The 134462-nt window shown below is 43.0% G+C and overlaps 2 protein-coding genes across 13 annotated transcripts; one reads left to right on the plus strand and one right to left on the minus strand.

The window, feature by feature from the left end:
• On the plus strand, positions 872-22735 carry CELF3 (CUGBP Elav-like family member 3). Of its 10 annotated transcripts, XM_013997147.2 has the most exons (14): positions 872-971; positions 1744-1849; positions 3092-3174; positions 8281-8329; positions 8724-8852; positions 8986-9065; positions 10067-10210; positions 10365-10506; positions 10737-10886; positions 11306-11371; positions 11665-11799; positions 12013-12156; positions 13091-13228; positions 14788-15791. In XM_013997147.2, exons 4-13 carry the CDS (start codon positions 8281-8283, stop codon positions 13216-13218), a joined length of 1167 nt encoding a protein of 388 aa, XP_013852601.1. In that variant the 5' UTR covers positions 872-971; positions 1744-1849; positions 3092-3174; the 3' UTR covers positions 13219-13228; positions 14788-15791. The 10 variants fall into 10 exon arrangements, 8 of the variants coding, with proteins under 8 accessions (XP_013852601.1, XP_013852599.1, XP_003481499.1 ...); XM_003481451.4 differs by having other exon boundaries at positions 955-1849; positions 14788-15790; XM_013997143.2 differs by lacking the exon at positions 872-971 and having other exon boundaries at positions 978-1849; positions 11668-11799; positions 14788-22735.
• On the minus strand, positions 20952-108125 carry SNX27 (sorting nexin family member 27). Of its 3 annotated transcripts, XM_003125761.6 has the most exons (12): positions 107625-108125; positions 82337-82568; positions 64065-64257; positions 60848-60912; positions 58874-58978; positions 55563-55641; positions 53833-53996; positions 39595-39684; positions 26903-27052; positions 26181-26309; positions 25719-25778; positions 20952-24797 (listed from the first exon to the last, which is right to left on the minus strand). In XM_003125761.6, the coding sequence occupies exons 1-12, from the start codon at positions 107933-107935 to the stop codon at positions 24750-24752; spliced, it is 1626 nt and encodes a 541-aa protein (XP_003125809.1). In that variant the 5' UTR covers positions 107936-108125; the 3' UTR covers positions 20952-24749. The 3 variants fall into 3 exon arrangements, with proteins under 3 accessions (XP_003125809.1, XP_013852593.1, XP_020945514.1); XM_013997139.2 differs by lacking the exon at positions 26181-26309 and having other exon boundaries at positions 107625-108113; XM_021089855.1 differs by lacking the exon at positions 39595-39684 and having other exon boundaries at positions 20956-24797; positions 107625-107965.

Raw genomic sequence — 134462 nt, forward strand, 5'->3', positions numbered from 1 at the left:
AAAGGGGAGCTTGACAGCTGTGATTCTGCCCACTGAAGGAATCAGGAACCTACTCTTGTCAAGAGGTTTTCTGCATTGACTGTTTTATTGAAGAAATATTTGTTAAGCTCCTACTACGTGTGAACAAGACACTGCGCTAGACGCTATGAACAGTAAAATGAATTAAACCGCGGCGTCCTGGTCTTCAAGGAGCTTACAAGCGCGAGCTCCTGCTGTCACCACCGCTGCCTCCCTGCCCACGCACTTATACACACAAACCCCCCAGAGGATGAGAAGGAGGAGTCGGCAATTGCCAGCAAGATCGAGTTTTTCTTGGTTCCTTTTCTGGAAAACACAAGGATCTCTCTCTGCACTCAACTCACCCTGCTCGCTCTTCCACGCCCTCCTTTCCATCCTTCCCTTCGGGTTCTTTCTACCCTTTCCCCCAGGCTCTGCGACCTGCTTCCCTCCCCAGTACTCTCTTCTCACCCGCCCCCAACCTGCCCAGCTGTCTCTATGCCATCTTCTTTCCCTCGGTTTCTTTCCTTGGCTCCCCACTCTCAGTCTCCCCAGATACCGGTTCCCTTCTCTTCCTCCCCCCCGCTCCCCTCTCCTGGGTCTTCTCTTCCAGCACCGGGGACAGCTCCAGCCCCCGGAACAATGGACCCCACCTTAGGGCTCCTCTATAAATTCTCCATCTTAGTGCCTTGCCTCACTCGTGATTGGGGAGTAAGGTGGGGGAAGGGTTATTATCAACAGGACCAGCTGCTCTTCTGGGGGTGGGAAGGGAGTCGGGAAGGAAGGAGATAGGAGGAGGGCGTGGCTCTTGTCTGGATTGTGCGTCCCTCTCCAGGGTAGAGAATTTGTATTCCACCCCTGAGACTGACATCACTGATGTCAGGGGAAAGGAGGTGGGAGTGGGGAGGGGGGTGTGGAGGGGGGAGGTTTTTGTTGAGGAGAGCGCGGCCGGAGAGCAGAGCTCCGGGACCCAGGTGACCGGGAAAGCAGGCAGCCCCAGCGGCGGGAGCAGCCGGCAGCAGCCCAGGCCCGGGGACCGGGGTGGGGGTGGGAGGGGGGCTGAGGGGAGGACCTGAAGGGGGGCGGCAGGGCCAAAGGGACCCCCCCGGAGCTCTGCCGCCATCAGAGATCAAGCATCTGGCATCAGGGATCTTCGGACCCAGCAGAAGGATCAGCCACAGGGGAGGTGTCCTCCCGGGGAAGCCAGCGAGCGCTCCACCTGCCCCACATCAGGAGTGCCCTCCCCCACCCCCACCCCCACCCCCGACGCTGCTGACAAGCGTACCAGCACCCTAACCCCTCAGCCTCCATTCCCAGCGCCCTTCTCTGGCCCTTTCCTCCACCTCCAGCTCTTGTCTCAACCCCCAGTTCCCAGTGCCCCTGCTACCACCCTAACCCTCCAGGTCTTGGCCACACTGCTTCCCATCCTGGGATATTGGCCAGATCTCTGGGAGGGAGATCATTTGTTTGGGCTATGCCCCCTGGTGGCATGACAGTGTCTGCCTAGACCCCTGACCCTAGCCCTCAACTCCCAGGGCCTCCTTTGTGTGCAGCGCTGCCCTCTGTTCAGCACTGTGGTTGGGGGCCAAAGGGAAAGCCAGCCCCGGCTGGGCCCCAGCCCCGGCCACTTGCCTCCTTGCTGGGCAGCTCCCCCTGGCCTTCGGGCCTCTCCCTGCTCCCCTCGGCCCCTTCTCGTGGGCCGCCCCAATGAAGGAGCCGGATGCCATCAAGCTGTTTGTGGGGCAGATCCCGAGGCATCTGGAGGAAAAGGACCTGAAACCCATCTTCGAACAGTTTGGTCGGATCTTCGAGCTGACTGTCATCAAGGACAAGTACACCGGGCTGCACAAGGGTGAGGGGTCAGGCCAGGCTGGAGAGGCTTCGGGGAGTGGGCTGGGGGGCTGGGAGGCTGGGAGGAGGGGGCAAGCCAGGCTGGAGGGATGGAGGGGCTGGAAAAAATGGATCTGGTTGGGAAGGAAAAGAGTTGAGGGGCTGGGGAGTGTGGATGGAGGAGCTAGAGGAGAACTCAGCCAGGGTGACCAGGGCACTCCTGATGGAGGACTAAGGAGAGCCTCCTGGGGGGAAGAGTTAGTTGTCAAAGGGGCTGCAGAGATGTGGATCTCAGAGCTGAGGGGGATAATGTCGTGGATAAACTCAAGGAAGGATAGAGGAACAAGACAGCTGGTTTGAGAGATAAGGAGCTGGGCGGGTGTGTGTGTATATGAGCGTGTGTGCGTGTGCACACACACACACATACACACACAAGGTTGAGAGTCTTAGTAGCCTCAGATACTACTGGGATGGGGGTTGGGATGCAGAGTCAGGTGCTCAACCTGGAAAGAGTGGATGGACAGGGACTGGGCAGGGCAGCTTCAGGAGTAAAGAGAGGGACCTGGGAAACAGTGTGCGAAGGACAGAGATTGGTAAAGATCTGGGAAGTGTGGGGGACTGGAAAGTTAAGAGAGCTGGGGGGAAGAGAGGCTGAGCCTCTGGCCTAAGGGCTGTGGGGCTAGGCAGGGTCAGGCGGGTCAGGACTTGGAGAGCTCCAGGCACTGGGACCGTGCAGCCACCCCATCCACCAGCCCAGGGACCTCCTGCTACCCTCTCTTCCCTTTCCTTCTCTAGTCCACTCTCCACCCTCCACCTGCTTCCTCTGGAGTTGGGAAGGAGGAAATAGGGGACAGGGGATAGGAGAGGGGTGACGGTGACAAGATGGAGGAGGTGGAGGTGAAGAAGAAAGAGGAAAAGAGACCAGCTAAGGGAGAGAGGAAGCCACACTACACACACTCGTCTGAGATCACATGCCCCTCTCCTCCCCCCACACCACAGCCCTGGCTCCCGACAGCCCAAGCGCTCTCCCGCGTCCAGCACCCCGCCGCCGCCGTGCAAGCCTCCCAGCCTCTGGGTCTCTGCCCCATGCCCATCAGCCCAGAGACTCCCGAGGCAGAAGGTTTGCCCCCTCTCAGGCAGGCAGAAGGCAGCCAGAAGGGACATGCGCCCTAGTCCCCAGTCTCGTGGGAGGGGGAGGCCTTTTAGGGAGGGGAGACCGGGGACTCCCCCCGGACCTGGTCTCTCGGCCCCTGTCCCTCCTCAGGATGTGCCTTCCTGACATACTGTGCCCGCGATTCAGCCCTGAAGGCCCAGAGCGCCCTGCACGAACAGAAGACGCTTCCAGGGGTGAGTCCCAGCCGTAACAGGGCTAGGGGGCTGCGAAGGGCCTTAGAGGGGGCACCACTTTCCCAGGACACAGAGCATCCTTTCACCTCCTCTCAGCACCAAAAGCCCCTTCCTTCTTCTAACATCCCTCTTCCTCGCTGAAGATGCATGTGATGCTCCCCACTAAGAGAGAAGGAAAAGAGCGGTTAGCAGACTAAATGTAAACTTCGAGAAATGCAAGCAGAGGCCGCCCCTTCCCCACTTCCCAACCTGCCCCTGGGGCGACCCTTAGAGGGAGGACTTAGCTGGTTGGGAGAAGACTTTGTTCACCAAGTGTGGGCAGAAAGAGCAGGAGGCACGCAAGCGCTCTTTTGTGTTGGGGGGGGTAGGAAATCTGGCCGTGAGGTGGGGGAGGGGTGCCCGAAGCCTGAGATGGGGGGAGGGGGCCTGCTGGACTGGCACCTCTGTGCTGACTTCTGAGCTGGGACAGGCTCATGGCTCCCTGGAAAAGCCTCGGGACAGTGGCACAGGGCATCAGGGGACATCAGGGGGCATCAGGGCCTGGTGAGCCTGAGTTCACCATACGGAGGCGGGCAGGGGGCAGCAGGCAGGGGCAGGGACAGGGGCAGCCATCAGTGCGGAGATCCGCCAAGTGTGCCCAGGGAGGCAGGGGTGGCCTCTGTCGTGGCCTCCCTCCTGCAAGGTCAGAGCTCTTTGTCTTCTCATCCAGCCTTGCAGCTTGTTCCTGACCTGGGCTGGCAAGGGTAGGAATAAGGAATCTCAGACTGCCCCCACTTACATGTACTGGGGGGAAGGATGAGCCATTCCCTTTCAATAGCCATCTGCTTCTGCTGTGTCCCCTGGAAAGTACCTCCCGAGAGCGAACTCCATCCTTCCCTCCAGCCAACACGTGCTAAACACAGTCTGCGCGCTGGAGACACACCTGTCACCTCCTCACCTTCTTTCCCGAGTGGGAAATGGAGATGGAGCCTGATTCTCCAGCTCTTCCTGGGAGGAAAACAGACAAAATAGATGGGAAAGAGGGTAGGGAGATCAAGAAAAATTAGAACTGTTTCCACCGCTCCCAACTTCAAGCCCTCCATAGGTCTGTGACCCCCTCCCTGGGTCCCCACCCTGAGAACACTGGGAGAGCAGATCCACTGCCAGCTCCCTGCTTTCAAGGGCAAGGCAGCCCAGAACCACCATCGCCCACAGAGTTAAGGATCCGTGCATGTGTGAGCAGGCCTGGGATCCCAGGAGCACGTGTGTGTGTGTGTGTGTGTGTGTGTGCGCGCGCACGTGCGCGCGCATGCATCCCAGGAAGCCTGGTTCCCATTGCCTGACCTTGCAACTCCCTCTCCCTTTCTTCTGTGAAGGCCCCTCACAAATCAAGTTTTCATCTCCATTGCTGTTTTTTCTATTGCCTCTTATCTCTCAGAGCCCCTTAGGAAACCAGAGGGGTGGAGAAGGTAGAGAGCAGGGGGCCTGCAGTGGAGACGTGGGTGAGAGCTACCGCCCAGGTGGGCAGGAGCCCCAGGGCCCTCTGTGCCAGCTGGCGACTTCTGCCCTGACTCTGTCCCCCTCTGGCCACCTGTGTGGCTCAGGCAGGGCTCCTTCCTGGGTGTAGGAAGGCACTGCCTCCTCTTCCTGAGGAAATAAGCCCTAGGGTGGGAGGCAATCAAGAGGCTCACCCTGGTTGATAACTGTCTCCCCCACCCCAAGCTCCCAGGTGAGGCTGAGTCCCCCACTTTGGTCCTTGCCCCAGGAGACTGAATCCAGCAGCACCTGTCAGAGCCTTTGGTAGGAAATGAGGGATTTTTTTTTCTCCAAAGGGTGCCCCCATGCTGGGGGTTTCGGGGAGCAGACCAGGGCGGTAGATGCCCATCACCAAGCTGTGCCTGACCCTGTTTGCCCCCAGGTCTCTTCTCAGCCACCTGCCTTCCTGGCAGCATTGTTTCCCCTCAGATTGTCCTTGAGTGTGTGTTTGTGAGTGTGCATGTGTGTCCAGTGTGTCAGCTTTTGCACAATTGTGTTGGGACCTTCCTCCTCCTCTCTAATCTCTGTGCCCTCTGACTGCAGCTTCTTTCTTTACTGGAGGCGTTTAGCCCTCTCCTTTTTCCCCATCTTTGTCACCCTGGAATCTAGAAAGATGGGAGCTAAGCCCATCTCCTTCTCCCTCCCCTAAGTGTTCCTAAGGCAGGCTCTGTCACAGGGCCCTGGATTCTTCCTGAGAGTAGGGTGTGGCCTCCTGGAGGTGATGGTGTCAGGAACTCCCTCAGTCTGGCCTGCCCCTCCCCTCCACTTGGGCCAAAATCCCCCTCAGGGGCCATGGGTCCTGCCCATCAGCTTGCTGGGGTTTTTTTTCGCTTTTTTTTTTTAATTACTCAAATGAATTTATCACATCTGTAGTTGTATAATGAACCTAACAATCTGATTTCACAGGATTTCCATCCCACAGCCCAAGCACATCCCCCCACCCCCCAAACTGAGACCTGCCCCTCCCCCTCTACTTGGGCCAAAATCCCCTCAGGGGCCATGGGTCCTGCCTGTCAGCTTGCTGTTGGGCAGGTGAGTTCTGGCTCCAGGGAGAAGACCTATGCGGCCTGGGACACCAGGTACAAGTCTGGAGCCAGGAGTGGCTGGGCATGAGGCCTGTGCCCTCAGGAAAATTAGATTTTGTGGGCATGGGGAGCTCTTCTGGGAAGGAGGGTCTTTGCTGTTGGTGAGAGAGACTTATTAACAAGTGGCCAGGTTGGTGGGGGGTGTCTCAGAGACACCTGGTTGGAGTAGAAATAGCCCCTTCTTCTTTGGGAGGCCCTGGGGAGGGCTTATCACCTGGCAGGTGGTAGCTAGGGAAGCAAGGCCCGGGTTGCCAGGTAAACAGGGCCCAGCTGGACTCGGGGGAGGGGGCAGGTGTGCCGAGCTGAGCTAACAAAGGCTGAGCTTCCCACAGGAAGTGCCAGGCCAAGGAGAGGCTGGGAATGGGGCACTGGGGGCCGCGGAGGGAGCCGTCTGCTGTAGGGGTGTGGGCAGAGCCTCCGTCAACCTGGGCTGTGCTGTGGTCTGTGCACTTGTGTGTGTGTTTGTGCGAATCCATATCAGCTGTGGATATTTATTGATATGCTATTTTTGTGCCTGGGAGCCTCGCAGGGAGGGAGTGCCATCCTTTCTCTCTGGATCCCAGGTTCCCCATCCCCAACTAGAACAGCAAATCCCCAGGGGCCTGTGGGGAAGAGGTTAATGCCTAGCTTTAGAAGTCCCGGAAGCTGTGACTGCGGTTCTGATCCCACCTCTTCTGCAGTGGGGGTGGGGGGACTGGCTGCTGAGATGCCCAAGAGGCTTCCTGATGGCTTTGACCCGAGTACAGGAGAGGAGAGTGAAAGACCAAGCAAGAGCCCTGAGCATCGGCCCTTGCTACACAAACACACACCCCTGAGGAGATTGAATCTCTGATGGGATAATCCCAGATTGGTGGAGGATAAAGCTGGGGCAGATTGGCCAGAGGATTTGTGTGACTGTTACCCCCCCTCCCCTACCAGCTGCTCTCAGATCCAGGGACTTGGGGGGGAGGGGTGGACAGGGAGGGAGTATTGGTTGAGGTGGGGCCTAGATTCCGGCAGAGTCCAGCCAGACTATATGGCGTGATCTGACGCCTGGGAAGAGGGTGCAGGGTGAGCAGGGGCAGGAACAACTATTATTTCTGCTCTTCTCTGTGTTAAATGCTGACGCACAAGATCTCCAAGGCCGCCCCATCCAGCCCATTTTACAGATAAGGAAGCTGAGGCCTAGAGGAGAGAAATGACTTGTCCAAGGTCACCCAGCTCGTGAGTGACAGGGCCAGTCCTGGAAGTCCAGTGCCTTTCCTGAGGGTAACTTTAACCCCACCCTCAGAATGTAGATGAATGGCTTCTTCTGTTTACTTATTTTTGGTCACTAGAACTAGGTCTGCTCCACCATGACATGAGTGGGGTGACCAGGTGTGGCTCCAGGGGTCAAAGTCTTCAGTAGCAAAATATTTTCAGACATGAAATACTGAGTCCTTCCCCTCCCTCTCCAGTTCCTAAGATGCTGCCCACTGTGGTTAAGGAAATCAACCTGCAGGCTTCATTCCCAAGTCTTCTCACCAGACAGGAACAGGGAGAGGGAAACAGCATTTCCACCGGAGGCTGAACAAAGGGAGATGATGCAGGAGTAGGGGAGAGGGGAGAGCTCGGTAGGACTTCCGGGGTACAGGGTACCGGGAGAATGAGCACGGGACAACAATTCCTCCTTGAGAGCTGTCTCAGCCGTGATACATCAAGGATTTGATCTGGAAAAGGAAGGCAGGAGCCTGGACAGCACGGCCCCTCCCTCCAGAATCAGGAAGCTCTCCTGGGCCCCTCCCCCACCTCCCAGCCCCCACTAAATCCTCCACCCCCTGCATACCCTATTCCCACCCCCCTCCCCACTCCTTCTCCGGGTGTGTGGAGCAGCAGAAGTGATGACGTCACCACGGTCGCCAGGGCGACGGGGACGGATAAATCAGGCTGAGTGGGCGGTTGCCATGGCGCGCATTCTTCCGTTGCCACGGAGACTGGGCATCTGCTCCCTTTGTGCTGCCCGAGTGCCTTCCCCCGGGGTCAAGGGGTGCAGAGGGGGCAGAAAGAGAGGCAGACACACCTCCAGGGGTCAGAAGGAAGTCCGGGCATCTGTGGGGTCTCCCTCAGTCTAGAGTCCTCCTTGGGGCTGCTGGATGGGTGGCCTCTGTAGCTCCTACTTTGTAGAACTGAGGCAGCTCCTGCCGAATAGCCCTTGGGTTGGGGCCCATCTCAGACCTGGGCCCCTCTGGGCAGCCCCACTCTCTCCCTCAGGACAGCAGTACCTCCCCCAGGCCCAACCATCTGGGGCCCTACCTGAGCTTGTAGTCGTGTTCCACGTGCATCCTCCCCTACATCCTCTCCTTCCACTGCCTCTAATCCTCTGGGTCCTAATTCCAAACGAGACTAAGCCCCATCCCTTCCTTCCCACCAGCAGTTCAGAGGGCTGGGCCTGGGCTCACTCCCTGCAGCCTCTCCGGTCCGGCGTGGGGAGGGCTCTCGGGGTGTCCTGGGGAGGGTGCCAGCAGTTGCCTTCTCTTCTTCCCTTTAGATGAACAGGCCCATCCAGGTCAAGCCAGCCGACAGCGAGAGCCGTGGAGGTAGGTTCTGTCCCTTTGGCCACAGTCCTTCTTCTCAATCCCCAGGCCCAGGGTTTGGAGTAGCTGAGGGGCAGCTTTTCCTGAGGAAGGGAGTCTGAGAATTCTGGAGGGTTCCCAGTCAAGGTGGGCATAGGAGTCAGCGAGGCGAGAGGGGCTATGAGCTCACCCATTACAGAGATGGCAAAACTGAGGCCCAGAGTGGCGTGCAAGGCAGTCCTTCAGAACTGGCATGTGACCTCTGTGTAACTGTAGCCCATCCCCCACCGTCATATCCTAAGTGCCATGGGTCCCGGGGTGAGGGGGCTTCCAGGGAAGAGTTGAAGGTGAGGAGCAGGGCTGGAAAAGCAGCCAGGAGGCCCTGAACCTACCCTTCCTCCTGTGCCCTACCCCCCAGAAGACCGGAAGCTCTTTGTGGGGATGCTAGGGAAGCAGCAGACAGATGAAGACGTCCGGAAGATGTTCGAGCCTTTCGGGACCATAGACGAGTGCACTGTGCTCCGGGGCCCAGACGGCACCAGCAAAGGTAGCCACCCGTCTGCCACCCGCCCCCCCCCCCCAGGGCCTCCGCCTTCCTGCCCCTCCCACATTTTCCTCAGGCAGTGGGGGCCCTCCAGCATGGACACTCACCCTTTTCTTGTCCCTCTTAAATGCTCCAGGCTGCGCCTTCGTGAAGTTCCAGACCCATGCCGAGGCCCAGGCGGCCATCAACACCCTTCACAGCAGCCGGACCCTGCCGGTGAGCCCTGCTGCCTGGCCCTCGGGCCTCTTCCAGCCTCGCTGGGCCCACACCAGACCCTGGCTCAGAGGGGACAGTCCATTCCGGATAGGGCCTCTGAGTTTATTCCAAAAGAATTTTCTGGCAGGAGAATCAAACCTCTTAGGGACAAGCATCACCTTTCAAATAACTCCTCCCTGTTTCTTGTTCGCCACGCCTGTGCCTCATCTTCGGTCCACATGCCCTCACGCTCCTCTCCTGCCTCCTCCATCCCTCAGCCTCCTCCACCTCACACCTTTTCTCCCACGCTTCCCATACCCCGCCCCTGGCTGGACATCAGGACACGTGCTTAGAGGCCCCACGTGACCTCTGCACACTCATCCCACTGCCCCCGCACAGCAAACCTCTCAAACGGAACTGGCTGGCTCCCAAGGAGGTGAGCCTCTCATAACTCAGGTTCTCCAGCAGAGACTGGACAAAAGCACTTAGCAGGGTTTTGGGTGCTAGGATGCAGCTGCAGGTAGAGAGCTGCATTCCAGAGCATAGGGTTCTACAACTCTTGCAAAGGTTCCAGGCTGATTTTTCTAGGTGTGGGCTGCTATTCAGCTTCGAGGCTGCATCCCTTGAGCACACCATGAGGAGGGACATGGGGGTGGGGGTGGGGTGAGGGAGTAGCTACCGGGCAAGATGAGCTCAAAGGTTTGTTGCTGCTGATGCGCCCTGGGGATGATTTCCGGCTCAGAATCCTCCTGGAGAAGCCAGGAATGCCCTCTGCCTTCCGGTAGCTCTCTCCCCTTTTAAGCACATGCCCTCACATTCCTTGATGTTGTCTAGTCTCTCACACAGCCTGGTACAGGGGAGGGGTGGGACGAAAGTTTCCCCACTTGACATAAGAACAACAATGGCTGCCCTCCCAAAGAGGCCAAGCCATGCGAGATGGACTTGGGGCCAGGTCCTGAGGGCTCTGAGGAGGAGAGACCCCCAACTCCATCCCGCTGACCTCTTGCGGGGCTGGTGCCCAGGGTGCCTCATCCAGCCTGGTGGTGAAGTTTGCTGACACGGAGAAGGAGCGAGGTCTCCGCCGAATGCAGCAGGTGGCCACCCAGCTGGGCATGTTCAGCCCCATCGCCCTCCAGTTTGGAGCCTACAGCGCCTACACCCAGGCCGTGAGCACTGCCCCTTGGGGCCGGGCCTGGCCCACCCCTATCCTGGCCTCCTGTCCTGCCCCCACCCTCCCAATGCCAAGGTCCGGGGCTGGGAGGGGACCCAGGCCAGGGTGCAGGGGAGCTAGCCCCACTCTCTCTCCTCCCCTGTCCCCAGCTGATGCAGCAGCAGGCGGCCCTGGTAGCGGCTCACAGTGCCTACCTCAGCCCCATGGCCACCATGGCTGCCGTGCAGATGCAGCACATGGCCGCCATCAATGCCAATGGCCTCATCGCCACCCCCATCACCCCATCCTCAGGTACGGCCCAGGCTGGGCTGGGCAGGGTGTGAATGGGGCAGGTCAGAACCACGCCGTGGTGGGGATGGGGAGAGGGGCATATGGCTCAGGGTAGCCGTGGGGCCTGGGAGAGGTCAGGGGTCAGAGAGTAGCTGCCTCCTCCCCTCTGCCCTCAGACTTACTGACCGGTTTTCTGCTGACATTTGTGTGTCCACTTCTCTGCTCTGTCTCTGCCGATTTCTCCTCCCCAGGAACCAGCACCCCTCCTGCCATCGCTGCCACACCTGTCTCTGCGATCCCTGCTGCCCTGGGCGTCAACGGCTACAGCCCGGTGCCCACCCAGCCCACTGGGCAGCCTGCCCCTGATGCTCTGTATCCCAACGGGGTCCACCCCTACCCAGGTGGGGTTCTCTGCCTGCCCACCCCTCTCCCCAGCAACAATCCCAGCCACCACTCTCACTGCCTGCAGGTGTGACACACCTTCCTCTCCAGGCTTTGGGGTTACAAGGCACTTTCTCCTGCTATTAGCTTGGGTGGGGTGTTCCTTCCACGTCTCAGCCAGGGAAGCTGAGGTGTAGAGAGGCCAAGTGACTTGGCCAAGGTGTAGAGCGCTGCACAGCCAGTCACAGACTCAGGTCTTGCTAATGCCTGGCCCTCCCCTCTTCCCATGGCTCTGTGCCTTTCTGCTTTCTCATTTCACATCCCATGCTCTCCCACGAGGCTCTCCTCCCCACCTGCTGGGCCTCTGCTCCAAGAGCCACTGGTGGGGCTCCCAGCTGCGTGGCAGCCCCACTCTCACGGTCAGTGCTGCTCTCCCCAGCTCAGAGCCCCGCGGCCCCCGTGGACCCCCTGCAGCAGGCCTATGCGGGGATGCAGCACTACACAGGTGAGGAGCCCCGGCCCCGGTGGAAGGGTTGGCAAGAGGAAACGGGCCCAGAATTTGGGCCTGGGCTTCATGGTCCCCACCAACCACGACCGCGGACTCACTGACAGGCCATACCTGTGAGATGCGCCTTTATGGGTGGTGCACCACGGTCTGAGGCAGCTCCTCCTCTGGCACCTTAGGGCCCAGCCCTGTCCACTCCGTCGGCCTGGGCTAGGGGGAGGGACACTGGGTTGGCTGGAAGGGCTGGGGGCATCTCAGGAACCCCATCTGCGCTCTCTGTTCCCCCCCGCCAGCAGCCTACCCGGCAGCCTACAGCCTGGTGGCACCTGCGTTCCCACAGCCTCCTGCCCTGGTGGCCCAGCAGCCCCCACCTCCTCCTCAGCAGCAGCAGCAGCAGCAGCAACAGCAGCAGCAGCAGCAACGGGAAGGTGTGGCCTAGTCCCGGGGGAGAGTGTTCAGGGATGGGGTGCCCCTGCTGGGGGCTCCAAGGCCAGCTCTGTCTGGCCCCATATGTGGGGATGAGACTGGAGAGGGGTGGCTGGTGCCCTGGCCCACAGCTTGGGGGCTGCCTTCCCTGGTCCCTCGCGCCTTGTCTGTCTCCCAGACATGGAGCTCTTCCTTCCTTCTCTGCTGCCACCCAGGCCCTGACGGCTGCAACATCTTCATCTACCACCTGCCCCAGGAGTTCACTGACTCAGAGATCCTGCAGATGTTTGTCCCCTTTGGCCACGTCATCTCAGCCAAAGTCTTTGTTGATCGGGCCACCAATCAGAGCAAGTGTTTTGGTAAGAACAGGATGATCCAAAAGATAAAATATGGCCCAGGTGAGGACAAGGTCTGATACATTCGAAAGCACTTATGGTTGCAGTGGGCCCAATATTTGAAATCCAGATTGTGCAAAGGTCTGAAAGACCCATTTTTTTCTTTTACACTCCCAACACCCCACACTTGCCTCTGTCCAGGCCCATCTCTTCCTCCAGAAAACTATAGCTTCACCTTTTTCCTTAGGAACGGGTCAAATCCATGCTCTCTGAGGAAGTTGTTTTCAAAAGGAAGGCTTAGGGAGCAGGGTTTAGTTGCCTTCACTCTTTTTTTTTTTTTTTTTTGGTCTTTTGTCGTTTGTTGTTGTTGTTGCTATTTCTTGGGCTGCTCCCACGGCATATGGAGGTTCCCAGGCTAGGGGTTGAATCGGAGCTGTAGCCATCGGCCTACGCCAGAGCCACAGCAACGCGTGATCCGAGCTGCATCTGCAACCTACACCACAGCTCACGGCAACGCTGGATCGTTAACCCACTGAGCAAGGGCAGGGACCGAACCTGCAACCTCATGGTTCCTAGTCGGGTTCGTTAACCACTGCGCCATGACGGGAACTCCCTGCCTTCACTCTTTGAAAGGCTGCTTTGGGAAAGGCTTCAGAAGTCATTTAGGGTCTGGAGTGGAGCTTTCAAAGGACAGGTTCTGAGCTCTCCAGGCCAAGGAAGGGGTTGCCCCTCAAAGAATGTGGACAGGAGCGTCCTGGGGTGTGCAGGAGGCTAGACTGGACTCATTCACTCAACCTGTCAATGACTTACTGAACGCCTACTGTGTGCTGGGCAGTTTTCTGGGCATTTGGGAGACCTGGAGGAAGTAGGGGGGTGATGGGAAAGCAAAGAGCAGGCCTTGGTCTAAGCACAGAAGAGTGAGGAGGCCAGGGCAAGCTTTATGCCCCTCTTACCTCAGGCTTTGTGAGTTTCGACAATCCAGCCAGTGCCCAGGCTGCCATCCAGGCCATGAACGGTTTCCAGATTGGCATGAAGCGCCTCAAAGTCCAGCTAAAGCGACCCAAGGATGCCAACCGGCCCTACTGAGGGCCCCCAGGTGGGTCCTGCTCCCTTCCTGTGACCTCTCCAGCTCCCTCACACCACAGCCAGGGCCCTCACTTGGACTTCCCCCACCCCCTTCCCCACCTCCCTCAGGATACCCAGCCCTGACTCTGGGCGCTTGAAGCAGGGATCTGGAGCAGCTTTCTCAGCTGTTTCTCAGTCATCCATGTCTCTCCCTCTCACACACACGCACACACAGACACACACACACACACACTCACACACTGTGACCCCAGAGCCAAGTCTGTCTGTATCTGTGTCCACCCCCTAGAACTTCCCCGATATCTGTTCTCGTCTGTCCGGTCAGTGTCCATGTGTCTTGTGTCTCTCTCTTTCTGGTTTTCCTTTGGGTTGGAGTAGAATTAGGGGAGTAGGGTTTGGGGAAATAGGGGGCTGGTTTAGGGTAGTGGAGGGCCCTAGAACCACTGGCTCCTAGAATATCTGTCCTGAGAAGCGAGGACATCAGGCCCGGTGCCCTGGACCCCGGGTGATTTCCCCTGTGGGACAGTGGAGTCCGAGCATCAGGCCTCTGGGGAGCAGCTTTGGCTCAGGTGGAGGCAGCTGAAGGTGCTGGACTGCCTGTCAATCTCACTTATCAGGTCCCCTCCACTCCATCACCGGCCACCACCTCAACCTCATGGCCGCAGAGCTGTGAGCTTTGATTACTTTTGTGTTGTTTAATCTTCTTTGGACCAAACCCCTAAGAAAACACAACCCCAAAACAATACCCACATTTTCTGTTTTTCCCCCTTTCCCCCCAATCCTGGCTGCTTAACTCCCCCCACCCTGGGGGGCCCCCCAGCCCAGGGCCCGTGTCCATTGTCGGCCGAAGCCCCCATCCCCGGACCCCTGCTCCGGGCCCCTGTAAGTTGCATGGAACGAGCGTGTTGTCTTTGGAGCCGATTGTTTGTTATTTGGGGAGGGGGCCGCGGAGGGAAGCGCCCCCCAGCCCAGGGTCAGGGCCGGGGGCAGCTCGCGGGATGTGCTTGGTCAACAGTGGTTGGTGACTGTGGTCCGTGTTCTGTGCATTTCTCTCTTGCTTTCTTTGTTCCTTTCCAAAAAGGAATGAGAGCACCCCCCAGGGGCTAGGGGGTCTCACCCCTTGAGACTCCAGCCCCAAGCCCAGCCCTGGTTCCACCCTGGCCTGCTCTGCCGCCCTTTTGCGGATGCCCCCTTGCTCTTTTTCCAGGTGTCTGTTCCTACACTGCACCCCTCCTCCTTTCTCCGAGTCACCTCTGCCTGCCTGTTTGTTGTCTCATTTCTTTGCCTCTCCTCCTCCAGTCCGTCTCCTTATCTTCCAGTCTCTCTTTTTCTCACGGGGTGTTTGAATATTTCCTTCCTAATATCCTTTGGTTTCTTGTAATCACCAGCCCCTCCCTCCCTCGCCCTCCCTCCCTGCCCCTTGTCGAATGGCTGGGGGCCCAGATGGTTCAGTCTGGACCGAGGCCTTTGTGATGACCGCCTTCCTCAGCCACCTCTGCTCCCCCAGGGCCTGCGACCTGCATCGGGTACTGTGTTCCCCGCAGCTTCACCCACGTTTCCTTCCTTTCACAGGTCTGGAGACACCAGAGGAAGGGGCACCTCACCCCCTCTCCCCACGACTGGCCCCAGCCCTCTCTGCACATCTGCCCTGGGCCTTGACTGGGCTCTGGGGCAAACGCTGCTTCATGGCCCTTGGGGGCACAGGACACCGGCCTGCTGCCACCACCCCGTCTCCCCTGAAGGGCCTGTTTCCTCCCAGGTGCCCTTTTGGCCTTTGTGAGGGAGCAAGGAACAGGCTCGAAGGCTCCGGGGTACCTGCCCTCTGATGGGGCTCCTGTGCCGGGCCTTGTGCGCCCAGCTCTCGCACTTGCCTCCCCCACCAGTGGGCCTGTTCTACCTGTGCTGCCGGGAGGGCAGCAGGGGCCTCCCCCACGCGCCCCAGCTCCCCCAGCCCCAGCCTCTTCCCCTCACGAGGGGTTTCTCAGAAGCTGGTTCTCGCACCCCCTGCCACCCTCGGCTAGAGGTAGGATATCCCTGAACCCTGGGCTCCCAGCCCTAAAACTCACTGCCTCCCCGAGGGCCCCCTCTAAGGAGGGTGTGGGGCGCCCTGAGGGCTGCCTCTCTGCCAGTCAGCCACAGAGACCCTCCTCCTTTCACGAGGAAAAGACCTCCCCCAACCCCCTAAAAATGTTTACAGTCTCTGCTGGTCCCTCCATGTAAATACCACAACCACCCGTGCGTTACCCGGCCCGGCCCGGACGCTGCCATCTCTCTTTCTGGGAGTTTAGACAATGTTTCCCTTGGATTTTTTTCTCTCTTGATTTCTCCCTTTGCTTTGGGGGGTAACTGGGTATCTGGGAAGAGGGGTGTGGGGAGGGCTAAAGGGTTTATTACCTGATCATTTTCTTTAGAAAGAGGTTTTAGGGAGAAGAAATGGGGTGGGGGTGGGAGTGGTAAGGGGAGAGCGGGGAGTCAGTTTCAGACACTTCTCTATGCTTAACTTATTTATTTATTGCATTTTACTTTTAAAGAGTTGGTCTTTTCTGTCTAAATAAAGAAAAAAGTTTTAAAAGCACCACATAAGCGTCTTGGGAGGTGGAAGGTAGGGGACTGAGCGTATCAGGGAGGGGGAGGGTGGGGAGGGAGAGTGAGGTTGGGAGAGAAAACTCTTATCAGGAAGGCCCAGCCCTCGCCCCGGAGCATGTCTGGGGCTTGATCAAGCTTCAAGATCCTATCCTTCCACCCTTCTTTTGCACTTAATTCTGGAAAGCTCTGCAGAGCTGGGCACAGAGGGGAGAAAGCAGGTCGGCAGGCCTCTCCCACACTCAGCCCTGTCCCGCTGAAGGCTGAGGACATCTCACAGCCCAGACCCCAAATTCTCCCTTGTTCATGTGGGTGAGCTGTCCCAGCACCAGCCAGGGAGGGGGGCGGATACTGGGAGCTGACTGCACCACCACCATCTATGAAGCAATTGCTCTGTATGTGGCTCCCTTCTAGGCCTTTAATGTGCATTTCCTCGTTTAACCTCCCAACAACCCTGCAAAGCAGGACTTTTTTAGGGCCGCACCCATGGCATATGGAAGTTCCCAGGCTAGGGGTCGAATTGGAGCTGCAGCTGCTGGCCTACACCACAGCCACAGCGACGCCAGATCCAAGTTGTATCTTTGACACCCCCCCAGCTCTGTGCAATGCCGGATCCTTAACCAACACTGAGCGAGGCCAGGGATTGAACTGGTGTCCTCACAGATACTAGTTGGGTTCATTACTGCTGAGCCACGACAGGAACTCCAGGATATAATTTTACAGACAAGGAGACAAAGGCTTTGGAGGTAAGTTAACTTACCCAGTGTCGCAAAGTGACTAAGGGATGGCTGCAGGAACGGAACCCAGGCAGAAAAGCCCATGATGCTCTTGTCTTATAACTAGATCCAAGAAGCATCTAGCAGGCTGGAGTAGTGACCCCTATCAAGCAGAAGGCAGATGCATTAAGCCCTAAGATCCCTCCAGTTCCTAGATTCCTCTGTGAACTGCTTTCAGGCTGGGGTCAGGGGCTCACACAAGTATCCTCTTTGATTCACAGCCCATGGGGCACTGGCTTCTTGGCAGCCACCTGCTACTCCACCCTCTTTACATCCTGCTTATAAAGGACCTTCCAGCCCCAAACTGGCCTCAGGCCAAAGCTGTTCTGGGAGCTTAGAGAGATGAGTAAATCCCCACCTCCACCCCACACTTCTGCCTTCTCTTAAAACCGTCCCAAACTAGTAAGAGTTAAAAAGAGAAGTAACATGTGCAGCACTCTAGGGATGTACCTGTGGACATTGTTTCAGGAAGAAAGTCTCTTGGATAGGTTAAGAAATCAGGGATAGGACTTACTCAGAAGGAAGAGAATCCAGTCAGGATTCTGAGCCAAGTATGAAGGATCTGAAATCTCAATTAGAGATACAGGGGTGGGGGCGCGTACGCATGCTCAATCAGAGATGGGAAGAGGGAGGTGTGCATAAGGAGGAGGAGAATAGGAGTTGGTATTAACATAATGAATGTTCCCCTGAGCTGCTCACATTGGCTTTGCAACAGTTTCTGGGTTAGGACAGAAAGATGTAAGGTTTAAACCAAAGGGCAGCTCCTGGAGTGATTTACTGGCTGGTAGATTCTCCTGGGATTTGGGCCTTGGAGGACTAGGAAGCCTCCTCCTTCCTGGCATCTTTCCAGATCTCAGGAGGCCCCTCACACAAACCTTGAAGACTACATTTACTGCCTGTCACTGCTCCCTGCTGTCTCCCCTCCCTGCAAGGCTGCAGCCAGATTTTCTCCAGAGAAGCGGTGACTAAGTCAGGTTGCATGGTGGGGATGAGAAGACAGAGGCTTCTTTTGGAGAATCGAAACAACATCTGGACACGGAATCTCCAGGTACTCTGACAGCAAAACACAGGAGGCCATCTGAGACAGAAAAGAAACTTGTTTCTTGTATGAAGACAGATTTCTTGGGCACGACACCAGCTTCAATATCATCGAACGGGTATAAAGGAAGGGTAGTGCTGTTAGCTATCAAAGTTCACTAACATCTCTGAACAGAAGAGGCCTCAGTAATAAAAGGCAGAAGAAACAGGAAATGATGACAAATAGGATCACCCAACTTCAGACCAAACAAGATGAAACTCAGCACCAGTTTCCTCTAAAATAATTAAGTTACTGTTCAAATGTTAATGGCAGCATAAAGAGAAGAGAGAAGGAAAATAACTTCTCGAGGCAGAAAGTGGAGCTGACAGGTTAATAGCAGGGGCTGGGGAAAGCCTTCCAGTTTTAGAAAGAAAAACATTTAGGTCCTTCAATGCATTCCCATTCTGGGTCCGAATTTTCAGAGCTTTAAAATCTACGAATGTAATGCAAAGTGTGTCATTTCCTTAGATTTGACTTGCAGGGTTTCCTTTGCCTTTTAATTCTCCTGCTGAAATTTTAAAACCCTTCACTGCTTGTATTTGCGACTGATAGCCAAACCTCATTCTCTTCTCCAAATCTGAGAGCTTGGGCAGCCCTGAGTCAAGCTTCTGGCTCTTAAGATTCTCCTTCTCTGGCCCCTCTGTCAGTCTATGTCCCCAAGTTGACAGCTTCCCCTTACTCCCCATAAATGAGGTTGTGTTTTCTCATCTGCTTGATGAAAATAACTCCCAGCTGTGTGTTTCTAACCTATTGGCCCTCTGTCGGTCCTCCTCGCTAGTCAAGAGCACCACCATGTACCCACTTAGGCCAGGTCTCTGACCACACCCTTTCGGTCACGTCTAGCATCCAAGCTGCAAAGCCCTACTGGCTCTCTCTCTAAATGCATCTTTACTGCCATCAACACTGCCCAGGTCACCCTCGCCCACTGGAGGCCTGCAGTTCCCTCCTCACCTGTTTCTGAGTTCCCTCTCCTGCTCTCCTACGACCTGTTCTCCAGGGAAGCCACCTGCCTTCTACAAATTCATTCACAGATACTTACTCTGCCTTTTTCACTGTTGAATCCCCACCACCCTAATTGGTGCCTGGAACATTAGAAACTGCTCAGCAAATAATTAAGAACTAACTCCTGGACACCAATATGCAGGTTTCTCACACATGCCTAAATCATAATAGGTCCAGAGCTAAAATATTTTCTTCCCCAGAGTTTCAAGTCTTAAATATATCTATTTTATAATCACCTAGACATGAAACCTTGGGAGTCTTTTACATAAATTCAATGTTTAGTATTAAATCACAAATATTTTAACTCCACAATTTTTCTCACACCCATTTCCCCCATTTCAAGTTATCACTGCCCTAACATAATTTGAAATCATGCAGTTTCTTATCATGTCTAGTTCCTAATTGATTCCTCTGTATATATTCTGAAACATCGATGTTTCTAAACTGCAGCTGATGAGAAACAACAAAACTTTTTTTTTTTTTTAATGTAGAACACTTCACCTGGCATTTAAGGCTCTCCAAAGGCTGATCTTGTTTTATTCCTACATGCCTCTTAAGTCCTAATCAAATAGGACCATTTCTTGTTTATCTGGGCAAGTTTGATTCTCCACCCCGTATCTTTTTGCTCCCAAATAGTTATCTGGCATATAATGGCTTAATAAAACTTGCTGAATGCCTTTTTGTTGAAATCTTGCCCATTCCCAGTGGTTCACCTTAAACACCACTTTCTTATGTTAAGATTTCCTTAACAGCCTCCATGGAAAGATCTTTCCTCTTTTTCTGGTCTTTCTGGCACTTAACCCTTCCACTGCTGGGTATCATGTTCATTGCTCTGTGAGGCTAAAAGCTAGCAGAGACTTTTACTTTGTTTTTGTATCAATTTCAGTATCTATGCCCTGCACACAGAAGATATTCAATAAATGTTTGACTTTAACTTCTGTTAATTCTAACTCTGGAGTTTCACTTTCTACTTCTCTGGATTCTTTCCTTGTTAAAGAAAAAAATTTTTGGAGTTCCCCTTGTGGCAAAGTGGGTTAAGGACCTGGTGGTGGTGTCTCTGTAGTAGCTTGGTTCCCAGCTTCAGTTTGATCGCTGCCTGGCACAGTGGGTTAAGGATCTGGCATTGCCACAGTTGTGGCACAGGTTTCGGCTCTGGCCTGGGAACTTACACATGCCTTGAGTGCAGCCAAAAAAAAAAAAAAAAAGGAAAAAGAAAGAAACATTTCCCTCTATTAGCATAGTAATATTTACCAGATTCCAAATATTCAGTGCTGATGGCTGAGTGAGAGACCCAGAGCAACATCTCTTCCTGAACTGCCAAATAAAATGTCCAGCTACTCCTTGCTCTTATTCTCCAATCAAGGAGCAAAAGCACACAGAGATTATAAAAACAAAAACAGGAAGGTCTATAAAAATAATTTAAAATATCCAACCTAAAAGAAGTGCTGGGCTTTTCAGTGCAGATTCAGCCTCTGCACTGAGCAGAGTAGGTTTTCCTTTTTTTTTTTCCAGCTGTGCCTGTGGCATATGGAAGTTCCCAGGACAGAGACTGAATCCAAACTGCAGCTGCAACCTATGCCACAGCTGTGGCAATGCTAGATCTTTAACCCACTGCACCAGGCTGGGGGATTGAACTCACACTGCTGCAGAGACAATGCTGGATCCTTAACTCTCTGCACCACAGCTGGAACTCTCAGAGTAGATATTCTTAAGAGTACGCAGGCCATAGTATATGAGATTCCTCTGCAGAAGCAAAGAACATGCAAGACTACACTTATTCTCAGGAGTATGGGCAGAGGAAGGGCTATAACACCCAGAGTACATGGTATTGGGCTGCATTCATTAGAGGTAATATGTACCTTTCAGTTCAGATTCCAGAGAGAAGTTTCCTAAGTTATTCGAAAAATGAAAAGCCATATACACGTTGCTGGGGGTAAGGGAACAGTGCTAAGATCTGTCCCAAGGGCTCTGCCAGGCTCTATCTGCATAAGGCTGAGGTCCGAGAGAAGTCCTGTGAGTCTTAACATGGAGTTTGTGCGAGCTGGCATAACCAACCCTGAGAGCTCAGGGAGAAGAAGGGATTTTCAAAGGAGCCACTGGAAACAGAGCTCTGGGCCAGGGGGCCTCCTGGCTTCTCCTTTTCCCACCCCTCCCCATCTCCTGCCCTTTCTAGTTGCTCAAGAGAACTGGTGAGATGTTCCCGCCCATCTTCAGACTGAACATTCGAACTCCAATGTCCCTTCTTCACCTCTTCCCACACAACCCAAAGGATTTGTAGTCTAGGAAACCAAAGGATAGTTTCATCAATAAATCAATTTATTTAAAAGAATATGTTACAATTAATTACACTAAGTGACATTACCAAACAAGTTTAGAGTGGTTAGCTCTAGAACAAGGAATGAAAGAATCACTGTTAGCCATTGTGTGTCTGTGTATTTTCTCTTCACATTTCTTAAATCACAAATAAAAAATACAAGATACTGCAGTGAAAATACAATTAGAGTTTCTCTCAAATAAATTAAAAGTGTGCATGGCCTGGGGAAAACTGAAGCCCAGCTCACCAGCTTAAAAAGGGGGCATGATATAAAATTGGTGTCCAGGTTTAGCGGTTGGCTAAGTGCCTCCACCCCATATCACTCCCCTCTTGACTCTGTTCTTCCCCAGAGCCCTGAGCCTCTCCCACAGCCTCCATTACTGCTGAGCAGTGAGCTGACGCTGCCCGTCTCAGTGAGACCTGGGGGAAGAGGAAGGTCGGAGGAGGAATCGGAAGATGGGGAGCTTCTTTAGAAGCACACCCGCCGCCTCTGCTCTCTTGAGTATTCAGCCACATCACCCTCCCTCCAAAAGGAAGCTAACATGACACAGGGAACCTGGGAGGAACCTAGTGGTATGCTAGAGTCCAACACACCAAATGGTTTCTACTGCTAAATCAGTTTAGCCAGAGAACAGAGGAGAGAAGGGAGGGCACAGCTGTCCCTCTAGGTCTGGAGATTTCAGATCACCCAGGATGCAGTCCTCTTTAAGAAAACTGCTTTCCAGAGCCAGGCCCTAAGTTGGCAAATTTTGAAATGAGAGAGAGGCGTCACCTCCTATTAAGAGCCCTATACCACTGCTCCAAGCATTGGATTTGGAGCTACAAGAGGGGAGAACCCAAAGCTACTGGCCCGGGTAACTAAAGGATGAAACTAGATGGGCCAGGCATGGGGATGTTGAACATTTATCTAACTCCTCCCCGAGAGCTGTCCAGGCCTAGGAGCTGCCCTGAACACTCATCTGTACTGAGCTTAGGCCCAGAGCACAGGAGGGCAGAAAAAAAGAGAGTAGAATAAAAACAGGAAGAGCAGAAAACCCAAAGCATGGCCCAAGGAACCCTTCTGCAGGGATTAGTTTCTGAGGGCCTGCATTTTCTCCTGATCCATAAAAACTATGAGCTTTGATCAAAGAGGATAGAAACTCTTTGTTGGGGAAGGGAGAACAACAGGAGTTCAGGGACATCCTGCTGGCTCTGCTGGGGCGAAGCAGGGGGAAGGGAGAGCCTCTCCATCTCCTAGAGACAAACTGCAGAAGAAGACTGAGTAGAAACCTCCCTGGGCAGAACCCAGGACCGAGAAAGGTGGGAAGGATTCGAGAAAGGAAGTACAAAGCAAGAGGGAAAGGGTATCACACTAACATTGCTTCATGCAAAGAAGAGCTTGACCCTATGGCGCTCCACCACCACGGCGACCTCTGCCTCCATGGCAGGACACCTGCTGTGGGTGAGAGAGAAGGCAGCGCCCCTTCACGTGCCCCACCCATCCCCTTCAAGCTGTAGCCGGGGGCTTTGTGAGTTGTATAACCTGAAGCAGGGGCTGTTCCTAAACAGATTCTACTAAGAGGCTAACTACCTCTGGGGCCTTCCCCCAGTCTCCAAGCATCGAGTGAGTGCCAGGTCAGATGGGGAACGGAGCAGCGTCTATCCACACTAAGGGCCTCCCCGATGCCCTCATCTGGAGGTCAGCATTTGGGCTTTCCATGGACTCCCGGGTTTGTTCATTCCTCTCCCACTCTGAGGGATCAGGGGACAAACTGCTGCTATTTTTAACATTCGAACAAAGCCAGTGCCAAAGCCCTCTTCAGCATCTTGGAGGGGGCAATCAAATACCTTCTTTCCAGGGTCCTATGGCTCATTATTAAATTCATTTAAGCCAGATGATGTTAATTCTGTGCCAAAGCCTCCAAGTCAGGGATCACTCTCTGCAACTTTAAAATTCAGCTTTCTTACATCCTGTGCTCTGTGATTCCACCTGGCTTTGGAGAAGGGGAGGGAAGCTAGGATGTCCTATATGATCCCACACTCCCCAGGGGAAAGTGGCTGCCAGGATAACAGAGTGAGAAAGAAAAGTGGCCTGCAAAAACAAGTTACAAAAACCAGAAACTTCAAACCACCCCAACACTGCTCAGTGGAGTTGAATACAACCAACTACGGTTGTCTCCCAGTTAGACAAAGCAAAAATGCCATCCTACGGAGGTTTTTGTTTAGAAGGTAGAGACGGAAAAAAGAAAAGAAGGCTCAAAAATGTGTTTCAGGTGCATCCGAGCCAGACCTGGAACTCCCAATGCGCTATCTTTGGAGCCTGGGGGTTGAGAATGTTGCCCTACTCTAGGCAGCCCTGGCCCAGACCCTGGGATGTAGCATTTAGGTCTCAAAAAGTCTAACTGCAAGGTCAGACGAGGAGCTTTTTGAGGGACAAAAAGGTTTTCCTTCAGTCTCCTTTTAATTAAAAGTTAAGATCCAACCCAAATCAACCATACTCCTACTGCTCCTTCCTGAGTCCTGAGCTGGCTCAGATGGGCTATGGTTTGCTTGGCACAGACCATGGACCCAATCCAAGTTTCCCCAAGGCCTTGAGGATACTGTCAGATCCCTCTCCGACACAGCTGTTTAAGGAAGTCGAGGAGAATGCAATAGTTATGGGTGGTTACTGGTCAGGAATGGAGTGGGGAAAAGCTTACGCACATAGGGCCTTTCTGCCTCCCTTCCCCCGACCTAAATCCAATCTTTGTGCCTAAAGGTATCAGCTTTAACTCTGGTCCCGAGTACTGTCCCTGCTTTAGAAACAGCAGGGGAATGGGAAATCACAGTCACGAAGTACTTCAGGTTCCTGTGGCATCAACATCATCCTGAGGGCACCCCGCCCCACTTCATTCTAGGCCAACCGCAGGAAAGCATACAGGCGACCCTGGAGAAGCAGGAAGATGTATAATGTGGCTAAAAGCCATGAGTGGAAGAGAGAGATGAACCAGGAAAGTTGTCTTGGAATCAAGAGGCCACACCAAATCATTAGACTCTCCCTACAGATCTGCAGCCTTGCTGCCCTTGAGAAACACACCTTTCTCCTCCCCAGCAGCCTCTCGGAAGATAAAGAAACTATGCTCCTCAGACTCTATGGCAACCCATGATCCACAATCGTCACTCAATACAAAAAAGGGGGAGAAACCCAAGCAGGTTGTAAACTTTGAGTCCTTCATGAGGAGAGGTATTTTCCCTGTAAAGTTTTTTTTTTTTTCTTTTTAAAGTTTGTTTCAAAATAAAGAGAGCAAGAGAGAAGTCATGAATTCTAGTGAAAGGTGTGTAAAAACACAAGCTAAAAAAGGTACTGCCATCAATATGAAATTTAAAAAGAAATATATATATGTATATACGTGCAGCTAATTTGTGTATATATAATTTTTACATACATACATATATATGTCTGAACAGTGCAAATGGATGGAGTTCATAGTTCCAGTTTTAAAAATATAGTACAAGGAGAGTCTGTTGGTATGAGGCCCAGGTAAAAGGACAAAGATACCTTTGGCGAGTTGGTTGGGCTTATTTCTTTTCCTGTCTTAACTCAGTTGACTCCTGGTGCTGACCAATCTGCTGTTCTCTACCAGCTCAATTCCAGAGATAGGAAATTCAGAGGGATTATTAATAATATTTAGTTTAGGGCTTTTGAATATAATGACTTTTTTCCGTTTTCTCTTCCTTTGTGTTAATGGTTACTCTGTCTGACATGGGAGACGAAAGGGATAAGAGGATGAGGGTGAAAAGAAGGGAAGGGGGTAACGAAAGGCTAGGTGGCCACATCCCTCTGCTGTGACCTCGCCATCTGGAAAATGTTCTGAAAGGAAAAAAAGAAAAGAGTTACTACTGGGAAGCCTTAGGTGTCCACGTCTCCTGCCATCTAGAGACAAACCCTCACACATGTATGACTGGATGACTCGAACTGACTGGCCTCTTCCCCTGATATAACTTCCCATCGAGGTTCACAGCCTCTTAGAGCTGGAAGGAACCTAGGATGTTAATTATCTGGTTCAGCCTTCCCGTCTTATGATGAGAAAAGATGAGAAAACTGAGATCCAGAGAGGCTGATTTGCCCAAAATCAGAGAAAAAAAGATAGGAGAGAATCCAGATCTGTCTCCCAGAGCCCAGTGTACTTTCTACCATACCAAGAATATAATGTTTCATGTTTCTGACTTTACCTTCTAAACCTCAGAAACATTTTCTTTGAGGGTAGGTAGCAAATTATTCAGAATCTTCTAAATTCTGTTCTAGCACTGGCAGATACAGACAGCAGGAAAGCAGCAGCAAAAACCATCTCACACACACACATTCTTGGTTAGCCTAGACAGACTCTTTCATGATTCATCCAGTCAGAAAAGCTGAAACTAAAGCTGCCTTTTCTGGGTCAGGAACAACATGGAGCGTGATTTGCTAAAAAAAAAAAAAAAAAAGGCAGAGGAGTCATGAGACTCTCATGAGTCCATAAAGTCATGAGAGAAGAAATAGCTTGTAGCCAATGGCCACCCTCTCAACAAGAAGCACAGCTTTTCTGCACAGTCCATTCAGCGTCCAAGGCTAATAATAACCAATAACCTCTCTAGAAGAGTATCCTGGCTCATATGGGATAACCACTCTCTAACTAACATTCCTAGAAAGATGGAGATGAGGGCCCCAGGTATTTGACCATAGGACTATACATTTCAAACAGACAAAAATTTTAAAGATAAAAAAAATCAATTCAAGATTGTCTAGAATTACCTCTTTTCTCCACTTGAGCTCGCAGAACACCCTCTCGAAGCATTCATGCATGTAATTGAACTGAAAAAAAAAAAAAAAATAGAAGCAAAAAACAGAGCAACACTCACTGACTTCTCAAGGCCAGGCACCACAGAACCATGCTTTGAACTCCTGCCCAGAGTCACCTTCCAAACTTCCTTATCCTAGAGAAAAACCCTAACAAGCCCCATAAAAACCCAGGCCTGGCTCATCTGTTATTCTCTGGCTCCTTCTAGTGGTAATCGTGAGTCAAGTGGGATGTAAAACTGTAATCCTACTTAGGGCTAAAAGAAAGACAGAAAGAACTAGGGCTCTAGGATTCAAAGAGGTTCACGTCTTAAAACAACTGCTAGCCCTATAGCTCTCTCCATTATGCATTTAGCTTCGGGAGAACTTTAAGCCCAATCTACTTTCCCCAAGCATGCTTCCTCATCTACCACTCACATATGGTGTGAAGATTTTAACCCATCGAGGCTTCTTCTCTCCTCTTGCATATTCAAAACAGAAGGCCATTCCTTCTTCATCTGTATCCCATCGTTGCATCTCATCCCATTCAAATGCTATTACCTGATTCTAAACAACCAAGAACAAGGGTATACATTTTAGAATGCTGCAGTTCCTGTTGTGGCGCAGCAGAAACAAATCCGACTAGGAACCATGAGGTTTCGGGTTCGATCCCTGGCCTTGCTCAGTGGGTTAAGGACCCGGCGTTGCTGTGAGCTGTGGTGTAGGTCAAAGATGCAGTTCGGATCTGGCGTTGTGGTTGTGGTATAGGTTGGCAGCTATAGCTCTGGTTCAACCCCTAGCCTGGGAACCCCCATATGCTATGGGCGCGGCCCTAAAAAAACAAAAGAAAAAAAAATTTTTTTTTAGAATGCTGGGGAGCTTAGGTAAGATGGTTCTGAACCAGGCAGCAGAAAAGAAATGAGTGGAGATGTTTACATCATTTCAGGGAAAAGACCAACAAGGATAAAAGTCAGTGTAAGCAGCCAGTGAAGGTGAGGAGCAATGTGGACCCAGTGCCCATTTATCTAGCCCAGTTAAACACTTTTGATTTCATTTCCCCCCAGGTGGGATCTGAAACATAGCAAGTGAGTATCAAAGTATTCCCAGTGTGCTGGCCACAGCCACCTGACAGGCCAGCTATACACTAAATGAACTCTCACCTCCAGCTGTCCTTCTTCAGTGCAGGCATGCAGTTTAAAGTGCGTGATGCTGATGGCTGTGATAACATGCCCCTTCCTCCTGGAGTCACATGCACAGTGGGGGAAGATGATTTCATTGTAGCCCTCACAAGTCCTTAGCATATTGAGGTACTAGAAAAAAAAAGGAAAGGGAAACCGTTTTACTATGGAACTAAACCATCATCAAGAGCTGCTGAGATGGGCAGAAGAAAGATCCAAGAGAATCCTCTCCCTCAGCAACCTGAAGACCTTGCCTCTGGTCTCATATCCATCGCTAAGCTGGGACAAGACTCCTTAATGATCCTTTATCCTACTTCTAAATTCCACCTCCATACTTCCAACCATGCCCTCTTTTTCTGCTTAAAACATATAAACAAAGCCAGAAGAGACACTGCAACCAAGACTCCTAGGATGAGAGGGAACTCAAAATGCTATTTAGTTTAGACCTCGATGTTCATGTACCTAAGGGATGGGATCCAAATCTATCCTTCTAATAAAGGAAAGGATTAGAAGCTACAATTTCTAGGCCACTGATCCTTTCTCTATTACCAACTAGTCCCCATTCAGCCCTACGGTCCTCCGGGTCTCCAATATATGTCTCCTTAAAAAGCATATGGACCAAAATCAAGTGACATATATGACGCTCTCACAGCTACAAAGCTACAAGACTAATCCAGACAGTTCTCTCAACTATTGGCTCTAACTCAGCTTTGTCCCTTCTCCTCTATAGTTAAGGCTGACCTCACTATTTTGAGTTGAGGGGGGAGAGAATAGGAGAAGATGAGCAGGAAAGAGACTAGAAGAGAAATTGGGAAAAGATGATAATGAAAAAGGAAGATGCATGGACTGTGACCTGGTTTCCTCTCAGGGATTGCCTGGGAAACAAGCAAATATTCCTGTGCCCGTGTGACACCCCCATTTGCATGTCCTTCAGGAAGAACAGGGCACAGTGGTGATGCATGCAGAGAGTTATAGAGAGGGCAAAGGTGTAGCACTCAAGCTGATCTCATCTAGATGGGTATGAAGGTTAGAACACACTGGAGAGTTGCCTTCTCCCTCACCAAGAGAAAAGAAGTACAAGAATCACTAGCACAAAAAGGACCCTAGGCAACCTATGGCTCTGGTACCAAGAAATGGCACTTAAGACTGTTGCTACTGCCACCAGGACTGTCTGAGAAGCATCAAGGGCCCAGGAGGAAAAAAATCATACCACATGCTCCCCTCCCTATTTTATATTTATTTCTCTTAGGTAAAATGATAGCAACTGGAGTTCCCATTATGGCCCAGTGGGTTAAGGACCCAACATTGTCTCTATGAGTATGGGGGATGGATCCCTGGCCTTGCTCAGTGGGATAGGGATCCAACGTTGTTGCTGCTGCAGCACAAGTTGCAAATGCGGCTCAGATCTGGCGTTGCTATGGCTGTGGTGTGGGCCTGCAGCTGTAGCTCCAATTCTACTCCTAGCCCGAGAACTTCCATATGCTGCAGGTACAGGTGTAAAAAAAGAAAAGAAAAAGAAAAAAAACAACAAGGTGTTCCTATCCTGGTGCAGAGGAAATGAATCTGAGTAGGATCCATGAGGATAGGGGTTTGATCCCTGGCCTCACTCTGTGGGTTGGGGATCTGGCATTGCTGTGAGTTGTGGTGTAAGTCGCAGACATGGCTCGGACCCCGCATTGCTGTGGCTGTGGAGTAGGCTGGCAGCTGCAGCTCCAATTCGACCCCTAACCGGGGAACCGCCATATGCCATGGTGCAGCCCTAAAAAAAAAAAAAAAAAAGGAAAAAACAGGAGTTTCCATCATGGCACAGTAGAAACGAATCCAACTAGCAACCATGAGGGTGCAGGTTTGATCCCTGGCCTCGATCAGTGGGTTAAGGATCTGGCATTGCGGTGAGGTGTGGTGTAGGTCGCAGACCTGGCTCGGACCTGGCGTTGCTGTGGCTCTGGCGTAGGCTGGCAGCTACAGCTCCAATTCAACCCCTGGCCTAGGAACCTCCATATGCCACGGGTGCGGCCCTAAAAGGACAAAAATACAGGAAAAAAAAAAAAAAAAAGCAACTTTAAAGATGAAACCTTATAAAAGGGTGGCAAGAACACAGGGCTAGGGCCAATTCAGAAGTACCATGATACTTCATTTGCATCGGTTTCCTTCTCTCTGTCTCCCTCCTTCTATTACCCCATCCATCCCCCTTTATCATCATCCTTCCTGAATCAGTGATTAACATGGATACTGTTTAGCCCTCCTACTGGCACAACGAACAAAAATATGGTAAATATGACAGTGGATGATACAGCAGAGAACTCTTCTAGGGTTATAACAAGCAGCCAAGATTGGGACAGGAAACAACACAGAGGGCTGATCAAGAGCCTGGGCCCAGACTGCCCTGGGCTTGAATCCTGGCCCCATCACTTCCTAACTGTGTAACCTTGGGCAAGTGACTTGAACTCAAGCCAATTACTAAATCCCTTAGTTTCTTCTTCCATAAAAAGGGAAATAATAACACCTATACCATAGTTATTTGTGAGCTCTAAAAGTATCTAGTGCAGTACTTAGTACCTAATACATGTATTCAATACATAATAGCTTTAAAAAATAATTTTAAAGGTTCTATTAAGGTAAAGTGTCACTGGAGAAACTTATGGTTTTCAGAAATTCTCAGGTCAGGTTGGATTTCTCAGCTTTAAATGGGCAGTCTCTCTACTCCTGGATTTGCAGAAGTGTAGAGAAGAAATATTTAAAATTTCACATAGATCCAAAATCTCCAAAGGAAAATGAATTTTTGTTTTCAAACATATTTACACAAAGGTATAGCTATATATTTCAAACACAAAATTATCCTATTCTCCTTTCATGTTAATTTTTTTCTTTTTTTGCTTTTTAGTGCTGCATCTGCGGCATATGAAGTTCCCAGGCTAGGGGTCCAATCAGAGTCACAGCTGCCGGCCTACGCCACAGCCACAGCAACGCCAGATCCGAGCCACATCTTCAACCTACACCACAGCTCATGGCAACGCCAGATCCTTAACCCACTGAGCGAGGCCAGGGATTAAACCTGCGTTCTCATGGACACTAGTTGGGTTTGTTTCTGCTGTGCCACGAAGGGAATTCCCTCATATTAAATTTTGAGTAGTTAAATACATATCCTAAATTACCTTCCTGGATTTGCATACCACTTAGATGATGGCCCACATTAGGCAAGAGAAGAGAACAGGTATGGCACAGGACATTTTATAAAGTTCAATGTTTGGCAAGATAGGTAAATACTACAATATTACAGTTATCAAAGCAGAGAAAAAGTACTCAACAGAGCAGAACACTTTAGGTGAGGGGGTTGAGGTCCATTCTGGAGAACTTTCTGTTCTCCAAAACAACCTGCCAAGGGGCAAACCAGATTTAAAATTGAAATAAAGGCTTGAGAGGAACCTTCAGAGCCAACTCTCCCAAAGTCTAAGACTCACTAGGGTGCTTCTGCAAAAGTCTTTACAAGAAGCCTACCCCTAGAGATTCTGGCTTAGTAAATGTGAGCCGGGGTCCAAAAATCTGTATTTTAAGCAGTCTTCACAAGTGACTCCCAGGTAAATGAGGTGGGGACTAGACTTACATCATTAAAAATTATGTTGACACTGGAGTTCCCACTGTGGCTCAGCAGGTTAAGAACCCGACTAGTATCCATGGGGTTCCCGTCGTGGCGCAGCAGAAATTAATTCGACTAGGAATCGGGAGGTTTCAGGTTCGATCCCTGGCCTCGCTCAGTGGGTTAAGGATCCATTGTTGCCATGAGCTGTGGTTGTAGACTGCAGATGCGGCTCGGATCTGGCGTTGCTGTGGCTATGGTGTAGCCCAGTGGCTACAGCTCCCATTAGATCCCTAGCCTGGGAACCTCCATATGCCACAAGAGCGGCCCTAAAAAGACAAAAAAAAAACAAACAAGTTTTCTGTTCACTATGTTGTATCTGACCATCCAAATTTGAGATTCAACCTAACTTTGTAATTAAGTAGAAAACAAAAACATTTTGATCATCCTGGGTATTACGAACTATGGCAAAGGTATGAACTGTCTTCTTTGGAAAGCAAGGGAACTTACACAAAGCTTATTTATCCGTCAAGAACTTTGAAGTATTTTGTCAAGAGTCTACTTGATAAGCTAGCAATCTGAACATGTCCAATTCACAGAAAAGAATCTAAAAGTGAGAAGTTTGTGAACTGCTGATGGTCACACAGTGATTTGGCAACTAATCATAGTGATGTGGCCCAATCTTAGGCCTATCAACCATGCTAAGCTATAATACACAATGGTATCAAGACCTACAGGCTCAGAAGGGTCCATATGAAGTGGAAGTTTCAATGTACTAACAGTGATCATTGGCTAATACCTGAATAAAACCCAAACTGAGGGTGGAGGGGGAGGTATCTTTTTAAATCAGACTGCAGTATTATGGAGCTGGTACTCACTTGTATATTAGCACTAAGTTTTTAAGACAACAGAATTCCATAAATGTTTAAGCATATTTTATACTGAACTCAGATGAACCCATGTGGAAAAATCAACATACCAACTTCACTCAAGTTCTCAACTGTGTATTACAAGATACAACCTACACAACCCAAACCTATTTATTTCTCTAGCACTTTGCACTGCGCCTGGGCTAATGTGGTGCTCAACAAATATTTTTTGTTAAATGAATATATGGAAGAGAGTGTTTGGAATGCTATACATGCAAAGAAACATGTATTCCATATTCAGGAGCCCTTATGAGGTTACCTTAATTCTGCTGGCTTTGACAAAGGGAAAGGAACTTCTTCTGACAAAGGGAAGGAACTATTGCAGAGCCTGATAGCCCTTTTCACCAAAAAAGATGCAGATGTGTTGGTCAAAATCATTCATTAATACAGAAAAGATGATATCGTTATCTTAGAGAAGAGATGGGAAGTTGAGTTTTTTTAAATAATGATTTTTATTTTTTCCACTATAGCTGATTTACAGTGTTCTGTCAATTTTCTACCGTACAGCAAGATGACCCAGTTACACATACATGTATACATTCTTTTTTCTCAGGGAAGTTGAGTTTTAAAACTTTGTCTCCCACACAGCAAAATTCCCTTAACCAAAATTCTCCCAGGACTTAATTCAAAAGATTTTTGTGTGTTCTATTTCAACCTTTAGGTATATACAACATTGGTGGATGCTTCCCTTTTTGTCCTATGAGTGATAAAATAACTATCCCAACTAAATATAAGACTATGGGCTAATAAAAAGTTCAATGGCTAACTTGTTTCTTATGCATTCTTATTCCAATACAATTAATTTAGAAGGATCAACAGTCCCTCATAAAAACTGCACAGAAAGTACAAATGAAATTCAAGTGACCTATCACAACTATTACCAATGTGATTACTGCTTTGTATGAAATCATGAAAAACTGTAACTAGAAAATTTTCAACTATATGAATTTTCCAAGAAAGTTTTAAAGTGATATGAGTGGAAGTTTTTTTAAGTGTTTTTTCTGGAGTTCCCGTCATGGCTCAATGGTTAATGAACCCAACTAGCATCCATGAGGACGCAGGTTCAATTGCTGGCCTCGCTCAGTGGATTAAGGATCCAGTGTTGCTGTGAGCTGTGGTGTAGGTCGCAGACATGGCTCAGTTATGGCATTGCTGTGGCTGGGGTATAGGCCAGAAGCTACATCTCCAATTCGACCCTTAGCTTGGGAACCTTCATATGCCACAGAGTGGCCATAAAAAGACAAAAATAAGACAAATATTTAAAAAGTGTTTTTTCTTTTATTTTTGACAATTTTTGTCCCTCTTTTTATGGCAAATACAAACCCAAAACTAATTTTAAAATATTCAAGGATTATCGTAGGTAGCCCTATTCAACAGAAATCTGTGATGATGAAAATGTTTCATGTAGGGGCTGTCCAATACAGTAGCTATTAGCCGCATGTGCTATTCAACACTTGAAATGTGCTAGTCCATCTGAGGAATTGAATTTTAAATTTTATTTAAGTTAAATGAATTTAAAATTACATTTAAATAGCCACCTGAGGCTAGTAGCTATGGAATCAAAGAGCACAGCTCTAGGACATCATATTAACCAAAAGCACTACTGAGCATAAATATTTAAGCAACAGAAGAAATGGAAGCTATGAAAACAAATGATCTTGCAGTTGCTAAATCACAACTAAAATAATTTCTAATGTTAAACATCTAAATATTAATCATTTGTGTTTCTGCTGTGGGTCAAGGATCTGGTGTAGTCTCTGTGGTGGCAAGGGTTTGATCCCTGGCCTGGTGCAGTGGGTTAAAGATCCAATGTTGGGAGTTCCCATCGTGGCTCAGTGGAAACAAATCTGACTAGTATCCATGAGGATGTGGGTTTGATCCCTGGCCTCACTTAGTGCGTTAGGCATCCGGCGCTGCCATGAGGTGTGATATGGGTAGCAGATGAGGCTTGGATCCCACCTTGCTGTGGCTGTGGTAGGCTGGCAGCTGTAACTCTGATTCAATTCCTAGCCTGGAAACTTCCATATGCTGCGGGTATGGCCCTAAAAAAATTAAAAAACAGGAGTTCCTGTCGTGGCGCAGTGGTTAACGAATCAGACTAGGAACCATGAGGTTGTGGGTTCAATCCCTGGCCTTGCTCAGTGGGTTAAGGATCTGGCGTTGCTGTGAATTGTGGTGTAGGCTGCAGACGCAGCTCGGATCCCACATTGCTGTGGCTCTGGCGTAGGCTAGTGGCTACAGCTCCGATTCGACCCCTAGCCTGGGAACCTCCATATGCCGCGGGAGCGGCCCAAGAAATAGCAAAAAAGACAAAAAAAAAAAAAAAAATTAAAAAACAAAAACAAAAAACAGGAGTTCCCGTCGTGGCGCAGTGGTTAACGAATCCGACTAGGAACCATAAGGTTGCGGGTTCGGTCCCTGCCCTTGCTCAGTGGGTTAACGATCCGGCGTTGCCGTGAGCTGTGGTGTAGGCTGCAAACGCAGCTCGGATCCCGAGTTGCCGTGGCTCTGGCGTAGGCCGGTGGCTACAGCTCCGATTAGACCCCTAGCCTGGGAACCTCCATATGCTGCGGGAGCGGCCCAAAGAAATAACAAAAAGACAAAAAAAAAAAAAGAATATATATATATATATATATATATATATATATAAATTCTTACAAAATCTTACTTTTATCATATTAAATGTTTTGCACATCTCTTATTTTAGGACTTTTTTTAATCAAAAAAGAATATTGTTTGTAGAAAGAACTTACATCAATCCTTCTCAAACTCTTCCAAAAGACTGAGAACACTCCCAAACACATGCTAAGATGCCACCATCAGTTCAATACCAAAACCAAAGACACCACACAAAAAAGAAAATGAGTGGCCAATATCTTTGATGAATACAGGTGCAAAGATTCACAACAAAATATTAGCAAACCAAATCCATAAAAAAAGATCATACACCACAACTAAGTGGGATTCATCCCAAGTTCACAAGGATGGTTGTACATATCTAAATTAATCAATGGGATAAACACCATATCAACAAAAGACAAGACAAAAAAACCCACATGATCATCTTAATAGATGTAGAAAAAAGCATTTGATAAAATTGAACATTGATTCATGATAAAAATCCTTTCCAAAGTGTATACAGAGGGAACATATCTAAACATAATAAAATCTATTTATGACAAACTCACAGTCAATAGAATACTCAACAGTGAAAACCAAAAGCATTTCCCCTAAAATCTGGAAGACAGACACTGCTTGGATCCTACTGGCTATGGCATACTGACTAGTATCCTTGAGCATGCAGGTTCAATCCCTGGCCCTGCTCAGTGGATTAAGGATCTGGCGTTGCCATGAGCTGTGGTGTAGGCCGAAGACATGGCTTGGATCTGGTATTGCTGTGGCATAGGCCAGCAGCTACAGCTCTGATTTGACCCTTAGCCTGGGAACTTCCATATGCTCCATGTGCAGCCCCAAAAAGCAAAATAAACAATTTAATTAATTAATTAATTATAAAAATAAAAATACAATAACTCTTATAATTGTACTCCTCAAAATATAGTACTTAGGAACATGGAGTTCCCTTGTGGCTCAGCAGGTTAAGGATCCAGTGTTGTCACTGCTGTGGCTCTGGTTACAGCTGTGGTGTGGGTTCAATCCCTGGCCCATGAACTTCCACATGCCACTGGCACAGGCCAAAAAAACCCACTTAGGAATAAACTTTCAAGGAGGTGAAAAACATATGTTGAGATCTATAAAACATTAATAAAGGAAACTGAAGATGATTAAAAGAAATGGAAAAACATCCCATGCTCTTGGAATGGAAGACTTCATACTGTTAAAATAGCCATACTACCCAAAGCAATCCACAGATTTAATGTAATCCCTATCAAATTACCCAAAACATTTTTCATAGAACTAGAACAAATAATCCTAAAATTTACATGGAACCATAAAACATCCAGAATTGCCTCAGCAATCCTGAGGAAAAGGAACAAAGCAGAAGGCATAACCTTCCCAGACTTCAGACAATACTACAAGGCAACCATAATCAAAACAGTGTGGTATTGGCACAAAAACAGATATATGGATCAATGGAACAGAACAGAGAGCCAAGAAATACACATACACCAACGGTCAATTAGTCTTCAACAAAGGAGGTAAAAATAAACAATGGAAGAAAGATAACCCATTCAGCAAGTGGTGCTGGGAAAGGTGGACAGCTGTATGTAAGTCAATCAAGTAAAAACATTCCCTTACCCCCCACACTCAAAAATAAACTCAAAATGGCTGAAGACTTAAGTATAAGACATGACGCCATAAAACTAGAAGAGAACATAGGCAAATCATTCTCAGACATAAATCTCACTATGTTTTCCTAGGTCAGTCTCCCAAGGCAATAGAAATAAAAGCAAGAATAAATGAATGGGACCTAATCAAATTTATAAGCTTTTGAATAGCAAAGGAAACCACAAACAAAATGAACAGACAACCTACAGACTGGGAGAAAATATTTGTAAATTGCTACTGACAAGGGATTAATTTCCAAAACATACAAATAACTCATACAATTCAACAACAAAAAACCAAACAACCCAATCAAAAAGTGGGTAGAAGATCTAAATAGACATTTCTTCAAAGAAGACAGACAGATGGCCATTCGGCAAATGAAATGATGTTCAACATCACTAATTATTAGAGAAATGCCAATCAAAACTACAATAAAGTATCACCTCACACTACTCAGACGGCTGTTATTAAAAAGTCTACAAAGTACCCTGCATGGCTCAGTGGTTTAAAGACTCCGATTAGGAACCATGGGGTTGCGGGTTCGATCCCTGGCCTCGGTCAGTGGGTTAAGGATCCGGCGTTGCCGTGAGCTGTGGTGTAGGTCGCAGACGCAGCTCGGATCCCGAGTTGCTGTGGCTGTGGCGTCGGCCGGTGGCTACAGCTCCGATTCGACCCCTGTCCTGGGAACCTTCATATGCCGTGGGTTCGGCCCTAGAAAAAGACAAAAAGACCAAAAAAAAAAAAGGGGAGTTCCCGTCATGGCACAGTGGTTAACGAATCCGACTAGGAACCATGAGGTTGCGGGTTCGGTCCCTGCCCTTGCTCAGTGGGTTAAGGATCTGGCGTTGCTGTGAGCTGTGGTGTAGGTTGCAGACGCGGCTCAGATCCCGAGTTGCTGTGGCTCTGGCGTAGGCCAGTGGCTACAGCTCCGATTCGACTCCTAGCCTGGGAACCTCCATATGCCGCAGGAGCGGCCCAAAGAAATAGCAAAAAGACAAAAAAAAAAAAAAAAAAAAAAAAGTCTACAAATAAAAGTTCCCTTGTGGTGCAGCAGGTTAAAGATCTGGTATTGCTGCAACTGTGGTGCACAACACAATTCTATCCTGGGTTGGATTCCTGGCCAAGTAATACCTTTCACATGCTGTGGGTGTGGCCAAAAAAAAAAAAAAAAAAAAAAAGTCTACAAATAAGAAATGCTAAAGAGGCGTTCCCATTGTGACTCAGCAGATTAAGAACCCAGCATGGTATCCACGAGGATTTGGGTTTGATTCCTGGCCTCGCTCATTGGGTTAAAGACACAGAGTTGCTGCAAGCATAGGTCACAAGTGCAGCTTGGATCTGGTGTTGCTGTAGCTATGGCACAGACCTGCAGCTGCAGCTCTGATCTGACCCCTAGACTGGGAACTTCCATATGCCATAGGTGCAGCCATAAAAAGAAAGAAAAAAAAAAGAAATGCTGGAAAGGGTATGCAAAAAAGGGAACCCTCTTACACTGTTGGTCAGAATGTAAGTTCGTACAGCCACTATGGAAACCCTATACTTGGCCATTAAAAGAAATAATGGCTTTTGCAGCAACATGGATGGACCTAGAAACTATCATCCTAAATGAAGTCAGTCAGACAATGAGACACCAACATCAAATGCTATCACTTACATGTGGAATCTAAAAAAAAAAATGACACGATGAACTTCTTTGCAGAACAGATACTCACAGACCTTGAAAAACTTTGGGTTTTCAAATGAGACAGGTTGGGGGGTAGGGGGATGCACTGAGGGTTTGGGATGGAAATGCTAAAAATTTGGTTCTGATGATTATTGTTCACCTGTAAATGTAATAAAATTCATTAAGTAATTTAAAAAAAATTAAAAAAAAAAAAAAAAAGAGTTCCCGTCGTGGCTCAGTGGTTAATGAATTCAACTAGGAACCATGAGGTTGCAGGTTCGATCCCTGGCCTTGCTCTGTGGGTTGAAGATGTGGCGCTGCCATGAGCTGTGGTGTAGGTCGCAGACTGAGCTCGGATCTGGCATTGCTGTGGCTGTGGTGTAGGCCAGTGGCTACAGCTCCAGTTGGACCCCTAGCCTGGGAACCTCCATATGCCACGGGTGCGGCTCTAGAAAAGAAAGAAAAAAAAGAAACACTACAGAGCTTCTTTAAAAAACTAAAAACAGAGATGCCATATGATCTAGTAATCCCACCACTGGGCATATATCCAGACAAAACTATAATTCAAAAGGATACATGCCTCCTGTGTTCATTGCAGCGCTATTTATAACAGCCAAGACATAAAAACAACCTAGATGTCCATCGACAGATGAATGGAAAAAGATGTGGTATATACACATAATAGAATACTACTCAACCACAGAAAATGAAATGCCATTTGCACCAACAATGATACAACTAGAGATTATCATACTAAGTGAAGTTAGAAAGAGAAAGACAAATACCAGAAGATATCACTTATATGTAGAATCTAAAATATGGCACAAATGAACCTATCTATAAAACAGAAAGAGACTCACAGACACAGAGAACAGACTTGGATTGCCAAGGAGGAGAGGGAGTAGGGAGGGATGGAATTAGAGTTTGGGTTAGCAGATGTAAACTAAAATATACAAAATGGATAAACAAGGCCCTACTGTATAGCACAAGGAACTATTATATTCAATATCCTGTGATAAATCATAATGGAAAATAATATAAAAAAGAATACATATATATATAAATAAATGAATCACTCTACTGCACAGCAGAAATTAATACATCATAAATCAATTATACTTTTATTTTTATTTTTTGTCTTTTTTCTTTTTAGGGCTGCACCCACGGCATATGAAGGTTCCCAGGCTAGGGGTCTAATTGGAGCTGTAGCCACCCGCCTACGCCACAGCCACAGCAATGCCAGATCCGAGCTGAGTCTGCGACCTACACCACAGCTCATGGCAATGTCGGATCCTTAACCCACTGAGTGAGGCCAGGGATTGAACCCGTAACCTCATGGTTCCTAGTGGGATCCGTTTCCTCTGCGCCACAATGGGAACTCCTACTTTTACTTTTTTAAAAAATCAATAAAGGAAAAGATAAATAGCACAATATTAAAAAAAACGACCAAAATATGAACCAGAATTTCACCAATAAGGGAATTTCCAAATGGCTAATTAAACTGTGAAAATTCATTCAAATTTGTTAGAAATCAAAATGAAAATTAATATAAGTAAAATTTATTAAATTGGTAAGTAAGAAAAACAATTATAATCCCTGTGTTGGCCAATATACAAGATGACTCTTTCATATATATCTGATGAGAATAAGAAATTGGAATGGAATTTGGAAATATTATTCATGAGTCTTTAAAATGGTTTTTATTCAAGTAATTCGCTCTCAGATTAATACACTAAATATAACATCATGGATAAGGAGAAAATAGTATTATTTGGTTATTATTAATAATAAAGTTATATACCCATATATAATATAACACAATAGCTTGTGTGCTAAATGGACTTTACCTCCCTTTTTTTTTTGGCCACACCCACACACAATACGTGGCAGTTTCCAGGCCAGCAATCCAACCCATGCAGCAGTTGCAACCTGTGCCACAGCTGTGGAAACACCAAATCCTTAACCACTGCACCACAGGGGAACTTCCTAATTTTTTTTTTATTAAAGTGTAGTTGATTAAAATGGTTGTGCCAATTGCTGCCGTACAGCAATGTACTCAGTCTATACAGATATTCTTTTTTTATATTATTTTCCATCATGGTTCCCATCAATGGTTCAGTTAAGCCATTGAACAGGTTGCAGTATCTTTCAAAAATGACTAGAACAACAGAGTTAAGAAGGGGCATTTTATAAAGAGCTTATAGGAACATAAACCTACCATGACCATTTTCCTTTGTTCATACAACTTCTGTAATTGGTAGGACTTTTCCTCTGCTTTGATGTAACCTTTTTTCACATCATCAACAGCCTGTCACCAAAACAAAGGCAGGGAAGAAAGAAATGTAAAAATTATTATCAAGCACATACTTTTTTTTTTTTTGGCTCCTACAGCGTGTGAAAATTTCTGGGCCAGGGATTGAACCTGCACTGGGCCAGTGACCCAAGCCTCTGTAGTGACAACACTGGATCCTTAACCTGCTATACACCATGAAGGAATGCCTATCAACTGCATTCTTGATAAAAATAAGGAGACAAAGATTCATTTTCAGAATAACTCTTACCTATTTGGACCATTGCCATCACCAGTGAAATCTGCCACGTGGGTTATTTATTGGAATAAGTAGCATTTAAAGTGTCTGGTATGGAGTTCCTGTCGTGGCACAGTGGTTAACAAATCCGACTAGGAACCATGGGGTTGCGGGTTCGATCCCTGGCCTTGCTCAGTGGGTTAAGGATCCGGCGTTGCCATGACTTGTGGTGTAGGTTGCAGACGCGGCTCGGATATGGCGTTGCTGTGGCTGTGGCACAGGCCGGTGACCACAGCTCTGATTAGACCCCTAGCCTGGGAACCTCCATATGCCGTGGGAGTGGCCTTAGAAAGGCAAAAAGACCCAAAAAAAAAAAAAAAAAAAAAAAAGTGTCTGGTATGGAGTTCCTGTTGTGGCACAGAGGAAACGAATCCAACTAGGAACCATGAGGTTGCAGGTTTGATCCCTGGCCTCGCTCAGTGGGTTGAGGATCCGGCGTTGCCGTGAGCTGTGGTGTAGGTCACAGATGTGGCTCAGATCCCATGATACTGAGGCTCTGGCATAGGGTGGCAGCTGTAGCTCCGATTAGACCCCTAGCCTGGGAACCTCCATATGCCACAGGTATGGCCCTGAAAAAGACAAAAAAACATAAAAGTGTCTGGTATGTGCTCAAGGACTGTTCTAGGCACATCAGGGATCTGGTTTCTCCTGTTAAGAGTTTTAAATTCTGGTTAATTTATACAGATGAAACAACTAGAGAATACTGAAAGATAGTATTAATGATAAAGCAGCAAAAATGTCTGGTATAGATAGTAAGTGATACATGCAGCCAGAATGGGAGAGCTTATTGCCTATTATAGTTATGAGGGAAGTCTAGACTGAACCACAAAGAATAGATTGAACAGAAGAAACTATAAGCTGAAGTCAGAAAATAGGAATGGGTTTGAGCTTAAATACATTCAAAGACATGCCTGATTTGAATAAAGGGTACCTTTTAGGGGACAATGAAAAATAATTCTGGCTAGGTAGGTTAACAGAGTATGGAAGGACCCTGAAAAGCAGGCACAGAAATTTAGGAAGACAGCAGGAAGTTAAAATAAACAATTTTTAAAAAATGTTTAAGAAAAATTTATCTATATACGACTGCCAAATGATTTTTAAAGCTAAGGAGAGACTGAACTAAGGGAGATCAACAATGTTGTGGTACTTTAAGCATGAAGTGAAACAAGACCTTAAACTCGGGTGATAGCAAGTGGAAGAGAGGAAGTGATAAATCTAAGACCATGAATGGAAAAACTTTCAGCAAGGACTTGATTCAGGCAATATGCCCAGCTACCATATGTAAATTCTAAACTATTCCTAGTTCAGCTATGTGAAATACACATTCCCTTCCCAACTTTACTTCACCCTTTTTCCACCCCAAGAAAAACTTTAAAAAAATCTAATGGAAGGGAAAACTGACCTTGGGGGGGGGGGGGGAAGAAAGAAAAAAAGAAAAAAAAAAAGAACAAATAGAACCATCTGTTCAGGGCATTCAGGATCTAACCTAGTGAGTTACTGAGAACAACTCTAAGTAGGCACCTGGCAGAGGCCCACTTGAATCTTTATCAGAAAACTGCCTATTTCTTTAAGGTAGAAATCATTCCTAGTAATTTTTTTTTTTTTTTTTTTTGCTTTCTTTAAGGCTGTAAAGAATGGAATATAAGCATATGGAATGGAAGTTCTCAGCCTACATCACAGCCATAGCAATGTGGGATCCGAGACTCATCTGCAACCTACACCACAGCCCACTGCAACACCAGATCCTTAACCTACTGAGCGAGGCCAGGGATCGAACCCACATCCTCATGGATATTAGTTGGGCTCAGTACCACTGAGCCATAATGGGAACTCTCCCATAGTCTTTTAAAGGAAAATATTTGCATAGCAGAATGAATTCAGGATTGAAGTCAAGAGACCAGGCTCAGCTTCTAGCTCTGTCACCTACCAATATGCATTTGAGTCAGGTACTTACACCCTCTCAGTCTGTAAAACAGGAATAATACTCATCTTGTAGGTGGACAACAAAATGAGATAAAAGATATTAACAGTTTTGTAAAGTATATATACATATATATAAATAGTTATTATTACTATCCTTGATATTAGAATCATTTACCTGTTAAGTTCTTCTAAGAACCACACAAGGATATTAGTGTGCTGCTGAGGACTATCTAATGGAAAGATGATGCCAGCCTCTCCCCTAGCCACACATGCGAGGACTCAAGCAGAGAGGATTATATTCACAGAAGGGATGCTCAATAAGAACTGCTGCTAATGTCCTCAAGAACCTGAACACTGTTATTTATCACCAAAAGACTCAGCTGCTCCAGGCCAAATTTAAACCAGTTACTGAAAAGCTGGGAAAGAGGTAAAGAGGGATAAACTGGTTCATCTCTTCAGTTTCCCCAATACCTAGATCTGTGTTTGACTAGTAATAGCACTTGAACATTGATGAACATTTTTCCGGGACAGAGGGGGGTCAGAATGAACATCTACTCCAGCCACTCTAAGTGAACTATTTTCACGTGGGGGCAGTAAAAATGTTCTCTCCTCTCTCATTTCTAGTCAAGATTATACTGCTTGACTAGTTCTGAGTGGAAAACCATGCTAGATTCCTTTTCCCCTTAATTAAAAAAGTTTTAACATAAAAGATGTGCATAGCTTTTAAAAAACGTGTGTATTACTAAGAGGTGCCTAACAAGACTCCTGATCCCACAGCCTCATTCCACAGATACTTTTAAGCACTGTAAACAATTTTTTTGTGATATTCCTTTCATAATTCTAAATGTCATGCTTATGCTAATTGCTAACATAAATTTTAGACAATGTTGACTTGCTGTGTTAAAAATCATAAGTTTTAGCTTTCTTACAATACACTATATTCTCACTTCTTCCTCCAACATCTCAATAAAAATTAAATCCATATTTGGTACCGATGATTGTAATAATACATTATTGTAAGCATGTAACAACTAAATCATGTACTGTACTAGGGCTTCCTTTCTTGTGTATTTTTTTCCTCTGAAGTTAACTGTCTCATATCTATTTGTAACTTTCCACATGCCTCTCACTGATTCCTCCACAATAACCAAACATCAAACTCCTGTTGCTTCATTCAAGCATTCATTTTCTAAAAATTGTTGACCATTCTCATCTGCTATGTCTCCTCTCCTGTTCTCCTTGCAGGTTTTAAAACACCTCTTAAAATTCATTGCTATTATTTTAGCGAGCTTTCAGGAAGAAATAGTTTAAATATATGTTTTATCTGCCAGGTTTAGCCAGAAGTTAAATATACCTACTGTGGATTTTGACCTTATCAATTTTCTTTTTCTTTTTTTTTTTTTTTTGCTTTTTAGGGCCGCACTTGCAGCCAGGGGTTGAATTGAAGCTATGGCTGCTGGCCTACACCACAGCTCACGGCAACGACAGATCCTTAACCTACTGAGCGAGGCCAGGGATTGAACCTGTCCTCATGGATGCTACTCGGATTGGTTTCCACTGTACCACAATGGGAACTCCTGACCTTACCAATTTTTTAAGGAAAAGACTCATTACCATCATTACTATCTAGTATTTCACAAATTCTAAGATGCGTATTTTTTCACATTTTATTATTCCTAAAATCAGGATATACCTTTCAATTAATGATGTGTTTTTTAATTGGTAGCTTTTTTCTCTTAGCAGTACATAAAATAGTAGTGTATCTTACAACTGATCTCATTTCAGAATTGAGGAGATGCATGTGATATTCCCACCATCAAAATATGATACCAAAAAGTAACTAAAATTAATAAGTGAGGGGAAATTTTTAATATTATTTTCCAAAAGACAAACTTTTTACCTATTCAGTCAAAAAATCATTTGACCTATTGTATACTGCTGAATATGTAAAATGGTGCAGATGCTATGGAAAATGGTGTGGCAGTTTCTCAAAGAATTAAAAACAGAATTACCATATGATCCATCAGTCCCAACTTTGGGTATATTAAAAGCAGAATTTTGAAGAGATATTTACATAACCATGTTCATAACAGCATTATTCATAATAGCCAAGAGGTGGAAGCAACCCAAATGTCCATCCACAGATGAATAAACAAAATGTGATATATACATACAGTAGAATATCATTATTCAGCCTTAATATGGAAAGCAATTCTGTCATATGCTAAAACATGAATAAGCCTGAGGACATTATGCTAAATGAAATAAGCAAGTCGTGAAAGACCAAAAAAATACTATATGATTCTACTTACATGAGATATCTAAAGCAGTCAAATTCACAGAAAGTAGAATAATAGTTGCCAGAGGGGAGGCAGAAATGAGTTGTTTAATGGGTAGACAGTTTCAGGTTTTTTTTTTTTGGCCATGCCCCCTACATGCAGAAGTTCCCAGGCCAGGGACTGAACCCATGCCACAGCACTGACAACACTGGATCCTTAACCCTCTGTGCCATAAGAGAACTTCAAGTTTCAGTTTTGCAAGATGAAAAAGTTCTAAAGATCCATTGCACAACAATGTGAATATACTTAACACTATTGCAATGTACATTTAAAAATGGTTAAGAGGAGGAGCTCCCAGTGGCCTAGTGATTAAATTTCTGGTATTGTCACTGTTATAGCTTAGGTTGCTGTTATGCTACAGGTTCATTCCCTGGCCCAGGAATCTCCACAAGCCATGTGCATGGCCAAAAAAAAAAAAAAAAGTTGAGAGCCGAAAAAAAAGACTGATCAAATTATAAATTTTAAATATATACAGTTTATTATATGTCAATTATGTCTCAATAAGTGATTAAAAAATCATTTGAAGCAATAGGAGAATTCAGAAAAGCTGTTAGGTATGAGACACTGCTACAAAAATAACAGCTTTTCGGGGGTACCTGTTGTGGCCCAGTGGTAAGTAACATCCTTGACTAGTCCCTAAGGATGTGAGTTCAATCTCCGGCCTCACTCAGTGGGTTAAGCATCTGGCATTGCCGTGAGCTGTGGCATAGGTCACAGACATGGCTCGGATCTGGTGTTACTGTGGCTGTGGTGTAGGCCAGCGTCTACAGCTCCAATTCAACCCCTAGCCTGGGAACTTCCATATGCCACAGGTGAGGCCCTAAGAAAAAGACAAAAAACACCAAAAAACAAAAAAAAACTAGCTTTTCTTTCTATGTACCTAATATTTTTTTCTTTTGATCCAGTGACAAAAACCTGGATCAAAAGAAAAACCTGTTGAAGCACATGGAAATTCCATAAATATTTTACTTTTGCTTTACAGTTTTATAATTCAAAAAGTAATTTCAGGAGCTCCTGTTGTGGTGCGGTGGTTGACGAATCCAACCAGGGACCATGGCGTTGCCGGTGTGATCCCTGTCCTTGCTCAGTGGGTTGAGGATCTGGCGTTGCTGTGAGCTGTGGTGTAGGTTGCAGACGCGGCTTGGATCCTGCGTTGCTGTGGCTCTGGTGTAGGCTGGTGGCTACAGCTCCAATTGGACCCCTAGCCTGGGAACCTCCATGTGCCGTGGGGGCGGCACTAGAAAAGGCAAAAAGGCAAAAAGGCAAAAAAAAAAAAAAAAAAAAAGTAATTTCACATGCTCTGCTTTGTTTAGATTTTGATACTGATTTAAAAAAAGGCCAGGTACTACTACTACCCTTTAATAGATCATAAAACAGATCTCCATAAAGCTATACTAAGGATTTACCCAATGCAGAGCTTGGATTTCAGCCAGATAGTCTGATTTCTAGAAAACAATTTTTTCCCTCCAACAATTCAAAGAAAAAAATTCCCATTCATAATTGTGATAAAAATATAAAATACCTGGGAATTAAGAGGGCATATGTGAAAGTATAAAATGGCAAAACTTTACTTGAGGAAACAAAAGATGAGTTAAATAAAATGGAAACATTACTCATTTAATTGGGAATACTACATTTAATAAAAATGGTGATTCTTCATCAAATTGTAAATGTAATAAAAACCCCATTAGAATAGTAGTGGGATACTTTATGAAGTATCATGAAATGCGTTATTATTTTCCAAATAATTTTAAAACAAAATGCTTAATGGAAAGTGAAAAGTAAAGATAGTAAAAAGCAAAGACAGAAAGTAAAAAGCGTATGGGTCTGCTATAAATTCATTATTTATAGTCATAATAGCATAAACAATGAATATTAATCTAACAAATATTATAATCTGATTATAGTAAGAAGATGGGGAGATAAAAAGGTATGAGTATACAGTGGGTGTGTGGGAGGAAATGGAGCTAAGTTAATGTTTCATCTTCTATAGCTGGAAATTAAAAGGTACTGCTTGAATCTGAAATAGCAAGTAGGAGTAATATAACCAAGGTATAATAGAGATATGAAAACAAATATAAAAGATAAAAAGGATATCCCATGCTCTTGGATTGGTAGGATTCATAGTTAAAATGGCCATACTACCCAGAGCAATCCACAGATTTAATTTGGGTAATCCCTATCAAATTACCCAAAACATTTTTCATAGAACTAGAACAAATAATCCTAAAATTTATATGGAACCATAAAAGATCCAGGATTGCCTCATCAATCCTGAAGAAAAAAGAACAAAGCAGAAGGCATAAACTTCCCATATTTCAGACTAGTACAAAGCAACCATAATTAAAACAGCATGGTATTGGCACAAAAACAGACATATGGACCAATGAAACCAAAGAGAGAGCCAAGAAATAAACCCACACACCTATGGTCAATTAGTCTTCAACAAAGGAGGCAAAAACGTACAATGGAAGAAAGACAATCTCTTCAGCAAGTGGTGCTGGGAAACCTGGGCAGTTGCATGTAAATCAATGAAGTTAGAACACACCCTCTCACCATACACAGAAATAAACTCAAAATGGCTTAAAGACTCAAATATAAGACACCACACCTTAAAACTCCTAGAAGAGAACATAGGCAAATCATTCTCAGACATAAAGCTCACTATGTTTTCCTAGGTTACTCTCCCAAGCAACAGAAATAAAAGCAAAATATATAAACAAATGGGACCTAATCAAACTTACAAGCTTTTGAACAGAAAGGGAAACCACAAGCAAAAAGAAAATACAACCTATGGACTGGGTGAAAATATTTGCAAATAATGCTATTGACAAGGGATTAATTTCCAAAATATACAAACAGCTCATACAGCTCAATATAAAAAAAAAAATCTAATCAAAAAATGGGCAGAAGATCTAGACATTTCTCCAAAGGCATACAGATGGCCAACAGGAACATGAGAAGATGCTAAACATCACTAATTATTAAAGAAATGCAAATCAAAACTACAATGAGTTATCACCTCATATTGATCAGAATGTCTGTCATTAAAAAGTCGACAAATAATAAATGCTGGAGAGGGTTTGGAGAAAAAGAATCCTCCTACACCACTGGTGGGAACGTAAATTGGTACAGCCATTATGTAGAACACATGGAGGTTCCTTAAAAACTAAAAATAGAGTTTTCATGTGATCCTGCAATCCCACTCCAGGGCATACATCTGGACAAAATTAAAATTCGAAAATTTTTGAATTTTTCACAGCAGCAATAGTCAAATCACAGAAGCAACTTAAATATCCATCAATAGATGAATGGATAAAGATGTGATATATTTAGGGAGTTCCTATCGTGGCTCAGTGGAAACAAATCCAACTAGTATCCATGAGGATGTGGGTTCAATCCCTGGCCTTGCTCAGTGGGTTGGAGATCTGGTGTTGCCATGAGCTGTGGTGTAGGTTGCAGATGCGGCTCGGATCTGGCATTGCTGTGGCTGTAGCGTAGGCCAGCAGCTACAGCTCCAATTGAACCCCTAGCCTGGGAACTTCCATATGCCTTGAGGGCAGCCCTAAAAAAAAAAAAAGCAAAATAAATAAATAAATAAATACATAAGATGTGATATATTTATATAATAGAATATTACTCAGCCATAAAAAAGAATGAAATAATGCCATTTGCAGCAATATAAACGGACCAGAGATAATCACACTAAGTAAAGTAAATCAGACTATGCACAATTATGCTACTAAAATCAGAAATCATGAGAAGTAGAGGGTACAAATGCAGGACACTGGAGATGCACTTGCAATTAAGAGACCAACAACTTAAAACAATCTCATATATATATATATATATATATATATATATATATATATATAGACTCATATCAAAACTTCAGAGTAACTGCAAACCAAAAATCTACAATTGATACACCAACAAATAAGAAAAATCAACTAAAATACAACACTCTAGACAGTCACCAAACCACAAAAGAGAGAACAAGAGAAGACGGGAAGAAAAAAGAGCAACAAAAACAAATCCAAAACAATTAATAAAATGGCAATAAGAACATACATATCAATAATTACCTTAAATGTTAATGGACTAAACCCCCAACCAAAAGACACAGACTGGCTGAATGGATATAAAAACAAGACCCATATATATGCTGTCTTCAAGAGACCCACTTCACTTCCAGGGACTCATACAAATCGAAAGTGAGAGTATGGAAGAAAACATTTCATGCATACGGGAATCAAAAGAAAGCTGGAGTAGCAACCCTCATTATCAGACAAAACAGACTTTAAAATGGAGAATATTTTAAGAGACAAGGAAGGACACTCACTACATAATGATCAAAGGATCAATCCAAGAAGATGATATGACAATTTTAAATATCTACACACCCAACATAGGATCATCACAATATATAAGGCAACTGCTAACAACCTTAAAAGGACAAATTGACAATAACACAATAATAGTGGGGGACTTTAACACCCCACTTACAGCAATGGACAGATCATCCAGACAGAAAAGCAGTAAGGAAACACAGACCCTGAATGAAGCATTAGACCAGATGGATTTAATAGATATTTATAGGACATCCCATCCAAAAGCAACCGAATACACATTCTTCTCAAGTGCACACGGAACACTCTCTAAGACTGATCACATCCTGGGCTACAAATCCAACCTCAGTAACTTTAAGAAAATTGAAATCATATCAAGCATCTTTTCTGGCCACAATGCTATACAACTGGAAATCAACAAGAAAAAAACTGCAAAAAGCAGAAACACATGAAGACACAACAACATGCTACTAAACAACCAATGGATCACTGAAGAAATCAAAGAGGAAATTTAAAAATACCTAGAAGCAAATGACAACAAAGATATGACACTCCAAAACCTATGGGATGCTGCAAAAGCCATTCTAAGGGGAAAGTTTATAGCAATACAAGCCCACCTCAGGAAACAAGAAAAAGCTCAAAACAAGCTAACTTTACATCTAAAGCAGCTAGAGAGAGAACAGACAAAACCTAAAGTTAGTAGAAGGAAAGAAATCATAAAGATCAGAGCAGAAATCAATGAAATAGAAACGAAGAAAACCACAGAAAAGATCAATGAAACGAAAAGCTGGTTCTTTGAAAAGATCAACAAAATTGATAAACCCTTAGCCAGACTTATCAAGAAAAAGAGAGATGCCCCAAATCAATAAAATTAGAAATGAAAAAGGAGAAGTCACAACAGACATCACAGAAATACAAAGGATCATAAGAGACTACCATATGCAACTATACGTCAATAAAACAGAAAACCTAGAAGAAACGAACAAATTCTTTTTTTTTTTTTTTTGCCTTTTTTGCCATTTCTTGGGCCGCTCCCGGGGCATATGGAAGTTCCCAGGCTAGGGGTCTAATCGGAGCTGTAGCCACCGGCCTATGCCAGAGCCACAGCAACGCAGGATCCAAGCTGCGTCTGCAACCTACACCACAGCTCACAGCAATGCCAGATCCTTAACCCAATGAACAAGGCCAGGGATCGAACCTGCAACCTCATGGTTCCCAGTCGGATTCGTTAACCACTGAGCCACGATGGGAACTCCAGAAATGGACAAATTCTTAGAAAAGTACAATCTTCCAAGACTAAACCAAGATGAAATAAAAAAGATGAATGGACCCATCACAAGAACTGAAATCGAAACTGTGATGAAAAAACTTCCAACAAACAAAAGTCCAGGACCAGATGGCTTCACAGGCAAATTCTATCAAACATTTAGAGAAGAGCTAACACCTATCCTTCTGAAACTATTCCAAAAAATTGCAGAGGAAGGGATACTCCCAAACTCATTCTATGAGGCCACCATCACTCTGATACCAATACCAGACAAAGACACCACAAAAAAAGAAAACTATAGGCCTATTTCACTGATGAACATCGATGTAAAAATCCCCAACAAAATACCAACAAACCGCATGCAACAATACATTAAAAGGATTGTACAACATGATCAAGTGGCATTTATCCCAGGGATGCAAGGGTTCTTCAATATCTTCAAATCCATTAGTGTGATATACCACACTAACAAACTGAAGAATCAAAACCATATGATCCTCTCAATAGACGTGGAAAAAGCCTTTGACAAAATCCAACACCCATTTCTGATAAAAACCCTTCAGAAAGTGGGCATAATGGGAACCTACCTCAACATGATAAAGGCCATATATGACAAACCCACAGCGAACATCATTCTCAATGGTGAAAAGCTGAAAGAATTCCCACTGAGATCAGGAACAAGACAAGGATGGCCGCTCTCGCCACTACTCTTCAACATAGTTTTGGAATTCCTAGCCATGGCAATCAGAGAAGTAAAAGAAACAAAAGGAATCCAAATTGGAAAGGAAGAAGTAAAACAATCACTATTTGCAGATGACATGATACTATACCTAGAGAATCCTAAAGACTCTACCAGAAAACTGTTAGAGCTCATCAAATGAATTTGGCAAAGTCGCAGGATACAAAATTAATATACAAAAATCGACGGCATTTCTATACACTAACAATGAAAGAACAGAAAGAGAAATTATGGAAGCAATCCCATTTACCACTGCATCCAAAAGAATAAAATACTTAGGAGTAAACCTACCTAAAGAGACAAAAGACCTGTACTCTGAAAACTATAAGCCACTGATGAAAGAAATCAAAGAGGACACAAATAGATGGAAAGATATACAATGCTTGTGGATTGGAAGAGTTAATATTATCAAAATGACTATACTACCTCAGGCAATATACAGATTCAATGCAATCCCTATCAAATTTTTCACAGACCTTGAACAAAATATTTTAAAGTTTGTTTGGAAGCACAAAAGACCCAGAATAGCCAAAGATATACTGAAAAAGAAAAATGGAGCTAGAGGAATCAGGCTCCCTGGACTTCAGACTATACCACAAAGCAACAATCACCAAAACTGTATGGTACTGGCACAAAGACAGACATAGACATCAGTGGAACAGGACAGAAAGCCCAGAATTCAACTCACACATTTGCAGTCAACTCATCTATGAAAAAGGAGGCAAGAATATACAATGGAGAAAAGACAGCTTGTTCAATAAGTGGTGCTGGAAAAACTGGACAGTCACATGGAAAAGAATTAAATTAGAACACTCCCTAACACCATACACAAAAATAAACTCAAGATGGATTAAAGACCTAGATATAAGACCAGACACGAGAAAACTCTTAGAGGAAAACACAGGCCAAACACTCTCCAATATAAACGACAGCAACATCTCAGATCCACCTCTTACAGTAACGACAGTAAAAACAAACATAAACAAATGGGACTGAATTAAACTTAGAAGTTTCTGCACAGCAAAGGAAACCCTAAACAAAACACAAAGACAACCCACAGAATGGGAGAAAATCTTTGCAAATGAATCAACTGACAAGGGATTAATCTCCAGAATTTATAAACACCTCCTGTAGCTCCATACCAAAAAAACAAACAACCCCATCCAAAAATGGGCAGAAGAGCTAAACAGACAATTCTCTAAAGAAGACACACAGATGGCCAAAAAACACATGCAAAGATGTTCAACATCACTCATTATTAGAGAAATGCAAATCAAAACCACTATGAGGTACTGCCAGCATCCAAAAGTCTATAGACAATAAGTGCTGGAGAGAGTGTGGAGAAAAAGGAACCCTATTACACTGTTGGTGGGAATGTGAACTGGTGCAACCACTGTGGAAAACAGTATGGAGATGCCTCAGAAAACTAAAAAGAGAACTACCATTTGATCCAGCAATCCCACTCCTGGGCATCTATCCAGAGAAAACCATGACTTGAAAAGACACATGTACTCCAATGTTCACTGCAGCACTATTTGCAATAGTCAAGATATGGAAACAACCTTACGTGTCCATTGACAGAGGAGTGGATCAAGAAGATGTGGTACATATACACAATGGAATATTACTCAGCCACTAAAAGGAAAGAAATAACGGCAATTACAGCAACATGGATGGACCTAGAAATTATCACACTAAGTGAAGTCAGTCAGACAGTGAGACACCAACATCAAATGCTATCACTTACATATGGAATCTAAAAAATGAACTTTGAAGAACAGATACTGAATCACCGACTTTATAAAAAACTTATAGTTTCCAAGGAGACAGGTTGGGGGGGTGGGGGGATGCACTGAGGGTTTGGGATGGAAATGCCTTAAAATTTGTTTGTGATGATTGCTGTATACCTATAAAGGTAATAAAATTCATTAAGTAATACAAATAAATAAAATGGCAACAAAGGAATGAAATAATGCCATTTGTAGCAACATAAATGGACCCAGAGATAATCATACTAAGTAAATCAGACAAACATGATATCACTTATATGGAATCTAAAATATGATACAAATGAACTTAATGAAATGGAAACAGACTCACAAACTAAGTTTGGTAAACTTAAGGTTATCAAAGGGGAAAGTGGGGAGGGCTAAATTAGGAGTTTTGGATTAGCAGATACAAACTACTGTACATAAAATAGATAAATAAGGACCTATTTTACAGCACAGGGAACTATATTCAAGATCTCATGACAAAACATAATGGAAAAGATCATGAAAAAGATACCGAATCACTTTGCTGTACACCAGAAACTAACACAACACTGTAAGTTACCTATGTTTCAATAAAAAAAAAGTTTATTTATTTATTTATTTTGATTTTTTTTTTTTTTTTTTTTTTTTTGCCTTTTCCAGGGCCACTCCTGCAGCACATGGAGGCTAGGGGTCAAATCGGAGCTGTAGCCACCGGCCTACGCCAGAGCCACAGCAACACAAGATCCAAGCCGTGTCTGCAACCTACACCACAGCTCACAGCAACACCAGTTCCTTAACCCACTGAACAAGGCCAGGGATCGAACCTGCAACCTCATGGTTCCTAGTCAGATTCATTAACCACTGAGCCACGACGGGAACTCCAAAAATGTTTTTTTTTAAGAAATAAAACAGGAGCTCTTGCTGTGGCGCAGCAGGTTAATGATCCAGCTTGTCTCTGTGGAGGCAATGGTTCAATCCCCAGCCCTACACAGTGGGTTAAGGATCCATTGCAGGTGGGATTTGATCCCTGGCCTGGGAACCTCCATATGCTGTGGGTATAGCCAAAAGAGCAAAAAATACAATACAATACATTACAGTACACATAAAGCAAACAAAGAAACAAAGCTAAAAGAGGAGAAAGTAGTTGCCTTTGAGAAAAAAGTGGGAGTAACTAATATTTTTCAAAATAACCTGTGTAGAATGATTTGATGCTGTAAATTCCATTTATGTATAATTTTGAAGAAAAATTTTTGAAAAGTTACAGTCATAATGATCATTTGCTATTGTTTTAAAAAATAATAATAAGCACATTTTGAACCCTGATATCTTCACTTCTTAAACTTATCTTTTGTGAAATGAGACAGAATATTTTATAAATTTAACTAAGATCCAGGAGGCAAAACAGCTTATGCAGGATTCACATTGAATCGGCAAATTACCTAAATATACAAACAGAAAAAAGAAATCAGGCCTTTCTAGGGAGATCAATTCACCCACCTGATGAAAGAAGTAGGTAACAGCAAGATCATTGTCATTTAAGAGGATTTCTTCTTCTGTAGTAAAAAGCCACTTTCGAACAGTCAGGCAGGTGCCTGGCACAGCTGATGTGTAATTCTGGACGTAGAGTTTATGAGGAAATTCATTAGGTGCCAGCTTACGCACTGGAGAGAAGACAAAACAATAAAAGCTAGAGTGAAAAGCTATATAAGGCATTTCCCTAGTATGAATGTGTAAAGCAAATAAGAATGGCAGGTTATCATTAACCAGGATATCAGCTTAGACCCATCAAGGAGCTCTGTCTTGGGACCACAAAATAACCATTTGTCTAGCCATATCTATACCTTTTAACTGTGACTGGCCAGTTAAGCCTCAAGCTAACTGAAATCTATCATGTGAATGATATGCCCTTCACTTAATATGCCCACTCTGAAGAGAGCACCTACTCCCAAGTCAGTTAAAATATCTGCTCTATTATCTGGTAAGTTACAGCAATGTGCATCTTTAAAGCAAACCTTCCCTCTTACCCAGCTGTGGTACATTCAGTCTCTCATGTGTCAGTTCTCAATGGACAGCTTTTATTGTTAGAGTGGAAAGGCTCTCCCCATCCCCGCCACAAGCCTAAGACATTCACTGAAGTGAAGTGTCTTCAGGTAGCATTACTTATTCTTCCTAACAATGCTCAAGCAGGACAAAACACTACAACTTTTAATTTCTACATTGCTTTTCTTTAAAAAGGGTATTTTCTTCTCTTGAGGTTTTCTTGGCTTTATAATACTACAAAAGACAGATTTAATATTTCTCATTTTGTTAACTAAAGCTTAGAAAAGAAGGAGACGATGAGAATCCAAGCGTTCTGGTTCCTCAGCAATCCTTTGTAACATCTCAATCTCCCTAGTTAGACTGTAGGGAGTTGGGAAGATAAAGAACAAAAGGGAGATAGCTGTTTTAGGGGGAATCAAAGTTGTTCTACCTTGACTTGTGACAGCAAGGCAACTCAAATCCACCAAACTCTCTCCCTTTCCGAGATAAGCCAAGTCTGATTAATCAATATTATCTGTTGTTTCTGGACTTGGCCCTGTATGTATATGATGTGGAAAAGAACCATAAAGCCACAGGAAATCTATCATTTAAAGCAAGACTTCTGACTTCTCTCTTCTGTGGTCTAATTGCAACGATCCCTAGCTTTTATAAGATAACATAAAAGAACAACCTCTGTCACAATGCAATAAAACTTCCTAGTGAAAAAAAATCTGCTTACACAGAAACTTAAATACATGCACCAAAACAAAGGCTTTAAGTCAATGCATCTCTTTCTAACTCCTGAAAACAAAAAGATATTCTTAAAAATCTACAAAAAGCATAAAGTACACTAAAACAAGTTGTGGCTAAAAAGAAAACCCCATTTTTGAGACTGTTTCATTGGAATATATTGATTTTGCACCTCTGACTTAAAGGAATCTAATGAAAGTATCTCCTCCAGTGCTGGGTGCGAGTAACTGATAACTTACAAAAGAGGAAAAAAAGGAGTGATCGGATATCTAGACTTGGGTTTAATGGGCTTTGTTCTGTCTGCTTGTTAGAAACAGTCCTAATGAGTGAGACTGCCCCTTGTCTTCAAGCTCTTCTCTAGGCAAACAGTTTCAATCTGACAACTTCTGGGAGCTTGTCTCTTAGTATTAAAATAAAATATCCTCAAACAGAACTTAATATTAGTCACTGGCACTTACCAAAGGAATGATTGATCACTTCAAATAAGGCAAAGTAATTTACTGTCGTACTGTCCATGCCAACCTTTGCTGCAATAGCCTAAAGTGTAAACAGGGTAGATTAGTTCAGGGAACTAAATCAGCACTGTGGAAAAAAAAGAGACTGCATGAGGAGGGAGGAAAAGGGAGGGGTTTTGCCATGATGGGCTCATATAAACTAAATTTATGGTCCATAGCTATTCTTCTTTGTGGGTATGTATACATTCATGCATACATATGCATGAAATAAAGGGGAAAAATACCTGCATTTGATCTAAATAGCTATGATCTCTAAATATGAGTTCCTCCCCTCCAATTAAAGTTGATAATAGTCTCTCCTTAAATATTCAGCTCTCCTCTCTGAAATATGACTTTGTCTCATGAGAGACAAGCAGTGTGCTTGATAAAGGACAGGTTTTTGTTTTTGTTTGCTTTCTGGGGCCGCACTCCCGGAACATGGGGGTTCCCAGGCTAGGGGTCAAATTGGAGCTATAGCTGCTGGCCTACACCACAGCCACAGCAACATCAGATCCTAACCCACTAATCGAGGCCAGGGATCAAACCCGCAACCTCATAGTTCCTAGTCGGATTTGTTTCCACTGAGCTATGATGGAAACTCCTAGGACAGGTTTTAAGAAGAAAATGAATTTTTAAATATCCAGTCTCACACAATCAGTCTACACTTAATATAGGCTGTTAACATATAACATCTGTGTCTTTGGTGCTTGAGCTTAAAATACTGTTTATCACTTTTATGCATACTTTGCAAATTATTCTTATTTTTCATATGATCCATGTCCCAAGCTGAAGACTTACATTTCTTAAGAATAACCATAACCCGGAGCTCCCATTGTGGCTCAGTGGAAACCAATCTGACTAGCATCTGTGAAGATACAGGTTTGATCCCTGGCCTCTCTCAGTGGATTAAGGATCCAGCATTGCCCTGAGCTATGGTATAGGTCTCAGATGTGACTTGGATCCCATGTTGCTGTGGCTGTGATGTAGGCCAGCAGCTACAGCTCTGATTTGACCCCTAGCCTGGGAACCTCTGTATGCGTGGGTGTGGCCCTAAAACAAACAAACAAACAAACAAACAAAAAAGAATAACCATAATCCTTATCCATATGAAGAGAGCCAAATGTTGGGACAACAGAGGCACTATGAACAAGTATCAGTCCTTCTTTCTAGGAACTAAGGTCATAACATGACAAATAAAAAGAAATTGAGGCGTTCCCATTGTGGCTCAGTGGTAATGAACCTGACTAGTATCCATGAGAAGGGTGGTTCAATCCCTGGTCTTGCTCAGTGAGTTAAGGATCTGGCATTGCCATGAGCTATGGTGTAGGTCGAAGATGGGGTTCTGATCTGATGTTGCTGTGGCTGTGATGCAGGCTGGCAGCTGCAGCTCAAGTCGACCCCTAGCCTGGGGACCTCCATATGCCGTGGGAGCGGCCCTAAAAAGAAAAAAGAAAAAAAGAAAGAATCAAATATTTATGTCCCCTTTCCTACAAAATCTATTTCAGGATAACTAAGTAGGCTTAGTTGAAAAGGGAAAGTTCATTGTAGAGGAATTCTAGTTAATAAATGTGAAGAAATGAAAGAACTGAAAGATCAGAATTTTGCAACCCTTAATAAAATCACAGGTTAAAGCAATAATTATCAGTGATATACTCATTTGATAAAAGATCAGTGGAGGAGTTCTCTTGTAGCTCAACAGATTAAAGATACAGCACTGTCACTGCCATGGGTTTGATCCCTGGCCAGAGAATTTCCACATGCCACAAGTGCGGCCAAAAAAAAAGTCAATGGAGAACTTAATAGAGATATCAAGTTATTAACCGCCTAAACCTACTGATTTATTACTACAAGTGGATAAGATATTGTGTTCCTTCTTTTGAGAAGCAATATGAAGTACACAGTACCGATTATGAAGTATTCCCTTTTTTTTTTTTGCTTTTTAGGAACACACTCACGGCACATGGAGGTTCCCAGGCCAGGGGTTGAATCGGAGCTACAGGTGCTGGCCACAGCCACAGCAATGCAGGATCCAAGCCGTGTTTGTGACCTACATCACAGCTCCCGGCAACGCCAGATCCTTAACCCACTGAGCGAGGCCAGGGATTGAACCTACAACCTTGTGGTTACTAGCTGGATTTGTTTCCGCTGCACCACAAAGGGAACTCCTGTGAAGTATTCTTACCAAAAAAGCAGAACCTGAATCTAACCAAGCCTCTAGAGCTAAATTCCATTTATAGAAAAACATATTAAATGACACAAATAGACAAAAGAAACAAAGAGATAAATTCAGAATATGGGTCATTCCATGGGACACAGACCCGATTTTTGCAATAAAACAATAACATGGGGAAAAGTTGAGGAAGAAAAGGAAAGGGAGACTGCCCTATATTAAAACAAACATAAAAACTAAATGTGACTAAAGACCTGTTTAGATCCTGATTTTAACAAAACCAACTGCTAAAAATCATTTTTAGACAATTGGGAAAACCTGACTATGGATTTGTTATTAGTTAAAACCACGGAAATAGTTAATTTTTTAGGTTTGATAATGGCTTTGTGATTATGTAAGAATAAGATAGTTTTTAGAGATGTATACTGAAATATACATAGGTCCAATAACATGGAATTTGCTTTAAAATATTTAAATATAAGAAAAGGAAAAAAGAATATATATCACAAATGTAGCAAAATCTTAATGACTATTAATCAAGTGATGAGTGCATGAAGTTTCACTGTACTATTCTATTTTCATGTATGTAATCAGGTTTTTTCACAATTAAGAGGGGGTGCTAATCACAACCATTATAATCTGGGATATCTATTTTACCTTTCTTTTAAGGAGGACAAAGTACTTCCACATTAATAATAATATCAACAGTAGAAGCAAACATTTGGTAAATTTATTATGTGCCAGATACTCTAAGCACTTTATATGTGTTAATTAATTTAATCTATCTTTCTTAGTTTTAAACCATCTAAAGTCAAATCTATTTGTTCAAGTTTAATTTACCTGATATACGGAGTTCCCATCGTGGTGCAGCGGAAAAGAATCTGACCTGGAACCATGAGGTTGCAGGTACGATCCCTGGCCTCACTCAGTGGGTTAAGGATCAGGTGTTGCTGTGAGCTGTGGTGTAGGTCGAAGACACAGCTTGGATCCTGTGTTGCTGTGGCTGTGGTGTAGGCCAGCACCTGTAGCTCCAATTCAACCCCTACCTGGGACCCTCCATATGCCGTAGGTGTGGCCCTAAAGAGAAGAAAAAAAAAAAATTTACCTGATATACTTGATCTGTTGTACTGTTCTTTTTAACCCTGACTGTAACTGTTGTTCCATCTGGTAACGCTACTCTCAGCTCTACGTCGGACACACCATTGTAGTTCTGAGGAAAAAACAGAAATATGTTGAAGCCAACATGTTCAAAGTTCAAAACAGAAAACCTGGGAGTTCCCATCATGGCTCAGGGGTAACGAATCCAACTAGCATCCATGAGGATGTGGGTTCAATCCCTGGCCTTGCTCAGTGAGTTAAGAATCCAGCGTGTTGGAGTTCCCGTCCTGGCGCAGTGGTTAACGAATCTGACTAGGAACCATGAGGTTGCGGGTTCGGTCCCTGCCCTTGCTCAGTGGGTTAACGATCCGGCGTTGCTGTGGCTCTGGCGTAGGCCGGTGGCTACAGCTCCGATTCCAGCCCCTAGCCTGGGAACCTCCATATGCTGAGGGAGCAACCCAAGAAATAGCTAAAAAGACAAAAAAAAAAAAAAAAAAAAAGAATCCAGCGTGTCCCTGAGCTGTGTTGTTGGTGGCAGATGTGGCTCAGATCCTGAGTTGCTATGGCTGTGGTGTAAGCCGGAAGCTACATCTCCGATTCAATCCCTAGCCTAGGAACTTCCACATGCCATGAGTGAGGCCCTAAAAAAAACAAAACAACAACAACAACAAAAGAAACAAAGAAGAAAACTTGTATGAAGCAGTCCAGGTCAAAAACAGATGAGATTTTTCGCTTACTTTCAAACATTCAAAACTCACAAATAAGAAAAGAAAACCCAAAGCAGTAGTTTCAACAAATATTCTCTGGTTTTGAATGGTTAGGCATGCTAGATTGGCTCAAGTGGTATCTTAAGTTCCTTTCAGAAATAATCATGACACCTTTGAAAGGAAAAATTGATGAAGCTCAGGAATCTGAGTTACTCTGATGTCTTATTTTCTTCCTGCAAAGAATAAACAATTCTTATCCTCCTTAATTCAAAAGAATTCCTTTTCTCTTATTGTTTTTGATAATTAACACATTCCTCTAGCATATTTGTGACCTTGTAATTTTTACTACACAGAAATAACTATTTAGGAACAAGTCCATCTTCATTTACCACTTTTAAAAAATACTATTCATTGCCTAAAACCATTCTAAGCATTATTTTTTGACATCTCTGTAAGAAACTTATAATCTAACTGGGAAAATAAGACATATAAAGTAATTAGTGGATAACATATTCTTTAATACAGTAGCATTACATAGTCTTTCTTTTTAATTAATATTTATCAAGCACCTACAATATGCTTGACATTGTGGTAAGGCACTGCGAATATAAAGAGGATCAAAATGTAGCTCTTGTTCCTAAGATCTAACAGCATGGTGACCATAGTTTACTATGTATTTGGAATCTGCTCAGAGGGCAGATATTAAGCGGAGGCAATAAGGAAGGAAAGAAGTTAGGAGGGAAAAAGGGAAAGGAAAAAAGAGGGAAGGAGGAAGGAAACGATAACATGGTGATGGATATGTTAATTAACTTGATTATAGTGATAATTTCACAATGTATACAGATATCAAAGCATCAAATTGTACCCTTAAATATACATAATTTCTATTTGTCAATTATACCTCCATAAAGTTGAAAAAAAATGATTTAGGTCTTACCTACAGGTAGCTTACACTCTAGTAAACTAAAATTATAAAGTGATAATCTGATTATACACATAAAAAATTAGAGAATGAGAGAGCAACAAGGTGATAATTAGGTGGTACTGACTGCAGAAGTTCTTGGTGGGATGAAAAATCTGACTTGAGTATTAGGGAAGGCTTCAAAGAGAAGGTGGACCTAGCACTAGGTCTTGAAGGCTAAGCAGAACACATAAGAAAAGTTGAAAAAATAGTCATCTAGAGAATTTATGGCCATTCAGTATATAATCGATATCTTTATTTTCCCCCACAAGGAGCCAAGAGGTAACAGTCACTATAGAGGGTATTCACCTACCTCATCTGATTCTGATAGGAATTCCTGCATGATGTCACTCTCGCCAATGACTCGTATTGAGCACACTATAGAAAACAAAGAATCTGGCATGAGGCCCTAAAATCAAGAATATAAAGTTGGAGTTCCCTTTGTGGCTCAGCGGTTAACGAACCTGACTAGCATCCGTGAGGATGCAGGTGTGATCCCTAGCCTCGCTAAGTGGGTTAAGGATCCAGCGTTGCCGTGAGCTGTGGCGTAGGTCACAAACTTGGCTCAGATCCTGAATTTCTGTTGGCTGTGGCATAGGCCGGCAGCTGTAGCTCCAACTCAACTCATAGCCTGGGAACCTCCATATGCCACAAATGTGGCCTTAAAATAGCAAAAAAAAAAAAAAAAAAGAATATAAAGTCAAGGAAGCTCCCTTGTGGCGCGGCGGGTTAAGGATCTGGTGTTGCCACAGCTGTAGTGCAAGCTGCAACTGTGGCTCAGGTTCAGTCCCTGGCCTGGGAACTTCCACATGCCACGAGGATGGCAAAAAAAAAAAGAATACAAAGTCAAGAATATATCAAGGTTTAAGGGTAAATCATCAGTTGCAGGTAATGCTGAGGGAGAATGCCATCCCTGACATGACATTTTAAGGCACAACAAACATTTATATACACATGAACCAGAACAGAGGAATAACAGCGTGTACAAAGATGTAGCTTGCAAAAAATATTAAAGACAAAGGAAGTCATCCATAAAAGAAAAAGAAAAATTTAGTTTTTTTTTTTTTTTTTTGTCTTTTTGCTATTTCTTGGGCTGCTCCCGCAGCATATGGAGGTTCCCAGGCTAGGGGTCGAATCGGAGCCGCAGCCACCGGCCTACACCAGAGCCACAGCAACACTGGATCCGAGCCACGTCTGTGACCTACACCACAGCTCACGGCAACGCCGGATCGTTAACCCACTGAGCAAGGGCAGGGACCGAACCCGCAACCTCATGGTTCCTAGTCGGATTCGTTAAACCACTGCGCCACGACGGGAACTCCAGAAAAAGAAAAATTTAGTAAATCTAACTTCAACTTTGCATTTAAAGCCACTTTGGGGAAAAAAACAAGTAGTAATTTTGTTGTTGTTGTTGTTTTTAAGGTAAGAAGTAGATTTTTTGAGAGACAGACAAAGTGTGGGCTGGCTCAAAAGGCGAGAGAGCAACCCTGGAAGAGACACACTCCACAGACAGAGTGGGCCATTTCCAAGTGAGAGGGTGAGAGGCCCTGAAACAGGGGGTGGTGAATTTTTATGAGCTGGGCAATTTCACAGGCTAATGAGTGGGAGGATTATTCCAACTATTTCCAGGAAGGGGTGCTGGGTTTCCAGGAATTGGGCTACCGCCTACTTTTTGGCCTTTTATGGTGGGGCTCAGAACTCTCGTGGTGCCTGTGGGCATGTCCCTCAGCATGCTAATGTGTTGCTATAATGAAGCTCAAGGTCCAATGGAAGTCAAATTATCCACCAACTTGGACCTAGTGGGCTCCAACCGGTTTTTGTCATATCCTCCAGGGCTATATCATTCTTTTAAAGGTTGTGCCCTGCTCCCTTCCCTTCTGTTTCATCAGTAACCAAGTATTAAGCTGAGTACATCTTCTCATCTTCTCACTTCCTAACTTTAACTTCAAAACACCTACAACTAAAAAAAGAGAGCAGAAGAAGGAGGGAAAAGAAAACAGGCAGGCAGGTAGGTAATCACCTAAATCTAAGAGAGTTAATTTCCTGAGACTCTCATGAGGATAGTAAATTACACTGATGATTTTTCACTTTATTAAAAAAACTGTACCCTTCTTCATTTCCCAAGGGCTGTGTTTAAAGGCCAATCCATGTTGAAGAAAAGCTAAAAACAGATGAAGTTTCATAAGCTTTTATGGGGGAAATGTTTTTTCTTCAGGGATAAGGCTCTCTACCAAAGTTTTTAAAAAATTCAACTAGGTCAACTAGTTCTTCTACAAGGACAGGACACAGAATTATTAAATACCACATAAGACCATTATTCTGTTAAATCAGTATTTTAAAGAAAAAGCTACTCTACACCCAGCAAATTATATATAGCAAAGCAAGATCTCTTCTCTGAGCCAAAGACTGAATCATCTGACTCAGGAGATCTGTGTCATTTCTCCCCACCTTTCTAGATAAACAAATATTTCAGCATCCACATCCATAGACTCCTAATGTATTATCTGGAAGTCCTGAGATAACAAGTAAGTTTTAAAATTTCTACCAATAGGGAGTTCCCTTTGTGGCTCAGCGGTTAAAGAACCTGACTAGGATCCATGAGGATGCGGGTTCGATCCCTGGCCTTGTTATCCGGTGTTGCCATGAGCTGTGGTGTAGGTTGCAGACAAGGCTTAGATTTTGCGTTGCTGTGGCTGTGGTGTAGGCCAGCGGCTGTAATTCTGACTCGACCCCCAGTCTGGGAACCTTCATATGCTGTGGGTGCGGCCCTAAAAACCAAATAAATAAATAAAATAAAATTTCTACAGATAACCTGCTTAGAACAAAGGGACTTAAGATTACCTGAAACTCAGCAAACCTATCCATGGACACATGTAAGAGGAATAAGGAATTTTCAATTGGGATATGCCCATGAACCAAAAACCATTTTAATAAAAATGTCTCAAATACTACCCACCTAGTTCACAAATCAGTTAAAAGCATGTTGATGAATCTGTATCTGTTTGTCCTATAAATAAAGGTCCTTAATGAATAAAAAAAATGCATTTTTTTCATTGTCAATTTTTCAGTGAATCAATAAAACAGGGTATTAACATTTCAATCTTGGCTTCAAAACTCAGCTCATGGGAATTCTTGTCGCGGCACAGCAGAAACGAATCTGATTAGGGACCATAAGGTTGCGGGTTCAATCCGTGGCCTCGCTCAGTGGGTTAGGGATCCGGCGTTGTGGTGAGCTGTGGTGTAGGTTGCAGACATGGCTCGGATCTGGCATTGCTGTGGCTGTGGTGTAGGCCGGCAGCTAAAGCTCCAATTTAGACCCCTAGCCTGGGAACTTCCATATGCTGCAGGTGTGGCCCTGAAAAGACAAAAAGACAAAAACAAAAACAAAATTCACATCATTCAAGCCCTATAGTCAGAAACTTGACTTTTCACTATTGAGTTCCACGAAACTTAGCTATGCAGTTTAAGAGCTGCAATATGTACCTCGACCCTATGTTTACTCAAGACAGCAGTTTAATAGGCTGACTTACCTTTTTCTAAATATTCTTCCAACCCTCGACGTCGGGCATCTAATTGCTGTTCTGATAAAGAGAATGGCCACTTCCCTGGAAGTCGGGGAAATGTGAAGTTGGCAAACTCCCTCTTCAGGTTCTGGTGTAGGATGGCAAACTCTCGGTACCGCTTAGAACACAGCTGCCTCCCTGCCATGTAAACATTGTATACCTGGTGAGGGGGAAGAACAACAACAAAAAAAGCCTACTTACTACAAATTAAATCACAGAATCATCTACAGTCAGGCTCAGATTGATATGATTAAGATATATATTCTGCTATACACTTAAAGAATACGTGGTCAAGGTCACTGTAGAACAAAATTTACTTTAAATAAACATCCCAGAAATTGTATATACAAAAGAGGGTTACTGCCTTCAAGGCGCCCACGATCTTATTTTTGCTATGACAATTATTTCTCACGCACAGTTTTGCATACCTTCTAAGGCAATTATCGACTTTTAAAAAAGGGAGATTTTCGCAAAGTTAAAAATCATTCAAAGTCAATGTGGTAAATACAGTGAATGAACAAGCAAGCAAATCTGGAAAGAGATGTAAAAAGCTAGAATATTACAAAGCTATATGACTGATATTTGTGTGTAGCCCACACTTCTAAAGTCTGAAAGTGATATAAGCAATAGCAGCTTTTTAAAAATTACCAAACAGATCATTCTGATAAAAAAAACTCCTTTAAGTCAAATGTCTTTAGTTTTGTTTTTCTTCTTTCCATCGTTAAAACAGGGTTAACACAAAGAGGTGAAGAAGGAGTTCCCACCGTGGCGCAGTGGAAACAAATCCGACTAGGAACCAAGAGGTTGTGGGTTCAATCCCTGACATCGCTCAGTGGGTTAAGGATCCGGTGTTGTGGTAAGATGTGGTGTAAGTCACAGACAAGGCTCAGATCTGGCATTGCTGTGGCTGTGGTGTAGGCCAATGGCTATAGCTCCTATCAGACCCTAGCCTGGGAACCTCCATTTGCCTCAGGTGTGGCCCTAATAAGACAAAAAGACAAAAAACAAACAAAAAAACCCAAAGATGTGAAGAATAAATGTACTCTAAGGACCTCTTCCTAATAATAAACAGTTAATAATCCCCATTTAAAAAAAAAAGGTAGAGATTTTTGTCTATTGTTCACAGATGCATGCCAAACTACTAGAATAGGGCCTGGCACAGAGCAGGCATTCAGTAGATACGTGATGAAGAAATGAGCGCAATTCTTAAACATGTGCCCACATAAAGGAAAGTGGTGGGATGCTTAATCCAAAAACATCAAATAATCTAAGTTACTCTGTATTTTTAACATATCAAATTATGCAGAGATGGGAAAATTAGCCCCAAATCACATTCACTGGCTTAGGAAAAAATCACTCAAAAATTCAAATGTGCACAAATATGTCACATACTCAAGTAATCAAGACTTAGTTACTGGAGTTCCTCTATGTGGCTCAGCGGAAACAAATCTATCATCCATGAGGACGCAGGTTCAATCCCTGGTCTCACTCAGTGGGTTAAGGATCCGGCATTGCTGTGAGTTGTGGTATAAGTTGCAGACAGGGCTCAGATTCCATGTTGCTGTGGCTGTGGCATAGGCCAGCAGCTGTAGCTCCAACTGGACCCCTAGCCTGGGAACTTCCATATGCCATGGGGGCTGGCCCTAAAAAGCAGGAAAAAAAAAAAGACTTAACTACTGAGAATATACATACCAAAGCCTTTCCTTTAATCTCAAGAAGAAATCTTCTCCATGCTTCAGTGATTCAGGAAATATGAATTAAATGCAACAATAAAATGATTTAGTCATTCAAAACTCCTCTCCCACAACTCTCCTATGACCCTCTCTCCTACTTAAAATTTAAAAGCAAAGCCTCTAATCACTATCAAACAGTATTCAGGGATGAGTAAGATCCTGATCAATGAGTTTTCTTCTTGTGATTATTGCTCAAATTTGCAACTGATTATAATGAATCACACATACTACCCAGTACTCCCATTAGTGCCTTCTAAAGCACAGAAACATTGAAAGGACAATAGTCTTCCCCTCAGACAAGACCACACGCTCTCTTAAGGGTAGGCAGTCTCAAGTCTTATTCAGCCAACCTGATCTTATATACTTACTTCTCAAGTGAAATTTTACAAATTTCTCAATTCTTTTGCTTAAAAAGCAAACCCCCCCCCTTTTTTTTTGTCTTTTTGCCATTTCTTGGGCCACTCTTACGGCACATGGAGGTTCCCAGGCTAGGGGTCTAATCAGAGCTGTAGCTGCCAGTCTATGCCAGAGCCACAGCAACGCAGGATCCGAGCCGCATATGCAACCTACACCACAGCTCATGGCAACGCCAGATCATTAACCCACCGAGCAAGGCCAGGGATCGAACCCGCAACTTCATGGTTCCTAGTCGGATTTGTTAACCACTGCACAACGACAGGAACTCCACAAAACCCTATTGTTAAAAATAAATCCAAGTTTCTCAAATAAGGAAGGAAGGATGGAAGGAAAGAATGGAGGCGGAGAGGGAGGGAGGGAAGGAAAGCTAGCCTAGTGGCACTGCTAGATTAGATGTACTCCAATGTCTTTTTCCAAAGAAGAGTAGACTAGGTCTTTAACAATGCTCAGAAAGATTATGACTGCATTTCCTCAATAATGATCACTTGAGTTATCTCAAGTCTAGTTAAACATTTCCTAGGGAACAAAGAACACTACAACTTCAGGTCTTTGTGAGAATTTTAACCCTAAAAAGTGATTCAACTTTCAATTTCTTTCTTTTTTTTGGGGGGGGAGGGGGCAACACCCTCAGCACATGGAAGTTCCCAGGTTAGGCGTCCAATCGGAGCTACAGCTGCTGGCTTATACCACCACAAAAACGAAGGAGCCAAGCCATGTCTGAGACCTATACCACAGCTCACGGCAACACTGAATTCTTAACCCACTGAGCGAGGCCAGGGATCAAAACCACAACCTTATGGTTCCTAGTCAGATTCATTTTGGTTGTGCCACAACAGGAACTCCAACTTTCAATTTCTTATAAGGTGAAAAGAGTTACATCAAATAGCCTCCTATCAACCCCCTCTCCCCTCTTCCTACTTAAATGTGAAGTCAAAGGGAAGATAACTATAAACAGGATGCCTGACAGTTCAGTAATACTTTATTGCAAGTAGGAATGGCTACAAGAGCCAAACCATTTTTAAGTTAACTGGGCTTAGCAAATGAGAAACATACAAAAAGAGATCATGACAGAGACTGCTTTGTTCTTCACTTGTCCTTAAAATTAACCAAGATCCATTAGTATTCATTTCTCTGGTTTGGACACACTCATTTGCAAAGAAAATGACTTGAGTTCCTGCTGAGTCAACTCATGAATGTCCATGAGAATGAGAAAAGACCACAGTCCCATTATAAATGAGAATGTCTGGGAGTTCCTGTTGTGGCCCAGTGGTAATAAACCTGACTTGTAACCATGAGGATGCAGGTTGGATCCCTAGTCTTGCTCAGTGGGTTAAGGATCTGGCTTTGGTGTAGGTCACAGATGTGGCTCGGATCCCAAGTTGCTGTGGCTGTGGTGTAGGCCAACAGCTGTAGCTCCGATTTGACCTCTAGCCTGGGAACTTCCATATGCCCCAGGTGCAGCCAATGAAAAAAAAAAAAAAAAAAAAAGAGTCTGCCAAAAAAATATATTCTCTGGACTTGAAAGGGAACACAATCAAATAGGAACTAAAGATATACACAGGCAGGCAGTGTTTCTAGTGTCTTTCCTTTCCTTTAATGTAAACCCTCAGACTGGCTGGCTCATAGGTGGAATTATTTGAAGTTGCCTAGCATGTGACAGCACACTGAATTTAATGATCAATGGTAACTGTCTTCTCCAACTGACCATATCCTACAAGACTTCACGTTGGAATGTTTGGATTGCAAAGCCAGCTTCTGAGGGTAACAAATTTTGGCCTTCTTAAGATACTCTTTGCTGAGTATCTTACCTAGCAAGGGAAAAGGAATGAATTATCAATGGGGAAAATGTAAAACTTCTCTGACCAGTGATCTGATTTTGTCTTTCTGGATTCTTCAAGGCAAAGTTTCAAAATTCAGCTATGAAATAATTTCTAAACTTCTCAATATGTAAAGGTTGAAAAACCATTTTTCTTTATCCTCATGACTTAACTCTATGGAATGAATGCCAGAAGATGGTAATTGATAAATTCTTACAATTAGCACAAACCATTGCAGGGAAAGCAACTCTAGTAATATCCGGGCTCTGGATTCAATAGCAAACCCCCAAATTCCAGGTATCAGAGATCTTGATTTTGTTGGTTCCTTCATCACCCATCACCTACCGATTTCTTAGGGCTTCAAAATGATAACATCTCATTCTATGTAAGATTTGAATATTAACAACAACAAAAAAAAAGAAATAGCAACAACAACAACGACAAAAAAAAAAAAAGATTTGAATATTAAAATGTTTTCATTTTCACAAACTTCCAACAGGAATTTTGCTATTGAACACACAAAAGAGAATCTCCTTATATAATGCAAAAGTGAGCTTCCAAATCAGCTTTCAGATGTCAGACACTGAACTGGTTCATGCTATTGATGTGGATAAATCTTCAATGTACATTATGACCAATAAATTGTTTCTAATGCCACCTTCCCATTTAATCTTGTTCTTAGCTGAAAATTCTTCTTAAAAAGGACGCATTTTCTGTTGTCCATAAGCTGCTTATAACAACAAAAGGAGATACAGAACACTTAGCTGATTTCTGGCTGAAATGTGTGAGATCTGTGTATTCTTCTGTGTATGTGTATTCTTCCCCAATGCTGAAGTATTTAGGGTCTTTCTTGGAAAGAAAAAATTAAAATAAAAATTAAAAAAATAAAGGCAACAACATTCTCTTAAATAACTTATGTTTACTGTGTGTTTTTTTCTAATGTGGATCATAAATGGTATCTATTTTATCTGGACCTCAGGTGTAGAGAACTAGATTAATTATAATCCTTAGTTCATAAAACAGTTTCATTTTGGTGAGATCTTTGGATATCTAATTTTAAGATATTTTAAAAATTTTAATATTTTTAACACTGTAAAAAGTAAACTAAAAGCCAAGACTTTGACAAAATCTTATTTCTAAGCATACAGTCTCTTTTTCCTTCATCCCATTTCCCTGCTTCTCTAACTCCCAAAATTATTACACTCAATGATGTTCCATTATCCCCTTGTTTTTCTTTTTCTAGTTTTTCTCTTGAATATATGTAATCCCTATTTATTTATTTATTTATTTATTTGCTTTTTAGGGCTGCACCCGCAGCATGTGGAGGTTCCCAAGCTAGGGCACTACAGCTGCCAGCCTACACCACAGCCACAGCAACACCAGATCCTTAACCCACCAATCGAGGCCAGGGATTGAACCCGCAACTGCATGGTTACTAGTCAGATTGGTATCAGCTGCACCACCACAGGAACTCGTGTAATCCTTATTTTTTAACTTTTAAAAGATATTTTAGTTTTATAAACACGTTATCATTCAGAATGAGACCTTTTGGGACTTATTTTTTTCACTTAGTCTCAGCCACAACACTGTATCTTTGTGGTTTACTCTGTTGTATGTAACATTTTGCAGTTTTGCTTTTCAAACTCTGTTCTCCCATTAGTGGGCATTTAAGCTGTTTCTGGCTTTTAGGTGTTTCTTGGTTCTAGCGACTGTGAACAACACTGCTATGAACATTTGTACATCTGCCCCCTGTAGTATACAACAAAGAGATTCTCCTGGGAACGCCCCGAGAGAGGAAATGCAGGGTTATAAGGTATGTGAATATTCAACCTAAGGAGATAATGCCAAACTATAAGCTAAAGCAGTTACAAAAATTTATACTTTCAGTAATAACAGAAAAAGATTCTCTTAATTTTTGCCAATGGGATGGGTGTGAAAAGATATCTCACTGTGGTCCTAATTTACATTTCTCTAATTACTAATAATGTTGATCATCAACTCTCCATATAGTTGTTGGCCAGCTTCCCTGGGATCCAACCTCACCCACCAATGGGCCAACATCAACTCTGGGAAACCTCAGACCCCAGAGCCAGCTGAGTCAGGACCTGGCCCCGATTACCAGCAGACAGACACCAGCCCCAGAACCCTCCCAGGACACAGCCCCATCTACCAGTGCTGACAGCTTCTGCATTAGGCAGGGCCTGACAACCAACCTGACCAGGAGCCAGCCATGCCTACTAATGCACCCACAGTAGTCTGCCTGTCACGACAGAAGGGTTTATGTAACACTTACCTAAAGGGCACCCCTAAAGTATATAGGTCTGGTGACCAGAGGAGAGTACACTGCTGGCCCACAGGCATCTCCTATATAATGCCATTTCTCCATGATCAGGAAACATAACTTACTAAATACACAAAAATAAAAAACAAAGAATTAATCAAAATAGGGCAACAGATGAGTATGTTCTAAACAAAGTAATAAGATAAAACCCAAGAAGAAGAACTAAGTGAAGTAAAGATAAGCAATTTAGACAATAAAGAGTTTAAGGTAATGATCATAAAAATGCTCAAAGAACTTGGGAGTAGATTGGATGAATACAGTGAGAAGTTGGAAGTTTCTAACAAAGAGTTAGAAAATATAAAAAAGAACCAGAGACTACGAATACGATAATTGAAATAAAAAATACACTAGAAGGATTCAACAGTAGATTAGTAGACACAGAGGAATGGATCAGTGTGCTGGAAGATAGAGTAGTGGAAATCACTCAAGCTGAACAGAATACAGAAAAAATAATTTTTTAAAACAGACTTCTGGGACAACACCAAGCATACAGCATTTGCATAATAGGTGTTCCAGAAGAAGAGAGAGAAGAAGGTACAGAGAACATATTTGAAGACAAAATAGCTAAGAACTTTCCTAATTTGGAAAAGAAAACAGATATCCAGGTCCAGGAAGCACGGAGTCTCAAACAAGATCAACCCAAAGAGGACCATACTAAGGTACACTGCAATTAAAATAGCAAAAACTGGAGTTTCCTTTGTGGCTCAGCGGTTAACGAACCTGACTAGGATCCATGAGGATGCAGGATCAATCCCTGGCCTCACTCAGTGGGTTAAGGATTCAGCACTGCCGTGAGCTGTGGTATAGGTGGCTGGCATGGCTCGGATCTGGTGTGGCTGTGGCTGTGGCTTAGGCTGGCGGCTGCGGCCCTGATTGGACCCCTAGCCTGGGGACCTCCATATGCTGCAGGTATGGCCTTAAAAAGCAAAATTAATTAATTAATTAAAAATAGCAAAAATTAAACAAAGTCGGAATTCCCAATGTGGTTCACTGGTAACAAACCTGACTGGCATCCATGAAGATGCAGGTTCCCTGGCCCTGCTCAGTGGGTTAAAGATTCGGTGTGCTGCTGTGAGCTGTGATGTAGGTCACAGACATGGCTCAGACCTTGTGCAGAGGTCATGGCATAGGTCAGCAGCTCAGCTCCGATTTGATCCCTAGCCTGGAAACTTCCATATGTCACATGTGCAGCCCCCAAAAAAAGAAAGAAAGAAAAGCCACAACCAAGAATACTCTACCTGGCAAGGCTATTATTCAGATTTGAAGGAGAGATCAAGCTTTACATACAAGCAAACGCGACAAATTTAGCACCACAAAACCAGCTTAACGAGAAATGTGGTTTTTGTTTTTTGTCTTTTTGCCTTTTCTAGAGCCGCTCCTGCAGCATATGGAGATTCCTAGGCTAGCGGTCTAATCGGAGCTGTAGCTGCCGGCCTACACCACAGCCACAGCAACACAGGATCCAAGCCATGTCTTCGACATACACCACAGCTCACAGCAATGCCAGATCCTTAACCCACATCGAGGCCAGGGATCAAACCCGCAATCTCATGGTTCCTAGTCAGATTCGTTAACTACTGAGTCACAACGGGATCCAAATGTTAAAGGTATTTCTCTAAGGAGAAAAAGAAAAGGACACAAGTAGAAATACAAAATTATGAAAGGAAAAATCTTACTGGTAAAGGCAAATATACAGTAAAGGTAGCTGATGAGTTAATTATAAAGCTACTAGGAAGGTTAAAAGACAAAATTATCAATGGAACATTACTTGGCCAGAGAGAGGAGCAAGTTAGTGCCATTTGCCACAACATGGATGGACCTGGAGATTGTTGTACTGGGTGAAATGGGTCAGATGAAGAAAGACAAATATCACATGAGATCACTAATATGTAGTATCTAATAAAAAATGATGTGGGGGAGCTTGTCTACAAAAGAGAAATAGACTCAAGGATTTCAAGACCAGAAGTGTGGTTGCTGGGAAAACACTGGGGGGAGGCAAGAATTGGGAGGCTGGGATTGGCATGTACACACAAAATTGCTACAAAATATAAAATCAATAAATAACAAGGACCTATTGTATATCACAGGGAAGTCTATTCAGTGATCTGTGATGGCCTGTGTGGGGAAAGAATCTGAAAAAAGAACACACACACAAACACACACACACACACACACAGCTGATTCACTTCGCTGTGTACCTGAAACTAACACAACATTGTGGGTCAACTATACTCCAATAAAATTCATTAAAAAAAGACAAAAGTATCAAAATCATCTATATCCACAATAAGCATTAAGGGATATACACACCAAAAAAGGATGTAAAGTATATTAAAAACAGTAAACGTCAGGGAATAAAAATGTAGGATTGCTAAAATGCATTCAAATTTAAGAGATCAGCAACTTAAAATATGGATAGATAGATTGCTATATATAAACTTCATGGTAACCACAAACCAAAAAAATCTATAATAGATACACACTTAAAAAAGAGAAAGGAATCCAAACATAACACTAAAGTTAGTCATCAAATAAATCACAAGGGAAGAGGAACTCTCTTGTAGTACAGTGGGTTAAAAAAAGAAAAAAAAAAAAAAAAAAGCAGAGTTCCCGTTGTGACTCAGTGGTTAATAATCCGACTAGGAATCATGAGGTTGCGGGTTCGATCCCTGACCTTACTCAGTGGGTTAAAGATCCAGTGTTGCCGTGAGCTGTGGTGGAGGTTGCAGACTCAGCTAGGATCCCGAGTTGCTGTGGCTCTGGCGTAGGCCGGCGGCTACAGCTCCAATTCAACCCCCAGCCTGGGAACCTCCATATGCCACAGGAGCAGCCCAAGAAATGGCAAAAAGACAAAATAAAATAAAATTCCTGATTCTGTGTTCTTTCTACTACATTAGCCAAAATGTATAGCTGAAATGATGAATAAAAATATTTAAAACAAAAAAGCAAGATACAATTTTGGATTAACAGATGCAAACTATTGCCTTTGGAATGGATATGCAATAAGATCCTGCAGTATAGCACTGGGAACTATATCTAGTCAATTATGATGGAGCATGATAATGTGAGAAAAAGAATGTATATATGTATGTGTAACTGAGTCACCTTGCTGTACAGTAGAAAACTAACAGAACACTGTAAACCAGCTATGATGGAAAAAATAAAAATCATTTAAAAAAAAAGAAAAAAGCAAGATACAATTATGTGCTGTTTACAAGAAACCCATTTTAAGTATAATTATATAGATAGGTTAAAAGCAAAAGGATAGGAGTGCCCGTCGTGGTGCAGTGGTTAACGAGTCCGACTAGGAACCATGAGGTTGCGGGTTCGGTCCCTACCCTTGCTCAGTGGGTTAAGGATCCGGCATTGCCGTGAGCTGTGGTGTAGGTCACAGACTCGGCTTGGATCCAGTGTTGCTGTGGCTCTGGCGTGGGCCGGTGGCTACAGCTCCGATTTGACTCCTAGCCCGGGAACCTCCATGTGCCGAGGGAGCGGCCCAAGAAATAGCAAAAAGACAAAAGAAAAAAAAAAAAAAAGTAAAAGGATAGTAGTTCCTGTCATGGGTTAGCAGTTGGCGAACCTGACTAGTATCCATGAGGAGGGGAGGTTGATCCTTGGCCTCATTCAAAGGATTAAGGATCTGGTGTTGCCATGAGCTGTGGTGTTGGTCACAGATGGGGCTCGGATTCAGCGTTGCTGTGGCTCTGGCATAGGCCAGCAGCTACAGTTCCAGTTGGGCCCCCAGCCTGGAAATCTCCATATGCTGAGGGTGTGGCCCTAAAAAAAAAAAAAAGACAAAACAAACAAACAAAACAGAGAGCTAAAACGATTAAACTTTTATAAGAGTTTTAGCTCTCTGTTTTGTTTGTTTGCATCCTTGGGGTAGGCAGATTTCTTAGAACACAGGAAGCATTATCCACAAATGAAAGAAACTAACAAATTGGACTTCATCAAAATTTAAGGATTCAGCAGTTAATGAAACCGACTAGTATCCATGAGGATGTGGGTTGAACCCCTGGCCTTGCTCAGTGGGTTAAGGATCCAGCATTGCACAGCTCAGATCCACGTTGCTGCTGCTATGGCTGTGGCGCAGGCCAGCAGCTGCAGCTCTGACTTAACCCCTAGCCTGGGAACCTCCATATGCCGTGGGTTTGGCCCTAAAAAGACAAAAAACAAACAAACAAAAATTTTAAACCTGTTTTTTTAAAAGACATTGTTAAAAATAAAATAAGGCAGCAAATCACAGACTTGGAGAAATATTTTACAAAACATTTATCTGATAAAAGACTTAAAAACAGAATATGTAAAGAATTTTTACATCAAAATAATAGTAAGACCAGGAGTTCCCCTTGTGGCTCAGTGGTAATGAAACCAACTAGCACCCATGAGGAGGAGGGTTTGATCCCTGGCCTCACTCAGCGGGTTAAGTATCTGGCGTTGTTTTGAGCTATGGTGCAGGTCACCAACACAGCTAGGACCTGGCATTGCTGTGGCTGTGGTATAGGCTGGCAGCTGCAGCTCTGATTTGACCCCTAGCCTGGGAATTTCCATATGCCATGGGTGTGGCCCCCAAAAAGATAACAACAATAATAATAATGATAATAGGAGTTCCCATCATGGCTCAGTGGTTAACGAACCTGACCAGTATCCATGAAGATGTGGGTTCGGTCCCTGACCTTGCTCAGCGGGTTAGGGATCCGGCCTTGTCGTGAGCTATGGTGTAGGTCACAGACGAAGCTTGGATCCTACATTGCTGTGGCTGTGGTGTAGGCCAGCAGCTACAGCTCTGATTCGACCCCTAGCCTGGGAACTCCACATGCCTCAGGTGCAGCCCTAAAAAGACAAAGAACAAAATAATAATAATAATAATAATAATAATACAAACAGCTGTTTTTTTAAATGAGCAAAAGAATAGAACAGATGCTTCAACAATGAAGACATAAGAAAGTCCATTAAGCACTCTTGAGTCATTAGGCAAATCCAAGTAAAACCAGAGTGAGATACCACTGTACACACTAGAATGACTAGAATTTAAAAAACTGAAAATACCAAGTGTTCAAGAGGTTATGGAGCAACAGAACTCTCCACCACAGGGGAGAATACAAAAATGGTACAGCTTCTTTGTTTTTGTTTTTTTTGTTTTTTTTTTTTTAAATAAACCCATCTCTTTATTTTTCAAATGAGATTGACTCCAAGAGAAAACAAGCTACTCAAGGTCACACAGCCAATTAGCAATAAGAAAAGTCCCATAACAGGGCTCCTGACTCCCTCAGGCAACAACCATCCCCCCACACTGTGGCGCATGCAAATCCAACTGAACATTACCCATCACGGCTTTCCAAAAAATAACTGCAATAAATACAAAGTTCTTCTTCTAAGTAATTAAAATGTGACTATATACTTTTTAAGCTGTTGTAAATTAATGCCGATTCTGTAAATAATGTTTAAGAAACACTAAGCCTTTACCACTAAATAACTTTAATAAATTAAAAATATTTCATTTTAAACAAAATCAAATTTGAGCACACTACTTCAAAATCCTCAACATTCTTAAAACGTTCATGTTAGATATATAATGCATTTTCCAAAGGGCCGATTAATTAACTGAAGGTACAGCTTCTTTGGAAAACAGTTTACAATTTCCTACAAGATTACTTACACTTACCATATGATTTTGCAATTCCACTTCAAGCAATGTATGTACTCGAGAAATGAAAACAAATCTACATAAAGACCTGTATATAAATGTTATTTCAGGGCAGCTTCAGTAATAATATCCCCAAACTGGAAGCAACACAAATATGAAACAAGTGAACGAACAAATAAATTCTAGTAAATCCAATTAATGGAATACTATCAGCAATTAAAAAGGAATAAACTAATGATATACACAACATGTATCAATCTTAAAAGGATTAAACTAAGTACACAAAGCCAGACATGAAAGACTACATGTTGTGTGATTCCATTCTAGAAAATACAGTGACAGAAAGCTAATCAGTGGTTGACATACAGGGACAGTGGAAAGGAGAGAGGACTGACTGCAAACGGGCAGGAGGGAACTTTGGAGGGTGATGAAAATGTCCTGTATTTTTTATTTTGGTGATTACAAAACAACGTACATTGACTAAAACTCACAAAACTGGACATTTAACATGGGTGGATGCTAACGTAAGCAAATTATGCACAATAAAGTTAATTTTTTAAAAAAGGGCATTTAGTTTCATTCCTTTTCTGAAGTCTACAGAGGTTCTCAAGATCTTAGGTAATTCCCCAAAGGTCTCAACATCCAATCTGCTCCACTTTTAGGACCTGACTTTGATTTCTACTACTTACATGCTGATGATTAAATTATAGCACCTCTACAAAGGATCATAAGAGACTACTATGAGAAACTATACACCAATAAAATGGACACCCTAGAAGAAATGGACAAATTCTTAGAAAGGTACAACCACCCAATACTGAACCAGGAAGAAACAGAAAATATGAACCAACCAATCACCAGTACTGTGAAATTGATTCAGTAATTTTACAATTACCGACGAACCAAAGTCCTGGACCAGATGGCTTCACAGGTGAATCTTCTACCAAACATTCAGAAGTAATTAAAACCTATCCTTCTGAAACTATTCTAAAAAATTGCAGAGGAGAGAACACTGCCAAACTCTTCTATGAGGCCACTATTACCCTAATACCAAAACCAGACAAAGATATTACAAAAAAAGAAAATTAAAGGTCAATATCACTGATGAACAAAGACAAAAAAACAAATCCTCAACAAAATACTAGCAAACTGAATCCAACAATACATTAAAACAATCTATACCATGATCAAGTGGGATTTATCCTAGGAATGCAAGGATTTTTCAATATCCACAAATTAGTCAGCATGTACACTACATTAACAAATTGAAGAATAAAAACCATATGATCATCTCAATAGATGCAGATAAAACTTTTGATAAAATTCAACATGCATTTATTATAAAAAAAAATCTCCAGACTGGCCAGAGTGGGCATAGAAGGAATGTACCTCAGCATAATAAAGGCCATATGTGAAAAACCCACAGCTAACATCATTCTTAATGATGAAAACTTGAAGGCATGTCCTCTCTGGTCAGTAACAAGACAAGGATGCCCACTTTTCTTCAAAATAGTCTTGGAAGTCCTAGCCACAGCAATCAGAGAACAAAAAGACATAAAAGGAATCTAAAATGGAAAAGAAGTAAAACTGTCACTGTTGGCAGATGACACGATACTATATTGTTGCAGATGACATGATTTCTATACTATACATAGAAAATCCTAAAAGACACTGCCAGAAAAAAACAGAGCTCATCAGTGAATTCCGTAAAGTTGCAAGATGCAAAACTAATAGAAATCTGTTGCACTTTTATACACTAATAGAAATCTGTTGCACTTTTATACACTAACAGCAAAAGATCAGAAAGAGAAATTAAGGAAACAATTTCATTTACCATCACTTTGAAAAGAATAAAATACCTAGGAATAAACCTACCTAAAGAAGCAGAAGTCCTTGGAGTTCCTGTCGTGGCACAGTGGTTAACGAATCCGACTAGGAACCATGAGGTTGCGGGTTCGGTCCCTGGCCTTGCTCAGTGGGTTAAGGATCCGGCGTTGCCATGAGCTGTGGTGTAGGTTGCAGACGCAGCTCGGATCCCGAGTTGCTGTGGCTCTGGCGTAGGCTGGTGGCTACGGCTCCGGCTCCGATTAGACCCCTAGCCTGGGAAGCCCCATATGCCGTGGGAGCAGCCCAAGAAATGGCCAAAAGACAAAAAAAAAAAAAAAAAAAAAAAAAAAAAAAAAAAAGAAGCAGACGTCCTGTACTCCAAAAACTATTAAGATGAAATAAAAGAAATAGACAATGACACAAACAGATGGAAAGATATACTGTGTTCTTGGATTAGAAGAATCAATATTGTCAAAACGATTATACTTCCCAAGGCAATCTGCAAATTCAATGCAATCCACATCAAATTACCAATGGCATTTTTCCAGAACTAGAACAAAATTTTTTAAAATTTGTATGCAAACACAGACCCCAAAGAGCCAAAAAAATCTCTTCTTTTTTTGCCTTTTAGGGTTGCACCTGTGGCATTGGGAGATTCCTAGGCTAGGGGTTGAATAAACCAGCCTATGCCACAGCAACAGGGGATCCAAGCCGTGCCTGTGACCTACACCACAGCTCACAGCAACACTGGATCCTTAACCCACCGAGCAAGGCCAGGAATCGAACCTGCATCCTCATGGATGCTAGTAGGATTCGTTTCCACTGAGCCACAATGGGAACTCCTCAAAACAATCTTGAGAAAGAACAGAACTGGAGGAATCATACTCCTTGATTGCAGACTATACTACAAAGCTACAGTACTCAAGACAGTGTGGTACTGGCACAAAAACAGACAGATCAATGGAACAGGACAGAAAGCCAAGAAATAAACCCATCACTTATGGTCAATCAATGTACAACAAAGGATGCAAGAATATACAATGGAGAAAAGACAGTCTCTTTGATAAGTGGTGTTGGGAAAACTGGACAGCTACATGTAAAAAAATGAATTCAGAACATTCTCTCATACTATATACAAAAATAAACTCAAGCTTGGGCTTATCAGACACAACCTAGAATAGATTTATAAGGAGATCCTGCTGAATAGCATTGAGAACTATGTCTAGATACTCATGTCGCAACAGAAGAAAGGGTGGGGGAAAAAACTGTAACTGCAATGTATACATCTAAGGATGACCTGACCCCCTTGCTGTACAGTGGGAAAATAATAAAATAAATAAATAAATAAATAAACTCAAAATGGATTAAGGACCTAAATATAAGACTGGATACTAAAAAACTCCTAGAAGAAAATATAAGCAAAACACTCTTTGACATAAACTGCAGCAATATTTTTTTGGATCCATCTTCAGAGTAATGGAAATAAAAACAAAAATAATCAAATGGGGGAGTTCCCTGGTGTCCTAGTGGGTTAAGGGTCTGGTGCTATCACTGCTCTGGCTGTCACTGCTGTGGTGTGGGTTCAATCCCAGGCCCTAAAACTTCCACATGCCAAGGGTGCAGTCAAAACAAACAAACAAATAGGACCTAATTAAACTTAAAAGCTTTTATACAGCAAAGCAAAGCATAAACAAAACAAAAAGACAACCCACAGACTGTGAGAAAATATTTGCAAACAATGTCATAGACAAGGGATTTATCTTCAAAATATACAAGCAGTTCATACAGCTTAAATTTAAAAACAAAAAAAATTTTTAAATAAGCAGATTAGGAGTTCCTGTTGCGATGCAACAGGATCAGCAGCATCTTGGGAGTGCTGGGACGCTTGGGAACCCAGTTCAGCATAGTAGGTGAAAGAAGCCAGCATTGCTGCAGCTGCAACATAAGTCACAACTGCAGCTTGGACCTGATCCCTGGCCCGGGAACTCTATATGCCCCAGGAAGGTCAAAAAAGGAAAAAATAAAATAGGGCAGAAGACCTAAAAGAGATATTTCTCTGAAGAAGACATATAGATGGTCAAAAAGATACCCAATATCGCTAATTATCAGAGAAATACAAATCAAAACTTTGAGGTATCACCTCACATCAGTCAAAATGGCCATCATTAAAAAGTCTAGGAGGGGAGTTCCTATCCTGGTTCAGCAGAAACGAATCTGACTAGCATTCATGAGGATGCAGGTTCAATCCCTGGCCTCATTCAGTGGGTAAGGATCCAGTGTTGCCATGAGCTGTGGTGTAGGTTGAAGATGCAGCTCGGATCTGGCATTGCTGTGGCTGTGATGTAAGCCAGCAGCTGCAGCTCCAATTCGACCCCTAGTCTGGGAACCTCCATATGCCAAGGATATGGCCCTAAAAAAACAAAAAAAAAAGTCTAGGAGGAGTTCTCGTGGCTCAATGGGTTAAGGATCCAGTGTTATCACTGCAAAGGATTGGGTGGCTGCTATGACACAGGTTTGATTCCTGGCCCAAGGATTTTCACATGCTGCAGGTATACAGTCAAAAAAAAAAAAAAAAGATTTGATAGATATAAATACACACACATACACAATGGAATATTAGTCATAAAAAAGAAATAATGCCATTTGTAGCAACATGAGGTCAGTCAAAGACTTTAGACAAATACAGTATCCCTTTTATGTGGAATCTAAAAAAATGATACAAACGAATGTATTTACAAAACAGAAACAGATTCACAGACATAGAAAACATATTAGGAGTTCCCACTATGACTCAGTGGAAACATACCTGCATCCATGAGGATGCAGGATGGATCCCTGGCCTCAATCAGTGAGTTAAGGTTCTGGCGTTGCAGTGAGCTATGGTATAGGTTGCAGATGCAGCTCGGATCCCGTCTTGCTGTGGCTCTTGCGTAGGCCAGCAGCTATAGCTCTGAGTCGATCCCTAGCCTGGGAACCTCCATATGCCTTGGGTGCAGCCTTAAAAAAAAAACCAAAAAAGAAAGAAAGAAAAGAAAAGAAAACAAATTACAGTTACCAAAGGGGATAGCAGGGCAGAAGGGAGAGAGAAATTAGGAGTTTGGGATTAGCAGATGTATACTACTACATACAAAATAGATAAACAAGAAACTAGGGTATAGCACAGGGGACTACATTAACTATCCTATAATAACCTATAATGGAAAAGAATCTGAAAAAGAATGTGTGTATGTGTATGTATATGTATATATACATTCAGTTTTATATATATATATAACTGAATCACTTTGCTGAACACCTGAAACTAATAAAGCACTGTAAATTAACTATACTTCAACAACAGAAAACGGCTTAAAAAAAAAAGTAGAACACCTCTGAAACACAAAAACACTAAATTTCCTGAGTACTGTTCTGAAAATACATAGACCAGGCTCACATAAAACCTATATGCTATCATCTCCAGCCAAATCACAGATGCAAACAGTATTTGATGCTTCTGGAACTTTTCAGGCTTCCTTTTTACTTTTCTCATCTCCCCAATGTACCACTAATGTCTAAAAGCTAATTCCTATACAAGAGACAAACCTCAGTTTCAGAGACTGCAATTCTAGACAGCAGATCAACTTCAAACACACGTAATCTATTTGCCAACATCTAACAGAACTCACTGCATTTTCCACAAAGATTAATAAACTTCTCACTATATTGCCACTCCCAAAAGAACCAAAGGCAAATAAAAAACACTGCAACCAAGAGAAAAATTAAGTAGATTGGGCTATCAGCTGCAATTAGGTTTTGAAGAACAAACAAAGGCATTCAGGAGAGGGGTTGACACATATCATCCAGAATTCAAGTTGGGCTTTCCTGCATATCTACAACAGCAAGAAATTGGAAATGTATAAAATAGCCCGTGTGAACTGAATTCAGAATATAATGAGGAGCTTGGGGAAAACTAGAGTTAATTATTCACAGAGATATCTCCAAGAAAATGAAAAAGAACAAGATATGGAAGGGGGCAGAGGGCACTGACATGGACAAACTGTATTACCCCAATGTTTTGGAAGATACCACCTTTTAAAATTAATCTTGCTCTACAGAGTCAAAAAAAGAAACTGCTATTAGCAAAGAGATAGGACAACCAATAAAAGTTGAAACAAACAAAACAAACTCACATATGATTATGTGAGTTTATGATTTGCATACCAGAATGCAAACTTAAAACTGTCTAAAAATAAAATGGAACTATACTTAAATAGAAATAGGACTTTTCTTCATTATTGTAGTTCACCCCCTGCAATAAATTAGGGTCAGTGTCTTTTATTTATGTGTAAATACATATTTCGGGCAGGCAAACTGACCTAGGCTGCAGTCATTTCTTCTAGCGCCCTAATATATATGACAAATAAGACTGGGAAAAATAAAAGGTAGGTGTTTGAGGATCCAGTTGGGCTGACACTCACCACAAACTTCTCACCATTCTGTTCCACATGTTTGTATGTGGGGACCGATATGGGCACTGCTTGCTTTTCTGTGTAATCATAAAATGATTGTCCCAGCGAGTCGTCACTTGGATCTAGATTATCTGCCTCATGAGGAGGTACAGATAACACTGTCAAGATCAATTCCTTCTCGCCTGCTCGGATCAGGTCCACCACCTGCTTGTGGGTCGCTCCCTCAACATTCACGCCGTTCCTAAGGGGGAAAAGGGAAAAAGATAATCCCATAAACCAGAAGGGTCCAAACATCTTATATCTCACTTCCTGCCCCAACTCCAGAGTCATGAACTATGAACCATAAAATCAAAAGATCATTTGGTTCTTGAAAAGCTATTTCTGTTTTTACAAATTATAACTTGAAAAAACTGTCTGAACTTGACAGGGAGAGAAAATGGAAACAGGTAAGAAGACCCTACCCTTCCTCTATGCTAGAACCTCATACAGAGCTTCAGGAAAATACATGGGAAGGAGGGTAAAGCTGAGGAGAGAACAAAACTTTTAAAGTTAAAGAGTCTAATTTCCTCATGCTAGCTAAGCGTGTATACAATACAGTACAATAAGGTGGCTTTTAACAATCTTGCCATTTGAACTGTTCTTTATCCTTTTGAAACCTCTGGAATCAGGAATTCTGTCAGAAGAAATCTTTTACAAAATGTGCTCCTTAATTTGTTAAGACCCAAAAAGTATGACTAAGATAATTCTTTTACATTTATATCTGATTTCTCCCCATTATCTTCAAATCAGTAAACTTAATTTTCCTTTACACCAAGTTTTATCACCCTAGGAGTTAAATGGCATATATCTTCACACACACTAGTTTTATCACCCAGTTTTTTAAAAGGCAAGGAGATAATCTCTCTAAAACTGTACTATCTGACCCAACTTCCCTTTTTCCCCCAATCATTTCAATTAATCTCTCTTAGGATTCTATCTACTCTTTGTCTGCTCTGTGCTATCTCACTTAAAGCCCTGTGTAATCAGTTCAAATTAAAAAATGTATGGCTAAGATTGCACAGTAAATCAACCTACCAATTCACCTTCCTGTTCCACTGTGTATAAAAAGGCAGAAATGAAGAAAAGTACAAGGTTTGGAAGAACAATAATTTTGTCAAGATGCTGAGTCTCAACAAAACCCACTCAGCAAACTGCGCTACCTTCCCAGAATGCTGACCCAGCCTGCTATCTCAGCAAAAACCACTAGGCAGCTAGGTGACCTGGAGGTTCCCTCCATGACTATCCCAAGAGGGCTAGGAAATACACACCTGGCCTTCAGTCAGTTTGATAATAGCTTGTTTACTAACTTCAGAGTTAGACTCTTTTTCAGTTCTGTTCCAAACCATCAGGGTTTTTCCTTCCCGAAAATGATGCTAAGTTTAGTAACGAGCCTTCCACAAACTTTTCAATCACTGGAACTGTCTCTTTCAGAGTTTACTACTTGAAACATTCATTTACATAAACAGAACAGGAGATCATCCAGCTAAGCCTCCTTCCTTATTTTGGGTTTAACAATCTAGCCATTAAATTCAGCACACTTGACATTGCACAACCTAAAGTCTAACTTACACACGCACATACAATACAGCAATTTTACAACTGGTTAGCTAAAGAAGAAAATAAAGAGCTCCCTCCACCGATGGAAATCTGGGCTTTCAAAGTTCAGATCAGGTCATACCAATGACCAGACCAAAAAAAAAAAGTTAGTTCTTTGATTACAGAGCAAGATGGTAAAATAGAAAGAAAATGGGCTTTGGAGCTAGATCTACATGGGTTCAAGTCCTGGCCCTTGACTTTTGGTATCAGAATTGGTCTTGATCAAGTCATTTAACCTTTCGTAGCATTGCTTTCTGTATCTATAAAATGGGGGCAATGATAAGTCCCTAGCAGGGTTACTGGGAATATTAATGTAATAAAACATGTAACTTGCCAAGATCAATGTCTGAACATTCACATCAGAAGGTATATTAACAAAAGTACTATGAACCTTTGGGTTATGAAGAGATTTTGGTTAAAGAAGAAATGGAAACCTAAAGTTGGGCACCAGTAAAGGATTTCATCTAAATCTTTGACCTAATTAGTTCTGAAAAAAAATGTTCTGATGGTAGAAGAAATAAAATTGAAAAAGCAAAAGTCAGAAATCAACACAGGAGGAGTTCCCATTATGGCTCAGTGTAACGAACCCAACTAGTATCCATGAGGACGTGGGTTCCATCCAGGCCTTACTCAGTGGGTTAAGCATCTGGTGTTGCTGTGAGCAGTAGGGTAAGTCACAGATGTGGCTTGCTCAGATCCCAAGCAGCAGCTATAGCTCTGATTCAACCCCTAGCCTGCGAACTTTCATATGCTATGACAGCGGCCCTAAAGAGCAAAAAAAAAACCCAACCAACCAACACAGGAGTTTCCCCTGTGGTGTGGTGGGTTAAGAACCTGACTGCGGCAGTTTGGGTTGCTCTGGAGGTGCAGGGCTGATCCCTAGCCCAGTACAGTGGGTTAAAGGATCCAGCATTGCTGCAGCTGTGCAATAGGTCACAGCTGTGGCTCAGATTCAATGCCTGGCCTGGGAACATCCATATGCTATGAGTGTGGCCATTAAGAAAAAAAAAAAAGGAGTTCCCGTCGTGGCGCAGTGGTTAACGAATCCGACTAGGAACCATGAGGTTGCGGGTTCGGTCCCTGCCCCTGCTCAGTGGGTTAACGATCCGGCGTTGCCGTGAGCTGTGGTGTAGGTTGCAGATGCGGCTCGGGTCCCGAGTTGCTGTGGCTCTGGTGTAGGCCGGTGGCTACAGCTCCGATTCGACCCCTAGCCTGGGAACCTCCATATGCCGCGGGAGCGGCCCAAAGAAATAGCAAAAAGACAAAAAAAAAAAAAAAAAAAAAAAGCCAACATGGAGAACTTGATCTAGTTCTAGGAATCACAGCTTACTCACGAATATTCTTGTTAATTTCTTTAACAAGAAAACTAACACTTCAGTGACTGAACAAAACATCTTGGATACTAAAACACGATTTTTGTTAGTACAAAATGTGTTACGAGATGCACATTTGTGGAAAAAGTTTAAGAACTAACATTCAAATCTTACTTTTCAGCTCCCCAATTTTTTTCCTTTAAAGGATTTTGAATCTGGGCTACTCTTTCAAAAGGCTTGGGGGCTGGTGAACACCTAAAGAATTTGTATGTAAAATTATATTTATGTACACATGTATTTTTTTTTTCTGGGAAGAGGGTTTACAACTTTTATCATCTTCAGAAAGGAGTATGTAATTTCCAGAAAGGTTAAGAACTATTGCTTTCAATGCATACTTCCACACATTCAATTTTCAAATTAGAATATACTGCTCCTTGGGTCACTCACAGAAATAAGCCCTGAAAATTGGTAGAGAAACTTAAGTGAGGCTTACTCCAAGAGCAGCCAGGGAGCAAGGAAGCTTGCTTAGGTTTCATTTCTTTATTAGTTAAGACCTAGCTTCAAATTGGCTATTATCCCAAAACCCTCTAAAAACAAAACAAAACAAAAAACAGGAAAGAATTTCCAGTGTTATATTCTAAACACACTTGCTAATACTTATCTGGTTCAACTACAGAAGGAATACTATACATTCCACAATTTAATACAAGCTAGAAATTCCTTCATTCTTCAGAGAATGAAATGAAGTCAGTAAAAACCCCAGGATGTTTGATTTCAAAAAGGGCCCTCTCTCCTCAAGCATCCATAGTCATAAAAATGTTTATATGATATCCTCTTTTCTCCAAGAATGCTACTACATCAGGCTCAAATTGGGTGTGGCTCAATTTGGCCAATTCTGAAGATATAAATCATAAATTCTGCAATAAAAGGAACTTTCAACACTACAGACTTCTAGTTCAAAGCATGGGTTTTGGAGTCAGAGAGACCTGAGTTTGAATACTAACTGCGCTGTTTAACAGATGAAACATTAGGTAAAGGATTTGATATCACTAAGCCTCAATTTCTTTTTTTTTTCTTCTTTCTTTCTTTCTTTGGTCACACCCACAGCATACAGAAGTTCCCAGGCCAGGAATCAAACCCAAACCACAGTTGCTGCCTGCGCCACAGCTGAGGCAATGCCAGATCCTTAACCTACTGCACCACAAGGGAACTTCCTAAGCCTCAATGTCTTTCTTTCTTTCTTTCTTTTTGTCGTTTTGCCTTTTCTTGGGCTGCTCCCGGGGCATATGGAGGTTGCCAGGCTAGGGGTCTAATCAGAGCTATACTTGCTGGCCTACGCCTGAGCCACAGCAACACAGGATCCGAGCCGCGTCTGTGACCTACGCCATGGCTCACGGCATCTCGGGATCCTTAACCCACTGAGCAAGGCCAGGGATCAAACCCGCAACCTCATGGTTCCTGTTCGGATTTGTTAACCACTGCGCCAGGACGGGAACTCCGCCTCAATGTCTTAACCCATAAAATGAGGCTAATAATACCCTGAGCTAACAGAATTGTAAGACCTCAAATGAGATAAAGCTCTAGAATACAGTTAACACTAAGGAATGATAGTTATTTCTGTGACAGTATTTCTATTAGCTGGGAGAGAAGGTTAGCAGTATTTTGCTCTCCTGATGATACACAAACCCTTTCTACAACCAATTTCTCTTGCCTTTCTTTTGCCTTTGTAACTAGTTGGAATTCATTTGAAAATAAATGACTGGACTATCAAATCAGTGATGACAGAAACCACAGATAGGCACCTTCAGAAGAGAACTACTGCATCAGAAAACCACTTAGTGTGCACACTGCACAAAAATAAGTACTGGCCATAGATTCTACCAATTTATGCTTCTTCCACAAAGAAAGGCTTAAACACACCATCAAAAAACTTTCAACAGATATGTGTTAAACAAATATAGCAAAGTATTAATTATAGAATCTAGGTGGTAGGTGTACAGGTATTCACTGTGCAATTCCTTCCATTTTTCTGTATGTATGAAATATTTCTTCATAAATTGTGGGGGGGGGGAGGCTACCAAAAAATCCAATGATTCACAACTAAGACTAAAATTTTGTTTCCTGAGGCAACTAGGTGATACCCAATTTACTTTGTATCTTCAGCACTGTAAAGATACACTTGATAATTATAATAAAATGCCCCTCATTCTTGATATAAGACCAAAATTTGGCTCCATCTGAGAGGCTTTTAGCTACCTAATGGGAGTGGCTTTAAATAGGACTTTTATTCAACTGAAGTTAGCTAGCTGGGGAAACTGCAAAGCTAATATAAACACTCTTGACAAGCAGGAAAAAAGCTCTAAATAGTCAGAATTTGTATATTCTTTATGAAGAAAGCTGTATATAATGAAACTAGGTATGGATGAAAATATGACAGAGCCAATCACTACATGTGCCACATTAAAGAGCCATTCTACATGGTAAGCAGAATGTTATTTTGACCCCCTGTGACATTCCAGAAAGTAATTAGAGTATAATTAGTCCCCCAGAAACAGCCTACAAAAAAAAACCAGACAATAAATTTCTATAACTGCAAGCAATGAGATATACTTTTCAATTTTATAGATTAAAATACAATCGCTACATGTTTACAAAACAGTTAAAACAAAAAAGAAGTTTTGCCAAGGATGTTGAAGAGAATTAGAATTCTCATTCATTGCTAATGTGAACATGAAGCAAAAACAATCTCGCAGTTTCTTATAATATTAAACATACATTTACTATATGATCTACCAATTCCATTCCTAGGTATTTACCCAAGAGAAATGAAACCATGCCCACACAAACAATGAGTTGAAAGTTCATTGAAGCTTCATTCATCGTATTCCAAAACTAAAAATAGCCAAATGTCTATCTATCTATAAACAGATAAACTGGGACATTTTCATGCAATGGAGTATTATTCAGCAACAGAAAGGACCAAATTAATGACATCTATGACACGGATGAATCCAAAAACACAGAGCAAAGAAGTAAGATAGAAAAGAGTTTGACTGATTTGATCCCATTTATTTAAAGTTCCAGAATAGGCAAAAATATTCTATAGTGATAGAAATTAGATCAATGATTGTCTGTCAGGGATGGGGGTGGCACTGTGGCGAACAACAGACAAAAGGAAGCTTTCTGAAGTAATAGATGTGTTCTATATCTCAATTGGGGTGGTGGTTAAATGGATCTATACCTTTCTCAAATTTAAAACTCTCACTTAAAATGTATGCATTTGACTGTAAATTAAACCTCAATAGAGTTGATTTTAAAATAAAATTATATAATATCCTCATTTATAAATGTGAAATAGTAGTCCATCATCAGAATGAAATAGCCCCTACTCTACTTTTATTTTATTTTATTTCATTTTTTTTGCTTTTAGGGCCATACCCCACGCATATGGAGGTTCCCAGGCTAGGGATCCAATCAGAGCTGTAGCCACCAGACTATGCCACAGCCACAGCAATGTCGGATCCAAGCCACATCTGTGACCTACACCACAACTCACGGCAACGCCTGAGTGAGGCCAGGGATCGAACCCACAACCACATGATTAATAGTTGAATTTGTTAACCACTGTGCCACGACAGGAACTCCTACTCTACTTTTAGATTATTCTGATTTTTTTTTTTTTTTGCTGTTATGAACAATGCTGATACAAAGATCCTAGTAAATGAATCTCTATACATATACACAGCACAAAATTGTTTAGCAGATAAAACATATCCTTTTCCCTTCACCTCCCATATCTCTGTGGAAAGTAAGCTAAACCTCCAATACTTCATCTCATAAACCTATTTCAAAGAAATAAGGAAGAGAAAATTAAGCCAGAGCTAGTTACCCCTACTACTGCTTTTGGCCTTTTGTCTTAATCTCCTAAAAATAATAAGACACATGTTTTGAGCCTCGTGCAGTTAAGAACCTCAGCAATAGATGATTACAAAGCTAAGCCAGAGAACAAGAGCATCTCTCTCAAGTTCATTAAAGCCATAATGTGAGAAACAAACATCAAATTCACTAAATACTTGATTAATATCATTATATTACATCATAAATATAATTCAGATTTTATTTAGGAGTCCTTGTTAGATATTTAAGCATCCAAGGCTGTGAAGCATTTTCTTCTCACAAAGTATCTGAAAAAGAACTTGTCCAATGGATCACTTTGTTCTACAGCAGAAATTATCACAACCTTGTAAATCAACAATACTTCAATAAAACTTAAAAAAAAAAAAAAAAAGAATTGGGGGAGTTCCCTTGTGGTTCAGTTGTTAACAAACCCAACTAGGATCCACGACAATGTGGGTTTGATCCCTGGCCTCACACAGTCGGTTAAGGATCTGGTTTGCCCTGAGCTGTGGTGTGGGTTACAGACGCGGCTCAGATCCTTCATTGCTGTGGTTGTGGCGTAGGCCGGCAGCTGTAGCTCTGATTCGACCCCTAGCCTGGGAACCTCCATATGCCGCAAAGACGGCCCTAAAAAGCGGAAAAAAAAAAAAAAAAGAATTTGTTCAGCCAAATACATAACATGAGAAAAACTTTTTTTGTGTGTGTGTCTTTTTGCCATTTCTTGGGCTGCTTCCACGGCATATGGAGGTTCCCAGGCTCCGGCCTACGCCAGAGCCACAGCAACGCAGGATCCGAGCCGCGTCTGCCACATACACCACAGCTCATGGCAACGCCGGATCCTTAACCCACGGAGCAAGGCCAGGGATCAAACCCACAACTTCATGGTTCTTAGTCGGATTTGTTAACCCCTGAGCCACGACGGGAACTCCAAGAAAAACTTTTAATGACTCTGAGGTACATTAAACAAATGGACTTAAAATTCTTAAAAAATATTTAAGAAGACTATATGCAAACATGGAAAAGTCCCTATGTCAAAAGCAAAAAACAAAGACTATAAACTGCTTTGGGTTTTTTTTTTTTTTTGCATTTAAAATATAAAAATATTGTCCGTTGTGATTATGAGCACATAAGATATTTTGCCCATAAAAAGGCACACTATGTAAAATATGAAAAGAGATGAGTTAGGATGACAATGAACTACAGGTAATCTTAAAAATTTAACATAGCGTTTCTATCTTTTCAATTACACAAAGCTTTTAAAACAATTCCCTATCTTCTCTAGAATATATCTTCTTGAAAACTGGATGAAGACCTTACAAGTTGGAAAAAAATAGTTCCCTGACACATCAAAAAAAAAAAGATACATACTTCCTTTGACTTTTCACTGTTTCACTGCCTAGTTGTTGGGTACAGCTATACTATACACTAGACTATAAAAAAAAGGAACTACTTCTACTGAAATGTAAAGACGTCCTTTTTATTTTTTATTTTTATTTACTTTATTATTATTATTATTATTTTTGTCTTTTCGCCATTTTCTTGGGCTGCTCCCGAGGCATATGGAGGTTCCCAGGCAGGGGTCGAATTGGAGCCATAGCTGCCGGCCTACGCCAGAGCCACAGCAACGCCAGATCCAAGCCATGTCTGCAACCTACACCACAGCTCACAGCAACGCCAGATCCTTAACCCACTGAGCAACGCCAGGGATCGAACCCGCAACCTCATGGTTCCTAGTCGGATTCGTTAACCACTGAGCCTCGACAGGAACTCCAAGACATGTCCTTTTAAAAAAATTTTATTTTATTGAAGTATAGTTGATTTGCAATGTTGTGCTAGTTTCTGGTGTACCGCAAAGCAATTTAGTTATACATATACACAATAATTTGCAAGGATATGCCCTTTTAAATTTTGCAGTTAAATCATCTGACTGGCTTAGGCTGGCTCCTTTTTATCCAACTCTGCCTCCTTGCTATCTTACTTAGGCAAACAATCAAGTCAGAGAATATTTTTACTAACTAATTGTCTTAGCAATCGTGCTGTACTTTGCCCTTAAACTCTGGAGATAAGGGATTCAGACACACATAAGTGATGAAAAAAGCCAAAGAAAGTCAAGCCTGAACATGTCTGCACTGAAGTATAATTCCAGACCACTAAATATCAAGAACTTTTTGGAATTCTTTTTCAGAAATAACATTTTTACATCTTACGTTTCAGAACACCCAATTTATTGACCAGGACAAGAGAAGTACAACTAGAGAAAGTAAGTTACTCAGCACCATTCATCATTAGAGAACTGTAAATACCATTCCATATCTATTCAAATGGTTTAAAAAAATAATACCAAATGTTAGTGGAGACGTGGAGCAACAGCAACGCATTTATTACAGGTGGGAATGCAAAATGGTATAGCCATTTTGAAAGACAGTTTGAGTTTCTTAAAAGCTAAACAGTCTTACCATAAGATCCAGCAATCATACGCCTAGGTATTTCCCCAACTGACTCCACAACTTATATTTATACAAACTCTTACACATTAGAATTCCCTGGCAGCACAGTGGGTTAAGGATCCTGTATTGTCATCAGTGTGGCTCGGGTTCAATTTCTGGCCAGGGAACGTTCAAATGCCACGGACATAGCCAAAAAACAAAAACAAAACAAAAACTTGAACATAAATGTTTGTAGCTGTGGGGAGTTCCCTTTGTGACTCAGCAGTTAACGATCTCGACAAGGATCCATGAGGATTTGGGTTCAATCCCTGGCCTCGCTCAGTGGGTTAAGGATCCGGTGTTGCCTTGAGCTATGGTGTAGGTTGCAGATGAGGCTTGGATCCGAAGTTGTTGTGGCTATGGTGTAGGCCAGCAGCTGTAGCTTGGATTCAACCCCTAACCTGGGAACTTCCACATGCTGCAGGTACAGTCCTAAAGAGCAAAAGAAAAAAAAAAAGGAAAGAAAGAAAAATGTTTATAGCTGCTTTATTCATAACTGCCAAAAACTGGAAGTAAACAAGATGTCCTTTGTAAGTGAATGAATGAACAAAACGTGGTGTACCAATACAATGGAATATCATTCAGCTATAAAAAGAAATAAGCTCGCAAGACACAAAAAGACATGGGGGAATCTTAAATGCATATTGCTAAGGGAAAGAAGCCAATAAGAAAATGCTATATATCTATGATGGAACATGATAATGTGAGAAAAAAGAATGTAACATGTATGTGTAACTGGGTCACCATGCTGTACAGTAGGAAAAAAAATTGTATTGGGGAAATAACAATTAAAAAAATGCTATATACTGTATGATTCCAATTAATTATATGACATTCCAGAAAAGGCAAAGATCAGTGTCCTGCCAGAGGCTTGGAGGGAGAGGAGGGATGAATAAGTGAAGCACGGGGGATTTTTAGGGCAGTGAAACTATCCATATGATACTGAACACTGCATACACGACAGGATGTATTTGTCAAAACCTACAGAACTTTACAAGAATAAACCTTAATATATGCAAAAAATTAAAACAGTAGGTTCAGAAAATTCCAGGCTGAGATAAGAGAACCTAACTGTATTTCAAATCAATTTCAAAAGCCTCAGTGAAGGGAGTAGTGGGGGAAAGGTACAGACCTAAGTAACTGGAAATGAATGACTTCTATAAGATTTAAGGCCAAAGGGACTGCGCATAAGTACAGTATTCTAGTCAATAAAGTTGTTTCCCAAAGGGGTACAGGTTAACAATTCTAATATTTCTATACTTGTGCACTAGAATTGAACAATTAAGTAAATAAATGTGGATGTGGGGAGCCAAGTTTCTCACTGCTGGGAGTGGAAATGTACAGATCAGTAAAGGGAAAGGGATAAAATATCCATATGGTAATGAAAAAAAGAGAAACATCAGTATGAACTCAAAGATACAGATGGTTACATATAGAAATATTTATAGATATGTATATATAAGGGGTTAATAAACACACATACATTTCTTTGCTTTGTCAGCTGAAAAGGCCTGAAAGAAACTACACTTTAGTAGCAAGAACTAAACTTAATGCCCAGATCTTGGTTTCCAATAACATTCTCCAGTAAAAAGGACCAGTGCCCCTTGGAGAAATGGCTGATTCTAAGACTGGGGCAGGAAATACACAAGATGAGCTCAGAGCATTCTGTATGGAGTACCAGAAAGTAAGGAAGTGCTCAAAAAGAAAACAAAACAAAACACACCCTGATGGGAGTATGGCAGGACGGCACAGAAGCCAACTGAAAGAGCTACCAATGGCAAATTCTGGAACAGCTGGAGAAACCAATACAGTGGCAGTATCAGATTATACAAGACAAAGCATAAAAGAAATACCCACGAGCCCATACTCATATAAACAAATGACAGAATAAATTAACACAGGGGCAAAGAGACATTCTTCTCCTATGCAAAAGAATTCCAAATAAATTATATAGACACTACATTCTAAAGGAGGCGGGCATAACTCCCCACACCTTAAGAGTGAGCTGCACATAATGACTCCTATCCAAATGGTACAGAGTCAAGAAGGGGGAGAGGAGGAGGAGGAGGAGTATAACTTTACAGCAGAGCATCCAGGAGTTCCTGTTATGACCCAGAGGTTTAAGAACCTGACTAGTATCCATGAGGACGCAGGTTCAAGGCCTTGCTCAGAGGGCTAAGGATCTGATGTTGCCACAAGCTATGGCATAGGTCACAGAAGCAGCTTGGATCCTGCGTTGCTGTGGCTGTGACACAGGCTGGCAGCTGCAGTTCCAATCTGACCCCTAGCCTGGGAACTTCCAATTGCCGCAAGCGCAACCTAACATGAAAAAAAAAAAAGCCTGACAAACACTTCAGCTAGATATTCAAGGTCAACACCAACAGTCATAAATCATGATCATAGTATGTACCCTTGAAATGAACTGATGAAAATGGTACTTTATCTCTGTGATGGTCCTCCCCCAAAACCCCAAAACGCCAGCCTAATTATGAAAAAAAAAAAAAAAAAAAATCAGAGCTGGGAGTACCGTGGTGGCCTCACAGTTAAGGATTCAGCCTTGTCACAGCTGTGGCACAGATTCAATCCCTGGCCTAGAAAATTCCACATGCCACACACATGGGCATGGCCAAAAAAGAAAAAGGAAAGACTGAAAAATAGTCAAAGCCAAGATGAGTCCAAGGAGACATGACAACTAAATGTAATGTGATGTCCTGGATGGGATTCTAGAACAGAAATACATTAGATAAAAACCAAGGAAATTGGAATAAACTATGGGCTTCAGTTAACAATAATGTATCAACATTGGTTTACTTATTTAACAAATGTTAAACACTTAACAAATAACCATTCTAATAAAAGATGTTCATAAAAGAAGAAACTACATGGCAGGGGGAGGGGAAGTGTATGTGGAAACTACTATCTGTTCAATTTTTCTATAAACCTAAAACTGTTCTAGAAAATAGAGTCAATTTTAAAAATAAGATCACAAATTACACATAATAGTATGACTTCAACTTCATAACAAATGCATAAAAAAAGAACAGCCAAAATACAAAAAGTAGTTGTATTAGGATAATAAGCTGATGGGTGATTTTTTTTCCCTTAGCCTCCAAATTTTTTCTAACATTACTAACATATTACTTTTGTAATTTAAAAATTGAATCTTATACCACTACATGCCTATTTGAATGAACCAAAATCCAAAACTCTGACACCAAATGCTGCCAAGGATATGGATTAAAAGGAACTCTCATTCATGACTGGTAGGAATGCAAAACAGTATAGTCATTTTGGAAGACAGTCTGATTGTTCCTCTGTTGTTTTTTTTTTTAGCCACACTTACAGCATGTGGAAGTGCCCAGGCCAGGAAGTGAACCTGAGCCACGGCAGTGACAACACCAAGTTTTTAACCACTAGGCCACCAGGGAACTCTGGTTTCTTATAAACTAATATACTCTTGCTTCCTGGATCCAGCAATTGTGCTCTTTGGTATTTACCCAAAGGAGTCAAAAACTTACATCCGTACAAACCTGCACATGGATGTTTATAAGCAGCTGTATTCGTTATTGCCAAAACTTGGAAGCAATCAAGATGTCTTTTGGTAAAGGAATGGACAAACTGTAGTAGATCTAGACAATGGAATATTATTAAGCATTAGAAAAAAAACAAGCTATCGAGCCATGAAAAGACCTAAGGGAAACTTAAATGTATATTACTTAGTAAAACCAGAAAGTCTGAAAAGGCTATGTACCGTACGATTCTAACTAGTTGATAATCTGGAAGACGCAAAACTATGAAGAGAGTAAAAAAGATAAGCAGTTGCCAGGGCTTGGGAGCAGAGAGGAGTGAATAAGCAGAGCACAGAGAATTTGGGGGCAGTGAAACTACTCTGTATACTATAATGGCAGATACAACATGTCTTCACAAATATGTCCAACCCACAGAAAATACAACACCAGGAGTGAACCTTAAAATAGGAGTTCCCATTGTAGCTCAGCAGTAACAAACCTGAGTAGTACCCATAAGGATGCAGGTTCGATCCCTGGGACCCGCTCAGTGGGTTAAGGATCTGGCATTGCCGTGAGCTACAGTGTAGGTGGCTGACATGGCTCTGAACCCACGTTGTTGTGGCTGTGGCACAGGCCAGCAGCTATAGCTCCAATTCAACCCCTAGCCTGGGAACGTCCATATGCTGCCAAGAGCAGCCCTAAGAAGCAAAAAAAAAAAAAAAAAAGGTGAACCCCAAAATAAACCATGGACTCTGGGTGACAATGATGTATGAATGTAAGCACATTAGTTCTAACAAATGTGCCCTCTGGTTGGGGATGTTTATATTAGTGGAGGCCATGCATTCTATGAAGAGACTTAATTCACAGTTTGATACCTTTTTTAAGCATCACAAGTATCAATAGTGTATGGCCTTGGCAGGGTTGAGAAACTGAGAGGTATGTCAATCAGCATCTAGTCTTCCCAAAGAGGGGGAAAAAAAATAATAATTTGTCAAATAAGCTGCTCACCATTACTGGGACTAATTTTTACCCTTGGCTGGGTGTTCTATTCAAAAAGAATGCTGCCTGAGGCAGGAAATGTACAAATAAGGATCATACATCTTTCAACCAAAATACCTTCAGCCACAAGTAACAAGGGTTTATTACTTGGGAAGTAGAAATAGACTCCTTAAACCGTCTAGTTCCATGGCAATCGGTATACAAATATAATCTATGCGGTATATTTATTTCTAAAAAAGCAAATCTTATTTGTCATTTAAGAAAAAAATATAATAAAGCTTAGGACTTTATGATATTTAAAATAAATATAAAATTATAATCAAGCTATTCAGAAAAATAATTCATTTGTTATCTGAAAAATCACCTTTAAGGCCAATGTAATAATTTGACACCAAGAAGAAAAAGAAACTTGTTCATTTCCCACCTAACAGAATATAAAATTCTAGTTTTAGAATTTTAAAACAGCCTCCTATATTACAATTATTAAGGCTACAGATCTGTGTTCCAGGTGGCTAGGACACAGCTAGTATACACTTTCTGTCCTTGGCATAATAAATGGGCCCCTTTCATTTTCAAAAGTGTCTTGGCTTGGGCAATGAACTACACAGTCCTCTTAGTTTTAGTACATTTTGTGTCTGGAAGGCTCCTGTTAATCTGCACGGAGTCTCAGGGCACTTGCATTTACAAGTCTAGATAACTAAGGGCAGAAAAGTACTTAGAAGGACTTGGAGGAATTGCTCTAAACTTGTTCATCCCATTGCAGGGGAGGCGGGACTGGGGAGGTTAGGGGAGAAAGAAAGAGACTTCAGATCAACTGAGCTTAAGAAATGACCTCAAGCTGCCAGATTCCCCACCAAATCTAAAATTCTTTTAGGGCAAGGACTGTGTGTCATTCAGCTTCCTATCCCCAGTGTCTATCTAATCTTATGTATGAGGTATAGAAAGCACTTGCTAAAAATTTTCCCTGAATGAATGAAAAAAAGTTATTAAGGCTAGCACATAAATACAGTAATGGTTTTCTTTCATGTACTTCCATAACTTCATTCCTTATTTTTAACTTTTATTCTGGCTTCACTGTTTAGAGGGAAGTACTAAAAATATTATGCAAGCTCCACATTTTTCAAAATTTAGTATTAGTGATCATTTTGTTTTCTATTATGAGAAGTAGTGAAAATAATACATAAGAGTAAAATATGGCATTCAATTATGTCAGCAATTTCAATGTGAGGCTATGTTTTCTTTTACTGAAATATACTGAAAATAAAAGGAATTGTTTTTATTAATTTTTTCAAGAATAAACACTGATTCCAAGGATAGCAAAATAAGGTAAGAAGGACTAAGAAATAAACATGCTGACATTTTAAAAGCACCCTTTATTTTATGTTAATTCTAGGAATAATCTGTTGTAATCATTCCGTTTCATCTCAAAAACTAAATGCACTTAGTAAGAAAAAAATTTAAGAACAATTGAGTTTCCTTGCATCATTGTGGCTAAAGTATTAGAAAGGTCTTTTAAAAAGTTCCAATACCAAAACTATAAAAATATACATTTATTTTGTTTGGACAGGATTTTTTGTTTGCTTATTTTTCAATTTTGTCTTTAAAAACTTGATCAGCATATAACAACTGTAAGGTTCAATTTAAATGTAAAGCTAGCTGAGAAAATGGGTTACTTCTCCACACTGTGAGACAATGAATGCTAAAGGTAAGAAAGTTTCTAATAGCCATAATGATTTCCCTAACCTCACAAACTCATTCCCCTCCTATGTACAATTTCTGAGGATCCCCCCAATCAGTTATTCACCAGCAAAACAAACATAATGAGTCCTAAATCATTTCTCAACCTCAATTTAGGCTTTCAGACCTGCTATAATTTGAATCATTGCCTATATGGCTAATTTAAAGGCAACCCCCAAATGTTTTTTAGTCTGGCATACAATGAATGTTATTTAAACAATAAAACCTACTTGCTTTATCATGAGCCTTAGTTTACAAGGCAGGTAACTTACCAAAGAAGGAATCTTAATTTTTTTAAGTTCTATTTTACTACTATTTCTGAATTACTACATCATGTGATTAAAAGCATGATTCCTCATGTGATCTGATAAGTCCGTCCTGGGGTGACAGCCTACACCTTGAATTCCAACACCAATTTCCTAATATTCAGTTAGTCTTCAGAGGTTCTATATTTGAGTGTGAGTAGAAGTGTAAATCTATCACTACTACTGAAAAACAGCTCAAAATATCTTCATCAATGAAAGATAGCCCTTAAATATTAGTAACAAGAGAGATACTTGTGAAGTGATCTGGCCCTTTAGCAATCAAATACTATCCTTTAATCCAAAATATCTGGGCAATTTCTTTTGAATACTGAGGAACACAGACTACAGTTTCTGTAAATTGTAGTCTATTTCAACATATTGAATAAGAAAGTTTTGGTAAGACCTTCTCTCTCTCTTTTTTTTTTTCCGTCTTTTGTCTTTTGAGGGCCACACCCATGGCACATGGAGGTTCCCAGGCTAGGGGTCCAGTAAGAGCTGTAGCCGCTGGCCTACACCACAGCCACAGCAATGCAGGATCCAAGCCGCATATGCCACCTACACCACAGGTCATGGCAACGCCGGATCCTCAACCCACTGAGCAAGGCCAGGGATCAAACCCACGTCCTCATGGATGCTGGTCAGGTTAGTTAACCATTGAGCCACGATGGGAACTCCCAGCAAGGCCTTTTCATATTAGCAACATAAAGGATAACTGGGTGGGCCAGAGAAATCTAAAATAATCTATCGGCACATAACTCATAAAAGGAAACTTCAGTGTCACATTTCCTTGAATTCAAAAAACCAGGTGAGAACAAAACTCTGTCATATCTAAGAGACCCAAGTTACATATCTTGAGAAAACAAATTCAAAAAATAGTTTTTAACCCCCTTAGAATCAAAGTGATCATAATATTCGGTAAATAGAACTAAATAACCTGCATGGTACATTCAGTAGACAAGCTACATACACTTTACAAATTATAAACTTTATAGATGATTAAATTGATCAGCAAGAGAAGTGGAAGAAGTTTCTAAACCTTTCATAGAAGTCATCACATTTTCTAAGATCTCCAAATATCAAGTTAATCAACCTCCCAATTTTCAAAACATACTAAATAAATACCTAGCGCTAGACAGACACCCAGATATAAAAGTACTGTACTAAAGGGTGGGGGAAGAGACAACTTCCTGGTTAATCTCACTGAATAGTTCTGTAAGAGTAATCATCGGCCCGTGAATGCCTCTGGAAGAAAATCCACACAAGCAGCTGACTCCCTGCAGACTGCTCTGTACTTTTCCAAAGAGAAGTAAACTAATTACTTATGTTTCAAGTCCACAGAATACATGGATTCATCATTCTAGTCTTGTTCTGAGGTCTGATCCAAGAATCTAGTTTCAGATAGCTTAAGCTTAAGCAAAAACAAATCTTTTTTTTTTTTTTTTTTAAAGATGCTTTCATAACAACGGAAGTTAGTTGAAGGAAGTACACATGAGGGTACTCAAATATAGTACCTTATTCTGCAGCTTTAGTACCTTGCAAACAGGCATATTTCCCAACTATTGAGAACCTTATTAGTTAGCAGGGAGCAATAAATAATAAACAAAAGAGATTATATGCATACTACCTAGTATTTCACTAATACCATACCACAAAATTTTATTCTGAAGTACCCCTCACATTACTGACAGAAAGCCGAAATTCAATGTGTGATCACCATCAATTCTTAAACTTATTTGAAAGATCTTTGTAAGAATTTTCATTTTGAAGGTAGACTGCAGGTACAAATCTTAGTACTTATTCAAGTTCCCTGTCTGTCTTTAGCCCCCCCTCAACTCCCAGCAACATGCTGTATGCCAAAATAAAAGATTTAAATTAAAGAAGGCATCTTAACAAAAAAAAAAAAAAAAAAAAAAAAAAAAAAAAAAAGGAGGCATCTTCAAATCAGAGGAATACAACAGAACATCACAGGTAGGGGAGAGCACAAGGGGACCTACAGCATATAGGATCAAACTTTAACAACTGTAAACACAATAGTAAGTACAGTCAAATAAAAAAGAAGAGAAAGAGAAAAGGATATTTGAGAAGCCAAACTGGACTGTGGGATAAAATACATATACAAATTAAAGGCAACCAGCTCCGCACCAGCTGTTCCCAGTTCTAAGTATTAGAGCTTAGTTGTCTTTAGTTCCCTTCTTTATATAGTACAAGACAGCCCAAGAGAGTAGATGCTCTGAAATTCTTCTAATTCTAACAGTGATTTTCCTCTTTGGCCTTGTGAATGTTATTCAACCTCTTCAGTAAATAAATAAAAACTAAATTTACTGAGAGTGCTGGGTATTAATATATATATACTACTATATTCTGACCTCAAAAACAGAATAAAATCCAAATTTTTAGTACTGCAATCAAAACCCTGTTTGATCTAACTTCAAGCATAGCTGTCTGCAAACAAACAGCAACTTTATTTTTATTTTTTTTTTTTTCCCACTGCAAACAGCAACTTTAGATTCCAAAGACCCTCCCTTTGGCCACAGGATCAGCCTACAAAATCCTTCCTCCTTTTCTCCCTACTTAAATTATACTTGTCCTTCAATCAGTTTGAAAGCCTCCTTATAACCTATCTACCCACCAACCTTCCCATCTTTCCAAGTATATTCACTTGAAAAGCCTCTAAACTCCCACTGTGTTCTTCATTTAACTCCATTATTTCATTTTGCTTTACATACAGTAAATTGTTTACATGTACCTTCTCCTCGGCAGTGTAAGCTTCTCAAAGGCAGGGATGCAGGGGCTCCGTGATTCATACAAGCCTAGCAGTACTTTACACATAGCTTGTGCTTAACTGTGGTACCAGATTGAATATTAGTGGGACAACCTCAGAAAAGTGATGCCCTTAATCATTGTTTTTCAATGATTACAACCTAATGAGTCATGAAATTAATGCAGTGGGCCACCACCAGTACTCAAAAAACAAAAACCCCCAAATATTGAACAGACTAAAAACATACCAGAGTGCATGATACCAGTAAACAGTTTTGTGAAACTTGTCTCAGGTGGGGTTTTGGTGGTTTTGGGGTTTTGTTGTTTTGGATTTTGGGTTGTATTTAGTTTAGGTTGTAATATAAAATGTATCTCTTACATGAGTTGCAATTTTTAAAAAATATTTTAAAACTGCCTAAATATTATTTTTCTAAATGTGGGTCTGGAATGATACCAGCCATACACAGGCTCTTACTGGACTGCCCAAGTGAAGCAAAGAAATCATCTATACAGTTGACGGTCAAAGAACAGAATGACTCTAACTGGCTCCAACCTCAACCACAACAATATCCTTTGTGCCAGTAATGCCAGCATCTAACAAATGAATTCACCACAAATCATGCTCCCAAAGCACTGTGCAGTGATCATAAATTGTAAATGTTTTCTTCTCAACTGAGTTTCTCTGCTTATCTACCAAATCATAAGAATTATGCCCAATGGGACTTATCTTTAAAAAAATAATTATCCTTAAGAGCATGCATGGTAACAAGCCCTCACCTGAAAGAAATTGGAAAGTGGTGACTAGAAAGAGAACTGTCCTTCACAATAACTTATATGACTCAGAAAAATCTTCATGTTACTAACAAAAGTTCTCTTCCTGGTCACAGCAATGTTGTGGAAGTGATTTCTGAAGGGAAAATAATTCTATTTTCAAATTTAGTTTTATTATTTTGCCAGACAGCTACTTACTTAAAATACCTCTTGGATTTGCAACTATGATTGTCATCCTCTCTTCACTGATAACCAGCAGAGTAAAGATAACAGAAAATAAAGGCAAAGAAGGACTGTTTCGGTTCCCTGTCTTCCATCCAATTTAACAATAAGAGAGACAGGGTAAATAAAGACATAACACGGTTGCACTTCCAAATCAAAGAACCAAAGCTCAACTGCTATCCAAGTTCACAGGGATGTCACTGAATTTTGACTACTCAGTGAAGAACAGTTGACTATTAACAGTCAAGAACAGCAGAGAATAATAATCTATAATGGAAAAGAATCTGAAAAAGAATATACATATATTTGCTTTACTGTACCCTACAACATTGTAAATCAACTATACTTCAAGTAAAAAAAAAAAAAAAGAATAGTTGAGAAAACACAGAGATGAAAAATACACTGGATTTAGAATCCAAAGACCTGGGTTTAATTCTAGTTAACATTTATTTCTGCAATACCCAGTTTCCTCTCTTGTGAAATAGTGATAATACTCCCCACATTTATTCAGCAAGCATTTATGGAAGAATACCTTCTATGTGCCACTAGACATCTGGCTAGGGAAACCACACAGATGTAGTCCCTGCCATCAAGAAGCTTATATTTTCCCTATCTCACAAGACTATTGTGAAGATTAAATGTAAAAACACTGTGCAAATTGTAACATTACACAAACTGCAAAGTGTATAATGACTATTATCACCGTTAACTTGTTCTACCTCTTAACCCTCATCTTTATTACAACAGCTTAGCTAGATTCAATAAAGTATAGATGATCAAACATAGTCCACTACTAATTTTCACAAGTGCTGGAATTTCAAGAGCCTAACAAATCACTTTGTTAGTATAGTCTTTTTTTTTTTTTTTTTTTTGCTTTTTTAGGGCCATACCCACAGCATATGGAGGTTCCCAGTCTAGGGGAACAGAGACGGGTCAAATCGGAGCTGTAGCTGTTGGCCTATGCCACAGCCACAGCAAGACAGGATCCAAGCCATATCTGCAGCCTACACCACAGCTCACAGCAATCCAGATCCTAAACCCACTAAGAAGGCCAGGGATTGAAACTGCATCCTCATGGATGCTAGTCAGATTTGTTAACGACTGAGCCATGACGAGAACTCCTGTTAGTATAGTCTTAGCTAATGGCTATACATAAAATGAACCGAGAATTCAAGGTTGGTAGTTTCACTCCAGGTGTGGGTTGGGTGTGTGGGTTCCATTACCCACACCTGGCAAGGCAGTAAAAAAATATAAAGATTTCTAGGCCCATGCAAGACCTACTAAGTCATACCCTTAACAGGGTGAGCCTGAGAATCCACACTTTGGACAAGCACTCAGTGATTCTTAGGCTCACTAAAGCTTGAGAGTCATTGCCATTAAAACTTCCTTTAATCAATAACCACGATTTAAAACACCATTTCCAGAGTTCCTACTGTGGCACAGTGGTTAAAAATTTGGCTTACAGCAGCTCAGGTTCCTATGGAGGTGCAGGTTCGATCCCCAGCCCAGTGGCACAGAGGGTTAAAGGATCCAGTGTTGCTGTAGCTGAGATGTAGGTCCAAGCTGAGGCTCAGATTCAGTCCCTGGCCTGGGAACGTCCACATGCTGCAGGTGCAGCCATTAAACAAACAAACAAACAAAATACCATTTGCAAAATCTACCAGGAAAATCTAAGCCAAATAGAATTCAGCTACAAATGCAAAAGAAGTTCTTGAGAAGGTAATTTTTAACTCATAAAAATGCTTCTTGTGGCATCGACCTCTTTTTAGTCAATGATTTTCAAACTTTCATATAAAATGAAGCAAAAAAAATGCCCATGAGATATTCATAAGTTTTCCAAATTAATTCTCAATAAACAAAGACAATATAATATATACACATACACACGTACACATTCATATCTTTAATTTTCTTATGGTTCAACTTTAACAAAAGAAAGTTATATCATCTTGCAGCTATCAAGAAGTAATGCATATACTCTGTATCATATTAATGCATCATATTGAATGCTTGCAAGCCAACACTAGGGTCCATGCTTATTGAAGACCACATTATTCAAATACCAGAGAACCAAACTAGCCAACAGACAAACCTATTCCCTCCCTCAAAAATATAGATAGTACCATATCCATATCCACTGCACACTAAAACCCTCCTAAGGGCATCTCTAAAAAAAAAAATCAATCAGGAGCCCTTGAAACTCCTTTAACCTTAAGAAAATCAACCTGAAGTTAAATGTTACTTCACATATTATATATTTAGTGCAAAGACATATTTATTTTGTTCTATTTGTTGAAAGCATCCTTCACTCATTAGCCTCCAGGTATATACACATCAAAGGCAAAACACTCAATGTATGCTACACTGGGAAAAATTACAAGGTGGAGACTAACACTGCTATTCAAGAAAACTTCCCAGAGTTCTGCTGTGGCCCAGTGGGTCACGGGTTGTCACCGCAGCAGCTGGGTCACTGCTGTGGCAAGGGTTTGACTCAGACACTTCCACATGCCATGAGGGTGACAGAAAGAAAGAAAGAAAAAAGAAAGAAAGAAAGAGAAAACTTCCCATCTTCAGTAAAATTTAGAGCCCAGAAGGCTTTTTCATACTCCACTATCAAGCCCTGCAACATGTCTCTTTCCCAAAACAGAATCTAGTCAGTTTTGAAGTGAGAAAGCACAAACCAAACCATACTGAATTTAGTTTAGCAGCTATTCTAGATTCAATGAGAACGAGGTCTTTGCAGCTTTTAAAGAAATTCAAAGAAATAATGCTTTTATTTTTGTCCAAGCTTGTATTCTCTTAAATCTCAATGTTACTCTTTCAAACCTTGACCAGCTGTTCAAACGACTGCAATATATGAAAACTGGAATAAAACAATTTGTATTGGAGGAAAGCGTCTAAAACAGGGAAAGGTCCTAAACAACAATTATCAAGGGGCATCCACCTATGACTCAATACAAACTACATCTACACAGTAATAATCTATATATGCCCACCCTGACCCGACTTGACACTCCAGCAATATGCAACACTTTCCTGGGGCAACAGAGAGGTTAACTTAAGGAAAAGTATTGCCTAAAGAATGCTTTAGGAAAATCAGCATCAATTTAACCAAAATCAAAACAAGCAGCAGACACACATCCCTCAAGAACTGTGTCTGTTTGGTGTCTGATTTCCGCCTCTCACTTGAAAACCTAAGGAGGAGATGTAGACCTTGGAAGAAGGGAAGGAAAGAGAAAGAAATTGTACAGTTGAGGACCCAAAGAATTTACCAACTAGTTACGCTCTGGGTTGTAACATCACTATTTTCCCTGGAGTAGTAGAGAAACTTCAAAGAATTTGGAAATCAAAATACAGGTGGAAGGTGAGAAATCAAAGCCAGGAAGATGTCTGAGCATCACAACCTTCTGGAGAAAGGTTCTCTAAGCAAAAAGTGCTCTTTTTGCCTACCCACTAAAAGAAAGAACATCTCTACTCACCACCAAGGATGTACCAAAATGTGATGTCTTTTCTCTAGAAGGAGGAATGGACCTAGACTGGAACCTGGGCCCGAGGCAAGTCCTTTTACCTAACTAGGGAATCATCTGAGGTCTCCTTTATGGTACCTAGTTTACAGGTGGACTCTGCTGCAAAAACCCTAGTAAAGACAAAAAGCCACCAACTATGTTAGTTGAATATATATATATATATATATATATATATACACACACACATATATATATATATATAAAATGGTTGATCATGTTAGCTATTGTCTTTCTACAGAATTATTTTAGTTTAGTTCCTTCAGCTCCAGTAAAAAATAAATGATTTAGAACTTTATGATGAAGAAAAGAATTAGATGCGCAGGTATGAAGCAAAAGGCCACTACTGCATTCCATATCTGAATTCCCTGACCCCCAAAAGATAAAGAATACATTGCCAGAGAGTACCAGAAAAAGAGTATGTAGGACATCAATGGAAAAAGAACGCATCTATTTACAGAAAGGACAGAGGAAAGGCATAATTGCTCCAAACACTTACTTTGGTGAGCTACTTTTTCTTGAGGTAAAAGATAAGAGGAAACAGAACGAATGGATACCACAGAGTAAGAATGTCTAGAATAAGGGTAGGTGGCATAAGCTGAATAAGACGGGATGGACTCCTCTACGGGTCCTTCAAAATACTATCCCCTTGAAACCTTGATCAAACCTACTGTTCTACTAGAGGAAAGACTGAAGGTTATGGAAATTATGATTAAAATAACATTTATAAAAAATGAGAGATTTTATGAGGACAAATCCAAGCACTGAAGGAGAGGGCATAAGAGTGAAAAAAGAATATGCAAGACAGAGTCAGGAAGGAGAGAGATCCAGGATTGAAGACTGCTGAGGATAATGGAGACAATGAGAGGATATACCACCTAGCAGTCAATCAGCAATCACTGTATAAATCTTAATGCAAAGTATAAAAACACAAATGTAACACCTGGATTAAAGACATGAGGGAGGTCTGCAAAGAAATTGCAAGACAAGGCAGCATCCTGCCAGAGCTTTAAGGGATGCAGTGAGCAAGTAAGGATGAAGGAGTATGAAGGGGGAGGGACTGCAGCAAGGAAAGACGATGGGTTGCAGCAGCAGAAGGGGCCTAAAAAGAGAAGGAAGGGCAAGGAACCTATAAGAGAGAAAGAATAGGATAAAGTCAAGCACGAGATAACAAGAGAACAGAGTAGGAGAGAGAATGAAAATGGCCTGCCCTGAAAAAGGGGGAAGTCAAAGACCCAAAAGAGGGTCACAGTTTGGGGGAAGCAAGGAGCTAAGGAGAGCTCTACTCTAAACCTGACTCAAAAGAAGTATGAGTATGGTGCAAGAGTGAAGACAGGGGCCAGAACAGGGATGCTCTCAGAGGGATGTAGTGATGGAGACCCTAGAGTCAAAATCCTGGTGTAATATGGGAATTACGGTGGAGAGAAACTATCATGTCAAAGACGACACCATCATTTGGGGGGGGGGCAGAAAAGAAGGTATTCTCGGAGTACGAATACAACACGAAGGGGAGGAAAGGGGCACACAGCAGGACAGAAAAATACAGGGAGTGCTTAACCATAAGGAGAGGGTAACTAAGAAAAGAAAAAGAGTGCGGCGTGGAGGGACGTTGTTGCGGGGGGCGCGGGGGGCGGGGAGTAGGAGCGACCAAAGGTCCCGCCTACTTGCTCTAGAGGGGAGAGGGGACGGTCCAGGGGGCTGAAAGGAGTGGTGGAGAACAAGAAACTACGATGCTCAGGATGAGAACTTAGGGAGGAGGCACTGTGGCTGGGTCAGAAAAGGAAATGCTGTCAGTTAGAAGCAGAAGAGAGTCAATATGAGGAAAGCGAGGGGCACCGAGGAGCAGAAAGCCGCATGCCAAAGGGGAAGGCAAAGGGGCAGAAAGGAAACCAAAGGAATGGGGGCAGGGGTAAAAGCAGTACGGGCAACGGGACACACACCGGAGATTACAGGGAGAGAGGTGGGGGTCCCAGAAACCCAGGGTGTGGGGAGGTAAAAGGGTCAAGCCTCATGGAGAGGCGGGGGTCCGGAGGGCCGGTTCGGCGGTTGCGGGGAGGTGCGGCCTGAGGGTGACAGGGGTAGAAGGAAAATGCAGGGACAGGCGGAGGGGATGGGGCGGTGAGCAGCCCGGATACTCACACCTCCAGAATGCGGTCCCCCTTGCGCACCCCGGCCCGGTCGGCCGCCCCCCCGGGCAGCACGGCGCTCACATGCTGCAGCGGCGCGTACAGCTCCCCGTTGATGCTCCGCAGTTGCCCGCCCTCGCTCACTTGGCCCCGCACGTTGAAGCCGTAGCCGGACTCGGACTTGACAATGCGCACGACCCGCGGGCCGCCGCCTCCCCCGCCGCCGTTCCCGGCGCAGTGGAGCCCAGACCCTCCACCGCCGCCGCCACCTCCGTTCCTGTGAGGGGCTGCGGGGTGAATCCCTTCCCCGTCCTCGTCCGCCATCTTGCGAGCTGAGCGAGCTGTACTCCCACCCCGCTACGCCTCCACTCCCTCCGCGCGTGCTCGCCCTTCTCAGCAGCCGCGCGACCTCCGGCGCGCGCGCTCGCTCTGCCGATCGCGGGACCGGAGTTGGCCACCGAGCTGCCGGCGCGGGCTATGGGGAGGCAGGGGGCGGGGGTGAAAGAGGACGGTTAGACACCGTGAAGCCTCCTGGGAGATGTAGTTTCTGGATGGTGAGGGCTGTGGGGGTAGGGCTAGGCCCAGGACGGAGCTGAAGTTATATGACGCAATTTCGGGCGCAAAGCCTGCTGGGGGTTGTAGTTCGCCCTTTACGCTTTTTTTAGGAGTTTCCTGTTGGACCGTGAGCTGCCAACCCAGCCTCGAGTGTGGCTGACAGGTTCAGCTGTTGAGGTGGGACAAGTTTTATTTTTCTCCTTTCATTTAGTGGCCTCTAAAAACAATAATATTAGGACAAATCGACGTCTGCGATTCAACACAGTCTTAAATTGTAACAACTCGTTTGCTCAATAACTTTGTTTCTACGTTGGTAATTTTATTCCACAACCCCAACAATCTTGTGAGACAAATGGAACATGAATTCATTTCTCTATTTCACGTATTAGGAAACCGAACCAAAGTGAGCTATTAAGTAATAGGAACTAAAGCCCAGTTATTTTTGTGCAACATTATTTTTGTATACCGCAACTACCTAAAAACTATGCCCCACGTATGTGAAAAGCATATGTAGGAGAAACTGTGGTCCCAGTGATTTAGACCTGGATATTAGAGTAGGCCAATTAATCATTTCAGTTTGCAATGATTTGGAGGTTTGGGTGTTTTTGCTTTTTAATTTAAAAATATTCATATATATATTTTTTAGTTGAGGTATAGTTGAAATACAATATTGTGTGTCAGGTATAGTGATTCGCAATTATTAAAGATTATACTCCATTTATAGCTATTATAAAATATTGGCTCTATTTCCTGTGCCACACAGTATATACTTGTAGCTTATTGATTATATACACAGCAGTTTGTACCTTTTAATCCCCTACCACTATTGTGCCCCTCCCTCATTCTCTCTCCCCACTGGTAACCACTAGTTTGTTTTCTATTATCTGTGCGTCTTTCTTTTTTGTTATATTCACTAGTATTTATTTCTTAATTCCACGTATAGTGATAACAGACATTATGGAGCAATGATTTTGAAGTTAACCTTTATTTGAAATTCATTTTGTTCTTCCCATCATCACAGTGGAGTTCTTTTCTTTGTCTTTTTTTTTGCTTTTTAGGGCCACACTTGTCAGCATATGGTGGTTCCCAGGCTAGGGGTCTAATTGGGGCTATAGCTGCCAGCCTGTACCACAGCCACAGTAACACAGGATCTGAGCCAGGTCTGTAACCTACACCACAGCTCATGGCAATACCGGATCCTTAACCCACTGAGCAAGGCCAGGGATCGAACCTGAAACCTTATGATTCGTTTCCGCTGTGCCGCAATGGGAATTCCCAAGTTCTTTTTTTTTTTTTTCAATGGCCATACCTACCGTGTATGGAAGTTCCCGGGCCAGGGACTGAATCCAAGTTAAGCTTCAACCTGTGCCACAGCTGCTGTGGCAATGCCAGATCTTTAACCCACTGTTCCAGGCCAGGGATGGAACCCTTGCCTCCCCAGTAACCTAAGCCACTGCAGTTGGATTTTTCTCTTTAGGGCCACACCTGCGGTGTATGGAAGTTCCCAGGTTAGGGGTTGAATCAGGGCTGCAGCTGCTGGTCTACACCACGGCCATGGCAACACCAGATCCAAGCTGCATCTGCGATCTATGCCACGGCTTGTGAGAACACTGGACACTTAACCCAATGAGTGAGGCCAGGAATTGAAACTGCATCCTCATGGATATTAATTGGGTTCTTAACCCACTGAGCCACAACAGGAACTCCTGCAGTTGGATTTTTAATCCACTGTACCACAGCAGGAACTCCAAGAGTGGAGTTGCTTGCAAATGGCAGCAATTCATGTTTTTTGGTTATCTACCCCACCACAAACTTACAGATATTGTGCAAAATGTCTGGCAAAGGCAAATAAGAATAGCAAGAGAAAAATGATGAAAAACAGCTTACTTAAGTACTTACTGCTCAAGTCTGGTATTTGATTTTACCCTACTCTAGGCTAATAAATTAGTCTGTTACTGTTTCGCGGATGCCGATAAAAGGCATAAGATTCCTGGATCTGAGTCAAAGGATTTTTACTCTCGACCTGTATAGGGAGAAACTTGAGCTTTAGCACCTTTGTGTGAATTCCTCTTGCCCCTCAAGTGCCACAGGAATGACAGAAGCGCTCACACGAATGCTGTGTGGTTGGTAGACTCATACCATAGCTGGGGAACACTGAACTTGGGAACCTGCCACTTTATAGAAAGTAGTAAGTAAACATGCTCTTTGTCCTGGAGGGAAAAGCTTATTTCATCCTTCAAAATTGCTCACAGGAAACATAATCCTGAGACATGACCCTGACAAAAAACAGTCAGGGCCCTGCATTCTTATTTTGTTGTCATTGTCATTTTTGTTTGTTTTTGCTTTTTATAGCTGCATCTATATCCTATGGAAGTTCCCAGGTTAGAGGTTGAATAGGAGCCACAGCTTTTAGCCTACACCATAGCCACAACACGCCAGATAGGAGCCCGAGCTGCATCTGTGACCTACACTGCAGCTTACAGCAACACCAGATCCTTAACCCACTGAGTAAGGCCAGGGATCAAACCTGCATCCTCATGGATACTAGTCAGATTCTTAACCCACGGAGCCACAACGGGCACTCCCGTCCTGCATTCTTGTCATACCCAGGAAGGTGGGTAAAAGCATGAAAGACCCACAAAGAACTGTCATTCTTGCAACATTACTATTGCCAAACACTATTCTAAGCACTTTATAATCTCGTTTAATCCTCACAACCCTTTAATATTCTTTATTTCATAGATTAATAAAGAGGCATAGGGAGTTACTACTATACTGCAGTGGGTTAAGAATCCAACTGCCGTGGCTTGGGTTGCTGAGGAGCTGTGGGTTCAATCCCCAGCCCAGGGCTGTGGGTTAAAATGACCCCGAGTTGTCACAGCTGGGGCTCAGGTCACATCTGAGGCTCAGATTCAATCCCTGGCCTGGGAACTTCTCTATGTCACAGGTGCAGCTACTAAAAACAAGACCAGGAGTTCCCGTTGCGGTGCAGTAGAAATGAATCCAACTAGTTTCCATGAGGATGCAGGTTCAATCCCTGGCCTCACCCAGTTGGTCAGGGATCTGGTGTTGCCGTGAGCTGCAACACAGGTTAACAATGTGGTGTGGATCTGGCATTGCTGTGGCTGTGGTATAACTCCCATTGGACCCCTAGCCTGGGAACTCCATAAGCCACACCTGCAGCCCTAAAAAGCAAAAACAAATAAACAAAAAACTCTGAAACAAACACCCCCCCCAAAAAAAAACTACAGGCATAGGGAGCTCAAACAATTTATAATCTATGAATCTAGGAAAAGCAACAGGGATTGCAGAGGTCTGACAGCTTGTACAAGCAACAAACAATTCCCAAAAGAATTTATGGACTATGTAAGGGTTTCCAGGAATTGCTCAGGAGGAAAAAATTCAGAATAATTAGGACGTCTTACAAAAAGTGGGATGAGGAATCAAAGTTATTATATTAGAACATTAAAAATTAGCCTTTTTATAACCAAGCTAATGAAGAGGAGTCTTGATTAGTGAAACAAATGTATAAAGTAATACAAGTTAGCATAAGAATTTTGCTCCAAAATAATAATGGCATTTGGATCAAACATGAGGTGTTTGGTTTGAACTGAGCACTTAATGAGAAGGAACTTACCCAGAAAAACAAGGCATCAGAAAAAGGAAAAAGAGCTGGACTTTTTTTTGCATTTGTTTACTTGGCAAAAATATACCGAATACCTACTCTCTTCTACACTTGATCATGGTGGCTAGGGATCCAAAGGTAAATAAAATGATATCTACAAACTTCATGAAGGACAATATGACATGATCATACTTACAAATGCTTATGTGCCTTAATCTGTCAGTTGCACTTCTACGAGTTTATTTTACCGTCACACTTGCACATGTGTGAAAGGACATTTTTGTGAAGCTAATCAGGGCAGTATTGTTTGTATTTGCAAAAGATTGGAAATAACTTCGTTAAATTAAGATAAAGCCACAATGGAACATTGAATAACTCTAAATAAAGAATGAGGAAGTTCTTTAATGAAGTGAAATGATCTCATGGATACTCTACATAATTAAATGAAAAGGTGCAGCACAGTCTGTAGGACATGATACCACTTTTGTTTAAAAGGGAACCATAGCTATGTCTCGAAGTATTCACAAGAAACTGATAACATCGATGGCCTCTGGGGAGGGGGACTGGACAGCTGCAGGGGGGAGGACGGGGTAGAAGACTTTTCACTATATACCTTTTTTTTTTTTTTGGCTTTTGTCTTTTTAGGGCCACTCCTGCAGCATGTGGAGGTTCCCAGGCTAGGAGCCCAATCAGAGCTGTAGCTGCCGGCCTACGCCGGAGCCACAGCAACGCCAGATCCAAGCCGTGTCTGCCACCCACACCACAGCTTACGGCAATGCAAGATCCTTAATCCACTGAACAAGGCCAGGGATCGAACCCGCAACCTCATGGTTCCTAGTTGGATTCGTTTCCGCTGCACTATGACAGGAACTCCCTATGTACCTTTTTGTAATTTCTGAATTATTTATTCACTTATTTATTTATTGTCTTTCTGTCTTTTTAGAGCCGCACCTGTAGCATATGGAGGTTCCCAGGTTAGGGGTCCAATCAGAGCTGTAGCCATCAGCCTACAGCAGGGCCACAACAACGTGGGATCCGAGCTGCAACTGCAACCTACACCACGGCTCACAGCAACGCCGGATACTTATCCCACTGAGTGAGGCCAGGGATCAAACCTGCGTCCTTATGGATGCCGGTCAGGTTCGTTAACTGCTGAGCCATGATGGGAACTCCAACTTCTGAATTTTTAGACAGGTGTTCATGTTGCCTATTCAAAAAATAAATACAAAAAATACTTAGAAACGTGATCAGAGCTTCAAAATAAGAAATAAAATGAGATGCCATTACAAGCTCTAAGGAACTCACAATCTAGCAAGAGAGACAGCAAAATAAAAAGCAATTACAATGCAGACCTTGGCACTTCTGAGTAATAAGCACTGTGCTAGAGGCCCGCACAGGTTATTAAGAGTGACACAGGAGAGGCCTTCAAAATGGAACAGCTTGGGGAATTTGCCTGTGGTGCAGCGGGTTAAGGATCTGGTCTTGTCACTGCAGCAGCTCAAGTCACTGCTGTGGTGTGGGTTTGATCTCTGGCCCAGGAACTTCCACATGCCTCAGGTGTGCCCCCCCAAAAAAAAGGAAGAGCTGAGCGAGTGATCGTAGACAGGGAAGGGTAGTGGTGGAAGAACAGTGTGACAAGATACACAGAGATTTGAACGGACACTGTGCAATATGAGAATGGCAAGCTGGAGCAGAGGGGACAGAGAGACAGTGGTCAGAGAGAGGAAAGGGGAAGGTGGGCAAGAGTCAGATCCAGGAGGGCTTCAGGTAGTAAAAATCATGCTCAAGAGGTTGAATTTTCATTCTGAAGCATTTGAGGGCCTTTGGATGCTTTTGATCAGAGCAGCGGTATTATCAAATTTGTGCTTCAGAAAGTTCATTCTGTGGGAAGTGTGGAGACAGAAATGAGATCAGTTAAGAAGCGATGGCAGTGATTCAGGCAAGAATTTATGAGATTCAAATTAGGGCAGTGGTGCTGGAGGGGGATTCACTGGAGGAAAAGGACTTGGGGACCCCTTGGAACTCAGGCAGGTGGGGGAGGAAAGAAGGAGATAAGATTCCTGAGTTGGCGGTGTGATTCCTTAAGACCAGGCATGAAAAGGAAGAAGAAAAGGTTTGGGGGGAAGATAATGAGTCCAGTTAGGGTGTGTTGGATTCGAGGGCCTGCGGGAGATCCAAGAGGAACTGATGAGTAACTGGTTGGACGGATGAGTCTGACACTGGGGAAAAGGGTCTGGGCAGAGCACAAATTTGGGAGCCATCCGTTCTGGGTAGTGGCAGATGGGAGCACCAGGCAGAGGTGCAGTGAGATGAGAGGAGGGCCAAGACTAGAACCCAGAGAATGTCTCCCTCCCTGCATTTAGAGACTTTAAGAGGAAGCGGTGTGTGTGGGGGGCGGGGGGGGGGTGCTGAGAAAGAGAAGTCAGAAAGCTGGGGGACTCAGAGAGAGTGGGGACTTGAAAGTTGATGAAACTGCCTTTGGAAATGGACCTGGACAGTTTTGCAGAGCATTTCCCACCCAAGAGCTTGTTTAGTCCTCACGATAATCAGGTAAATAGAAGCATTCATGAGAAACTAGACTCATAACCAGCAGATCCAATCACAGTGCTAGTTAATGGCAGAACTGAACCTTGAACCCAGATTTTCCAACTCCAAGGCCAAGACTCTCTACTATCCAGCTTCCTTTCAGTTAAAGGAAAAAAAAAAAAAAATCCCTCCCACCCTTTGTGATGTAATGGAAATCAGCAGATTTCCATTAGCTTTTTATGTACTTAGGTGAGAACCCCACCTCCACACCGTTGCTCATATAGCCCTTTGGTCCTAGATATCTTGCCTCTTCTCTTTCCTTCTTTGCTGGTCTCACTTCTACTCCCTTCAAGCTGTAGCCTCTCTCCATAAAGGCTCCCCTGAGGATTCCAGGTCACCCTGACCTCTCTCTTCTTTAAATCCCTTCAGCAAATACACCTTCTGGTGACCCCAGCTCCCCCTCAGTGAGTCACACACATTTGTGTAATCCCCTGCCCTGAGTGTGGGCGGGACCTGTGACTTGCTTCTAGGCAATGGAACACAGCAAAGATGATGATGTGTCACTCCCATGGTTACAGGTACATTATATAACACTCCTTCTTAGCCAACCAGAGTGAGGGTCTCTGCCGGTGGAGAAAGCAGATGGCAGGGAACTGCAGGAGCCTCTAGGAACTGAGACTTGCCCCCAGTGGACAGCGAAAGAACAAGGGCCCTCAGTCCTAGGCCTGCAAGAAATCCTGCTGACAACCTCATGAACTTGGGGAAGGATCCTGGGCTCCACTGAGGAACACAGCCTAGCCAGTGCCTGATTGCAGGCTTGTGAGACACAGCAGGAGACCCAGCTAAGCTGAGCCCAGACTCCTGGACCACAAAAGTTGTGAGATAATACATGTGTGTTGTTTTCAGCTGCTAAATGTGTGGTCATCTGTTACATGACATTAGATAACAAGTGTAATTCCTGATGCGTCTATGGCCACTGCTGCTCAATTTAATATCTAGTTTAGCTTTACCTTTCCAACCTGAACATAAGTGTCTTGAAAACAAGGAACTTGATACATGTGACTTCTCATGCCCTCAGAGGATATCAGAATGAGAAGCACAAGAGAAGGAGCTCAACAAGTGTTGAGAGAATATTAGTCCAGGAAAGGACCATAAAGTGGCTCATAATACCTGCTGCATAGGGACTTGGTGGGGAAAAAATGAGAATATGTAGGAAACACCGAATATAATACATAGCATATAGTTCCCACCTTTTTTTTTCTTTTTTTTTTATCTTTTTGTGTTTTCTTGAGCCACTCCCTCGGCACATGGAGGTTCCCAGGCTAGGGGTCTAATCAGAGCTGTAGCCACCGGCCTACGCCAGAGCCACAGCAACGTGAGATCCGAGCTTCGTCTGTAACCTACACCACAGCTCTTGGCAACGCCGGATCCTTAACCCACTGAGCAAGGCCAGGGATCGAACCCACAACCTCATGGTTCCTAGTCTGATCCGTTAACCACTGCACCACGACCGGAACTCCAAACATATAGTTCTTATTAAGAATACTAATAACTGAGAGTTCTCATCATGGCCCAGTCGTTAATGAACCTGACTAGTATCCACGAGGATGAGGGTTCCATCCCTGACCTCGCTCAGTGGGTTAAGGATCCAGTGTTGCCGTGAGCTGTGGTGTAGGTCGAAGATGCAGCTCGGATCCCGAGTTGCTGTGACTATGGTGTAGGCCAGCAGCTATGGCTCCGATTCAACCCCTAGCCTGGGAACCTCTGTATGCTATAGGTGTGGCCCTAAAAAAAAAAAAAAAAAAAGGGAAGAAGGAAAAAGGAAAAAATAAAATAACTATCACATCTAGTCTCATTCCCTCATTTGCTGGTAAAGAAATAGTTCCCTTCACTACCACCCTTCAAAACAGGAAGTGAACACAGCAAGGTACAGTGACTGTCAAAGCTCACTCAGCAGATCAGTGGCCAGCATCCAATTCTAAATTGAACAATGAAATGGCTTGAAGGAGGAAATAAGGCATGTCATTTCTTGTGGAGTCATGGATTGAAGGAAACAAAAAGAGGACGAACCCTTTTTTTTAATGCCCTTGCCCTAATTCTAACTCCTTTCTTTTCACTAACTTTCTGCACTTTTTTTCTACAAAGACCACATGAAAAATTCCTTTATTGGTAAATTGAGTGATTGATTCGTAAGAATGGATAATACTGGGGTTCCCATTGTGGTGCAGCAGACACAAATCCAACTAGTTTCCATAAGGATGTGGGTTCGATCCCTGGCCTCGCTCAGTGGGTTAAGGACCCAGTGTTGCTGTAAGCTGCAGTGTAGGTCACAGATGTGGCTCAGATCTGGCATTGCTGTGGCTGTGGCATATGTTGGCAGCTGTAGCTCCGATCTGACCCCTAGCCTGAGAACTTCCATGTGCTGCCAAAAAAAAAAAAAAAAAAAAAAGGGGCGGGGCGGGGTGAAAATGGGTAGTACCTGGGGAATAGAATCAGGATTCCTTTAGTTGCAAGTGACAGAAACTCAATTCAAACTAGCTTAAGCAAAAAAAAAGAATTTATTGGTTCACAGAGCTAAGAAGGACACTGTGTATTTCCATTAATTGTAGCTGCATAACAAACCATCCCAAAATTTAGTGGTATAAAACCATCATTGGAGTTCCCGTCGTGGCTCAGTGGTTAACGAATCCCACTAGGAACCATGGGGTTGCGGGTTTGATCCCTGGCCTTGCTCAGTGGGTTAAGGATCTGGCGTTGCGGTGAGCTGTGGTGTAGGTCGCAGACGCGGCTCGGATGTGGCGTTGCTGTGGTTCCGTCGTAGGCCAGCAGCTACAGCTCTGATTAGACCGCTAGCCTGGGAACCTCCACAGGCCTCGAGTGCAGCCCTAAAAGCCAAAAAAAAATAAAAATAAAAATAAATAAATAAATAAATAAATAAAATTCTTTAAAACAAAAATGAATAAATAAAACCATCATTTAATTATTCTTAATGGGCCTAGGGGCCAGGAATTCTGGTAGGATACATAGGAATGACTTGTCTCTGCCCCTTGATGCCTGAAGCCTCAGTCAGGAATACTCAAAGGTTAAGGGTGACTTGATTGCTGAGTTCATCTGGAACTGTCTCATTTCTGGTGGTTGAGGCTGGCCATCTTCTGGGACCTCATCAAGGGCTTTTAGCTAGACCTCTTCATCCATGGCCTCTTCATGTAGCTATTGGCTTCTTCAAGGATGGTGCCTGGATTCCAAAATCAGATGTCCCGAGAGGATAAAGCAGTAGTGTATGGCATTCTTGTGACTCAGTGTCAGAAGTCACATAGCATCACTTCCACCATACTGTTTTGGTCAAGGGGGTACAAAGGTTTGCCCAGGTGCAAGGGGAGGGGACATAGACACCACCACTCCATGGAAGGAATGTCAATGTTGTGTTGTAATTAGAGTATATGGGTGGTATGAGATGGGATATATCTTGGTGGCCATTTCTGGAAAATACAATCTGCTACCCTAGAATAGCTCATTGATTTAAAGCAAGTGCTTAGGAACCCAGGCCTTAAGGTCCGACACAGAGAACTCAAAGCCACCTCCCTCTTTTTGGTCTGACTTTTAGTTTTGCTCATCTCTGCTTCTCTTTGTCTATTAGCCAAAAACACCTTGCTTTTTCTCAGCATCCGTATATAATTTCCAAGGGAAGGACTTTGGCCTTTCCTTGAGTCGTGTGCCTACCACCTGGCCGGATTGAAGTTGCCTGGAAAATGAAGAACTATGATTGTCCAAACCTGGATCACATGCCCAGCTCACCTGCTTAAGAGAAAGTTTGCTGGGTAGACTATTAAGCGTAGCTAGTATGACCTGCTGGAGGTTTCCGGTAACTGAGCATTGATGTCAGTTCAGTGTGTAATTGTAATTATGTTGGTTCCCTATCAGCATGCTGTAGTTTCAATGTTTCAAAACTTTTTACCTTGTCGTCTTCATATCATAACCTGTCTTCCACTTTGTCATACACCACCTCTCTGAGATTTTCTGGGTTTCCCCCTTCTCAAAATCAAACTCAATTTTCCAAGGATCCCTTTCCTAGAAATTGCTTCCCAGAACCAATAGTTTAGACATAATACGATAGGCTGGGATATCTCATAACACAAAGACCAATGCTGAGTCAATAGCATTATCCAGTAGAAAAGTGTGTGAGACTTGGGTCCTCTGCATTGGTTACTGTTTAGCTTTAATTCTTGGCAAGTCATTTAGTATGCTTTGGGTGGCAAGGACAGAAAATTCAAAAGTGGTTTAAATAATACAGAAATTAATTAATTAAATTTTTGCTTTTCAGGGTCGCAGTTGCAGCATAGGGAAGTTCCCAGGCTAGGAGTCAAATCGGACCTACAGCTGTCAGCCTACGCCACAGCCACAGCGATGCCAGATCCCAGCTGCATCTGCGACCCGCACTACAGCTCATAGCAACACCAGATCTGTAACCCACTGAGCAAGGCAAGGGGTCAAACCCGCATCTTCATGGATACTAGTCAGATTTGTTTCCACTGCACTACAACAGGAACTCCCAATAAGGAAAATTATGATTTAAGTGGCAAGACTCAAGAACTCTGGGGAGAATTCCAGAGTTGATTAATTCAGAAGCTCATTCACATTAAAGTATCCAGATTCCTTTTTTTTTTTTTCCTTTCTTTCTCCTGGCCACCCCTTGGCATACAGAGTTTCTGGACCAGGGATCAGATCCGAGCTGCAGCTATAGCAACTCCAGATCCTTAAGCCACTGTTCTAGGCCAGGGTTTGAACCTGCATCTCAGGGCTCCATCTGTTGTGCCACAGCAGCAGCTCTGATCCAGATTCCTTCTATCTCACCCTCTGCCATCTTCAGTGTATCCTCTGGGTGATTTGGCTAACATTTCTCATGGTGGCAAGATGGCTGCTGAGCTCCAGGTATCACCCCACATACTTGGCCACCATATTGAGAAATAGAAAAATGTGTATTTATAGGAGTTCCCATCGTGGCGCAGTGGTTAACGAATCTGACTAGGAGCCATGAGGTTGTGGGTTCAATCCCTGGCCTCACTCAGTGGGTTAAGGATCCAGAGTTGCCATGAGCTGTGGTGTAGGTCACAGATGCAGCTTGGTTTCCGAATTGCTGTGGCTCTGGTGTAGGCCGGTGGCTACAGCTCTGATTCGACCCCTAGCCTGGAAACCTCCATGTGCCGAGGGAGTGGCTCAAGAAAAGGCAAAAAGACCAAAAAAAAAAAAAAGAAAGAAAGAAAATGTGTGTTTATAAAATCAAAAGAAAATAAAACCCTTTCTAGAATACTTACATCAATTTCTCTCATGTCTCATAGGCCAAAATTGTCTTACCTGCTCATCTCCTGTACTAATCATTGGCAAAGGAGCTAAAATTACTGTAATTGACTCAAATGCATCCAGACTTACTCCTGGGGTTAAGAATAGCTTCTTCCCTGTGTGCATAGCTTGCCAGTGAATACCAGAACAAAATTTGGGACTTGTCAAAAGAAAGAAGGGTAAGGGGGAGGGGGACATGGGAGAATAGATTTGGATAAGCCACCAATTGTATCCAATACACTTATCTTCTCTTCATCTTGGTTTCTCCAACTTTAACTAGAGATGATGAATCCTACTTCATCTATACAGAAAGATACTCCTAGAAATAAGACTGTACAGGACAAGTTTATGAGAACAGTTTAATTAAAACACAGCAAGGCACATGCTACAACATGGATGAACTTGAACACATTATGCTAAGTGCAATAAGCCAGTCTCAAAAGGACAAATATTGTTTGATTCCTGTTGTAAGAATTTCCTGGAGTAGTCAAATGCATGCAGACAGAAAATAGAATGGCAGTTGCCAGGGGCATAAGGAGGAGGAATGGGGAGTTAGTGCTAAATGAGTACAGAGGAGTTCCCATCGTGGTGCAGTGGTTAACGAATCCGACTAGGAACCATGAGGTTGCGGGTTCGATCCCTGCCCTTGCTCAGTGGGTTAAGGATCCAGTGTTGCCATGAGCTGTAGCGTAGGTCGCAGACACGGCTCGGATCTCACATTGCTGTGGCTCTGGTGTAGGCTGGTGGCTACAGCTCCGATTAGATCCCTAGCCTGGAAATCTCCACATGCCATGGGTGCGGCTCTAGAAAAGGCAAAAAGGGAAAAAGACAAAAAAAAAAAAAAAAATGAGTACATAGTTTCAGTTGGGAAAGACGAAAAAGTGCTAGAGGTGGATGGTGGTGATTGTCGCACAACAATGTGAATGTACTTAATGCCACAAAAGAGACACTTAACAGTGGTTAAAATCCCAAGTGCTAATCCTAAATGCTATGTTGTATATATTCTATCACACAAAATTTAATAAATCAGTGAGGCTATTTAAGGTATAGAGCAAAGAAATTATGCTAAATTTGAAACATGTGTGGTGTAAATTCATGGTTCTAATAACCATAACATTGAACTTCCACCTATTTTAATTTCTGGGTGGTAAACATTTCTCAGCCTCATTTTTTTTATGGCCACACCCGAGGCATATGGAAGTTCCCAGGCTAGGGGTTGAATCAGAGGTCAGCCTACACCACAGCCACAGCAACTCCAGATCCAAGCCATGTCTCCAACCTACAAGATAGTTCATGACAAGGCCAGATCCCCGACTCACTGGGTGAGACCAGGGTTCAAACCCACATCCTCATGGATGCTTGTCAGATTTGTTTCTGCTGCACCACGAGGGGAACTCCCATAATTGTTTTGATTGACGTGCAGATCAAGAGATTCCATTTCAGAGTTCTCTTTGTGGGGCAGTGATTTAAGAATTTGACTGCAGTGGCTTGCGTTGCCTCCAGAGGCAGGGTTCAATACCTGCCCCAGCACAGTGGGTCAAAGGATTTGGTGTCGATGCAGCTGTGGTGTAGGTCACAGCTATGACTGGGATTCAAACCTGGCCCAATTTAAAAAAAAAAAAAAAAGGACTTCTCCTCGTGGTGCAGTGGAAACGAATCTGACTAGGAACCATGAGGTTTCTGGTACGATCCCTGTCCTAGCTCAGTGGGTTGAGGATCCTGCATTGCCATGAGCTGTGGTGTAGGTCGAAGGTGCGGCTCCAATCCTTCGTTGCTGTGGCTGTGGCATAGGCCGGTGGCTATAGCTCCGATTCGACCCCTAGCCTGGGAACCTCCATATGCCATGGGTGCAGCCCTAAAAAGACCAAAAAGAAAAAAGAAAAAAAAAGGAAAAAAAAATGCCCTGCAAGGGAATCCCCTGCCCAGAATGGAATCAATTATGTTACCCACTTACTTTCCCCTTGAAGGTCGCCTTCCCCTTTCTTCCTTTGTCTTCTAAGCCTTTTTCAATACAGCTGGCTCCCCCCACGTTCATGCCAAGAGGCTTTGGGACAAGGAGGCAGAGAGGAAGACTTGGAGGCAGAGAGAAGCACAAGCACAAAGCACCAGCGGGTGTTGGCAGCTCCCGCAAAGTCTATTTACTGACAACCCATATGTACTAATATTTACTGATCCCTCAGATGTTTGCAAATGCGGCAAAGCTGTGAGGTGCTGTGCGGAGAAGTAGCAGCTATGAATCCACCCCCATCACCTATTCATAAAGGATCAGGTCATTCCACCTCAAGTTACCAAAGCCCCCCTCCCCATCTCCAGGTGGAGCACCCAGACCAGAGCAATTCTATTACATAAACTTGAAACCTGAGGTCATCTATTCACATTTAACCTACTCACTCCTGTACTCTTTTCCAAAACATATCAGAGATTATAAAGATCTTTAACGTGGAGCACTCACTACTCCCTTAAATTCAGGTCCCAGAGCTTAATCACACTATCATAAGTTTTCTTCTTCTTCTTCTTCTTTTGCTTTTTAGGGCTGTACTCAGGGCATATGGACCTAGGGGTCGAATCTGAGCTTCAGCTGCCAGCCATGGCCACAGCCACAGCCATGCCAGATCCGAGCCCTCTCTGTGACCTACATCACAGCTCACGGCAACGCTGGATCCCTGACCCACTGAGCAAGGCCAGGGATCAAACTTGCAACCTCATCGTTCCTAGGTGGATTTGTTTCCGCTGCACCACGATGGGAACTCCAGAAGTTTTCTTCTTCTTACATGTAGTCTTCTATAAATAAAGTGGATTCCAGGCAAGTGGTCTCCATCAAGTTTTGGGTGGTGTGTGCCCTCCAATGCAATCGAATGTTAGCAATCAGTTATCTGCATTTGGCTCCTGATATCAGTCAAGTGGCCAAGGGCTCCCTCCAGGAATGATTCTCTTTTGTTCAGTGATCCTGGTCAGTCACCTTGCAAAACGCCCTGCTGGTTACTGGAAAAAGAGTCCATTTCTATTCAGCCAGCCTGGACTGAGTGTGCACAATGGGCCAGCACTAGGGACACAGCAAAATCATCAGCCCCTGCCCTTTAGGAATTCTCAGGTCTGAGGGGAGAAGCAGACATGAAAACAAACAATTACTGTGCAATGTGATAAGTTTTGTACTAGCTGCTATGGGAGCATTGGTGAAGGTTGATTGGCTGCCTGGGGAGTCCCTGGGGAGTCAAGAAAGATTTCACCAAACAGTGTCATTGGGGTTTGGAATGATGAGTAAAACTTGCTAGAAATATAAAACAGGGAAAGGAATTCCAGGCAGGAGGAAGATCATATGCAAAAGCAGAAAGATGAGAAAGGACTTGGTGTGTTTTGGAAACAACTGGCAAGGCAACAGAGGCTCAGAAATGAGGCTGGATGAGTAAAGCAGGGGGCAGCTTAATCCGAACCATGACCCCTCCTTGGCCCTGCGGGAGGGGGACAAAAACAGACCAAAGCTCTAGCTCTATTGCTTGTGAATAAGCAATGTTATCTTCCTATATTATGCTCATATCCTTATATATCCTGTTCTGTGGGGGTTCTAGGTCTTTTGCAAGATTATAATCTCATGGGAATTGTCTTCTCAAGGAATCAAAGTCTTTATATATTCGAAAAGGCCTTTGGGCAGGCTATATGGAATGTCTGGGCTGTTGTGATGATCTGAAATTTGATCACTGCTGATCAGAACTCTGAAGAGGATAAGCCAGGCCAGCACCCAGCCCTCTTCTCCACCCTACTGAGCTTCCTCTCCATCCTTGTATATCCTTCAGGTGCCCAGGCTGGTGCTTTTTATTCAGCACACACATGACAGTCTTGGTTATTTCATTGTCTCCAGAAAAATCATTCATTCATTCATTTAATGTTGGCTTGACTGAACTTTCTGGAAACCTCCAGAACCAATTCTTTCTTGCCATAAATGTGAGCAAAATGAACTGAAACTTCTGAAGGAACTAAGAAATGTGGTCTATGGAAATATAACTTGAGCTTAAATTACTCATTTAAAATGAATTGCAGCTTTGATTTAGATGGTCTCTGTAGTTCTATAAGATTGAATTTCATATGAAAATAGCAGTAGTGAAATACTGATTTTTAAAATGACAACCAATGTTTATTCCAATATACCTGATATTTTAAAAAGAATATGAGATTAAAAGTAGATATTGAAAAGAAAAGAAAAAGAAAAAGAAAAAGAAATGTGCTCTAACACACGGCCTTTCAAATGAGTTTGGTTTGTTTTGCTTTTGTTTTTTGTTTGTTTGTTTTGTCTTTTTGCATTGGGCCGCTCCCACGGCACATGGAGGTTCCCAGGCTAGGGGTCTAATCAGAGCTGTGGCTGCCAGCCTACACCACAGCCACAGCAACTCGGGATCCGAGCTGCATCTGCAACCTTCACCACAGCTCACGGCAACGCTGGATCCTTAACCCACTGTGCAAGGGCAGGGATCGAACCCGCAACCTCATGGTTCCTAGTCAGATTCGTTAACCACTGCACTACAACGGGAACTCCTTGTTTTTTTTGTTGTTGTTGTTGTTTTAGCTGCACCTGAGGCATGTGGAAATTCCCAAGCCATGGATTGAACCCGTACCACAGCAGTGACAACCAGAATCCTTAACCCACTAGGCCACACAGGAGCTCCACAAATGAGTGTTGTTTTTTGGTGGGTTTTTATTTATTTATTTTTTTGCTTTTTTAGGGCCATACTCATGGCACATAGAGGTTCCCGGCCTATGCCACAGCCCCAGCCAAGCCAGATCTGAGCCACGTCTGCAACCTACACCACAGCTCAGGGCAACACCACATCCTTAACCCACTGAGTGAGGCCAGGGATCAGACCCGAAACCTCATGGTTCCTAGTCACATTTGTTTCCAAAACTTCATGACAGGAACTCCACAAATGAGTTTTTAAAATCAACTTTCGGCCTGCTAAAATTTTTATGACTTGTAAAATGCTCCCAGCTCTTCTCAAAGTGCTGCCTCTGATGATATGAGCCATGGGCAACTTAAACTAGGACAGGGATACATTTTCAATTTTTCATAAAATATTTACTTTCCTAGAATCCAATTCCTTTTTAGGCCTGGACTTTAATCTTTCCGGTGATAGAGTTAATTTGCAAAACTGCTCCCTTGTCTCATCCCAAGCTGGCTGGCTGCCCTTCGCTAAATAAGTAAGTGTAGGATTTTAACAGGAGAACTCCAGGGACCTAGGCAAAGTTTGAGGAGAGAATCTGCTTGTCTTCCTGTGGGGCCTATGGTGACACCTGCCCAGGTGCTCAAGGACCTGCTGCCCTCTTGTGGCTGCAACCTTGGGTGTAGTAGTACCTCAGCTAGCGAACCAAAAACTCTTTTGTCACTAAATGTGCTCTGAAACATTGCTGTCCCCATGCTACCCCTCCGCCCCCTCTCCCCCAGCAAAAACCCGTGTAATTTCAGAGCCAAAAAGGACCTTGGTCCAGCCCCTCCTTTTTTGGTGGTGGTTTTTTTGTTTGTTTGTTTTTTTAAGAGAAGGAGCCCAAGAATTAGAGAGATCTGGTCACTGAGCTAAGGACATGCCCTAATTAGAGAAGTAAGCAGAAATGGAACCCCCACCGTCATTAGACGACAGGGAAGGGAGAGGTAGTTGCCATTTGAAATTTAGAAAGACATGGTAATGCTAAAATGTTGCAGACTTGGTGAACCAGGAGAGCCCGGGAAGATCTGGTGGGCTTCTCTTCATCAGTCAACAACCACCCCTCTCACCTTCTGCTTCCCAAGGAAAGCTGCTTGGTAATTGCACACAGGCCTGATAAGACCCCCCTCTCTGTCTTTCTTGAACACTTTTTTATGCCAAGGACATAGCACTCCAGGGTAGGACATCAGGATTTTTGCCCAAGCTTCAACTTTAGGCTCCCACTTTGGGGCCTCAGTTATTGCCTCTGCAAAATGAGGAAGTTGGATTGGATGTTCTCTAAGGTTTCCATTGATAGTTTATTTTTTAATTTTTATTTTTTAGTCTTTTCTAGGGCCACTCCCTAGGCATATGGAGGTTCCCAGGCTAGGGGTCTAATCGGAGTTACAGCTGTTGGCCTATGCCACAGCCACAGCCACGGGGGATCAGAGCCACATCTGCTCAAGGCAATGCTGGATCTCCAACCCAACGAGCAAGGCCAGGGATCGAACCCGCAACCTCATGGTTCCTAGTCGGATTTGTTAACCACTGAGCCACGATGGGAACTCCCCAGCATTATGGTTTATGATCGCCTGTTTGCATCTTGGCCTGGTGTTACCGTTAAGACTAGGAGCAACTTCAGGGCAGGGTCTATATCTTGTCCTCTCCACATCCTCAAAGCCTAACCCTATACTACTGACATATTAAATGCTAAAAATATTTATTAACAATAATTAGCATATTCAGGAGTTCTCGTTGTGGCTTAGTGGTTAACGAATCTGACTAGGAACCATGAGGTTGTGGGTTTGACCCATAGCCTGGGAACCTCCATATGCCGTGGGTGTGGCCCTAAAAAGACAAAAAAATAAATAAAAAATAAAAACATTATTTACTTTAAAAAAAACCCAATAGTTAGCATATTCAGTGTCTGCTGACACTGCCAGACACACTGCATATGATACTTAGATATGGTTTTGTGGTGACAGTTGCCATACCTGTAAGTTATAAAGCACAGCATTAGGCACAAGGGCTCTGGGACCAGATTGCCTAGGACCGACCACTGGTTCCATACCTCCTACCTGAGCATCTTTTTCTGGGTTTCAATTTCCTTAACTGTAAAATGGGAATTTATTTTATTTTATTTTTATTTTTATTTATTTTATTTTATTTTATTTTTTGCTCTCTAGGGCCACACTCGCGGCATACAGAAGTTCCCAGGCTATGGGTCAAATCGGAGCTATAACTGCCAGCCTAAGCCACAGCCACAGCCACTTGGGATCCAAGCCGCATCTGCGACCTACACCACAGCTCACGGCAACACCAGATCCTCAACACACTGAGCGAGGCCAGGGAAAGAACACACATCATCACGGATCTTAGGTTCATCAATAGCTGAGCCACGAAGGGAACTCCCTAAAATCGGAATTAAATGGCAATGCCCAAACACACTGTAAGCACTCACTAAATTTTCTTATTAGGTAGACATTAACTTGATTTTATAGACGAGGAAATTAAAGCTGAGAGAGATTAAATAACTTTTCCAAACCAGCATGGCCCAGTGAATGACAGGTCTAAGATTAGAAGCAAGATCCAAAGCCCATGGACTCTTAAGCTCTATGCTACACTATTTCCCTATTGTTGAATGATTGACAAATGAATAAAGGAATAAATTTCTTTACTGCTGATGACAATGCTAAGAGCTGGCATTTGACTCTTACATAGGAAAGATGCTAATACTCCAGATCTGTCTCTTCCAGGCTCCCTGGGACCAAGTAGAGAGAAGATGAAGTGAGCTCCCACATGGCTCTGTGGGTTAAAGATCTGGCATTGTCATCGCAGCAGCTTGGGTCACTGCTGTGGCGCAGGTTCGATCCTTGGCCTGGGAATTTCCACATGCCATGGGTGCAGCCAAAATAAAAATATAATGAGAATATGAAAACATTTCAAAACAAGAAACAAAGGTAAGTCCCTTCTTCAGCACAGAGGAGAATACAGGTTTTCTGAATCACTAAGGATTTACAGAGCATCTACTTTGTGGCAGTCCCAGGGCTGGACACAGTAGGGATTTGATAGTTCCCTGACCTTTTAAAGCTTGCAATCTGGCTGGGGAAACAAACATATGCAAAGTCTGGATTATAATGTTATAATTTTTATATCCTAATACAGGGTGATACAGATTATTTGCATTAATTGATTTCAGAAAGGGAACACAGCACGGGCTTGAGAATTCTGGGAAGGCTTCCTGGAAGAGGAACTCAGGCTGCCTTAAAGCATGATTAACTTTCTTTGATGTTATCTTGGATTCTGTTCACTCCATCTCCTACATCTGGTCGGTCAGTCACCAAAGCCCATTGGTTCTTTCCAAATGACTCTCATACCTGTTCCCTTACTTCCAGGCCCAGCAGCCATAATCCCAGTTCAGCCCCTCATTACTTCATGCCTGGAAGTACCCTAGCAATCTATTAACTTGTTTCTTTGCTGCCAGCCTTTGCCTTTTCAGTCCACATCACCTACCTCTTCTGGATGAGCCTTCTTATGTTATGGTGTCACTCCTATGATTCCCTCATTCTAATTTCCTTTCAACTCATATTCACTGTGCAGCTACTGTGTTCCAAGTACCACTCTTCTACATTCTAGGATATTCAGTATTGAACAAGACATGCAAGGAAGAATCCTGCTCACCACTTCTCTGGGAATTACATACTTGGGGTTTTTTTGTTGCTTTTTTTTTTTTTTTGTCTTTTTGTCTTTTTAGGGCTGCATCTGCGCACATGGTGGTTCCCAGGCTAGGGGTCTAATCGGAGTTGTAGCCACCAGCCTACACCACAGCCACAGAAACACCAGATCCAAGCCATGCCTGCAAACTACACCACAGCTCAGGGCAACACCGAATCCTGAACCCACTGAGCAAGGCCAGGGATCGAACCCACAACCTCATGGTTCCTAGTCAGATTCGTTTCTGCTGCACCACAATGGGAACTCCATACACTCGTTTTTTAAAACTCCAGCAGAGACCTGTTGCTTTAAAAATTAGAGTCCAGGGAGTTCCCACTGTTGCACAACAGAAACAAATCAGAGTAGTATCTATGAGGATGTGAGTTCAATCCCTGGCCTCACTCTCTGGCATTGCCGTGAGCTGTGGTGTTAAGTTGCAGATTTGGCTCAGATTCCATGGTGCTGTGGCTGTGGTGTAAGCCAATGGCTATAGCGCCAGTTCGAGCCTGGGAACCTCCATATGCTGCTGGTGCAGCCCTAAAGAGCAAAATAATAAATAAATAAAAATAAAGATTAGGATCCAGACTTTCCTGCGCCAGGCTCATTCTACTTATTTCCCCTTCCCCCAACCTCCTACCACTTTCCAGAAGGATCTTCAGCTGGCCTCACCGCCCCCCCCACCCCACCTTATTTCCATCTCTAGCTTTCTTTATGTCCTTTCTTCTTGAACCTACCTGCCCCAATCCTTTAGGGCCTCGTTCTAGCTCCATATCCCCCCATCCTTCTCTGCTTTCCTCTTACAGCTCTGTCTGCCTCTCTCACATTCGAATTTCACGTGTTCCATCATCACACACCTACTCCACATGGGGGTATTTTTCCCCCATCCACCTGACAAGATTCTAAGCTTCTGGAAGGCCTCAACCCCGTTCTATATATCTCCACCCTGACCTCCCCTAGCACCTGGCACCGTATTGTACAAATAATAGGTTTTTCTCTGCTTCTTCCTCCTCCTCTTTTTTCCCCCTCCTAACAATCACAACTGGCCTCTGTAAAACCCTCTACAAAGTGATTTCATGTACATGATAGTCCATAAACTGCCTAATACTCTTGTATAAATTATCAAAAATAGTTAATAGATTGATAGGTCAAAAGAGGAAGGCATTCCAGGTGAAGGAAATGACACCAGCAAACATCCCAAGACAGCAATGATCCCGGCACGAATAGGAGGAAGTCTGGGAACCAACACAGCCTTGCTGGAGAGAGAAGAGTAAACACTACCGACAATGTGGAAAACGAAGCAGAAAGGTAACAAAAAACAAACAGAAAAATAAACCCTGCCTTAACATGAACTTGGTGAGCAATTCGGTGTATTTATTTCTAGCCTTTTTAGAAACTTTTTTTTTTTTTTTGTCTTTTCCAAAGCTATGGGAGTTCTCTGGTGGCCCAGGGATTAGGATTTGGTGCTTTTACCACTATGGCGTGGGTTCAATCCCTGGTCTGGGAACTGCATGCTGCAGTCAAGAAAAAGAAGTTGACTGTTCATCATATTTGCCACAAAAAATTCTTCATTTTTTGGCTTTCTTTAGTTTTTTAATTGAGAATTTTTACATTTTTATGAACTAAAATGTTTTCCTTCAAGACTTTTTTTGGCTGTTCCCACAGCATGGAGAAGTTCCTGGGCCAGGGATCCAACCTGAGCCACAGTAGTGGCAACACTGGATCCTTAACCCTCTGAGCCACCTAAAAAAGACAAAAGACAAGCAAACAAACAAATAAATAAATAAATAATAAAATTCTAAATGGATCTCCTCTCAGAGTTGATATTCAGTTGTCTTTTCTTCTAGTTTTTCTACAGTTAAGTTTGTAATATTTAATTTCTTTGATTCACCTAGAATTTATTTAGGTGTACTGTTTAAGGTTAGAATCTTTTTTTCTTTTTTTTTTTTTTTTTTTGCCAAACCCACATCATATGGAAGTTTCCGGGCCAGGGATCCAGCCCAAGCCACAGCAGTGACCAAAGTTGCTGCAGTGACAATGTCTGAATGTCTGGTCTGTAACTCTCTGTACCACAAAAGAACTCCTTTTTTTTTTTCAAATTCTCAACCAGTTGTTCAAATGCTTCTTTCCCCATAGAACTGCAATGTTTCTTTGATCCTTTTGTTTTTTCTTTTTTTGTTTTCAGGGCCACACCCGCGGCATATGGAGGTTCCCACGTAAGGGGTTGAATCGGAGCTACAGCTGCCAGCCTACACCACAGCCACAGCCACGCCAGACCTGAGCCACGTCTGCGAACTACACCAGAGCTCATGGCAACACCGGATCCTTAACCCACTAAGCAAGGCCAGGGATGGAACCCGCAACCTCATTGATCCTAGTCAGATTAATTTCTGCTGAGCCACGATGGGAACTCCTTATCCTTTTTTAATGTTTATATAAAATTAGGTCTCTTTCTGCCTAGCTAAGTCTGTTAAATTGGTGTGTGAGCTGTGCAATGTTTCACTGTCCACCAAGGCTAATAATGCTCCAATTAAGCTTTGTCTTCAAAATTTTCCTTGCCACCTCTCCTGTTAATTTTTTCCAGATGAATTTAAAAAATGATGATATGTGATTCTAAAAGGTCTCTGTTGGAATTTTCACTGTAATTACAGGAAGCCTAAAAATAAGGAAGAATTGACATCTTCACAGTTTTAATTTTGCCGTCCAGGGAAGTTTTGCTTCATTAGTCTTCCCATATTTCTCAACAAAGTGGTCATTTTCTTCATGTAAATTACTGACATTTCAAATAAAGTTTATTTCTAGGTATTTTGCATTTATGGTATTTCAGATTGTTTTCTAATGGGGATATTACTGTTGTATGTAAGGAAACTCACTAACATGTCAAGACAGTCCAACTGACACTCTAATTATCAACACATCCTTTTGTTTCTTAGCTGTCTCTCTGCAGGGACACCCACAGGTCCAAGTTCAGCCCTCTGGAGCTAGATGGGGTAAAACTGCACCTCCTCCCACGGCACAGATTTTCATCTCTTTGGAGACTGCTGTCAAAATTTCCCTCAGGAGTTCCTGCTGTGGCACAGCGGAAAACTAATCCGACTAGGAACCATGGGGTTGCCGGTTCTATCACTGTCCTTGCTCAGTGGGTTAAGGATCCGGCATTGCCATGAGCTGTGGTGTAGGTCAAAGACGTGGCTCGGATCCTGCGTTGCTGTGGCTGTGGTGTAGGCTGGCGGCTACAGCTCCGATTGGGTCCCTAGCCTTGAAACCTCCATATGCCATGGGTGCGGCCCTAAAAAGCAAAAAAAAAAAAAACAAAGAAAAAAAATTTCCCTCAGCCTTTTGTCCCTGGCTAAATAACCCCAACTGACAGGATGAAAATAGTATCGGGGAGATTCAAATGTTGGTGGTGAGGAGGGGTGATTTGGGGCAGGTTAGGCTAGAGGTGGGGGGACCAGGGAGGACTAGGCTTAAAGAGCTGAGCTAAGACAAGGCTGTGAACACGGAAAGGGGCAAGTCTGGGAGATACTTCAATAGAGCAAACATTAAGATATGTCGACAAGCTGGATATAAAGGATTAAGAAATGGAAAGAAAAGTCAAAGGCGGATTTAAAATTTCTAGCCTGAATCACCTGAGAGAGTGATTCTCTCTACTGAGAAGGTATGAGAGGTTGAAAAAGGAAGGTAGTTGCGAAGAAAGTCAATTTCGGTCCTCCTGACTCTGAGATTATAATATATCCAAGGAGAGCAATCTATAGACTAGTTGTGAGATAATAAGGACACATATACATACTGATCTGTGCCCTGGGTTGCTGGCACAGCATTCCTAAAAGCTTTGTAAATGCCTAAGTGATAAAAGCACTAGGATCATCTTCTGTTGTAATGAGGCAACTCTGGGCAGGCTCCTGGATGGCAGCTGGTCACCAGAAAGACCAAGACATGAGTAGAAGCTTGGATTTTTCAGCCTCATCCCCCACTTATCCAGAGAGGGCAGAGGGGCTAGAAGTGGAGTTCATGACTGATCACAGCTCCGTGAGGAAGACTCCACCAAATCCCAAAGGTACGGGGTTCAGCGAGCTTCCAGGTGGGTGAACACATCCTCGTACTGAGAGGGTGACACACCCCAGCGTCCCAGAGACGGAAGCTTCTGCACTGGGGACCCTCCCAAACCTCTCCCCATGGATCTCTTCATCTGGTTATTCATCTGCATCCCTTATTATATCCTTTAATAAACTGGTAAATGTAAGTAGGTGTTTCCCTGAATTCTGTGAGCCTCTCTAGCAAATTAATTGAACCCAAGGAGGTTGCGGGAACCTCTGGTTTGCAGCCAAGTCAGATAAGTCTAACTAGAGTCTTGCTATTTGTGATTGGCATCTGAAGTGGGGGGGCAGTCTCTTGGGACTGAGCCCTTAAGCTGGTCTCCAGGTAGATGGTGTCAGAGCTGTGTTAAATTGTAGGACAATTAACACACAAATTCTGGACAATTAACACACAAATTCTGGTGTTGCAGAATTGCTTGATGTAAGAAAAAACCCACATGTCTGGTGACCAGAAGTGAGGTGTTCTGTATACATAGTAAAGGAGACATACAGGTGGAAAATTAAGTTTTTCCTCAACATCAGTGTTTTACCAATTTCCCCCCACAATCATAATTTTACCTAGCAGGCCAGTTCAAAGACAAACACATTTAAATCGATATAAAACAGATATAAGGGCCCCCCAACTCCTGCAGACACCCACGAGTTTGGCCTAGAAGACTAGTGAGAGGGAAAAAAGGCACTAAATTGATAGATTAAGTCACTGGACAAATGACTTCCTCACCTTCTGAGATCCTGTGGTCTAAGACTTGGCCACCAACACCTTGTCAGGAAATTAATTATCCTGCCACCATCTACCCTCAATCCCAGGGCTCCAGAAAAAGAGAGAGTCCACCAGAAAGGCCATGCACATTTGAGAGTTCAAAGCAGGTCTCACTGCCAAACCACAGAGCTCGCCAAGCTGGAAGTTACTCACCTTTGGGAAAAACATCTCCTTTAGCCTCAGCCTGGATGAGGATTTTTCCTTGGAGAAAGAGGGGCTAGAGAATATTTAGGTCTCCACCTTTGAGTTTCAAGGCCATGGTATTTAGAAGTGGGACAGAGAAGATAGGCCACAATTTCTCCTTGCAAAGCTAAAGTCCTAAATCGAAGCATGGAAAACAGGCCAAGGGCCTGAGGCGAACATCTGCTGTTGGGTCAGAGCCTGAACTAACTCAGGCCCAAGCTCCGCAACGCTTGGCACTGAGGAGTGTGGGAGCCCAGGGGATTAGCAGAGGCCCCACAAAAACCAGCAACACACATTGAAGGGCTGATTAAAGAAATCTGCTTTTCTATCCCAAGGGATATGACCCTCCTCAGTTAAATTAAGTTGTTTAAGCTGTATCATGTCAATGCATCTATCCAGAATACATCCTAGAACATTTCACTGTACAAGGTCTCTTTTTTTTTTTTTTTTTTTCTTTTGAGGGCTGCACCCTCAGCATATGGAATTTCCCAGGCTAGGGGTCGAATCAGAGCTGCAGCTGCTGGCCTCCACCACAGCCAGAGCAACTTGGGATCCAAGCTGCTTCTGCGACCTGCACCGCAGCTGATGGCAACACCAGATACTTAACCCAATGAGTGAGGCCAGGGATCCAACCTTCATCCTCATGGATACTAATTGGGTATCCTGCTGAGCCACAACAGGAACTCCCCAAGGTCTTTTTTTTTTTTTTTTTTTTAATTTTTTTTTGGCTTCTTAGGCCCACACTTGTGGCACATGGAGGTTCCCAGTTTCCAGGCTAGGGGTTGAATTAGAGCTGTAGCTGTCGGCCTACGCCAGAGTCACAGCAACACAGGATCCGAACTGAGTCTGCAGCCCACAGCCCACAGCAATGCTGGATCCTTAACCCACTGAGCATGGCCGGGGATCAAACCCGCAACCTCATGGTTACTAGTCGGATTCATTTCCACTGTCGCACAACGGGAACTCCTCCAAGGTCTTTTTAAAATAGAGATGAAAGTGAGCCAATCAGCTTTTGGCTTTAGATAATTAATTTCAAAAAAAAAAAAAAAAAGAGTCCAATGTACCATTTGGTTGAAATACCATGTCCCTGTCAGGCTTTTTTCCATTCAGGGAGGGGACAAATGAAGAGGTGGGAGGACAGAGGGTTATTCAGGAGGCCAGGAGTGTGCTGCAAACTTCTCCCACGTTGGGGTGATGCTCCAGGTTTACAAGAGGCTGCTGCTAATGGCTGCGTGTCCAGGCAGCTCTCAACACTCAGCTCAAAGAAGCAGGCCTTTGTGGCAAAGGTCCCAGGGAGTCAGACTCCGTCTTCCCTCCACAACATATTCAAGGAGCACAGAGGATTTGGCTTCCAAATGACCTAACAGGCAATAAACAGGCCAGTGAAGTC

This window comes from Sus scrofa, chromosome 4 (assembly GCF_000003025.6).
Source record: "Sus scrofa isolate TJ Tabasco breed Duroc chromosome 4, Sscrofa11.1, whole genome shotgun sequence".
Taxonomy (NCBI): Eukaryota; Metazoa; Chordata; class Mammalia; order Artiodactyla; family Suidae; genus Sus; species Sus scrofa.

What these genes read in the sequence shown, in the direction of transcription:
- CELF3 (XM_013997140.2), top strand. Translation starts at nt 2,710, where the DNA reads ATGGAGGAGGTGGAGGTGAAGAAGAAAGAGGAAAAGAGACCAGCTAAG. An exon ending in CGACAGCGAGAGCCGTGGAG is followed by an intron (nt 8,330 to 8,723) that starts GTAGGTTCTGTC and finishes CCTACCCCCCAG; the next exon opens with AAGACCGGAAGCTCTTTGTG. An exon ending in CAATCAGAGCAAGTGTTTTG is followed by an intron (nt 12,157 to 13,090) that starts GTAAGAACAGGA and finishes CTCTTACCTCAG; the next exon opens with GCTTTGTGAGTTTCGACAAT.
- SNX27 (XM_003125761.6), bottom strand. Translation starts at nt 107,935, where the DNA reads ATGGCGGACGAGGACGGGGAAGGGATTCACCCCGCAGCCCCTCACAGG. An exon ending in GGGGACCGCATTCTGGAGGT is followed by an intron (nt 82,569 to 107,624) that starts GTGAGTATCCGG and finishes TTTCCCCCTTAG; the next exon opens with GAACGGCGTGAATGTTGAGG. An exon ending in AGCTCAAGTGGAGAAAAGAG is followed by an intron (nt 24,798 to 25,718) that starts GTAATTCTAGAC and finishes TTTTCCTTTCAG; the next exon opens with AACATTTTCCAGATGGCGAG.